The following is a 144,179-nucleotide window of genomic DNA, read 5'->3' on the forward strand; positions in this document are numbered from 1 at the left end:
TTACTCCCCCCCACCCTGCACCCCTGCGTACGACTAATAAGCCACCCCAACTTGCAGTGTGCCTGTCGCCCCATTACTAAACTAAGCTACGCAAACAACCCAGGAGGAGGAAGAGTCCCCATTCACCCCCCGCCACCCCCAGGCTGATCTAGGCCTAACAGAAGACCCAAGTCCAGACTCAGCTGAAACAGCAGAAAAGTTCAGACGCCAGGATCCACAGGTAAAATCCTCATTCCGCCACACCCCCGTCGGCGCCTTCGGGGTGCTCAGTATGTTCATCTCTTATAGGCAGAGAGTCGAGCCAGTCACTGACATTTTCGGGGCGATCAAAAAAGAATACACGTTCCCGATATTCAATCCGAAGCCTGGTAGGGAACAACATGGCGTACTTGAGACCCAAGTCCCGCAATCGTTTCTTCACTCCCTGAAATCCAAGTCTTTGTTTCTGGACATGCGGTGAAAAGTCAGGATAAAAAGAAACAGAGGCATTTTCAAAATTCACTGGGCCCTTGTCCCGTGAGGCCTGCAGAACAGCATCCTGGTCTCTAAAGTGAAACAACATGGCAATAATGGGCCTCGGGGGAGCACCCGGCTTAGCCTTCCCGCCAGGGACACGATGAGCGCGCTCAACCGCAAAGAACTTGCTGAGTCCAGCGGGAGAAAGATAGTTGGTAATCAAGTCCTCCACCAAGAGGTCAACCCCCAGGATCTCGGGATTCTCCGGGACACCAATAAGGCGCACGTTGTTACGACGGGCCCTGTTTTCGTAGTCCTCGAGACGACGAGCCATCAGGTCATGCGAGGAACGCAGATTGCCGATCTCAGTCTGGACTTCTGTGACATCCGCAGTAAGACTAGAAGTCTTCAAGCCCAATGACTCGACCCTCTCATTGGTCTTCGCAAGATCCGCTCTATTCAGCGTAATGTCAACGGCCACCATGTCGATCTTAGAGGCTAGGGCCTCGTACTGATGTCCCATAGAGGCCCGTATGTTGGCAATGGCACCCATGACGTCCTGTAAGGATGGTTCCGAAGACGCTGAAAAGACGGTATTAGGATTATCCGAAGCGCGGCCCGCAGCGCCAGTCGACCCCTTGACCTGCGAGTAGTGATCCATAATGTTTGTCTGGGTTTGGCCACCACGGAGAGGTGCCTTGGTCTTGCGCTTCTCAAGAGGCGGTCCAGTGGCCATATTCGAAAAGGGACCCCGAAGGGGTCCTCGCGACCTGGTGAAAATGGCCGGTCGTGGAGTGTCCAGACAGTCAACAAGACCAGATCAGATGGTTGTAGGCACAAAAAAGGCCGGGTTGTGGGCAGTCAGTCGGGCCAGCACCAAACAGCAAAGTGACAACAGGCCAGCCGAAGGTGGATCAGGGCTACACCTCTGCCAATCAGAGCCGGGAGCAGAAAACGAAACAAAGTCAGGAGGGGCCGACCAGAGGGGACCCCCTCAGCCGTTGTTGATCCACCACTCCACGACCTGCCAAGCAACCGAGCCCCCGGTCCCCCTCGGGGTAGGCCACAAAAAGTAAAGACGATGCAAAAGTGGACCCCAGCGTCCAAATTCGATTTTTCAAAAGGTATGAAGATCAGCAAAGATGTACGAACAAAAGCCCGTCCTCGAAATCAGGATGTAGTCAGGATATCCGTGAAGGGTGGCGCGGGTCAGGGGAGCTCTGTGCTCACGCGACAATCTTGGATGCCCGCGAAGCTCCTCCTCCCCCGTAAGTTTTTTAATGTGGTCTTCAAACTTAAGGTCGTTTCCAAACCAAACTCCAAGGTTTTTTGCTGGGCGCCCGATGGATTTTGGGCAAGGCAGGTTGCGAGGCCATAAAAGATCACTAAATTTATCCGGAAAGGAGCCATAGAAGATCACCTCAGACTTGTCTTCATTACACTTGAGCTGAGCAAGAGCTAGCCAGCGGAAGACAGATGAGAGGCAAAGCTGGACCGCCGACGCGTCCAAATTGTCCTTAGGCCAGGTAAATTAACGCCTGCAACTAGCTCACCCTCCGGGCCGATGTAATCGCCACTAAAAAGACATGATGGTCAAGAGCCAGAAGGGACAATAATGTAAAGGCTCAAAAGGAGCACACATCAGGTAGGTGAGAACCAAATTATGGTGCCACTGTTGCATAACAAAGGGCGTGGATGGAAACAAATGAGCCAGCCCTTTCAGACATCTATGTACAATAGGATATTTGAACAGAGAGGGCTGACAGAGCAGAAAGGTAACCCTTGAGAGTTCCCAAAGCAGAGCCCTGTTGGACAAGGGTCAGAATGAACAAAAGGACAGTAGAAAGAAGCAGAAAGGGTCGATAGACCTTTCTGTACAGTATAATACAAATGTCTGCCAATGGCAGGCGTATACAGTCTTAGTGGAGGGACGCCTGGTCGTCAAAATAATGTTACAAACTTCGGGAGGAATGTCAAAAGCTATCAACTGCCGCCCCTCAATCTCCACACATGGAGGCGCAGAGTTGACAGGTTCAGGTGGAGGACCCTCCCCTGCTGCTGCGACAGAAGATCCTCCCGGAAGGGCAGTCTGATCGGAGGATCAAAGCTCATTCTTAGAAGCTCTGGATACCGGACTCTCCTTGCCCAATCCGGAGCCACAAGGATGACTTTGGCCCAGTCGCTCCTGATCTTCTTCAGAGCGCTGGGCAGGAGTGGTATGGACAGAAAGGCGTACAACATGCCTGAGCTCCACTCGCGAAGAAAAGCATCACTGAGCGATAGCTGCCTTGGAAACTCCAGCACGCAGTACTGCTGACACTGTGCTTTCTCTTCGGAGGCGAACAAATCAACAAATCTAAGGTTCTCCCCACTGCTGGAAGAAACCTTGTGCCACCTCCGACTGGAGCCGCCATTAGTGATCTGCTAGGCATCGACGGCTGAGTTCGTAAGCCCTGGCGTTCAGAGTACCTGCCAAGTGTTGAACCACCAGGATTATGCCCTGCTGTTTCAGCCATGTCCAGAGACACAGGGCTGCCCCACAAAGGGTCCACGACTCCACCCGCCCTGCTTGTTGCAGTACCACATGGCGGAGGTGTTGTCCGTGAACACCTGCACTAACTTCCCCTTGACAGAGGGATGAAATGCTCTCAGTGCCAATCTAATCCCTCGGAGCTCCAACAGGTTTATGTGTAACCCGACTCTGCAGGAAACCAGTGTTCCCTGATCTCCACCTTTCCCAGATAGCCGCCCCATCCAAGAAGTGAGGCATCTGTCACTACTGTTACATCTGGTTGGAAATGGAAGAGGGGTCTGCCGATTACCCAATCGAGGTCCGTCAACCACCACTGCAGATCTCTCGCAGTTCCGTCTAAGATCTGGACCATGTTGGTGATATTTCCTCTACGCTGTACCCACTGGAACTTCAGAAGTCCACTGCAGAGCCCGTATACACCACCCGGCATGCTTTACCAACAGGATGCATGAAGCCCAACAGCCTCAGAGTCAGTCTCACCAAAATCCAGGATAGAGGCTGAAACATCGGAAACATAACCCGAATATCCTGGACTCCCTGCTCAATAGGATAGTCTTGAAACTGCACTGTGTCCAGAACTGCTCCGATGAAAGGGAGTGTCTGAGAAGGAGTCAGATGTGACTTCGGCACGTTTATACAGAATTCCAGCAAATGCAGGAGGTCCGCTGTAGTCTGAAGGTGGGAGATGACAGCCTGGGCTGAGGACGCCTTCAGCAGCCAGTCATTGAGGTAGGGGAAGACTGACACCCCTAACCAGTGCAGGTGAACTGCAACCACTGCCATCACCTTGGTGAACACCCAAGGGGCACTGGTTAGGCTGAAAGGGAACACGGTAAACTGAAAATGCTTGCGGCCTACCTTGAACCACAGTAACGCCTGAGGTCCGGCAGGATGGGGATGTGAAAATACACATTCAGCAGGTCCAAAGCTACCATCCAGTCTTCTTGGTCTAGGGCAGACAAGACCTGAACTAGAGTGAGCATCTTGAACTTCTCCTTCTTGAGAACGAGATTGACGGTCTGAAGATCTAAGATGGGCCGCAACCCTTTGTTCTTCTTTGGAATCAGAAAGTAGCAGGAATAACAACCAATGCCTACTTCTGAAACAGGGACCCCTTCTCTATTTCTCTTAGCCAAGAGAGCTGTAACTTCCTCCTGGAGCAATTTTAAATGATCCTTTGTCAGCTGTTCCTGATTTGGCAGAATGGGAGGAGGAAAAGCGAGGAAAGGATGAGATTAAACGTCCTGAAGAATCTGAAAGACCCACCAGTCCGATGTTATGAATCTCCAGTGGGAGATGACTAATTCTCCTGCCAACTGGGGTAGTGTGGTCTTGCAGACTCAGACTAGGAGTGCTTGGAGGCTGCAGCTGCCGGGGTCAGGGTGGTCAATGACTTCTGGCCTCCAATCCTGGATCGAAATGCACTGCGTCCACGCACAGCTTGGGCAGTCTGTGAAGGATGGTAGCTGGGGTAGGGCTGATGGGGCTGTAAACCCCTTCCGTTGTCACAAAAGGGGCAAAAGGAAAACTGGCAAAGAGGAGTGGAGGAGAGGCCCAGGGATATGGCTGTAGCTCGAGAGTCCTTGAACCTGATCAGGGCCGAATCTGCCTTTTCCCCAAAGACCGGTTCCATCAAAGGGCATTCCATCAGATTGGACTGGACATAGCAAGAGAAGCCAGTTGTTCTGAGCCAGGCATGGCGTCTCAAGGCCACGGTCGCTTAAATCGATCTGCCCAGCTAATCTTTCGTATCCAGACCACACCATATTGTGAATTGTGCTGCATCTCTCCCATCCTTGACTGCTTGGGAGCGCACAGCCCAGGCCTCCTCCAGGACTTGTGGCAGCACTTGCGCAATCGTCTCCCAAAGGGAGTGGGAGAAACTGCCCAATAAGCATGCACATTATTCACAGACCACAATGCCAGGCTGGAGGAAGAAAACAACTTCTTACCAAATGAATCCTACCTCTTGGATTCCCTATCCAGAGGGGCGGAAAGGAACGTGCCCTGGGAAGTAGAGGCCTGCGGATGTTGGCTGAGGAACTTTGCAGCCGCCATCAATCAGCATTGGGTGATCCAATCATCCTATTCACAGGAGCCCCTGTGCAAGGCTTGGACCACGTGACTAGAAGGATGTCTGCAAGTGCCCCATTAAAGGGCAAAAGGGGAACCGAAGTGGAAGCCCCAGGTTGAAGCACTTCGGTCACGAGATTAGTCCTGACCTGCACTGAGAGCAGCTCTAGTCCAAGGACACTCAGCTGCCCTTTTTACCTCCATACAAAAAGAATAATTGATGGACAGAATGCAGAACAAGGTCATACAATCACCCCAGTACAGAGATCTGGGCCTAAATCCATCGTTTTTTTGCTCACCATGCCAATCCAGTTTGGACCCAGCCATATGCAAATCAGTCTTGACCCTGCGCTCAATGGGAACAGTCCAGCCCGAACTGCCAGGCCAGGTCCTCCCTGGGGTGGCGTAGTGGGCTAAAGAACAATGGATTTAACCCAGATCTTTTGACTGGGGAGAATGTTTGATTTGTCAGCATTCCATCCATCATTTGTTTGCTGTAACACTTTTTACCACCATGGCATAGCATGCCCCCTCCTCCGTAGCCACTGCAGGCGTAGAGAGCATGCCAGAATCTGGAGAAATGTCCGGTCAACTAGCTTCCGCTAGTTCCCCAAACCAGTCCAAATGATCCGCAGAGTCATCCTGGTGTTCCAGAGGGTTCATAGACCCATCCCATTCCTCTCTTGAGCCTAGCACATCTTCACTGATTGACGCCTGGCTAAAAGCTGCAATTGACATCTGTCTTCCTATCTTGCTAAAGAAGGTCGCCCCCTATAAGACTCCAGCTCCTTGGTTTACTGAGGCGCTAAAAGCCGAAAAATCCCTCTGCAAGAAGCTGGAGCGCATCTGGCGCAAAGACTGTTCAAAGTCAACAGCTCTCGCTTACAGAAGTGCCTTAAAGTCCTACCACAAAGCCTGCGCCTCCACTAGGGCCGACTTTGTGGTGAAGTCCATAGTAGAGGCTATTGACAAATCCAAAGTCCTGTTTGGTATAGTCAAAAATCTTGCAGGATCTCTTACTACTGCAAAAGCTCCCCCCCCCTGTCGAGTAGAAGATGTGATGCTGCTATTGCCCAATTCTTTATAACGAAGGTGGACAAGATCCACCAGGACATCTCCACTTGTAAGCATGGACAAAATCCCATGGTTCAATCTACCCTCGTTAAGGAGGCCACTCGCCATGCGGCCCCTATTCTCTGCCCGCTATCTAATTGGCCCGACTTACAGCCTGATGGCCTTCATGAACTGTTCTGCAAAATAAAATCTGGTTCCCCTTTAGATCCTTTGCCTATTGCCGCATTCAGGTCTCTTGACCCCCGGCAACTGTTAGCAATTTGTTCCACACTGAACCTATCGCTCAAGACTGCTACAGTCCCTGCTATCTCGAAACATGCTATGGTCACGCCACTCCTGAAGAAGCCGTCCGCTGATCCCGAACTTCTTTCGAATTACCGTCCTCTCTCACTGTTACCTGCTTTTTCTAAGGTTTTTGAACGTCATATCCATTTTCACCTCACTCAGTTTGTGACCTCCAACAATTTACTTCACCCCTCGCAGTCAGGATTCCGGTCAGGTTTCTCTACGGAAACAACCCTTTTGGGCGTCACGGAAAATCTCCGATCCCTGCTTGACAGAGGGGAGACGGCCGCGCTGATACTACTTGATCTCAGCGCGGCGTTTGACACCATCTCTCATAAAATCCTCCTGGACGCCCTAGCCATCATGGGCGTTGAAGGATCCGCCCTGGGCTGGCTGGCTTCCTTTCTTGCAGATCGCACCTTTCAAATCTTTTCCCAGTCTGCTTCTTCCAATGTCTATTCCCAGCCTTATGGTGTCCCGCAAGGCTCTATTCTTAGCCCCCTCCTTTTCAATCTGTACATCACTCCTTTAGCCTACATAGCTGACAGCGTTGGTCTCACTCTATTCATGTACGCCGATGACTCACAGATTGTTTTTTCACTCACCAAATCTGATAAGGCTTCCACATCCCCCCTTTCAATTGGGCTGGGAGAAATTGCCAAGTGGATGTACCACAATCTTCTCAAGTTGAACGGGGGAAAGACTGAGGTTCTCATCCTGGGACACAAACCCGACCTATGGACTTCACGGCATTGGCCTGCAGAACTTGGCCCTCTCCCTGCACCTGTGGAACAGGTTCGTAATCTGGGTGTTGTTATTGACAAAGACTTGTCAATGCAATGCCAAGTCAACAAGGTATCATCCACATGCTTCACCATTATACGATGGTTGCGAAAGATCCTGTGGATGTTGCCTGTGGACACTCGGCGAGCGGTAGTGAGTGCCTTGGTCACCTCCTGACTAGACTATGGTAACATACTCTACCTGGGAGCGGCCAAGGCCGTGACGCGTCGCCTACAGTTGGTACAAAATGCGGCAGCGCGCCTTCTCAGTGGCTGCCGCAAAACCAACCATATATCCAGTTGCCTTCGTGAGCTTCACTGGTTGAAGGTGGAAAACCGCGTGAAGTTCAAGACGCTTACATATATGCATAAGATTAGGCAGAAGGTGGCACCAAGTTACCTACAGACCTTGGTGAAATCTTATTCCCCTACCCGTTCCCTTCGGTCCTCCTCTCAAATTCTCTTTTCTGTGCCTAGGGTCAGCTTTCTAGAATGGGAGGCCGCTCCTTTGCTTATCTGGGGCCCAAACTATGGAATTCTCTCCCTCTGATCATCCCGTCGGAGGACAGCCACACCCGTTTCCGTAAAGCTGTTAAGACCTGGCTTTTTTACCAATAACTGCATCGGCCTCAACTAGCCATATTAGCTGCACAATCTTAGTGCCGGGAAACCCTCAGGGGTAGCTGTCGCGCTCTACAAACTCAAATAACAAATAAATAAATAAAGTGCTCAGGCGACAACATAGAACCCTTGGGTTCAATCAGCACCCGCATCGGCGTCGAGCAACGTCATTCCGGCTCAGTGACGTCTGGGATGAGGATGAGGATGAGGATGGGGCTGGCCGCAGGCACTAACTACAGATCCGAAGCCAGAGGAGGTCCCGATGCCACGACCGGCGTTGACCCAGATCCGGGATCAGATTCATGAAGCCCGGCCCACCGGCGCAAGGCCAGGGCTGGCGGCGTCCAACCCAATGGGGCCCCTTTCGACTCTGCCAAGGGCTCACCAGTGGGGTCGGCATGCTCAAATACGCGGCGTGTGGCCTCGTAGACTGCTCCAGCTAACAGAAAAGGGGGGAGGCACGAAGTCGGGCCAGGCTCTGGCTCCACGGAACTGTACCTAGAGCGTCGGTGCTCCTTACCTCTCTCGTCTACGGACAACAGCCGAAGTGAATACAAAGTCTGCTCGTACTTCTTCTGCCTCTTCCCCGAGTGTCCTGAGGACCTTGTGTGGGATGAAGAAGACTTAGGGCTCCAGCAACGGTCCTGCAACCTCCTCTTCTTCGATCGGGACCAGGACCTCCACGGAGTCTCGGTCGACAGTGTCGACTGCCGGGCTGCGAGGAGCTTCATCACCCGCTCCCTCAAGGCCTTCGGAGCTATGGCACAGCAGCCCGAGCACTACTTCAAGTCATGGTCGCGCTCGAGACAGACAAGGTGGGGGGGAGGTGGCAGGGGCACTGCTCGGCTTGAAACCGGTCTTCCTCAAAAACATCCCTCGCACGCGTAGATGGAATTTTTTTTCGAAATTCAACAAAAGTCAAGAAAAAAACTGTCAAAAAGTGACAGAGGGAAAGCTCTTCCTGGATCGGCGCTTAACTGGCGCAGAAAGAAAAGAACTGATGTCTGGGTGGCAACTATATAGGCACCGCGATGTCATAACAGAATAACAGATGCCAACAACATCACGTGGAGCCAAATGGAACCACCCAACTGCGCACGCAAGTGGTATTGCGTAGCAAAAGTTTCTGGATTCAGCCAGACGCCTAGAGAATTCAAAGGTAAGGAATCTGCAGCTAGAACTCTCTATCAGATGGTCTCTCCCAAGTTCATGTCTTTAAGGAATGTGATGCCTGTGACTTTGGGACAATTTTCTAATAATACACAAGAGCCCAACTGGTCATCTGCTCTTTCAGGAATACCAAAACTGCTTTGGTTCCCTCTTCTATTATTGTCCTCTAGTTCAGTTACTTTTGTTTGAAGGCTGAGTGATTTGGAGCAGGTGTAGGTTAAGACTTTTGTCATTTTGGTTCCTTCATTTTCCAGGTTACTTATACTTTTAGACGTACTATTCTTTCAACTAGTCATTTGATATCACTGTGTTCCCGAGATGTATATTTGCATACGGTCAGTACTGATCGTAGTGCTTTAGGATAACTCCAGCATGTCTAAAAGTTTTTTAATTATGGTCTCCATTGTGGTAATTGATGTCTGCTTTGCTTTTGATTGGGGTTTCGGGGCGGGTGGGCAGCTTTGGTTCATCTGAGGTTGGAATACTGTTCCTTGTCTCCTATTTTCACTAGCTCTGCATGTTTGAGGTATAGGATTGGCATTGGAATGTGTTAACGTGATGTTTCAAACATAAATGCTCTCTTACCTAAACCAATTTCAGACAGTTTGCGCCACCTGTATGTTATTGCAGATGTGTCGCGCAAAAGGAAACAAGGATTTTAGAAGGTGCATGTCCAGCTCCATGTGGTTCTTTCAGGGAAATGAGACTGTAGCTCACTCTGTGATGAAATTGGGGACAAAAGCAGTTACAGGCATCGCTTAGGCTGTGTTTGCTGTTGCTTTGAAACAGAGCCGCTCGCCTGCACATTCGTGTTTCTTGACCTGAACTGCATGCCCTGAACAGCAGTGGGCGTGGTGAACCTTGATGGTAAAATGTACTATTCTAACTCCCATCCTAAAATACTTGGGGAAAGAGCAGCTTTCACACAGATCTTCCAGGAGGCTTATTTACTATTCAAACCCCAGTGCCGGAATATTTTGGGGAAAGCTATACAATCCTCACATATTCTTAGGAAGAGTAGAAAAGTAGTAATTTTAAATTTCAGAAAGTGCTGCCCGAGGGACCAGCTCAGGATAAAACAACTAGGAATACCTCACCTAAATAGCTATCTTCCTCCTTGCCAAGCCACGCCCCTCAAACTACTAGTAAGGCTTTAAGAATATGTGAGAATAACTAAAGCTTATCCTTACAACACATTATTCATCTGTGGATTTCTGTATGCATTCTGATGTTAGAGTTGCCATGTAGTGCTATCTACAGTTTCTATATAAACTGAAGATGTATATAAGTTGCAGATATTTAATTCCAGAAGTTCTGTGAAAATTTTGAGATAATGTACATTGTTGAAAACGTATAATGTATGAGTGACTTACAAACTATTTAAGTTGCAGTATGGTTGTAAGTGTTATTTTAATGGTGTGGGCCATTCTACTCACTTCAGGAATACATGTAAGGCATTTTAACAAATTATGTAGGGTTATGCATAGGACCTAGTTGCACATACCTTATTAGTGGCTAATGCATGGCTGTGAAGAGGTTGACTTCTAATTCTGTCAGGTGAGGTATTTAACAGGTACCTCTCAGAGTAAATAATGATTAAACTTTCTTTTGACCAGTATTTATGGTTTAATAAACTGGTGTTCACATGTCTATATAGTCATTAAATTTCTTACGCAACTGACTACCATTTTTAGATTTAATACAGTTAGGAAAATAAGAGTGTATCTACCAAATGTGGATGATTTCACAGAAATACTTTGTCCTACATATTGTGAAAGGCTACACCCATTAACACGACCGAGGCAATAGAAAATTGTTTCTCTGTGTAACCAGTTGAATATCTTCTAGTGAGTAGATAAAGGTCATATTCACTGGATGATGTCAGAGATGTACTATGTGGGTTCATAAGAAGTGATGGTTATCGGTAGCTCACGGAACTATAAATGGTGAATTTGTATATTTAAACGTTTTTAGCTCATTTCAACACTTAACTATTACGTCACTTTAACCACTGTTATTAAGTGCCTTTCTAGAGGTTTTTTTACATCAGTATAGATATCATTGGCATAACTAAGTAATGTATATAAAGAAATCATCCCCTCATCTAGATAAAAAAGCAGTGTGTCCTGTTGTGGCTTTACCCAATTTGTTGTCACTGAGTAACGCCACGGCACGAGACAATGCGCTTTTATTTTTTAACTGCGCAAGGGACTACTTACATTCCCCAGTTTCATGATGCAATATAGCCTCCCCCTGATAGGACTTCCTAGTCTGAAATGCACTATGGAGGAGGGGATGATTTAATGGATTCTATAGGATACCTTTGTGGCATAACATGAAATCATGCAAAATGAAATATCAGATTCAAAATAAAAAGAACAATTGAATTGAACTTCTTGGATTACATTTGGTAATTTTGACTATTGATGTTTCAAGCTGATTTCACCTTGCAGCGGATCTAAGTGATTATTTAATCAACTGACAGATTGCTTGTTTCTTGACTTGGCACCGAGGGTGCACCGTGATAGCATGGCAAAAACTGCAAAACAGATTGTTAACTTATACAAGCACTTTAAACTACATAAACAAGCATTGAAAATGCAATAGGTCTCGCCTTTGCCTAAGGTAAAGCCATTTACTTTGCTAATGGTATTCTATAGCATAGCAAATGGCTTTAACTTAATGAAAGGCGAGACCTATTGCATTTTTAATGCTTTTTTGTACCTAAAAACACTCCTTTACTTCATAAATGTAGCATGTCGACATGTTTTAATCATTAAAAACACACTGAACATGACCACTGTTCCTAGGTCATTTCACACTGGTTTCAGAAAAGGATGAGGGAGCTACCAAAAAACGTGTGGCTGCCAAACTTTTGAAATCTCCAAACCATGAACTGAACCATGCTTCTGCAGCATGCTTCCTCATAGCGATAAAAATAGAAAAGTCACACTGACGTGTGCGGAAGCCCCTTTTGCCCATGTTTTGAAGCATACTATGCTGTTTTTGTGTAAAAGCAGGCATAATTAACCAGTGAGTGGTAACGGATGCGGAGTTGGAAATGAGAGAAAAGCACATCCCTGGCACAGAACTACAACAAAAGCGAAAGACACAGGGAGTAAAGGGGAAAGCAGCACACAGTACAGACAGCTCTCTTATGGAATGCTTCCACAACAAAAAAAGTACCTCTAAAAGCGCAAGCAGTGGCAGGATATTGATCCTCCCTTTGAGCATGGTCCAAGTACTCCTTCCTGGGGCCCCCCATGGCGTCTGTCGCCACCACACTGCATGTGCCCACCATATTGTCTGTCACCTCCACTGAATGGGTCCACCATGGCATGTCACCTCTTCACTGCACGGGCCTACCTTGGCGTTTGTTATACCTCTATTCCGCATGGGCTTACCATGGCGTCTGTCACCTCCACACTGCATGAGCCCAGCTTCTTACAGGCAGTCGCGTGAGCCTTCGCACCAGCCCGCAAATTATCCTGATATTCCCGACGTTCAAGCGGCGTCCAGGACCTAGGTACTCGTCTGGGGTAACCTCGGAGATCAAAGGAGACCCGGAGGCGCTTTGGGCCTTCCGCTGCCCGGGGGAGCTGGTGCAGCTGAGTTCGGCGGACGGTAGCCGGACTAAGCGCCTCCAAGAGGACGACGTAATCACTGGGAATTGCAGTGGTGGTTAAGGGGGCCCGAGGCTGCTGAGCTGTCTGGCGAGGCGGAATGTGGATATGAGTGCCCCTGCGCAGCCTGGCCAAGTGAGGTGCGGGCGGAAACCAGGGAGCCCACCTGGGGTCTTGGCAACATAAAGGAGCTTGGATCTCGAACCAGAGGAGCCCATGTGTGAGACGCCCTGGGGGCTGTGTGACTCTGCAAGAGGCGGTAAGGAGTTGGGTGGCCCATTAGGCCCAGAATGGGGCTAGCTGAACCAAACACCCCCACAATAAGTGCTGGGAGCAATCCTGATGAAGATTGCTGATCCTGCGGGGCCAGAGTGAGAGGGGGACCACGGCCTAAGCTTTTGGGACCAATTCCTGGGGGCACAAGCTGGAGGAATGGCTGAAGCCTGAGTCTGGGCCCAAAAGGACATAACTGCGTGGAGTGGGATTCTTGACTGAAGTGAGTGCTTGCAGAGGCTAACCAGACCCGGGACAGCACCCGGTAGCTGCAGAGGACTACGGAGACAGCCCCTGGCCTGAACACTTGAGCAGTGAGGTTAAGGGCCCAGAGCCGTAAGAGGCAAAAATAACGAGGGAAGGCACACCTACTGAGCTGAGTATTCAAGCACGATATCGCGCAGAAACGCATGCAGGCAGCAGTATTCTTGAGGCACAGCACGTGCGCGGGCTACCCTAGCTCATTGTTGAAAGTGGAAGCATACGCGGCGTGCATATTTGTTGATGGAGCCAAAGTTTAAGGAAGCAGCGGCAAGCTGAATACGCGAAGCAGCATTTTCGTTGCTATGACAACAAAATGGCGTCGGACTGTGCACAGTACCTACGGACACACACATGCTGTTTGCTTTGGACAAATGGCTAGAGCAGCCACCTTTGTCCATGCAGACACGTGCATGTATGCCTTTGGGAGAATTGATTGCAAAAGGCACTCGCATGGTGAGAGCAGCGCATATGCTGCTATCGCCAGGCGAGACCTAAAAATTTACTTTGCTAGCCTGTTCCCATTTAATAGTATGTATTCTCAATTTTCCAACCACTCGCCTTTTACAAGTTAGGAGATGCTGAGGTCTGCAGCCATCGGTTTATGATTAGCATTTTGTAGTATGAGAGTAGTACTGCAAAATGCAGGGTGTGACTAGGCCCCCTAGAGAGGTGGCTCACAAGATCACTTGTTGGCACATACATTGTGATGTTGTCGGTAGGCAGTGTATGTTTTTTTGGAGTTCTTGGGGGGGATAGCTTCAGCAAATCCCTTCACATCCATGAATGAAATAGGGAAAGGCCCTCTCCGAGGTAATACAGGTCATCAGTGCAGGATAGTTTGAGGGGGGGTTGGGTTATGCTGGATTATGGAGGTATGTGGAATTTCATTGCAAGTAAGGAGGGTACCTAATAAGTCCTTCTGTGCAGAGATTAAAGATCCAAAAGAAGTGAATGGAACCATGGAGAACACCAGAGGTTATGTCTGGGGCAACCAACTTTGACAGGCCAATTTGGACAAACTATTGTCAGATAAACAAGAACAATTAAATTAGTCTAGGCTTTGTCTTGCAGACCCAGGTAGTTGATAAGCATTTTGAGGAATGAATTGTGATAGTATAAAACGCAACCGAGTGATCAATTAGATGTAGGAGAGTTTGGTCTCGAATATTCCATATCATCCACACAGAAGGCTGCTTTAGTGAAGTGAGGGTATTGGTGAGGTCTGTGAGTTTTATGGGCTAGACGGAGGTCCATGATGCTGCTGCATTGCAGAATGAAAAGTGGTATGCATCTATGGCAACTGTGCTTGATTTAACATCTCTAATTCTAAGAATGTGTTCATCACAGTTGATGCCCTATTGAACATGAAACCTCTGAATTGGAGTTGGGTTGATGCAATTTTGTTTACCTTTGATTTGAATGATCGATTTGATTTTGAGAGTGAATGATTCTTAGAAGAGATGTCTGCTTCAATTGGTTTTTTAAACTATGTCTTTATTCAGGTTTCCTTATGCAGTGTTTATACTCGGCCGTATCACTATATATTGCATCAATGACAGCAAATAAGAACACTCAAACAGAAAACAAACTGTAACGTTTCCCCAACGTGCCCCCACCACCCTAAACTGCCATATGGAAAAGGGTCTAAGATTCCCATTATTCCTACCCTCTATATCCTTCGTCCGCTGTGTTGTGTTGCATTTCCCCAGTCTATATGGGCAAGGGATGGCCCCAGCTATGGGTTGTTTTGTTATCCCATCTATCCGTCTGAAGCATTTCTAATCTCACTCTCACCACCTCGCAGCCTCTCTCACCCGAGTCTTCCAATTGTCCAGATGTAGAACCCTGGGACCCATCTGGGTCCAACAAATCACTCATCATTTTCCCCCATGCAAGCAGCACCTCTGGCAGCCTGTTTCTTCTAGTCTTTCGGAAATGTTCCTCTTTTGCCCCAGACGCAGGTCTTTCGCTCACTTCTTCCTAGTCAGGGGCCTATCACTCATCTAATGGATCGCTATACTGCGTTTTGCCACTGTGAGACCAAGCACTGTGTAAAGTCTGCACTTTAGGACATCTGGTAATAGGCCCAACAAGCACTTATAAATCTACAATGGAACATACCAACCCTTTGCCCGCTGAATCTGTGTTAGAATTCTCCCCAAAAGGTAGCTACTGGCAGGCAACACCAGAGCATGTGCAAGATTTCAGCCTCATTAAACTTGCATTTCGGGCATTGAGACTCTCTCGTCGGATAGATAGCTTGCAAGTGCTTGGGGGACAGGTAGGTCATATGGATTATGTTAAATGGAATTTTCTTAAACCTAGCACTCACTGATACCCTTCGGGCCCCTGCGTGTATCCTAGACCAATCCCCGGGCAATAAGGGTTCATTGCTAAGAGATTGCCATCTCTCTTCCACTCATAGTGGTTTAAGCCGCTGATCATTATTCAGTGCTCAGTACAGATGGGTAACCAGCCGGCGGCTTCAACCATGGACAACATAGTCACAGTTGTGTGGGTGGTCTCTGGGGCCTCCAGCAAGGTTGGCCACAGTTGGCGCGCTATAGCAGCTATTTTTGCGTAGTGTAGAAATTGCCCTGGGCCTACAGCGTCTACTTCAATCGTTTGTCATATAAATACATTTTGCTTTTTTACAATTCAGATGAAATGAATAAGCACAGAAATCTGCTTGCACTGCATAAAAGTACAATTCAAAGTACTGGGAACGAGAGCTCCCCTACTGGAACAGCGAGTCTGCAAACCCAGGTTATATGGGGCTGTTGTTCACCCCTACCAGCCTTGAAGAAACTGTCCCAAAGTTCTTGAATAATTAACACACATTGTTGAAGGCATAGGGGCATATTTATGGGGTTTTGGCACAGGGTAGCTGTAACGGGGCGCCCGTGGCATGGGACCCCGTTCAGAGGTCAGAACTGATGTGAGTACGAGAGCCTCTACAAAATGCTTGCAGTAACCCCTCTTCTACCCCTCAGCAGACGGACTATCAAGGGTCAGGGGAAGACTTTGCTGTTATACAGGAGGAAGAACGGGACTGGCCCTTTAACCATCAAGCAGCCGATGAGTGGGCGGAGTCACGGAGCGACGGTGCAACGTCAAAAGAGGAAGACCGGAACAACGAGGTGTGCTTGTACACCTGGAGCGAGGCAGAGGAGAGAGGGAGAATCGGAGGAGACGGAAGACGCGCTAGGAGGAGGACGAGGAGCCAGGACGGGAGGAAAGACGCCAGGAGGCCAACGACCCCACGTGTCGCCCAGCCACTCACCCAGGGGAGGTGCGTGGCTCGTGCAGGTGCGTAATCGTCTCAGGGACTGGGTGGGACGAAGGGGAGGTTCTACTGTAACCTAAGAGACTTCCCTGGGTCCCGGTTATCCCTGTCCCGAGCACACAAACCCCCATCACGCCCCTTCACTGGATCAGAAGAGTGGGAGCACGCGTGGTTTGAATCCTCACTCCCTTTCCCTGTTACGCCTGGCTTTGCCGGACATCGCTCTCACGAGTGCCTTTGTCTTTTGTTTTCCTACTGGTCCCTGGGAGGAGGCGAGGCAAGACGGACCCCGGAGACACCACAGCCCGACGTAGCCTGATCGGCTATCGGAGGACGTCTCGGCTCGACACCCGTCGAAGAAGAAGGTCCCGAAGTAGATCCCCCAGGCGAACACCAATACTGAGAAAGACTTGTTCGGACCATTTACTAAGTACAATAAAACCCGTTATCACCAAGACTCGCCTCTTGCCCTTCACTGTTAACCCCGCAAACACCGAAAAGCTCACAGTAGCTCAGCAGGTCACCTTGCTGTGCTGCCCAGCATCAGAATGAAAGTGGAATGAATGCGCTGCATCTATGCATACAGCGCATTCATGTCTTCTCCACCCCCTGCGCTGGCACTGTTTCGGCAGCCTAGTGCCAACACCGGCACCCTTGCATCATGGTGCAAGGGTGCCTGCATAGCATGTAGGGTTGTTTTTGTGCAGGAAAGGGTGCCTTCCTGCACAAAAACAATTCTGGGAGGTTTTTTCCTATGTCTATGTGTGCTGCAGAATGCAGTACACTTAGAAAGAGGAAAAACTAGAGGTAATAAATACATTTCTCTTCGTTGCGCCTCCCCTGGGGGAGCATTCCCAGGCTTATACGGTCCCACCGTAATGCCTATGAAATGCCTCTCTAGTGTAGAGTTAGGCAACGCAGCGATTTGTATTGCCTTACTCCATATCTATGAGACCATTTAAAGCACCGCAAACTCTCTTTTCCACCCTTTTTTGAGAACCAATACAGCATATGGATATTCTGGAACAAAGGATGGAATCATTGTTCACTATGTCTCATGACAACTAGATGATACATTCCAAGGACTTTCTAATTCTGAACTAATTATTATACAAGACGCTTCTTTAGCGAAGGATTACGACAAAATCTGGACCATATTATGGTGCTTTTTTCTTCCATCGTGCCCTGAAGAAGTCCATTTTCACATGGATGAAACCCACTGGTTGGTGTCTTTTGCTGTGTGTGTGTGTGTGTGTGTGTATATGTATGTATTTATGATGGAGCCACTCATTAACTTACTAACAGATAATTAAATCATGTTTCATGAATAACTAATACACACCACATTAATACTCGGGTTAGTGAAGCTTGCTTATGTGTTTACTAACGTGAATAATATGAACGACGGACTAATATCGCTTTAAACGGGGAACTGTTGGGCGCATGCGTCAACTGCATCGACGTAGCATGACGTACTAATGCTAGGAGGGAAATTCTGGCGCATGAGCAGAAGATACTAAATGGAGTCTTAAGACTCACGTGCCGGTCATCTGCTTGCTTGAAACGAAAACACGCTATTTTACTAATGCCAATGCGGGAAAAGTATTAATAAGTGAAGGGGAGTAGAGGTGGGTGGTATACAGTGTGACCACTTTATTTGTGAATTCAATATCTCTCTTTCTGACTTTATCACTAGTGCATATTTGAGCCTCTCTCGTATAACTGAATTAAGCTGAGTCACGTGAGGACTGCGCATGACTACTGAAAGTTAACCCGGAATGAAAACCTAGAAATTGAAAGGGAGCCAAGGACACAAGTGATATAATCTGGGTACGGATGGTGAAGAGTTCAGCGATGAGGACGTGTATTCACAAAGTTAATAAAAATGATGCAAAGTAAATTTAGAAATGTATGAGAACTAAAATCATGAATAAAATTAAGGGGATGGGTTTGCGAACAATAATTTAACTGATTTTAATGTGTAAGCATGGTGTGATGGAGTTTCCCCCTTCCTCGACCAATCAGATTTAGTATTTTTACGATATTGAAACATTAATGGGTGGAACATGCAGAACGAAACGTATAACTGAGATATGGCCTTAGTTAGTTAGAGAGCCGAATGCTGCAGAACAAGAGCTGACAGAACTGAATGCTGTGGGAGATGCTGATGCTTGGAGAGATGCCATGATATGCTGATGAAGAATCGAATGCAGAACTTTCTATCCTAATTAATTGAGTTAGATCGAAGATCGCTGAAGAATCTCGAGGAGGAAGAGTGTGTCAGAGAAGGGTGCAGTGCAACCGTCGGTATCTTCGAGAGGGTACCTATCCTGTCCTGAAGTCTTTGTCTCCTGCCCTATCCCAGGGGACCCTCACCAGCCCTTTGGCCAGGGGGTTGGTCTTTCACACCATCATTGGTATTTATAAATTTCTTGTTATTTTTACTGATGTACTTTTCTCTCTATCCTCTCCCTTTCTGAGCATTGATCATTGTATGAGTCCGAAGTATATGCTTGGTGTCTAATGAATTTAATTTTCTCTCCTATGAATGAAGGTGACTACGCTGTATTTTTGAAGTAGTTCACATGCTTTAATTTAGATAAAGATTAAAAACTTTGAGTCTGTGGTTATTTACATTGAATAAAAGTATAGTTAATGTATGTCATTTTCACCATCAACTAGTTCAACTAATGGCCCATTGACCAGAAGAAAGAACTTTTTGATCAGTGAAAGGTTAGTTAGGTGTTTCAAATAACTAATCTTGAACACTGTGGAAGTGATAAACTTGACCCCAGCGGATTTACACACTGTGACTTTAGGGGCCCAGGTGAGTATATGGTAGTGCAGTATCTGTTGTTGAATCGCTGGATTATATATATATATATATATATATATATATATATATATATATATATATATATATATATATATATATATATATATATATATATATATATATATATATATACAAAGAAAAAACAATAAAAAGAAGATACACTCTCATATCATCTCTTGACTTTTTGAAAACACTGATTGATTTACGAATTTGATGAACGGTAGCAAATGTGGTGTACCTGCATCTTTCCTACTTGTCATGTTTCATGGTAGTTGCCCTTTATCTGCAGATTGACACATACAGCTCCCATCCTGATTTTACTAAATTAGATACAAAACTCGGTGAGAGGATGAATTATACAATACACTGCAAGACCTACATTTTAAATACTTTCCTTTAACTCGGGGTTCTCCAAAGTCGGTCCTGGAGGGTTGGATCCATGCCAGATTTTTAAGATAACTACACTTATCTAAATGTAGCTATGCTAAAAATATGGCATGGATCCGGCCCTCCAGGACAGACTTTGGTGAACCATGCTCTAACCATTAGCATGCCAAAACCATGCCTGTTCTGAATTACATGGTCTAAGTCGGGAATTCGTTTTATGTTAAGGTCTTTGGTTAATACATTTTCAGCATTCAACTATTGTAAGTAAAGATAGTTTATAAGTTTCTCTTCATATGTTTCATGTTTTTGCAAGTGTTTTGTTACAGATTGTGTATGTTTTACCTTTGTTGTGTAAAGTGGTCTAGCACCTGCTGTTTAGGATCTGGAGTACAACAGTTGTAATAAAATACACTGGAAACCTATATAGTCTCCAATGTACACTTACAAAATAAACAGCCTAGTTATTTCACCAGGCAAGTTAAACCATGAACTGTGAAGAATACGTCATCATTACAGATTATAGCACTTGGATGAATATTCACCTTTTCCTGTCAACAAACAGGTGGCGAAGCGGTGCTTTAGCCAACAGTAATACTGCTCCAATCAGCGTGCATGGAGAAGTGGTTGAGAAGAAGGTGTCTATTCATGGCATCAGTAGCATCCAATCAAAGAAATTGAATAGGTTTTATTGTTTAAACAAATTAAAACAATACATGTTGTATTACATTTAAAGAAAGACATTCCGAAAAACCATCCTTGTGAAGACTATATTGGCACATGATTCCTGATCAACTAGATTTTCTTCAAGATAGTTAAAAATACATGCTGCCACAATTTCTCCAACACAGATGTTAGCAGCCAACGTCTATAAGGAGCACTAAGACTACATTTGTGGGGGTTGGGGAGACAGAACGAGCCAAGTAAGGGCCCGCTAATTTATGTGACCACCCCCACTGCGATCTTTATGTAGTAGATTCGCTCCAGGAAATAAAATATACAAATTTGTTTTAAGACAATACTCTGATTTTCAAAACTACGAAAAGTCCCAACTAAATGTGAAGGGTGAATGAGAGAGCTGACAAGGCTCTGCGTGCACATAATGAAAAGAAAGAAAGGCTAGCACTTGTGTTTGGTCACGTTTTGGTGACATAAAATCCAACGTTAATTCCACAATTTGTTTTCTTTATCCACGTCAAACGAAGCTGCACGCCACCAACCCAGGTACAGAGGTCCTTTTTCATGGCCCACATGTTCAGAACAAACAAAAGCAGGAAAAGCCCCCGCCAGCATCAAGTTACGATGAATAAAAGGTACGTTCATTTATTATTTCTTTCCACATTGGTCAGCGTTTTAACACCCAGTCTTTCCAAATCTTCGAAGTTACTTATGTGAGAGTTTCACCTTTGGTCACCTGCACAAGAAACAACAGTTATTATCAATGACGGAAAACCCATTCTTCACACAAAACAGTAAATCAACAGTAAAAGTTTCTAAACCAACCATGAGATTATCTATACAAACATGAATTGATAAGTCTAAGAGGTCCGGCTTTCTTTTTAAAGTCAATGAAGATATTTGTTTAGTCCTCTTTGGATGAGAGTCATTGAGAAAAATGAGGATGATCCGGAATTAGCGTGGGGGGTGGGAAGAAATTATGGGTTGGTGGATTTCAAAGCACGGTGGTTAAACTTCACCACTGTACAAGGGATTGGGGGTGACCACAACTAAGAAATCTTTTAGGCAGTTGTTGCTGAATCAATGGTGCAATGTAAAGCACATTGGGTTTATTTAGCATATTACAATGAAAAGCAAAAAATTGCCGCTATCAAAATATTCAAATTGTGAATAGGTTAAAAACCTAGCAGGTATGAAGCAACAGTGAGATAGATAAGAACAATGAAAAAAATAACCTCAGAGATAGTAAACGAATACAATTGTTGAAAGAGTATTTGACAAGTGATGCAATATCATCGGGGACCTTCGCACAAGCAGCATTTTGTAATATGTTTAGTAGTACTACTAAACGTATCACAAAATGCTATTCACAAACCTAGGAGTGTAAATCTCCACCTCACCTATTCTTTCTATGGGGAGATCCTCACATGGCTAAGTTTACTACTGAGAAGTAAATGTGGGCGGGACCGGGAGAATGGCTGGAGAAAAAGGCATACTTACTCCTAAATATAAGAGGTTTAGGAAAGAACATGCACCCACCCGCTAAGGAGTAAGTCCACTGCTTTTCACAAACCACACTTCTAAATAATACCTCAGCCAAAAAGGGACTCAAGATATTAGTAAATTACTCCATCACAGAGCTGGAGTAAATCCAGCACCACACATGGCCAACCACTGATACTGCAATACCCTCCCATAAAAATGCATGGAGCTAGTGACTTCAAATACAACCCCATATGAAAGAATACCAAATTAAAATATTTAAAATAGTTACAAATATAATAAAATGTTAATACAATCTGACGATAAAACATTATTTAACTATAAAACATTTGAACAAACTTTTCAAAAATGTATAAATTAATGTAACATTTATGTTTATTGAAATAATTAAATTTGTAAGTGGCTCTTTATTGAAACTTTACATAAATGCATACATGTCAGGATAATGTATCATCATGCAGCATTTTTCTTTATGAACAAAACAGCAGTATGTGTCAGTGAAGAAAATATACAATACAATTCAAGAGTAAGGCAACAATTGGTACACCACCATTTTAACCTTGAATTATGAACTTCGAGTTTTAAATCTCGAAATCTGGACTTTTGGGGATACTTCACTAATGTATCTGGTATGCGCTTGCTGCACCTTCAAGGAGGGGCAACATATAGCAAGGGGAAATGGGTGGTGGCTCAGTGGACTAATGCGTCCACTACAGAGGCATATGCTTGACCTCAGTCACAGGTTCAAATCCCGGCGGGTCCAATCAGCTTTTCATCAATCTGAGGTCGAGAAAATTATTACCATTGAGTTGGGTAACAATAAACATCTGTTATTCAGCACCAAGATGCCTATGGGTGAACGAGCTCTTGACAAATACTCATATTATGCTGTACTACAAGGGAGTTAGCATGTAATGTGCTTTAGTGATGTCAAACTCATATTGGTGATCTACTGTACCCTTCAGTCCGACCCTGAATTTAGGTGCCTAATCTGAACCAATACTCAGCCCCAGCACTTAATTATGAAAACCGGCACTTAAGACAGTCTGCCACATGGTGGTGTTGCCAAATTTTGAAATGAGCACAACAGTTCTTTCATACAATAAATTATTGACCAATACTTGCCACCCAAGCCCGTGTTATAGCTTTGGGTGGCCAAGAAAAGTTTGAACTTTCCCACTTGTAGGAGTGTGATGGTTAGTACATGTGCGGTTACGGTCAATGGCAGTGCCGGCGGGGGCAATGGGTGCAAATTACAGTGGCCACCTGTGAAGGGCCCTGGCTCTTACTTTTTCTTTTTAAATTAAGCAATGACTGGGTCAGCAACATAGTATACCTCCTGCTGCCCAGCTCTATACCATAATTGTCTAACCACATCATCTCCATCTGTGCCCACCCCGATCTGGATTCTACAAGTGTTCACAAGCAGAGAAGAAGCAGACATCCAACTCATTGCAATTGTGCTCGGCGCAAAAGCTTAATCCATGAATCGGTTACCCGCTTTGTCTGTTTTAGGGCAAGGCATTAGTTAAAGGGGGGCAGTTTTTGTATGTTAATATGTTGCCAGCCTATAGCATGTATAACAAATTCACATACTTCTATCAGCAAGGCTGAAACGTTGTGAACGGCTATGTTACATGAAAGAAGTCTACCTTGTCTTCAGCGCAATAAGTGCATTTGTGGGAAGCGGAAACAAATACCAAGTGTAGCTGGGCCAGGGTGAGGTATGTGCGATGGACAATGATATCAAGCAAACATTTCTGGAATTGCAATTATGGACCAGTCCCTGTTTGAAAGTTCAGTCTGGAGATCTTGACTCCATTGGGCCCAAGGGTTGTTAGAGGCGGCAACGGTCCCTTGCCAAAGCACCCGGTATACTTTCGTGACCTTAGGGTGCCTACAGATCTATTTCAACAACGTGTGTAGCACCTTGTCTGTGCCGGGTTGACATCTTGTTGCCCCAGGGACTGCCAATCGCCATGCAGAGTGCTGCATGAACCAAGAATTGTCCCGCTGGGAGCATAGGAATCTCACAATTTGTTGTAGCCCCTTTCTTGAACAACAGTCCTATATTCACATTAGTGACCTACGTCCAGCGTAATTTTTGGCAGTCAACTATACTTTCTTGAAATGAGGCAAGCACCACAGTGGAACATCCAGAAAATACACGTTTGTGTGGCATTGCTGAAGAAGGTATTGTAGCCAACACGAACGAGCCACTCAAAAAAAGAGAGGTGTGCATGCAGCTTGGGAATTACTTCCAAGAGTACACTTGTGAATTTGCACTTTAGTTTTGCGGCAGCAGACGTAATCTGTTTTGGTGGGCGCAACCAGGACAACTCAAGTCATAGTCCGGTGTGCTGAGGCTTCCAGCGTTCAAGGGAAAGAACAGTTGGTCTAGATGTGCTCAACATCTGCTCAATGCCCACAGCAGCTTAGTGAGCCGCTTATTCAGGTTATGGACTACAGGTCAATGCAGTATGAAAGTAACATTGGCAAATAAGTACAGAAGGCATGGCAGAACACACTTTTTTGTCTTTTTACAATGCTATATGTCTTAGAGGAGAGAGCAGGAGTCTTTTCCAGAACAACACAGACTTGAGGGATGCCATCGAACTGTCAAGATTGTCTGCTTAGATATCTTCTGAATGCCTGTAGATTGAATAAATACTTTAAAGCCTACAAGGTGATTGGGATCGCAAAGGAGCCCATTTCAGCCAGAACACCTGTGCAGGTATACTTCAATGGGAAAATACAAGATACAGCCCAAATGAAGAGCAGGCCTGGGATTATTCCGAAGGATCTAGAATGCATAGGTTCAGATCCAGGCCTGACATATCGTTCAGTTATATTAAAATATAGTCAACTTAGAACGAGATCAAGTGGGTATGACTGGACACCCTCAGTCCATGGAGGACACCTAAATGACATATCCTGTTATACAGAGGCTACATCACAAGTGCGAAAAGCAGGGGCGATAACAGGCACCCATCCTTGCGTGGCACCTCTATAAATCCACCCCAGATCAAAGAACTCTTTGCCAGCCCTGACCCGCACAGCTAGGTCTATATAAAGATCATTAATCCAGGCCAGTATATCATAATTAAATTACTTTTAACACATTTTATACATCCCATTCAATATTTATGAATGCATAGTAAAATAAAATGTTTTAATTTAGGTGGGAATATTTTTTTTTATTAAACTTCAGAAGGTTCATTTTTATTTAATTTAATATATTTAAATTGAAGATTTAATTCAAAATTCAGTTAATTATGTTGAAGAATTATTTTATTAAGTTCTATATTTAGGAGAAATATATGAACAGTTTACAGTAATATTTGATATAAAAATATTGTTTTACTTTTCCCTATACTATAGCACAGGCAGACTCCACAGTCAGGGTGGATATCTTCCTATGCTAAAATATAAGGAACATTTTAAAAAGAGATATAGCACTATGAACTTAATTTTGAATTAAATCTGTAATTTGTATAATAAATTAAATACAAAATATCTTGGTGAAGTTTAAAATAAAGAATACATTCCAACCTAACAAAAATATATTTATGTAATACGCAGTTATACTTATTTAAAGTGATGTGTAGGATTAGGCTAATTATGGTACTCAAAAGTGCACCCACAAAATTATGCCACTCTGAATTTTGGCTGGAATATATAGAGGACTGTATTGGCCTTGCCCCACTGTTATTATGGGTAAAGATGTGGCTAGCTGAAGAATTAGCTTTTTCAAGAGACATTATCAAAGATTGTCTTGCCATCTCTACTGTTGTTAAGATTCCCTTGTTCTCATTATTTGAAATGTACGTTGCTCAAGATTGGTTTACGGGATTGCAATGAAAACACCCAGAATATGACCTCAAAAGCCAAAGACAGCATTAAAATGGCCTTTCCTATCGGGGCTAACAATAGTCACCGGCAGTCGCAGGAACATTTTGGAATGCTGTGTCCTGTCGCGGCTAGTCATATGGCTTATCATCTACAACTTTATCTAGTTTTTAAGCAGTAATTTGCAATATAGATTTTACCTTACAAGGTTTCGGTTAGGCACAGTACACTTCTTGGCAGCATTTCCAAGTCAAGGAGGCCAGACCAGCTCATGTTATGTCCTTGTGACAATTTGTCTAAACAAAGCACTTTATATTATTTTGTGCACTTTATAAAACAAGAGCAAGATTTTTGCTCCCACTATTGAGAATGCAACGCTGCTGTACATATAAAGAAGGCTTTAGATATCAGTTTGACATCTGCACTGCGGTTGAGAACTTAATCGGGGGGCTCTTGTTATCAGAAAGCGCAATGGGCAATGATGATCTAATTCACTGTTGTAGAACATTTGAATAAGGGTTACAATTAGGGCTGTTCTATATAACCACCTTAGGGTTGCATCTCCCTTTTACATTGTTGTGTACATGAATTGTTTGAATGTTGGGTTGAAATCATTGTTATGATGAATGGAATTGATGATAGATATCCAACCCACTTAGGTTATATAGTGTACAAAAATATTTTATATTAAGTAATACTGTAAGTGCACAAATTTATCTTAGCCATCACAGGGAGGTGTTGACCTACCCTTATTAAAAATCAATACAGAAAGTCCAGGTGACATAGCAGACCCCTTAGCAGTACCTCTGCAAGGCTCCTCTTATTTAGGTTTTTGTCCCGCTGGTTATGATCTTAGTTTAAGGGGTAGTATTTTGTTAACTGATGTACTATGACCGGAGTTTTCTTTTAACATGTTATACTGCCATTGGGATGTGTTTTATATTCATTAATTTTTATGTATTTAACAGGTCTTTGTACTGTGCACTTTTATGGTTCACTGAACCAAAACAAAGTTAATATGACTAATTACTTAAGAGTGATTTAATTATATTTTATTAAAATACAATTGAACATTTATTTTGAAAATAAAGTTGATTTACATATTTTACAATGTCTTTTTTTAAATACATTTTTTAACATTAAATGTATTTATATTTTTACCTATTTTAAGTAATATAATTTAATATTATTTCCTAAAGGGTTTTATTTGAAGTCCGTACCTCCATTATGTTCTAAGGGAGGGTGCTGGAGTACCAGTGTTTGACCTTGTTTGGTGTCGGACTTACTACTGTGTCTTTTTGGAAGTGGTAAATTACACTCATAAATTTGGCTCCACTCACTTTTTCAGAGGGTGGAGCTGTGTAGGTCTACAACTTTCAGCTATTCACAAAATCAAATTTACTCAAAAGTATAAAGCTACTCAAAAGCGTAAGAGTAAATTACACACAAGTGCAAGCTACCTTTGTGCATAACCCCCATTATATTTCACCACAGACCACAATAATGTATCACCGTGGTTTAAAATACACCTCTTTCACTCATTTTAGCTCACTGTTAGAGCCTTTGCATCAATGCTTTGCACTCCACACATATCTGGTATTGGATGACTTGAACAACCGACATGCAGCTACAGTTTAATGCAGATTGTGTCAACTAAGTCCCTTTCTCAGTAATAAAATGTATTTGGTTAGCTATAAACCTTACAAGCAAGTGACAGGCAATTAACAAAAGTAAGGGAGAACAAACATTATGGGGATCTTAGATTTTTTTTTAAAGCTGTATCTAAACTCATGTCTGATCATTCTTTTCTGAGTAATCATATTATAGTGCTACACTATTAACATTCAGAAGTGGTGCTACAGAATCTGCTGCTTTTAAGGTTGTCTAGGTTTTGTTGTTTTAAACGCATCTAAAGAGAAGAGATTGGTTTGTAGTTTAGAATGTCATAAAAACTATACACATAATGCTGTGTTCAGGAATGCGAAATTGTGGAAGAACTGCAGAATGCCAATGTACTGTTTATGAAGAATTGCATGGTCACCAACATGGAGGGCAGACAGGAAAAAAAACACAATTATTAGAAAACATTAATTCTACATTCAGAAACCTGGGTGGGAGTTCCCCTTTCAGTAAGGATTCAAAATTATCTATATACGCACTACACCTGAGACAGTAGCCCATAAACGTATTTCCTAAAAACTAAATGTTTTCTAAACTGTTAAGCAATATGACCCAGGGGCGCCTCGTGTTTGCGAAAGACAGACCTCTTAGTTATCAAGTATGATTTTTTTGGGGCGATAAAATTAATTTATAAGAGTCTATCGTGCAAGCTTCACTAAAGATGCTAGGGTGGGTGCCATACTATTGCATAGAAGCTTCTTGCTGGTGAATGCCCAGGTAATTCCCGACAAACTTGGTAGAATTAAGGCCAATTCTGGGTAATTAGAGGGCCAAATATATTCCCTGTTAATGTCTACATCTTGCTCCCTTCCACCAAGGAGTCCTTAAGGGATCTTAAAAAGGTGCTATTCACATTAATGAGGGATACGATCGTGATGAGAGGGGACTTCAATGCCACAATGAACTACTAAATTAATACTGGTCACCACGCTACTCCACCCCCAAAATACTACACAAGAAATCTAGTCTCGCTGTGTGGACATACCAAACTTGGCCTCTTATGTATGGAGAAAACAACCCCATCCAAAATGATCTAACACCTACGTAGAAACACATTGTTAATTTTCTTGTGCAGACTATAGCCTGATGTGCTCAGTTGTCTTGCAACAGGTCAAAAAGATACAGATAATGCCACGTGGTTCAGATACGACCTTTTGGAATTAAACCTAAGGGGAGAAAAAGAAGAAGGCAAGAGCTATGGCATTTTAAAGCCTAGTTGCTGACGGATGGCGACTTAAGTGTCTTTGCACACAAATGTTGCTAAGTCACTATGACAAAAATAATGGATCATTAGAAATGTAGGATAGCTTATAGAAAGACAACAAATCAGTGTTGAGATGTAGAGCAAAGGGGTATCTAAAGTGTTGGGAGTGAGATCGAGTGGCGGCTAAGTCACAATTAAAAGGGTGAGTCAGGCTGTTTGAACAAGAATACACTGCAACAACAGAAGCAGTCGTACTGTGACAATTAGAGGTAGCGACCCACAAACGTAAAAACGTAATCAGAATAGTAGCCTGCAGGAAATAACTGGCCTTTCAAAACAGAGTCATACGGCTGAGTGACAAATCAGGTAGGCTCCTTTACTAGCTAGCCAGACAAGACATGGACCCTGAAACCATAGCTGTGATAAATGAGGAGTGCAGCTTAGTGGTGTTTTATATCACTAGTGTTGTGGTCACTTTCGCTTGCTATGAAGCACACCTCCCACCCCAAAGAGCACAAGAGATCACTAGCCTATGAGCTCATTGTCTCACTGTCAACAGTGGAATGGAAGCTTTTAGACGCACCACTGACTATAGTAGAAGAAGCTAAAGTATTGAAAGATATGCAACCAGGAAAAACATCGCCCCAATGGGTTCCCAGCTATATTGTTCAAGAAACACCCTTCTCTTGTTACCCCCAACCTTGTGCCTTGAGTCAACGAGTTGGCCCTTCAAGGCTCCTTTACCCCAGACCTTATAGGAGCTACAATATTTGTTATCTTCAAATCAGAACAGCTCTCAGACCTATGCGCCTCATATCGCCATATCTTCCTTATCAATATTGAGATTAAAAATGGATTAAAGAATTCATTAGTGCAGTGCTCTGAATGGGGAGATGAGCTTGAAGACAGGGTGGCTTTATCTGAAGACAATATGCCACTATTCCTTCACTACACTGCATGCACTGGGGACAGTTTGATAAAGATATTTGGTCTATACAGGGAGGCATTTGGTCTCATGTTAAACTGGGAGAAAATACCTTTATGTACAATAAGAAAGGAGCGTCTTTTTGAGAAGGGGCATAGTTACTAAATAGGCTAACACATAGTTTTAAATCTCTTGGAATGCACATCTCTTCAGACCCAATGCTAATGTTAGGAGCTTAATCTAGCCCCCTTAGCTGACAACCTTCTAAAAATAATCTCTGCATCCGAGACGCTCTTCCGATCAACATTATGGGCTCAGGAGTACTTTTAAATAGGATTGCATTAATCCAACTTTTCTATGTGGCTCACAACTATCCCCAGAAAGTATCTGATCACTTCTTCAATCCCATCAGAGGCATGTCCCAAAAGTTCACGTAGGAAGAAAAATCCACAAGAATCACATAGGTAAAGAGCATTCAAAACACATACGATGGAGAGCTTGGCTTTGCAGGTATAAGATTATAGTACTGGACCTCTCTACTCCCCATCATAAAAGATTGACTCTTTGGCAATCGAGGTGACCCATCAATCTTGAGAACGAAATCTTTTGAGGGATCTAGCTTACTGAAATACCTCTATGGCTCTCAACTCCATAACTCTTCCCCAGTATCACAAAAGAGGTCTTTAAATGCTGGCGTAAGGCTTTTAGATGGATTAGTTGGCAGAATAAAATTACATGGGATTCCCCATTATGGCATTGCACAATAACGAGACTGGTATCACAAATGAAGGGTATTCCAGCAGTGAGATCTTATTGGTATATCCAGAGTGGGAGAAGTTTAGGGTACAGGCCACCTTAAATAATTTCAGGTGCTCTCAGAAGAGTACTAGATTACTGTAAAGCAGAGTTAAAATCTATCCCAGAATACAACACTCCAGAGGCAAAGGTTAAGTTAAAAATACTGGAGGAAACATAGAATATCCTGAACATATTTCCCCCCAACATTAAGTGTCACAATAAGTTCTATGCCCTGCAACCATGTGTGGGGAAAAGATAGTAGGTTGCTGAAGGATGAGGAATGGGTTGTGGACAGACTAGTTCCCTGAGAACTTGCCATATCTCTACACGAGCGCATAATTCAGATTACACTTCTTCAAAGTGTCTATTAATCTCAAAACCGCTGCTGGAAGGTTGTGGGGAGAAATACGAGGTTTGTTTCCATCTTATCTGGACTGATCCATAGCTCTGGGGCAACCTATGCACATTTCCCCAGAAATGTGTCTGCTAGGTGTGATGCAGGTGGTGCATGTGAGAGGCTTTGCGCTCCATATGTATCTTAGTTTGGTGCGGTTGCTCCATTGATAAGAAAGATCTAGTGAGGATCTGGAAATTAGATAAATCCCGCAAATGCAGAGTGACTTATGTGTGCTTACTGAAAAGGGAAGTCTTCCTGACAAGAGGCTGCCTGAAGAAACATGATAAGATTTAGAGTGCTTGGTGGAAATATGTTAAACTGAGTTCACACTGAAACAGATGTAATCAAATATTGTTCTGCTTTCACTTTATGACCCTTCACTTTTTGAACGAGTTTTCGGCTGTGAATATTTCTACACATAAAACAGTGAAGGAGGTTGTGTTGGATTTGAATGAATAATAACAAAGAATGCTTAAAAAAACCACTGCGATCTGTGTGCCAAAGCAGGGTGTATATTCTGATCTCATTTTTAGTCTAGAGTGTTATCTGGCTACCTACAGAAACCAGTGGATGGAGATTTCCAAAAATAAAAATATATTGGCTTAATGTGTCAACGTCTGTATCTGAGTGAACTATTTAGCAACTGGAAAGATTGCGAGTGTTCCATTCTACTAGCAAACAATACAACTACTTAAATAAGCTATTTCGGCTTGAGATTGCATTAGACTTCTGAATTACAGAATGTTTTTTATTGGCAGTACCGAAGTAAACGTTCCGTAGAGAGGATTGGTTTAAAGTGACTGAAGACAGCGATGGAGCCAGTCTATAGCTCAATCACACGTTTATTGCAGAGTTTTCGATAAGCGCTGCTTGTAGCCTTTTGGGTACTCCAGCGCGTTACTCTGCTTTAAGACATTATTCTGCTGATACAAACAGCACATGACGTTTTGAGAACAACAAAATCCTGTTGAAAATGAGTCACTTTTTGTAGGCGTTAGGCAAAGTAAGCATATTATTCACCCTGTCAGCAAGCAGTAGAGAGATTAGAGATTTTAATCGGTGGTAGGAGGGAGCTGAAATGTATTTCAGTATTACTTTCCAGCTATGTCACAGTCAAACAAATATAGGGAAAGGCAAGCCAGTCTCAAATGCAACTGCATCGTGGACCAAGTCATGTAAATACACTTTTGCTTTCCTACCATCGGGAAGGAAAATAACACCTAAAGAGTAACTTATAATTATTACCGTAATTGTCACCGATGGGTATGAGGGAGGGTTATTAGCATATGGGTCTTGTTTCTTTTTCTTGGACGTCAGTCTTGATTGACATTAGCATGTATTATGTGCTGCTATCTTGCAGCACAAAATCCAAAAAACTTTGGACCGCTCAAAGAGAATGTGTATGGATTTTAAGTCAGAAACTTTTCCAAATTGAGGTAAGGCTCTTCTTTCGGTTCTGAACTGCTCAATGCACAGGACACAATAACAACAAACTAGAGAAAATAATTTCTCTAGAGGCACAAGTCAGAATCAAAGTATGAGGGAGAAGGAGTAAACATTTTATTCCCACCCTAATCTACCAGTTATTTTGAAGTATGTAGAAATGAACCCCTTTTAAACAGCTGTGTTTTTTTTAGATCTTTCCTCCGCCTTCAATGCTATCTCCCACCTCCTTTCCAGGACTGGAGTGTGAGAGGGTGTCTTAGCTAAGCGGATTTATTTTCTTAAATAGACAAAATCAGGGTATATCTAAAAAAAAATGTTTCCTCACTCTTTCTGAAATATCATCGTAATCAATGGAAGAAACAGAAATACAATTACCAGAATCAAGCCTTTCACCACCCAGAATCTTTTATTTTTTTAGGTTGACCCTGGGCAGCACATGCATTGCTCTGCGCGGCATGGATTTGAAGCTCTGCCCATTTTCCGCCCATCTTTTCAATTTGCTCGTTACTGTCCATTTGAAATTATTGCTTTTGATTGATAAATAGGCTTAGTAGTCCCTCCTTGGTACCGCCTTATCTGCATTTGTAACCTCCCATAAGGACTGGACTTTTTACTTGTTTTGTTACACAGTAGGCTTTATCTAGTCTGTGAACACTATTTTCTTTAATGATCTTCCACTATCCCACCCATGCTGCCCCGTTTTTATATTTTTAATAGAAATGGCTGCGGGTAGGCTTTAACTATAGGGGCCGCACATATTTCTTTATTTAATTAATTAATATGCAACGCGGTCTGCTTTAACTATAGCGGCTGCGCTTATTTATTTATTCAATTTGCAGCACGGTCCGCTTTCAGTATAGCCAACGCTTTCGCGTGAAAGCGCCCCATACAGCGCTTTCACTTTAATGTTCGCCACGCCCCTTTCTTTAGATGCTGCTCACTGTAACCTGAATACGGCGAGCAGCGTCTAAAGATAGGGGCGCAGCCACCATTAAAGTGGTCTCACATTTACAAAAATTGAAGCTATTGGCATTATAAATAACAATGCATTTTATATGTGTGTTGGTTTTAAAAACACATAAATAAAAGGCATTGTTATTTACAATGCCAATAGCTTAAACTCTCGGAAATGCAAGATCTATTGCGTTGAAATTTGTTTATTAGGAAGAGGACACATAGGGACCAGCAGCAAATAGAAAGTCTGCTCCTCCTGGAGGAGGGTGTCTTATTTCCTTTCCAACTACCCACAGACAAATTAACCACTGAGGTACACTTTGCTCTTTAATAAGTCTAACAGCTGTGATCGACTGAAAAGTAAACTAAAAGGCAAAAGCGGTTTTCATCGTGAAAGGCTTGAATGAATATTTCTACACTAGTTTAAAGACAATGATGCAATATTCCACCGTTTATGCACCAGAATTCATATTTCACTTTCGTCTTCCTCCAGATAGTGATTTATGGAGTATTGTAGGAAGATTTAAATATGACTACATTCCTGGATTAGAGATTAAAGATGCGGACACAGATAGCTTGTACTGAACAGATTTCTAGTTGAGACACATCAAACACCAAATAAATCCTTGGGGATCACACAATCCTAAGCAGAGCCTAGCACTTAATACCTAGATCTGCTTATGCTATAATAATTGTAAACACCACCATGCCATGTAAATGTTCTGGATTCTGCAAGGATGAGGTTATATTCAGGATCCTTTTCTGGGCTGCAGTCAGAATCCCCGTTTATGCTGGTCAAAGGAGTCTGCATTTTACAATTTAACTTCACATTTTTCTTATGCCTATAGGTTACCGACGTTTCAACACTCAAGACTATAACAATGTAAAATGGAAAAAGAAGGGGAAGGGGTTTTAGAAAAAGAATCAGGTCTTCATGCTTAAAACATACAGATTACATACACTTATGGCTTAAAATGTACCAAATGTAATTGCTTTAAAATAAGGCCTATATTTTGCCATTCGCCACACCCAAGAACAGATAAGCTGCCATATTCGGCAAATCTATCGCACACAGTTATCATATTTAATACTGATAAGCCATGATGAAATAACCTATTAAATGTTACACAGTAAGTAAACGGCCCCCTAAAATTCGTTTAGAAGACTAACTATAATTCTGGCCCAGGATGTTTATTTTGAACAAGTTTACTTGCGTTTTCAAGTATCAGCCATCGTCTTTATCTTACATCTTTGACACAGTCATTGACATATACAGCCAGTTAAGTAACTGAACCATCCCAATATAAGAGGAACACACGGGGGATCTATATCAACGGCGCTCTCCAGTCAAAAACCTCTATAAACAATACCCCTTGAGAATAATCACACTATATGCATAGTGCAAGAGGCAACCCCGGGAATGTAAGCTTATTGGTTGGGGAGGTTCCTGTTCCAATATCCTTTTGGAAATTAGTTTCCAAAAGGATATTGGCACAGGAACTTCCCCTACCAATAAACATACATTTCAGGGGTTTCCTCTTGCACTATGTATATAGTGTGATTTAGTCTCAAGGGCTTTATTGTTTGTAAAGTAACTGAATCATACCTATTAATTGATTATGCATGTATCATATAGAATTTCTTCTCTTAGCAATAGTTGATCTTAACCCCTTCCATGCTCATGACGGAAAGGTTCCGTCATGAGCGTCGGTTGGCCTGTGCTCATGACGGAACCGTTCCGTCATGAGCCCGTTGGCTCATTAGAACGCTCAGCACAGCGCGAAAATTCGCGCTGCGCTGAAGCGGTTAATGTGAATGTTGACATTCCCCATTGTAGAATGTGGGTCTGCTTTGGTACTTTATTTTATTTATTTTTATTTTGAGAGTTTTATACAGCGCAAACAAGATCTTTGCAGATATCAGAGCGCTTTACAAGTACAAATACAAAGTAAAAATACAAAGTAATAAAGCGTATATACAAAGTGATATATGAGGTAGTTAGGTACAAGGTGCTAGTTACATAGGTAGGTCAAAGGACATGAGGTAGGTTACAGGTGTGGTAGTGTAGGTACACTGAGAGTAGACAAACAATTGCGTCAATAGCATAAAGTGCGATACCAAGGAGCATATACTTGCTTAAGCGTGTTTAGAGTATTTAGAGTTTAAAGGTGGGCCAAGTTGAGGTGGGTGTGTGCAGGATGTATAGTCCCACAGGTGCGACAGTAGAAGGGATGTAAAGATCGTTGAGGTGGAGAGGGTAAAGTGTGCAAAGTCAACCAGGTGCGTCAACAATATAACAATATACATAATCAGCCAGGTGCATCGAACATTATAACAAAATACAAAGAGTGAGCGTATACAATTACATAATTCGATAATACGGGTGGTGCAATAGGCCAAGGTCGGGCAGGCCTTACAGAGCAGATTTATGAGTGATACGGAGTGATAGGTCATGTGTATTTTGCCATGAGGATCGCTTTAACTTCTTTCTTAAAGATTGTGTTGGAGGAGATGAGCCTTGTTTCAGGAGGGAGAGAGTTCCAGATCCTGGGTGCCATTCCTGAAAAGGAGCGTTTATACGTTTTTTCCTTCCGAAATCTTCGAGGTTTCAGCAAAAGATTGTTTGTGCTTCTAGTAGTTCGGGAGCCACCCGAAATTGTCAATTTTTGAGTGAGGTAGGCGGGTGAATTCAGATGCACAGCCTTGTGTGTCATGCATGCGATTTTCAGTTGAATTCTGGCTTCAAAAGGTAGCCAGTTCAGTGATTTAAAGTCCGGGGAGATATGCGAGTGTTCTTTTGAGCCTGGGACGAGTCTCGCTGCGGCGTTAAGGGACGCTCTTAGGGGTGCCGTTGTAGTTAGGGGGAGCCCGCAGAGGGCGGTGCTACCGTATTCTATGTGCGGGATGACTAAAGATTGAACTGCAGTTTGGAAGTCTTTGGCAGGAAGGAAAGGTTTAAGTTTTCTCAGGGTATTGATTTGGAAGTTCGCTCCTTTGGTTGCCTTGCTGATGTGCTGCTGCATGTTGAGATTGGTGTCAAGTGTTATGCCTAAAGATTTTGCTGAGTCTACTACGATGGGCTGTACATTTAGAGCCGTTAATTGCTTAAGCCATGTTTGAGCCGTGGATATTTTAGCGGGAGGTGAGATCAGGAGGAACTCGGTCTTCAGAGCATTGAGTTTGAGGTGATTCTCAGCAAGCCAGGATTGGGTGTTTCTGATCGTGGTGTTCAGCAGCATGATGTCCTTGGGAGATTGTATTTTGAGATAAAGTTGGGTGTCGTCGGCATACATGTGAAAGTGCACTTGCTTCATTAGTGCATTTTACCTTATATCTAAGGTATCATTTTTCTTTCCCGAATCTTTTTTTCATTAGCATGACTTTGTCATTTTAACTGAAGGAGAATGTGCCAAGATATGAAGTGTCCACTACTCCAAGTTACCAACTATGTCCTCACTGTGTCTCAGGTCTTCTTATTGTTCATCTTTGAATTTCAGCCATATATTTTGGGGTGTAGGTGGGGGGGAAGGGCAGAGTGGTTTAATTTACTACCATTATTTGGTACTGGAATGTTGGTTATTCAGGGAGGTCCACTGTAATTGTTTGGTACGTTGTACTATATCATGTCATTCTACTTATGTATTATTGAGTTTCATGATTCCCTGCATTTCCTTCCTGATTATCAAGTCTGAGTTTTAGAGTTCCTTTAATTTAAGTCTTAAAAATGTAAACCATTGGGTCTATCCTACAGGTTAGTCTATAGCACAGTTATTACTGCACAGTCATTAAAACATATTTGAGCTTGAAGCTAACTGCAGAGAGAAAGTATACAAAACTGATCGTTGGTGGGAGCCGAGACAACCCACATTTCATGAAGTGTTTGGGAAGTGAAATTGCTTTATGGGAACAACATAACTTCAAGAAAAAAGAAATACTTGACAGCACCCAAACACCTATACTATCTACCATTTTAGCAAAGGGGAATTGAAGATTGAAGAAAAAATGTCCAACAGGGAATGTTATTAGGTGAGCACATCCTGGATTCCTTCATTCATATTTGAATGTAAGCAGGAATGAAGTACCATGCGTTTCTGCCACTGCTGTACGACTATTAAATTGCCCTTTCTGGAAACAATTTCTAACCTTTGTTGTTAGCATTCCGCTATAATAGAGTTTTTAAGTTTTGCTTGGCAATGCGTACGAAGTACGCATGCGCTAGCAAAATCTTATGTCTTACAGTGGGGAACAGGGACTCGCCCCCTACTCGCCCCCTGCTCCCATTGGCTAGCTCCATAAATGGAGGCTAGCCATTGGGAGCCGGATCTGTCCGTCAAGGCCGGACCAGATTCGGGGGCGTTCCCCAGAATTTTTCCCTTTTGGCCACGTCATGCGGCTGTGGGCGGTGCTTTTTTTTTGGGGGGGGGGAGGTTTGTTTAGTTCATTTGTCCTGGAAGGCACGCAACGAGGGACGTCTGCCTGGCATCGGCTATCAGGTAAGCGGCATATTTTATTCGTGTTTCCCGCCCCCCCTCCCGCTGTTCGTTCCTTTCCCGCCCCCCCCCCCCTCCCGCTCTCGTGTGCTCGTAGGTGCTTGTTCTCATTTGTTTGCAGGAGTCTCGCTCGCAGCTGGGAGGGAGCGCGTGGAGTGAGCGCTGCAGCAGTGCGAGGGAGGCTTCGAGGCGGCGCTTGTATCTTCATAGCGTCGGCTGGTCCGAAACAAAATTGCTCAGGCTGCTTTAGGTTGTCCCTGCATACTGTTTTCGTCCTCAACCCTCCGTAGTGCACGCTTTGCACAGTTTCTCTTAGACGGGGAGTTTGGCCCTGGGGTCGATGTGCGCTGCTTGAGACTGTGACAGTGAAAGTGCGCGCTGGCGGCCTGAATGATGCGGAATACAGCGCCTAGGCTCTTTTCTGAAGAGGCTTTGATTGCGCCTCACACTCAGCGGGCCCTAAGTGTTCCTTTGCGTTCACTGTGTTTGCCACTCCCCCAGGCCTGTCTGCACACACTGTACACGTCCGTACTTTCTCCACACGTCCTAGCCACCGCGTGCGTGGCCCCTTCCACCCTCGCCTGAGAGTGGCTTCTGACTGAGTCACTATAACAAGCACAGCTCAATCCCGTCGCTGATTTTTTACGTTGTTCATTGTATTTTGAGACTTTTGTACATTGGAACAAAAGCGAGGTGCTGAGTTTATGAAATCCAACCCCACCCCCTCCTTCCCGCGCTGCGCAGGTGCTCTTTTTGCTGAATTCTACTGAAAGGAACAGAGAATTCTCAGGTTCTCACAAGGTTATGGAAGTCGTGCAATGCAGGGGGCTGCGACACTTACTCCTATTTGATTTGTAGTGCTCAACTTGTTTTTTATTTTCCAGATCCTTAGAATGCCCAGTGTGTACGTACAACGTAGCAGCGCATTCTACGCATGCATTAGGCTCCAGTGACCTGTCAATATCTTTACTCGGCACTAAATGTTCACTTCAGTCCTGGGCGCTGCAGTCCTCCTGATTTTCAATGTAGCCCTTGCAACCTAAAACGTGGCCACCTTTATAGGTCTGGATTGACAGTGTTTTTCTCCTTTAACATTGTGATGAACAGAAAAAGAGCGCTCTGAAGCACTACTTGGAGAGGAAATTTTGCCCAGCTCACGTGTTGATTCTCTGGAGCACAGCTTCTGATTGATTGAACCGAAGTTTGGTGTTTTTGCTAAAAAAAAAAGAGTGCTTGTATTGCAAGTTTTTGCACAAGACAGTGGGGCTGAATAATAGTTACGGTGCCAATTCAATATTCAAGGCATTAGGACTGTTTAATTTATTATTTAAAGTCACTACAAAGGCAACGGCTCTGGCGAATTTTTCGTGAAAAGCATGTTGAATTAAGTAGTCATTTAAGGGGTGGGTGGTTGTTACACTGGCCTGTAGCGAAATACTTTGTTACATGGGATTTCAGATTACCGTGGCAGGCACAGATTTTGGGGAGGGGGGCCGCAATTACTACAGCCACCAGATTTCCCTGCTGCTCACTGCGGCACTCTAGCTCTCGGAGGCACACAAATCTTTGGCAGGGCTCCCGCAGCGCCGGCGTGCCAGGACTTGTGCCCAGGCCAGGAGCGGGCCTGTCTGCGCCCAGAAGAGGCTTGACCGGGCCACCTCTTTCGGTTCTGGTAGAAAAGTGCGGAACTCTCATCCCATCTAAGGTACGTTTAATTCTGTTGCACCACATTGACTTTCATGTTTTCTTCATATATTTAGTAGTGGGGCTCTGGAACGTGCAAGGCCAGTAATTTAACTTGTAGACGACTTCTCTGGCATGTTGGCACACCTCAATGGCAGCTATTTAACTATCAATAATAGGTTGGGCCTTCGCCTTGTGAACCCCTAGGGATTTGTACCCTTGTTTAAGTATACGTGCCACCCTGGGGAAAATAAAACTGAAGTCTGATATGACAGTGGGAGACACTGTTACCACCATAGACTCTTTTCTTGGTAAGAGCAGCTCACGTGTTGCTGCTACAGCGCATGCGAAAAGTTACCTGGCCATCTTTCGGTCACTGATGTCTCTATTATGGTGTTGAACCCATACTAATGAGGAGTGAACGTTCCCAGATAGTGCAAACTTGCAAAAAAATTCAACCTATTGAAGTAATGCTGCCACAAATTATGCCACGTACTTCGCCTTTTCATGCCACATAATTTAGTTAAGCCTGCCACATAACTTGGTCCTAATCGTCACTTAATTCTAGGGGCCCCGCTCATAGCTTTGCTTTCCTCCACTTTTACATTTTTGTCTCTTTATCTCAATCTTTCATGACTGTCTTGATGCTTCAGTCCTGGTCTGAGATAAAAAAATAAAAAAAAAAAGCGGCAGCCATCAAAAACACAGGCGGTGGTATCCAGCTGCGCCATCGACTGCAATAACCGGGATAAATTGAGCTCTGCTACTATTTTTGATGACCCAGGTTAGTAAAGTGCTCAGTAATTGTAATGATGGGCCGTTAAGAAAGCAAAAAAAAATGCCCTTCAGGTCTTTCAGTTGTTGGTAAGATTGTCCCAGCATAAGGCGCTGTGAAATTTGCTGTTACTGCACCTATTATCTCCTCAAATAGTTACAGTAATATGTGCTTTGTGGGGCTCGCAGTGTGGGGGGGGCTCTGTGTGGGTGTGTGGGGGGGCTCGCAGTGTGGGGGGCTCTGTGTGGGTGTGTGGGGGGGCCTCTGTGTGGGTGTGTGGGGGGGCCTCTGTGTGGGTGTGTGGGGGTCCTCTGTGTGGATGTGTGTGGGGGGCTCTGTGTTGGGGGGGGCTCTGTGTGGGGGGGCTCTGTGTGGTTGTGTGTGTGGGGGGCTCTGTGTGGGTGTGTGTGGGGGGGCTCTGTGTGCGTGTGGGGGGGCTCTCTATGGGTGTGTGTGTGGCATTTGCGAGAGATTAAGCTATTGCCATTGAAAATGACAATGCCATTTATTTATCTGTTTTCAAAACCAACACATAAATAAAAAAGTTGTCATTTACAATGCCAATAGCTCTAACTTTTGCAAAGGCAAAACCGTTGCATTGTAAATGCTTGTTCTATAATTTTAGTGAGTGTAGTTAGGATGAGGATGGCCGCAATTTTTAAGATGAAGCCACATTATGTACTATTTGAGATTAGGCCATGCACTCCACACTGTACTCTGACAGTGCTGCATATAACTGACACAGTGATTTACATCCACTCTTAACTAGGAGATGACAAATATATTTTTTAAATTGCATCTACATCTCGTATTGTAGTTGGTCTAAAAGCATGCGTTTGACAAATGCCTCCTATGAAGAATTTTTAAAAAGCTTGACATCAACAGTTTTACTTACCCTTGCCTCGATGTACTCTATTCGTCTTTCCAGAGCTGTCAATTTTTCATTTAGAGTAGCCAGTCGAGACCGACACGACATATCTAAACAAAGAGAAAATAACAGATGAATCTCTAGTAATGATGAAATGATTCTATTGAACCTTCAGAATATTACTATAAACTGTCCTAAGAACGCGTATTCAGACTTGTCAAAATACCCAAGTGACCTAAAAATAATGCATTCTTTCTGTAGAACGATATTTAAAATATTTCTTAAAGGGATCTATTATCTACTGCAAATTTTATTTTAAGAAAAGTAGCAGATGCCCAAGACAATAGTTTCTATCCAAGATGTACTCATACCCATACCTTGTCAGTAGGAAAATACCTCTTCCAGTTTTTTGTGATGCATGAAAAAAATAACGGGGTCTAGCTAAGGTAAAGATTGTGTGTTTACACATCTACTTTCAGCTTTCAAGTGTATTCTCGCATAAGCGCAACTTTTTTAAAGTAAGACCACAGTGTTTTTAAGATAACAGGCTGGCTCAGGAGGAATGGAAATTTAGTGTAGTCACAGAACATTTAATACAACCAATCCTTAATTACTATCACTAATGCCAAATACATTCCTGTACAAAGCTGTATCTTTAAAGAACAGTTAATATACTAGTTTGCCTGTGATGTTAGTGGACACTATAAAACACCATAAGGATGCGTGGTAAGTCACAAATAATGTCCCCAAAAGACTTTTAAAGCAATGCTGCAATTATCATTTGGACTACAAGGATATCCATACTTGAAACATTTTGTCACATTAATTTAAGCAGGGAAGACTCCACGGATTACCTTTCTAACAAGCATTTACAATGCAATGGTCTCGGCATTATTAAATGTAGAGCTATTGGCATTGCTCATGAAATTTTTTTTATCATAAATAAATGACATTGTCATTTACATTGCCAATAGCTTAATCGTTAAATAAATGGCATTGTCTTTAGGCAACAGGCATCCTTATACACATTTCATTTACTTCACGCCGGCATTCAACAGTATAAATATGTGCTACCTGTTACAAAAGTGCAAGCCTTATGGCCCCCTTCTCGCATCTTCTAGGTACTATTATTGAGCTCCGTACAAATATATGGGTAAATGTTCAGGTATAGATCAAGAGACCACACAAAACATATTATAACAGAAGCCTAAAAAAAAACTGTGCCCTAGCCACTTTGTATTTTGTTTATACACATCTGATCTGGGTGATGATTTTCCACCTAGTTTAAGATACTCTCCTCTGTAAACAATGCAAGATGCACACCATTATAACCGTACTTAAGTGGGGTCTTCAAGTGTCTATATGTACGAATAGTACGATTAAGTTGCTATCACGTCTACCTAGCTTTGATTTGACCTGGAACTAGTCATTCGCTTATTTTGGGAAAACGATCACAGCTATGAAGGTGTTAAACAATTCTTTCATGGCAGATATAGAATCTATAATAAGGTCTTCTTCAGAATATCTGAAAAATTCCTATAAGATACTAAAGCCTCAATTGTACTCTACTCTTCCACCACAGCTGCAACAAAGAGACGGATAACTTAGGCTCAAAATGATGTTACTGCCATTAAAACCTGTGGGTACTTGCTAGTCCACTACATACTTTTGGTGTACACTGCATGTTGCGTGGCTGGCCAAATCAATAACTGTAGAATGTATTATGAATTAACCTGATCTTGACATCACTGAGATGTGGGCTTCTAAATATGGCTTTCCGGTAAGATCCATTCGAGCTTCAAAAGGCCCCGCTTATGTTGTGCTAACGAATTGCCCAAAGCAACTCCCAACCTCTCATCAGTACTATTGAAAGGGTCTAGCCACCACCCCACTATTCTGTTCATCCCACACCCTAACCTGAAAGGTACAGTTGTCACACTCCAAATCTCCGACCAGATCTGTTTAATGCACTGCAGCATCTACCATTTTACAGCTACTGCTGCATGATCAATACAACCACGTCCGTCATCCCTGTAAATAAAATAGCACCGTCCACGGGTCTACGCTCACTAAGCAACCTACGTTAAGGGGTCATGAAGATTAAATCCAGTTCGTATTTTTAAAAGAGTCACAGTGTGAGCAGAAAGTCGCAAATTTCAAACCCGGTACCTTTAAAATGCATAGCAATAACACGTCATTTGCTACTCTTAGTTAATTGCAACTCGGTGGAATTAAGTGCTGTGTAAGTACAGATAAAAATAATTCTTGTACGAAGAAATCAGAACATTACTTTCAAATCATACATGATATGGGTCTCCTTTGCGCTATTTTATTAATATCATGACAATATTAATATTGTCATAATTGACAGGAAAATAATTTAGATTATGTTTTGAAGTTTTCGTAGCCGGAACCGTTTGTTGGAGGAAAGGGGTTTTATTTTGTTTCAGTTAAATGTTAATTGTTTGTCTTGAGGACTGCACAGATTTTAGCACCAGTTATAGCGCTGACTCCTCTTCGTATCGGCCTGTAGTGCTTCGGAGACCTGTGCGCAGATCTCAGTCGTGGGCGCTTAAGCCCAATGGACTTTCTCGTGTACTGTACCTGCTCCGGTGCATGTCTCACAGAAGTGAATGATTGTCCACCTGCAGGTTAAACACTCTAGTCTAGTGCCTTTGCTGGTGAGCTTAGCAAGAGCACGCAAGCATCAATTAAATGCACATTTATACTATTCACTTTCACTTTGTACATTTGTGTATCAGGTACAGAATGGTAAACAGATACAGTATCCTGGTTAACCGGATGCTGCAGGTAAACATGTAAATGTGATAGGTAGCTGCAGGAGCCTTAAACTAATTATGGTGTTGTAATTAATGGTGATCAGGCATTTAGCTGTGGGATACAATTCACTGCTAAAGGTCATGGTCAGAGTTAAAAAAAAAAATACGTTTAAACTATGACACACATAATTTACGCCTAGGTTTTGGTCTTAATTTACACACGTCTGGCTCACCCAGAAAAAAGGACACCTTGCAGGTGATAAATGCATGCATGTTATACATTACCCATGTAAGTGCCTGGCATGCACAGAGAAGCGGATGCACACGTTACCATGCCCTAGGCGTGGCCTCTCTTCGCACTGTGTACAGGGCGAAATCGATGTCAATATGATATTTGAGGAATTTTACAATTATCTTTTGTATATTTTCTAAATCAGTTTCGGTTGCATATGTCTGTGTCTTATACCGAACCTGTGAGACCTAGGGAGACCACTTTCAGAGGCACTTTCACTTACGTCATGCAGACACAACTTAGAAGTGCTGAAAAGTGTATTGATTAATGCATGTCAATCATTGTAAAGAGAAAATCGAATATTATTTTTTTTTTTAAACTAGTGTAGGTTTCCTTAACTATGCCTGAAACCAGTTCCAGAATCCAGAATTTCACGCTTTGTAAATCAGATGTAACATAGGTCTGCACAAGTAACACCCTTTTCCATACAAATGCAAGTTAGACTTACACCTGGAAAGTGTTTGACTTTACCATTTAAGAGGGTTTTACAATATAATTCCTCAGAAAACAACCAGGACACTCCTACCTGCTTTCAATCTAAAGTTATAAACACATTTTATTTATTTAATTAGAAAGTTTTATATAGCACGAACATGACCCACGGGGGTATCGGAGCGCTTTACAATATGCAGTTGTTGCACATTAGATGGTTGAGGTAGTATACATAGATTCAGTATTCGCATTCGGTACAAAATAGGTAGATAGGAGTATATGGGTGCATAGGAGACTAGTAGGTATTAAGGAATGATCCACGAGAGAATCAGAGCGCGTTACAATACACATATTGTTACATAGGAGGCGGTTGAGGTAGTATACATACATTCGATATTCGGCATTCAGTAAAAAAGAGGTAGACCGTAGTATAAGGGTAGCATGGGAGACTGGTAGTCCTCAAAGAGTTAAAGTCTTAGGATGTGAATTTGTTCATTAGGAGCAGTTTTACTTCTTTTTTGAAGAAGGTAAAGGAATTGATACTATGAACCACTGGAGGTAGGGAGTTCCAGGTCTTCGGAGCGATCCCTGAGAATGCTCTGCAACCAGTTCTCTTTTTGCGGAAGGATTGTGGTTTCAGCAGTAATGAACTCGCACTACGCAATAGTCTGCATCCTCCTGATGGCTCCAGCTTTCGTGCTAAGTAGCTGGGGGTATTGCAATGCAGGGCTTTGTGAGTCATGCAGGCGATCTTTAGGTGTATTCTTGCCTCGTAGGGTAGCCAGCCCAAAGCTTTCAAGGTTGGAGAAATGTGGTTATTTCTTTTAGTTCTTGAGGCCAGTCCGGCTGCTGCGTTAAGCGGTGCCCTCAGTGGGGCAAGCTTGTATTTGGGAAGACCACATAGAGTGGTGCTTCCATAGTCCAATCTTGGTAGCACTAGGGCTTGTACCGCTATTTTTAAGTCGTTCTGTGGGAGGAAGGGCTTAAGTTTCCTTAGTATTTGATGATTAGCTCCCTTCAGCCATAAGTCTATCTTGGGTGTTTGATTGAGAAGGAATTCTGTTTTTTTGGTGTTGAGCATGAGGTGGTTGTCAGTGAGCCAATTTTGAGTATTCTGTAGAATAGCGTTGAGGGAGATGAAGTCTTCTGGTTGCGATATTTTCATATACAGTTGAGTGTCGTCCGCATATATACCTTAAATGGCTCCCCATTGAAGGTAGATCCACTTACAAAACAGCCTGCATTACACACAAAATTCATCAGAATACACGACCTATCTCGCTAACAAACTCACTAAAGCCGGTTTCTCCCGTTCCTTGTGAAGTACTAACACCCTACTTCTTATCCCCTCTTCTAAAAAAGAAAACCACCCAGTCTCGATCCTTTTCCGGCAACGCTCCTTGCATTTGGAATGCCCTTCCAACTGACCTTCGCTGCAACCCTTCCTACTCTAGCTTCAAAAAAGAACTCAAACTATATCTCCTCAATAAATACTAGGGACCCTAATCCATATCTGTTCTCTTCCACTGGCCACATCTGCCGGCCCTAGATGCAACTGCCCTCCCTTTTTCAGCCTTATTCGCCCTTCCTCCTCGTCACTTCCCCCTCCTTGTTTACCACCTTCACTCCTCCTTGCACCCCCCCTTCCCTTGTCCACCCTCAGCCCTCATCCCCTCCAACCCCCCCACTTCTGCCCCTCCCGCTTTTCTTCCTTCCCAACCTAACTGACCACTAACCTCCCTATCCTGACTTCTTTCAATTTGTGCCTTTTGATTATTCACATCTTGGTGTGCTTATTTCCCATATGTATCATTATGAAATCTGTCAGGCGGAGACTTATATGTTGTTTATATACATTGATGATATGTATGTCCCCTGTCTTATTGACCTTCTTGTCTCTAAAATGTAAAGCGCTCTGATACCCCTGGGTCCAGCCAGCGCTATATAAAACCTCTAAAATAAATTAAAAATAAAATAAAATAAGGATAATTATTGAACACAATATAACAAATGTAACCAGTGGGTCACATGTTTGAACCCTTGCATGGCCGACTCAGCCTTTCATTCTTCTGGTACTGAGAAAAGGGCGCCCTGGGGTTGGGAATACTATCACCCATTATTTACAGTGCTTGGAAACAGCCTTACTATGGCAGAAATCGCTATGTAAAACACGTTGATATTCCATCCTTAGTAACCTTGCATTTTCCGTGTTGTCCTTGCTATGGCCCTTATGTCTCACTCGAGTCTCACTCAGTGGACCAGCAGCCGTTGCTCCGTCGTTCACCATTGCCTGCTCTGTCACTCGCACCTCTGTGGCCATGTGCCTGACCACAGCCGTAAACTGAAGCTTTTTCGTTTCATACTTAAGTTAAAAGTAAAGGTGGACAGGTATATTTTATGAATGAGCAGCGCGTTTTGGCAATAGCATAGCTCTGTCAGAGGTGGTAAGCGCTATATAAATGCGATTACAATACGCAGTAGCATGTTTGAACCCTTGCATGGCCGACTCAGCCTTTCATTCTTCCGGTACTGAGAAAAGGGAGCCCTGGGGTTGGGAATACTATCACCCATTATTTACAGTGCTTGGAAACAGCCTTACTATGGCAGAAAGCGCTATGTAAAACACGTTGATATTCCATCCTTAGTAGCCTTGCATTTTCCGTGTTGTCCTTGCTATGGCCCTTATGTCTCACTCGAGTCTTACTCGGTGGACCAGCAGCCGTTGCTCCGTCGTTCACCATTGCCTGCTCTGTCACTCGCACCTCTGTGGCCATGTGCCTGACCACAGCTCTGCAAAAGAAGAGAAAAGCTCAGCAGACATGCACCGGTCTGGGACTTACCCTTGTACTGCGTCGTGAATTTGGGCAGAAGAAAACTTACCTGGAGTGGCAGCGAGGCTGTTCCTGCCAACAACAACATCAAAAATGGCGGCCGCAAACGTCCGAAATTTTCGGAATCGGGGGGGTGTTTTTTGCTGAGTGACGGATGACGTCACAGGTAGAAAGAACGCAAAAAACACGCCCCGAATCCGAAAAAAAGACGGGTGACGCCCCTCTCCTCCAATGGCTGGCCTCCGTTTAGGAAGCCAGCCAATGGAGAAGAGGGGCGGGTTCAAGCCCCCTAACTAAAAAACATAAAATCTTCGGACTCCGCCCACTGCTACGCAGTGCGACGGTCCTCGACCTAAAAAGGAACCAGTCCTATTTATCACTGTTGCCGGACACTGTACATGCCTCTACTGGCGATGCGCTTGAAAATAGAAGGTAGACGAAATCCACTATAAGCAACAAGATAGAGTGATGTAATCTGACTGTTGGGTAAAAATTATGTATGTGAATTAATGGAAAAACAATAACTGAGAAAACACATTGGAGGAAATTTAGGGGTCGTGAATGGGTGGTTTTCAGGGTTGGTGAGGTTTTTATATGGTTCAGGAATTAGTGGAGTTTAGGGGTGGTGCAGGATTTAAAGGGATCAGGGATAGGTGAGGTTTTGGCTTGGAAAATGATTTTTAGGGTTCAATTAAGCAGTAGTGAGGGTTTTGTTTAAGTTAAGAGATGAAAAGAGTTTAGGATCAGAAAAGTCTTTAAGGGTTCAGGGATAGGTGGATCATAGAAGTCAGCCATGGGTGTAGTTTAAGCGTTGGGAGGAATTTTTATGGGCCAGAGATGGATGGTAAGAGATCAGCGAATTAAAAGCAACCACAGTAAATGCTTGAAAATGTAAAAGATATTAATCCGAAATAATGTGCCCTGACAAAGAACTGAAATTAATACATTTGACAAAATGCTTTGAAAGTAAGATCTGCAAATATGTCATTTACGCCTTAAAAAAATAAGTATAGAGAAGGCAGTTTTGGAAAAAAACTAAATACTTTCTATTAATTGGTTTCTATGAAATGGTAGATGCCATTCATCCTGAAAATGCCCATTAAACCATTTAGAAGGAATAGTTTCTCAGTAATGGTATACCACTAAGCCGTTTTTCTGTGAAATCGCAAAGAACTGGATAAATAGTGTCAGCAGAGAGAAGGATTTCCATAAAATACCTAACTAGTAAGTGTTCCTCCCTATTCACCAGACCTCCACTTAAGGTGGCTGTAGCCCTTTCAGACAATTAGCCATACTATGTGTTTGACACGATGGGAGGATGGGGGTGCTCTACGGTGGGAGATGTATACCCTGCCGATAAAGTCATTTCATTCAATTAGGCATGAGAGCCTTAATATAGGCTGGGGACAATCCTTAAAGTTTGCTATGCTGGCTAATAAGGCCAAGGAGATCTGAAGGAATTTCCAGATGCCCAGCAACCCAGCCAGACCCATGAGGCTATATTGGAGACCGACTATGCTCACCACATGACCTCACAGCTTTACAAGGCATTGAAAGCTAACAGTCCAAGATTTATCCTGAAGTTAAGCATAGGCTGAAGGACGATTAATTGAGCTGCTGTCCGATAAGGAGCGAAAGAACACGTTTGCCCTTGCACAACATATAGCAAGCAATGCGCACATTCCTCAGTCCCAGAATGGCTTCTTATAATATACCCAGTTCTGTCCCTGGCCTGCATAAGCTGTACCAAGGACCAATAATGGGGAGAGAGAATTGTTCTGTACAATGCTTTTGTTGATATTGGTAGTTAGATATCATGGCTTGAGTTCTATATACAAATCTTTTAATAAAGAGATATTCCTAAAAAAAAAAAATACTAAGTGCTACAGACACAGGAACACTTACCTTGCTAACCTATCAGATTCTATTCGAGATTTGAGGGATGTGTAAAACAGGCTGGTCAGTAACGACACTTGGTGCCCTGCAGACCGAGCAGATTTAAATTTAACAATACTGGTGCATGCATGTGTGGATTAATAATACTTCACCAAACCGAGCACATGACAAGCTGCAGGAGTTTGGCATGTCTAGGGTTAATGTTTTTGTCTCAAGAGAAGTATGGATGACGAAAGTAAAAGGTACTGACATGGTTAGAATTATGGATGGAAGGTGCTAATATAGAATGACCCAGGATAATCATGTTTCACACATTCAGTCCATCTAGGGTCCACTGATTAGTGAACATATTCCGATCACCAAAGTTTTAGAATAGGTAGCCTGGCGTGAAACAGTGAACTCCGTTAACTAGGCTTGGCGATATTTATTAGGGGAGACCAACACAAAGAGTGCAAAAAACCGTAATGGCCCCCACCTTTTCAAGAGAATTACCTATTCCTGGTGGCTGCTGTCACTGATCGACAGCTGCGTGACTGCTGCTGGAATTGCCTTTCATTTACAGAAGAGACAGGAGGCTGAATCATGGAACGTGAGAAGAACACTAGTCGCCTTATCACCCTAGATCACGGTGCTTGAAACGCAAGCATTTTAGTCAACTTGGCTTCATTACATATTCTACTACGGAGAGTTATATTTAAGCACATCATAATTGTTACAGTCAATACATGCACAACAAGCATTTGCAATGCAATAGGTCTCGCATTAGGAAAGTTTGAGCTATCGGTATTGTAAATGACAATTTTTTTATTTATGTGTTGGTTTTGAAAATAGCGAAATTAATAGATTTGTCTTTTACAATGCCAATAGTTATAACTTTCGCAAATATGACACCTATAGCATTTGTAATACAATATGTGTTGTATTTACGTGACTTAAATGTATTGATATTACAAATAACAATGGCTTTTAATTTTTGTAATAATTAATACTTAAATAAAAGTTATTGTAATTTATAATGGCAATAGCTTAAACTTTTGTAAATAACTTTTGTGAAGATTATGTTCAGTGAGAGATAGGCATCAGTGATGGAGGGTGGGTGGTTAGACAAAAGGGAGGCAACACAGAAGGTTGGTGGATGGGATGCAATCTGGATTGCCACACAGGGTGAGTGGGTGGGATGCAACACAGAGGGTGGGTGGCCGGGATGCCAACACAGAGGGTGGGCTGCAACACAGAGGGTGGGTGGGTGTAATGCTACACAGAGCGTGGGCATGGCAACGCGGCGGTTAGGCAACAGAGGGGTTTAGGCAACAGGGGGTTAGGCAACACAGGGGGTTAGGCAACACAGGGGGTTAGGCAACACAGGGGGTTAGGCAACACAGGGGGTTAGGCAACACAGGGGGTTAGGCAACACAGGGGGTTAGGCAACACAGGGGGTTAGGCAACACAGGGGGTTAGGCAACACAGGGGGTTAGGCAACACAGGGGGTTAGGCAACACAGGGGGTTAGGCAACACAGAGGGTTAGGCAACACAGAGGGTTAGGCAACACAGAGGGTTAGGCAACACAGAGGGTTAGGCAACACAGAGGGTTAGGCAACATGTAGGATGGGTGGGCCAGCGGTGAGCCCCACAGAGGGCGGGTGGGCAGTCGGCAACACTAAGGGTGGGAGGTAACACGGAGAATGGGTGGGCGGGCGGGCGGCGGGCAACACAGACGGTTGTTGGGGGTTCGGCAGGCAACACGGAGGGTGGGTGGTAGGCAACACAGAGGGTGGGTGGTAGGCAACATAGAGGGTGGGTGGGCGAGAGGCAACACAGAGTGGGTGGGTGGGCAATAGGCAACACATTGAGCGAGAGGCAACACATTGGGCAAGAGACAACATGGAGGGTGGCTGGGTGAGAGGCAGCACGGAGGGTCGTGAGAGGCATCAGCTGCCCCTGGGATACTCGTGGCCAAATTGGCTGTTCAGGTCAGTCACATTGGTCTGTGTGCTCACTTGACGAAGTTGTTTCCGGTAGTTGCACCGCCCATCCCCTCTCAGAGTGCTACCAACTACAGAGAGACTCAGTACCCTGTTATCACAGCCAACGCATGCGCTTTGGCTAAAACGAGACGTAAAAAGGACTTTAATGCCTTGCTAAAACAATGTGCGAGTTGACGGTAATGCCGAAAGATATCTTACCCAGTTATTGCTGAGTATTGATAATACGATCTTGGCAGAAACTAGTGCCCAGAACATCCTCAGACATACGGTTGGCTGGATGAAGGCCAATCTGTTGAAAATAAATCCGGAAAAAACGGAGGTACTGGTGGTCTCTACCCTAGCCTCGCCTTGGAGTGATCTCTACTGGCCCCAGGAATTAGGGCCCTCACTGATACCAAGTGACAATGTAAAAAGTCTCGGAATCAAGATTGACAATGAGTTGTCCATGGCCAGTCAGATCTCCTCAGTAGTAGGGATGTGTACTGGCTTTATTCGACAGCTACGAACGCTGGCCCCTCTTCTTTCCTGTTCTGCACTCCGTATGGTAGTCTCTGCCACTATTGTTTCGAGGCTAGATTACGGGAACGCCCTTTATCTAGGCCTACCTAAAATTTTGATTAATAGATTGCAGGTGGTCCTGAATGACGCGGCTCGTCTGATCTTCAAGTTACCTAGAAGATCTCATGCCTCTGCTCTACTACTCAAGTTACACTGGCTCCCCATTGAACAGAGGGTGGAGTTTAAGAGCCTGTGTACAGCCCACAAGGCCATCTATGGGCAAGCTCCTGCGTATATTAAAGAGCGCCTGGAGTTATACACCCCCAAGCGAGTTTTGCAGTCCGCTGAATCCCAGCTCTTGGTCTGCCCTCGTTATAAGTTAAAAACCAAAAGGTGGCAGGTCTTTCTCGGTTTTGGTTCCGCAGATCTGGAACAACCTACCAGAATCACTTCGGAAAGAAGCGAATCTCCTGCGTTTTAGGAAGTTGTTAAAAACTTTTTTTTATTTAGGGAGGCACTTGATCCAGCTAAATAAATCTTATTACAGGCCCCTGACTATCTTTAATTCCTCATGTATTGTTGTTTGCTGTTTGTTTTTAAGCGCCTAGAGACCTGTTGGTGAGTTGGCGCTATAAAAGACCAAGTTAACAATAACAACCCATCTGACAGTAATATGCGTCTGCTCCTAAATATGCATGTCTGTCCCAATGCAGTACTCTGTTTCCTGGAAATGTAAATTAGATACAACATAAATCCAACCTTATTCAAAACGCAGAGAGGCAAAGCCAACTGCAATAATGAATGATCGATAGTAAACGCCATGATTCTCACCGTGTCTAAACGATGTCGGAAACTCAGCCTATGGCGCATGCCGATCCCCTTCCGAAGATAAGTAGTCCGTATTCTAAAAAATGTACGTGAGGTACAACATGAGCCTAATCTTATGAGAAAGCGGTGTAACAAGAGCAACAGCAATGTTGTTTCATGCACGGTAAACCTCGTAATTCTCACTGTGTCAGAATATTCAAAAGCCTCTTTCTCCTCCCGTGTGTGTCACGCAAATGCCGAAGTGCATGCAGACTACCAGTCATGCTTAGTATATTTAAAGGAACCGCATGTGTATGAAAAGACACCGCCTGAATACGCAACCCTACGTAAGACAAGTCAAAACGAAACCTAAGAGCCGCGCACGTGAGCTTCTACCGTAGACAGCTCACGTCGTGCGGCTCTTAGGTTTCCAAGGCGCATGGCAGAGTCGCGCTCGCACACATTCACAGCAAACAGCCAGCAGCAAAAGCGCGCTCACGAGGCCAAATCCGAGACGAAAAATGCGCACGTCCGACTCGTGTCCGCATATTCAGTAAGCAAATAGGTATACTAAAGTATACAAGCATTTGCAATGCATCGGTCTCACATTTGTTAGAGGTAGAGCTATTGGCATTGTCAATGATAATGCCTTTTACTGATGTGTTTTGCTTTGGAGTGGAGTGAATGCATGTGGTTTGGAGTGGATTTTTGTGGGTTGAACTGGAATTGTTACCTGTGGAATTGTTGGGGTTGGAATTGTGTGGCGTGTATTGTATTGATGTAGAGACATTATGTGGTATGGTGAACAGATAGGATTGAAAGCTGCACATAATAGACAAAAGGGAAGATAAAGAGGGATAGGTTTGGTACATGGTTTTTGCACAAAAACTCATTTCACGCTCAGCGCAAACTGCACTCACTCCTATGTTGCTCCATCTACTTACAACCAGGGGTCATATTATTAGCTCAGTCTGCAACCCCGCTCAGGCACAAACAGAGGCCACCAGCCAGTTTTAAAGTAACTACAAAAAAGTCAACAACACTAGAACTCTGCAACTCTGTGGATAGTCCATGGCATCACAGCTCAGAAACAGAGCAACAGCCACCTTGGCTTACTTCCATGCTTGCTGACTGCAATGCAGTCACTAGCATTCTTAATTGAGCACAAAACATAGTCAATGCCCGTTGGCATCTATGGAGGACATAATTACCACCCAGAACTAAATTAACAATCTAGGGAAACTATTCAGAACAAGGATGGCAACTTGGGATACACAGTAGCCATTGGCATTAAGCGAAAAGATTGTAAACAGACCCTTGCAAAAGAGGGACAGACTGATTTCACTTAGTGAAAATTACTTGGAATTGTGTCGGTACTACAGCAATAGTGAAACTATGTAATGTGCAAAACAAACTATGTTGCAGAGGCTAGACCGGGGAAGGGAAAGCAATTATTGGTGTGGTACGAACATGTCAGTTATGCCAGCACAATGTAATCTGTGCTTTAAGTGGGCAGGACTGAGTACCTGCATTTTTTTAATTTGAAAGATGGAGTCCCAGCACTTCTAAGTAGTAAACAGGTACTCTGGAATCACCTGTGACAGGCACCTCATTATTAGCATTTCAAGCACTGAATAGATTCACGTATAGAAATATGTAAAGTTGAGGGGTGTGCCAAATTTGCGTCATTTGCTTTCACGTAAGTACGCAAAATTTCCCAAACGTTCTGCAAAATTAAAATACAGCATTTAGATTTTTTTTTTTAAAGGGTTAAAACCACGTGCCTAGAACAGAGCATTGTGTGTTCTGGTCCTTCACAGTATCCCAGAACTCTTCTACTAACATTTTTCAGCAAACTCAACATTATTATACTCTGCTGCTTAGTGTTAGGAATTTCGCTTAACAAGGGTAATGCAATAATCACAAAATTACACCAGTGCCACTGGAATTTTGCCCAAGCCCACTGGAGTTTTGAAGCGACGTCCATTATTACCCAATAGTGTACGAACATGTAATGTTATCGTTATGTGATCTGAAGTGAGAATACGTGACCATTTGGTGTTTCACCTTCAAACGGATCGGAGATACATGAAGGAATTATCAACAGCAAAGCTGTGCTCTTCCTCTACACCAGTGTTCAAAATGAGTTACAAATTAAGGGGTTTTTCCTCCCAAAAAAGAAAGTTATATATAATAATTCATAGATGTGTTCCTTTGTTAGATTTTGTTACAGTACAGATATTACACATACTATCACCACAACCGTTCTTTAGGGGAAACATTAAAAAAATGTAATCAGACGCGTGTCTAACTTTAGCCTCCGGGTTATTACTTAGAGCTCCTTCTCCAGCTCCAGGGTGAGCGCCTTCAGCCTCCTCTCCGCCTGGCTGGGTATAGCCTCCATGCACGGGGTCACCTGGTAGGGAAGCTTGAACCTGTGCACGGTGGCAGAGCTCTTGGCGGAGCTATAGCTGAGGTGGCCAGGGCCCCCAAGGCGAACTCCGAGCTGTACTCGCTAGGAGGCTGCTGCTATGACTGGGTAACGAGCCTTGGGGTGGTGAGCATCACCCAGTTTGTGCAGGCTGCCCTCTTCCTGGAACAGCGTGCCCAGCATGGACGACCGGGGCGAGAGCTCCGTGTAAGCACCCATGGACCCCCTCGATCTGCGAGAGCTGCTGGAGTTGTGGCTAGAGATGCTGGACCGGGGGCTCTTCTGCCGGCCCGGCGTGCCAAGTCCTGCTCCAGGTCCTCCATGGGTCTCCGTTAGCCCAAGACCCCCCGATTCTCTCCTGCAGCGGGAGAGTCCAGTGGCTCACACCATGCTCACTCGCAGGGTGCAGAAATCACCAGAGTGCACCAGATACTCTGATCCACTCAGCATCTGCGAGGCAGACAACCAGCCCGATGGTGATGCTCCACGGGCGGCGGGCACCTTCACCAGCAGCCTTGGTTATCCTCCACGGCTGGCCAACTTGTTCCCTGGCTCCTGCCTGGGTCACATGCCCTTCAGCTCAGCTTGTAGAGTACCAGGGATCCAGAGCCTCCTCTCCTGTTGTTTCCCACCGCGCCTGGATCCGCCCGCTTGTTCCTGGACACTGAATCTCGTGGAAGCTGGCGCGAGACGCCTCACTTCCGGTCTTAGAGGCAGCTGTAACCCTCCCTACCAACTACTGCTCCACGGAATAAAGGGCCTCCGATGCCACCCACCGCAGCGGTGTGTGTACAGAACAGAAAGGCAAGAGTGCGCTCTAATAAAGTTAAAATACATAATAAAACAAGCTGGGTTTGTAGAGCAGAAAAGAGCAGCAGTCAAAACGAAACCTAAGAGCCGCGCGCGCGAGAGGCTGACTTGCAGTGAAAGTGGAACAGGGGATGTGCACGGCGCCGGCCTGGGCGTGCACGCCCACGAGATCAAATCCGCGAGGGAAAGCGCGTGCACCTCCCCTGTCCCATTTACAAAGTATACTAAAGTATACTAGAGGTCCCTTCGCTACGCTCGACCTAAAAAGGTATGCCATGGGAGTACATTTACATTTGTGTTCAATAAAAAAAAACTACAAACTTTACTTGCGGTTTTCTTCTATTACATTATTTTGTTTGAAATTAATTTTCACGATTTGAACTTCACTTTAACTTTGATAAATCACACTTATTGATTTGTGCACTTTGAAGTTAATTACAACAAAGAGACTCACTCAAATAATTTCAATATACTTCAAGTAGAGATTCCAGTCTTAGTGAGAAAAAAGTAAAATGTACTTACATTTAAATGATAATGTTCTTAAAAAAAAAAGGGAATCAAAACGCATTAAATGTAAATGTAAATTGATACTTGTATAGCGCACTACTCACCCGCAAGGGTCTCAAGGCGCTTGTACAAATACCGCTGTGGAACCCATCCTGGCTTTCCCTGTGAGGTGTCCACTCCTGGGCACCCCCAAGGTGGAGGCCAGGCATCCTTAGCGTTGTGGGGGCCGTTGTGGAGATTAAGCAAGCTATTGCCCAGAGTTGCAGAGTGGGACTCCATGATTGGAATAGGCACCGAGGCGAGAATTATCAGGTCAGTGGAATTTTTGAGCCCAAGACCCGTCGAGGCGGGGAATTGAACCCTGGTCCCGGGCTAGACCTCTGCATCAGGGTCTGCCGCTCTAACCATTGAGCCACACTTCTCCATTAATGATAAATAATACAGGAAAGTCAACCGGAGACACTAGCTTTCATATTACCAAATAAAATTCGAGATACCGGATTAACAAATCTCTGGATCCATGCCACAATCACAATATTCAACGGACATTGTATCCTGTTCTAATCACCGTTTGTACGGTGGATGAAACTTTCATTAAGGCTGCAGACTGTTCAACATCTTTATCCAAAGTTTTTCTCCTTTGAACTCATTCATTGTGAGACTCGTAATCACAATATGGGGGCATCCAACCTTCTTAAACCAGCCAAACAGACATGCACAACTAGGTTTCTCCAACCCAGCTCTGTTGTACAGCCGGGCTGGGGATAAGCTGCGGATTCCCGGTGCCTGAGCGAGCGTTAAACCAGCCTGCTCTAGACAATCCAGGCGCGGCTCTCATGCTAGGCATAGCATGGGCGCAGCGCAGCGTCTGGATTGGGTGGGGAGCCTGTACAGTGAAGCTCATCCTATTCTAGGATGAGAAGAGCAATGAGGTGGCCTAGAGTGGAGCGGCAGGTAAGTCTTTTTTTTTTCCAGAATCAAGCACCTCCTCCCCCGCCCTACCACTTTACTATAGTGGCAGCCACTACTAGTACAGTCTGAGCTCTCTGAACTAAAGGAGTAGATCCCATTATAAGCAGCATACCTTAGAATCTGGTACAGGGCTTTTACCTCGAGCACAGGGCAAGGGCTTTCAATATTTCATTATATAGCACAGTCTTGCACAGCCTAAGCCTGACACCTAAGGCTTCCATACTGCAATATAAAGCACAGTGCTGTAACACAGTTTGAGGATATCCAACATGAGGGGTAAGAGATAAGTAAGCATATAATTGAGTAAAGAACAAGTCTAAGGGCCAGTATGTGGATGTACAGCCTAAGCCTCAACTATGGCTGGGGCATTGTAAAATATGGCACCATCCAGTATAAGGCATACAACCGGAGCGGAGGGTTGTCTTACTGCAGCATGAAGCAAAGAAAGAAGTCTGATACCAGAGTGTACATTCCAACATAGTCCGACATAGGGTAGGATGTTCAGCTTGGAGCTTTGAATCTGCTTGTTCGTGTTTCTTGCCCTGAACTGGACTTTCAGGGCACCAGTGGGCGTGGTGGATACTAAATGCTCACATTTACTATTCAAACTCCAATCCTAGAATATCTGGGAAAACAACAATTTCCCCCCAAATATTCCAGGAGGCGTATTCACTATTTCAACTCGCCCTGGGATATTTTGGAAGGTTGTAAATTCCCCACCCCCACCAGCATTTTTAGGAAGGACTGAATAGTAGTACATTTCTATTCGAGAAAGTGCTGGCATGACAGCGCCGCTCAGGGTTAAAAACTAGAAAAACCTTTGAGCACTGCAACATACAGCTGAAATTGCTATTTTTTGAAGAGCGGTGAGCAACAGTCTTTAATACTGCAGTATAGAACACAACCACTGGTCCGACATAGAATTGTAGCCAGAAGCCTACAGTTAGAAACTGTGATTTTCCTATACATGATCATGTATTTTGGACCTATGGGCTCAAACACTGCAATGCATTCCACAAACCAGAAACTTGTCTTGTGTCAGACAGCCCAAGCCAGCTGAAGCACCCGAGTATAATGCAGAGATATGTATTGTGAGCTACAGGATTTGATTCTGCACCATCTAGCATAACAATGAATCCTTTGTCAGTATGTAAAGCTTGGGGCTGTTTGGACTCTTACTGGACTATGCAGCCCAGCAATGGCCAGTATGGGAATGTAAAGCCTGGGACTGTTAAGGGCTGATCCTGCTACATATAAAACAGTAACCATCAGGTATGGGGATGAAAAGCCTGTAGCTTTAAGGTGTGTTACTGTAATAGCGAGGCCAGCCTGAGATTCATTATAGGAATGCGCAGTAAGAGCCTAGATGAATGATACTGAAAATATAGCACAGAGTTTGATATGTGGATATACTGCCCGGAGCCACTGGTTATTTTTCTGCAGCATATAGAGCGGTTTTGGGGTATAGACTGAGCATGGAGCTGTGGTATTGAATGCTACCATAGGCTGCACAATCCTAGATTAGGCTCCTGCATTATGTAAAGGGTTGAAAACCCCATTGATATAGCCAGCGCCATAGCGGTTTTCTATTTTGGAAGTGGTTGTAGGCTAGTTTTGAAAAAATGCTGGTGGTTATTCTGCATATTTACTCCCCCCAGAGTTCATTTTCTGAAAAGGCTCTGCAGGGCCTGAAAGATGTGCTTGTATCAACTGCAGTGTGGCTGGCGCAAAGGTTTTATTTTTTATTCTTCCAGCAATATCTTCAGGAAATGACAGCATATAGACCAATATCATTAATTGACTCAATGGTAAAGGTATTGGGAAGGGTTCTTTTAGGCCGCTTAGAAAATTGGGCAACTGAGAAAAATATATTGTCAAAAACCCAATATGGTTTTAGACGAGGCATGGCCACAGTAGAACAGTGCCTCAATATGTCACTGATTGTTAGCAAGTACACTAAGTCCTGAGGTGCTCAGTACACTTGCCTTCATGTACGTATCTTGCGCGTTTGATTCTGTCAATTGTGACAAATTGTGGACCATGTTGAGGGACATGGGAGTAGATCCACCCCTTGTTCTTTTATTACATAGACTCCATTCAAATACTATAGATAAGATTCGATATGGTATTAACGGGGAGAAAACTGGGCTCCTATTATCTACCGAAGGAGTCCGTCAAGGATGTGTCCTTGCCCTATTTTTATTTCCTATTTATATAAATGGGCTGGAGGCATATCTGCTGGGGAAATATCTTGACTTTCCCCAAGATTGTGAAAAATGTTATTTCATCCTTATTATATGCAGACGACACTGTCCTTATTGTAAGGACAACAAACAGTCTTCAGAAATATTTGGACACTTTTGTAGGTTTCATGGCCTCATTGGATCTGAAAGTAAATTATTAAGTCATATATAATGGTGTGTGGACCCAAAAGAACAAAAACCAAGGTATTTGTGGTCCAGGGGAAGGAGTTTGAGAAGGTCAATGGGTTTTCCTATTTGGGAATTGTTTTTAATGCTCTGCTTTCTTAGGGCTCTCTACTTACTTTAAGAGCATTGCAAACATCAAGAGTAGTGGAGGCACTCTCTAAATTTGCAGCCCAGCTGGGTCAGAAGCCAGTGAAAGAGTTGGTGACTCTTTGTAGGGCAAAGGACTCCACTGGACGGACCACAGCTGCGTCCACTTCACCTTCAAAAGAACGACGATCCACCACCACCAGCAACAGGTTGCCCGAAGAAGCTGGAACAAGATCACAGCCGACCAGCTCACCGCCTCCCTGAGCCAGCACCCTCCTGCCGGCTCAGCGAACCCCAGCCAGGCCGCCGACAACCTCACGAAGTGGATCAGCAACTGCGCGGACGAACTCGCCCCGCTGAGGACCCCGCCCAGCAGACCCGGCAGCAGAAAAGCCCCATGGTTCACCGACGAACTCAAGTGCTCCAAGAAGAACTGCCGAGCCCTCGAGAAAGTATGGAGAAAGGAACCAACATTGGACAACATGAACACCCTCAAGCTCGCCACCCGGAAACACCACCAACTGATCCGCGCCACCAAGAAAAATGCATACAAGGACCGGCTGGACAACAACGCACACAACTGCAAGGAACTCTTCAACATCGTGAAGGAGCTCTCCAGCCCTAACGCCGGAAACAACGACATCACCCCGTCGCAAGACCTCTGCAACTCCCTCGCCTCCTACTTCCACAACAAGATCGCGGACATACACAACAGCTTCAGCATCCAACCGACGCACGCCACAACCGCAGCAACGCCACCCACCACCACCCTCCACACCTGGACTCCGGTCAGCACCGAAGACACCGTCCGCACAATGAACTCCGTCCACTCCGGATCTCCGATCGACCCCTGCCCTCACCACGTCTTCAACAAGGCCGACGTTGTCATCGCACCCCACCTGCGGGACATTATCAACACCTCCTTCGACACCGCCACCTTCCCGGAGAGCTGGAAGCACGCAGAACTCAGCGCTCTACTCAAGAAACCTACAGCGGACCCCACCGAACTCAAGAATTACCGTCCCATCTCGCTCCTCCCGTTCCCGGCCAAAGTCATCGAAAAGACCGTCAACAAACAGCTGGCCGCCTTCCTCGAGACGAATGGATCCCTCGACCCCTCACAGTCTGGCTTCCGAGCCAACCACAGCACCGAGACCGCCCTCATCGCTGCCACCGATGACATCCGAGCCATGATGGACAACGGAGAAACAGCGGCCCTTATCCTCCTGGACCTCTCAGCGGCATTCGACACTGTCTGCCACCGCACCCTAGTGCAGCGCCTCGGCAACATCGGAATCCAGGAGAAGGCACTGGAATGGATCACCTCCTTCCTCGACGGAAGAACACAGAGAGTCCGCCTACCACCGTACAAGTCAGAGGCCACCGAAGTCATCTGCGGCGTCCCTCAAGGATCCTCGTTGAGTCCCACCCTCTTCAACGTCTACATGAGCCCCCTCGCGGCCATCGCACGCCAACACAACCTCAACATAATCTCCTACGCCGACGACACCCAGCTGATCCTCTCCCTGACCAACGACCCCGCCGCCGCCAGAGCCAACCTACACGAAGGGATGAGAGATGTAGCCGAGTGGATGTCGACCAGCCGCCTGAAACTGAACTCAGACAAGACGGAGGTCCTCATCCTGGGCTCCTCGCCCTCCGCCTGGGACGACTCCTGGTGGCCCCCCGCCCTGGGCACCACACCCGAACCGACGGACCACGCACGCAACCTGGGCTTCATCCTGGACTCCTCCCTCTCCATGACCAGACAAGTCAACGCCGTCTCCTCGTCGTGCTTCAACATCCTGCGCATGCTATGGAAGATCTTCTGGTGGATCCCCACCGAGACCAGGAAGACTGTCACCCAGGCCCTCGTCACCAGCCGACTGGACTACGGCAACGCCCTCTACGCCGGAACCACCGCCAAGCTCCAGAAGAGACTCCAGCGGATCCAGAACGCCTCAGCCAGACTCATCCTCGACATCCCACGAAACAACCACATCTCCGGACTTCTGAGAGACCTGCACTGGCTCCCCGTCAACAAAAGAATCACCTTCCGCCTCCTCACCCACGCACACAAAGCCCTACACGACCAAGGCCCGAGCTACCTCAACAACCGAATCAACTTCTACGCTCCCAAGCGCCACCTCAGATCAACCAGCCACGCCCTCGCCGCCGTCCCCCGCATCCGAAGAGCGACAACAGGAGGAAGGTCCTTCTCCTACCTGGCCGCCAAGACCTGGAACTCCCTCCCAACCGACCTGCGCCTGACCCAAGACCACCTCTCCTTCAGGAAGAAGCTCAAGACCTGGCTGTTCGAGCAGTAACGGCACCCCCCCCTCCTAGCGCCTTGAGACCCTACGGGTGAGTAGTGCGCTCTATAAATGTCTTGATTGATTGATTGAGTGTCTATCAATCGCCACTTATGGGGCTGGAGTTTTGCGCTATACTAATTGCTTTAAGTTCCAATGAATTGAGAATAATGTTACAAGGAAATTTACGATGGTAACAAAAAGTGCTTCAACTCTTGTCATCTTGAACTGGGTCTGGAGTTAGTGGAGGACCGAGTGGGGGTTGCTCCCTATTGTTATGGGCCAAGATCTGGAATACACCAGAACTGGAATTTACTAGATCTATTATTTTGTATAGCCTCTCTTATGCAAATATTCCAAGTAGCCTTTATTTAATTATCTCAAGAGTAAGTTTTGGAACTTGGGTTTGATTGAATTTCTTAATAGTCCCGCAAAAATGCCCTACAAAGCTATAGCTATTATTAAAACTGCTTTGTAACTCAATTTGCAGGCATTGAATCAGCTAAAACCTGTGAGTAATTTAGATTTAACCAATATGCGCAATCATCATTTTTATCTTGTTTATTTGAGGAGTTTTCAACACAGATTCTATTTGACTACATTTAGTCTTTCCCTGGTTCACTTTTTGGTGGCTTTCCCACAACAGTGTAGATAGCCCAATGCTCTATGCCCTTGCCCGTGTGATAATCTCACAATACAGAGCACTTTGCACTTTACTCTCTTTTGTCCTTTGTAGAAGTCAGTAAGAGGCAAATATGTATTTCCAATGCTAAAGCCTTTGAGTCCCTGTTCTTTTATAGAAGGATATAGGTTTTTACTTTCTTAAGATTCAATGGCCATTTGCTGTGCAGTTTTAAATTGTATAAAAGGAACACTTCCAATAAGCAAGAAATGTGGCTAAGGGGGGACTTGTGTATTCTGTATTGATTAAAACAGTATTGAATTAATCGGGGTGTTATTTTAATATTATGAAGACCCTCGCTTTTTTATGATGAATTTTTGTATCCTGTGCTTTCATGATTTATTTTATTCGAATAAAGCTTGTAGGACTGACTGAAAGAAACCACTATTGCTTATGCTTTAGCACCCTGAAAACAGGACACTTGATTAGACTGCACACTGACGGCAAAAGGGAATGCTTATCCAGAGAACTATCCTTGCAAGATACCATTCAAACTCCTGTCCTGTACAATTTCACATTATAACTTTTCGGTCTTGTGAATTTTTTTCTTCTCTTAGCACAATCCTTTGAGGTTAGTTGCCGTCAGTGACCTAAAAACAGCTGTTCACAGTAAGGCAAATTGCCACATGCGACACAATCCTGATTGAGCAAAACAGGCCTTCTTAGGTGTGCACAAGGCTCCCATCAAATGTCGCTGTAAATTACAGTCATCCCAGACACAAAATTATATGGTCTGTATGTGTCTATAAGCCGTGTTTTGTCCCACTCTAATTAATAAAATCTGCATTACGTTAATTTTAATATGTTCATTGCACTGCACTTGCAGTTTAATTGCTTTTTTTGAAATCTCACATTTACAAACACCACGCTAACACACCTGAACGTTTCAAGTAAGGCACAGGGATTTCATGAAAGTAAGGACTCTATTTTCCATATTTCATGTTTTACTTGGTGAAATGACCGAGCAGGATAGTAAATGTAAATTTTAAATACACAGCAGCCCTACTTTCCATGGCACCCAAATACACTAAAGCTTAACTATTCAGCCACTGACTGTTCTACTGTGAAAACTAGAACAGCTGTGGGGGCAGAGGGACTAGGCAGACCCACTGGAAAAACCATGAAGTATCGGCTCCTGTGCTGTTTCTTATGCTGCAACTTCTGTAGCAGTGGGAGGACACCTTCTGTGATACTTTATATGACAAAGTGAATTTATCTGTGCACTCCCCTTTAATCCAAGTAGATAGCAAATGAGAACTATTTCAGTGCTGATGGGATATTACCCACTGATACCGGGTGTCCTCAAAAATTCCTGAATTCACTATACCATTTCTGGTGCAGCGTCTCCTCTCGCCCTCTTTGTGGTCCCAATATGGGTTCCTCTCTTGTTTAACAATCCTTTAATCAGATTGTAGATTAATATCAAAAAATGAAAGCATCTAATGATCTCCTGATGAAGGACCAGGAGTCCAAAATGCATTGAGAATTTTTATGTTATGCACAACCTAAAATTGAATATACGTGGGGTGAGACCACAAGAATCCAACACCTTTTTAAAGCAATGAAAAAGATTAAATAAAGCTCAAATAAATGTAATTTTTTATGAACTTTCATTTTTCTATATTATTCTACAACTCGATTACAGAATTGTTAAACAAGAGAGGAACCCATACTGGGACCACAAAGAGGGCGAGGGGAGACTCTACAACAGATCTGGATCTAGTATAGTACATTTGGGTACTTTATAGGACACCATACACCAAAAACTATAAATACCACTCAAAATGCAAAAAAAACACTGCCGGGGCTGCTGCACCCACAAAGCAAAAAAACAGAAACAAATGGAAATATTGTATACCAAAAATGGGATAGAAGAAAACGTGCTGGGAAGCTATACTCTCATGCCCGCATATGCAAATATGTTAAATGTATTTTAACAATGGCACTTACCAGTGGTCAGTCAGAGAGGAGAAAGGCAGTCAGCCTTTTGGTTCAGCTAGTACATGCAGCACTGGAGCAAGTCATGTCTTTTCTTTATGTCACTTGTCGTGAAAAGTGCATTCAGTTCTCATATTGGAAACACTCAAGTAGGTGCAGTGCATAGAGACGGTGCAGACATGAAAAAACATGCATAGCCTCTGGTGCAGCCAGCTCCTAGACACATTTGGCATTCTAGTGCGGTAAACACCTGTAACGCCCAAAGTCATTTTGTTGGGGCTACGCACTCATGTCAGATGGCCACAGACAGCGTCAGCATCAAGGTGCTTTGTGCAGCCATCTTAGTTACAATATTTGGAATCCCCTCATCTAAGTTTGCCACTAATGGAAAAGCAGAGCTTGCACATGTGCAATCATTCAGGCACTTTAGACAGCAGTCGTAACAGTCCTGAAATTCATACTGAAGAAAAGTAGGCCTCCATAATATGCTATAGGCCGGTCCCCAATCCTGAAGGACAACCCAGTGAGACAATAACTAAATGACACTTAACTGAACAAGGCAACAGCTTAAGGAGGCTGATCCAAAGACCCTCTCTGAATGTATGCGATATGTCATGGTTTTCTTTTTTCCACTCTCAAACAAGAGGTCTAGTCAGACAGCTAAAGATGTCATTAGCTAGCATTTTAAATGGATGTATGACGTTACAACGCATGCTATTACAACGCATGCCTTTATGACGCAAGTTTTACAACGCAAGTCATTACAGCGACTTGCGTTGGGGGGCGCTGGATAGTGAATAATTTAATTTACTATTCCAACTCCAGTCCCCGTGGATAGTAGGGAAGGTGTTGGAAACTATTCCCTATCCTAGAGCGCCCCCCAGCGCAAGTCGTTGTAAAAGTTGCGCTGTAATGGTTGCGTCGTAAAGGTACTTTGTTGTAACAGTTGCGTTGTAAAGGATGTTCCCCATTTTAAACAAGTAATGGCAAAGCCAACAAGTACTGTCTTTGAAATCTATTGTCTTTGCCAATGCTGCGCAGCATCAGCAAAAAGCTTTTTTAGCGATGCCCTGCAGCAATTGCCAAAATAAAAATAAAGGCACATTAAAGGGTCATTTGGTAGGCACGAGAAAGCACGATCAACAAGTGTGTTTTGACAAACATAAGAGGACAAAGGCAAGACACTGAAAGTGACAATAAAGCCAACCAATGTCAAGCTATGGGCTGGCTCTCATCCCACTGCACGTTTCTGGGTAGCCATCAAAAGGCGTTTCGAAACCAGAAAGCTTGGATTCAGCACCTATATAGAAAATATAATTCCACCTAAGGCCATTCATTTATTTATTGCAGGAGGGTGGGGGAGGCTTCGTATAGAACAGTAATCCCATTTCTAACTCATTATGCCTCCTCCTAAGGGCATCCCTTTCTGTCCCATGGAGTTCGAAAGTTCTGTCCAGAAAGCCTGTATCGCGGGGCAAGTCCATAGGATGTGCAAGAAGCACCATATTTGTCCACAACCCAGCTTGGAAGCACATCTACCCATTTTCAATAAGGTTGTTCTTAAGTCGTATGAAAGATGAAGTATGAGGCGCTGCAGCAACCGAAACACTGATCTTATGGCAACCTCCATTGAGGCACTTGGGGCCTCCTTCCACTTTGCGTCCTCTAAGCTCGCCACTTCCTCCTTCCATCGTTCCTTTAACAGTTGCAACACACATCTGGGGTGTGATTTAGGATCTTTTTATTTATTCGGGATATGGTTTTTGTAAGCATGGGGTTACACTAGTCTAGGCTCCAGAGGCGAGTATTCCTCCAGTTTTAAAACCTTCGTTATTATGTATGACCTGTAGGCATCAGTAGGTCTCGGAGGTCGCCACAGTGACCTAATCTTATCAAAGTAGAAACAAGAACATTACCAAAGCGGACAAAATCCTCTAAAAAGTCAACCTGCTCACAGATTCTAAAATTCTAATCGAGTTCTATTACCACCAACTTAAAAAGAGTTTTCTCTAGTAAATAAACTGACTGACACAGTAGCCTGCTCTAAGACCAATGCGAATACTGTGCAGTTTACAGATCGGCCACAAATGCAAGGAAAAAAGTCACAAAGATTCAATAAACCGGCCTAGAACCAAAAGGAATGTTGCATTTGATAGCACAAATGCTAAAACTCAAACAAAACCTCGGACATAGCTCGAGGCGAGTTTAAAAACATTGGTACAAATATACCTGAAACTATAAAGAGAAGCAATGGAAAAGTACTTAATAAATGCATAGCAAAACTAAAAGTCGATTGGGTGGGATGCAGACGGAATACATAACAAGCATTTGCAATGCAATAGGTCTCGCATTAGGAAAGTTTGAGCCATTGGTATTGCGAATTACATTTTTTTTATTTATGTGTTGGTTGTGAACATAGCTATAGTAATAGCTAAAGTAATAGCTTTGTCATTTACAATGCCAATAGTTTTAACTTTCACAAATGTGACACCTATAGCATTTGCAATGCAATATGTGTTGTATTTTCACGAAAATCCAAGAACAGAAGTGAAATATTAACATTTTTTTGTGACATTTATAAGACAGACGTTATTGTTGTTCGAGTACTTTACGCTGGTGTTTGGATTCCTGTAAATCCCCAGTGTTGCAGGGTGCTTAAGAATTTTGTGATCACAGTGGTACTGTATTCCGGGCTACCTTTGATACTTGCACAAGTGCCACCTTGACCATGTAACGCTTGTTCCTGAGCCTGAGTGTCTAGCACTTATTGCAGGACTATACCTCTAATCATACTCTGTTTTCTCTTATAACTGCACACTTGTCACTTTCATTTCCTCTGGTGCACTTTTGACTACCTCATGTATTTTGTTTGCTCACAATTGTCACTATTACCTTATGTAAGTAACGTATGTTTTTGCAACCTGTTCTTTTGTAATGTTTCTCATTATGTTTCATTTCTGTTCCTGTTGTGAAGCCTCCGACGCCTTCGGGTAAAGTCCGCGCTTTATAAAAATGCATAAATACATGAATAAATAAATACCGCCTTCGGGTAAAGTCCGCGCTATATGAAAATGCATAAATATATGAATAAATAAATACCGCCTTCGGGTAAAGTCCGCGCTATATAAAAATGCATAAATACATAAATAAATAAATACCGCCTTCGGGTAAAGTCTGCGCTATATAAAAATGCATAATTAAATAAATAAATAAATACCGCAAAACATCCTCGTTACTCTGCCGGCCTGCGACCAGGAAGTCAGGCAGGCCGGCGCGACAACAGGAAACAGGAAGTAGGAGGGCGGGAGCCTACCCCGCCTCCCACGGAAGAGCCGCGATTGGAGCCGTGCACCGGAGCAGGCAGGAGCCTACCCTGCGCCCCGGTGCCTAACGAGGGAAGAAGAGTCCTGCTGCCGGGCCCTGCAGCTGAGGAGAGCCGGTGAGTGCGTTGCTGAGCTGCGGGCGGGCGGGGGGGGGGGGGGAAGCATGTACGCGCGGGGGGGGGGGGGCGGCCTGTGTATGTGTGTATGTGTGTATGTGTGTATGTGTGTATGTGTGTGTGTGTGTGTGAGTGTGTGTGTGTGCGTGTGTATGTATGTGTCTTGGAGTGCGTGTGTGTGACTGTGGGGGAGGGGGTGTGTGTGTGAGCGAGTGTCTGTCTGCGATGTGTACGGCGCCGGACACGACGTGCGCGTTCGCGCATACGAATCCAGGAGAGAAAATGCTCGTGCACCCTCTGGTCCGTCATTCCTCCCACAGTGATCGCTACTGGTCTCCAGCTGGATGCATCCTTACGGATGCTTTTCCAGCCAGACCCAAAAAGTCAGGAAAGTGCACACTTTTGGATTACATACATGACTCACTGCTTAAATAGGTTACATAGCCAGGAGATTGATTGGGGGGGGGGGGGCCCAGACTACTATTCTCTAAAGGCAATTGTGTGGATTGGCAACTTTGGAAGTGAGGCGGTTTCTGGTATCTACAGAAGCATTATACATAAAACTGCCGTATACATTTGTGACGTATGGACGCCATATCGGTGGCTCAAATGAAGGAGTTTGAAGGTGAGGACTAGGACAAAGCTTTCAGTAACCTTGGACAGTAGGGAGTCAATCTAATTTTAAGCTGGTCCAAAATAAGATTCTGCAGAGAACTTACTATAATAAGGCTTCCTGTTTTTTATTTTGACTATTACAGATAAATACAGACAGAAAAAAACATGCATTTTCATGTCTGTATTTATTTTTAAAACGTGGATAAAAATGGAAATTAGGTTGTTTTTGAGTGATTATAAATGCTGCCAGCCACGAGGGACAAGCCCAAAACTGTGCGGATTGACAGGGAAGGAGCATTATAAAAATTAAATAATTTTAGTAATGAGGGTTAAACAGCAGTACAAGCAAGGTTGATACTAAAATGTACGTGTTTTTATATAAGAATTATCATTTGTATGTGTTCATATCATTGAAACTGGTCAGGCGTTCCATTTATGGCAATGATAAGATATACGAGTTTCAGCTTCAAAATAAATATGGATACAGCCAGGTAAAATTAGCAAAAAACATAAATGTGAATAGAGACGGAATTTCAAATAAATAAATACCATACAATAATCGGAAGTCCTAATTATGACAGAACATAGCTGCACTTTATGGGTCTAGAGATGGACCAAACACGTCTCAATACCGAATGGAACAAACCACGTTCACTCAATCAATATGGGAATGCCATGAAATAAGTGAATTTTGGTCAAAAGTCCATTCTGAACTAATAGGTGTACAAATCGACCTATGCTCCTTTACAGCGTTACTAGATATAAAAGCAGATTTGGTAATACCCAAATATAAAATGATATTACAGAACATGGGTGTAGAATCCACATAAAGATGACCAGACACACGGCTGGGAGTTGTAGTTTGACGTTTAATGGGATTCAGGTAAACGATATCATCAGCGACCCCAGCCACAGCAATGGCTCAGGCGGGCGACACTTCGCACTCTCACAGGCGCTCGACTTGGAACGCTGGTCGCGGTGACATTCTGAATGATGTCACCGCGAGCCGCTCCATTCTCTGCAGAGTTGCCGGGGGAGGAGAGAGTGGAAGATACCACACATCCCCCTCCCCTGCGGAAAGAAACATAAGCATTGAACATAACAACTAAATATTACAGAAAGATTACATCATCACATACTGTTCAAAATGTCTGGGTGGCCTGATCATTATCCGGCTGGTCCTACCACCTGGGTGGGAGACCGGCCACCGTTTCTTGGGAGGGAGACCACTGTTCCCCTCGGGGTCGTCCTCACTCTCCCTGCCACTACCTGAACTTTGACCGGGTGGGCAAAACTTCACTACTCCCCCCAGGTTCCAAATCTTCCCTTCCCGGGTCTTTACAGCATTCCTGAACAATTTAGTGATCTTGGTTGGCCTACTGTATCCTGACCACCTTGCCCTACCAGTGGGTGTCCTGATCTTAATGCCATCACCTACTTTGAAACCGGCCTCCCGTGTAGAGTTAAGCCTGTCGAATCTTTCTTTCCTTTCCCCCATAGCTTCTTTCTGCCTCACTAACCCTCTCGCTTCTTTGGAGTGATCTGACCAACCCTTATGCCACCCCATCCACCCTGGTGACAGTCTGGTGTTGGGTATCCTTCCTCGGAGCATTTCGAACAGGGTGACTCCCGTCGTCTGGTGCGGGGTGAACCTGTATGCTTCTATGCACCTCCATACTTCTTCCTTCCAATTCATGCTGCTGGCCTTGGCTAACTGGATACTCTCTTTGAGGGTCTTGTTAAAACGCTCTACCATGCCATTTGTCTCAGGGTGAAACAGGGCACAACGCTTGTGTGTGATTCCTCTCTCCCCAAGGAAATCATCCATCTCTTTTGAACACAGCTGTACCCCATTGTCTGTGAGTAGGCTGCTGGGTAATCCTTCCCTTTCAAACAGCCCTTGAAGGAACTCGATGACGGTCTTGGTTGTGATTTCGCTCACCAACTTCACTTCCGGCCACCTGGAGTACAGATCCATGAGCACCAGAATGTATGGCGTGCGCACCTCTCCTGTCAACGGACCAACGATGTCCAGCGCCAACTCTTCCCAGGGTCCTGATGGTGGTGGTCTGCACACCATTGGAGGTGTCAGTTTCTTCAGTACTTTGTCGCTGATGCCACACGGAATGCAGTCTCTCACCTTCCTTTCAATAGCAAGGTCCATGCTCGGCCACCAATAATCTTCTTTCAGTCTTTGCTTGGTCTTGGTGATGCCCAGGTGGCCATCGTGAGCCATGTCAATGAGATTCTCTCTCACCGTCACAGGAGGTACTAACCTCGTCCCCCTGAACAGACATTCGTCGACCACGGACAATTCATCCTTTACCATCCAGAATGGCCGAAGGGCCTCCACACGTTTATCTTCGTGTTTCCACCTGTCCTTTACTCTCTTGCACACCTCATCCAGGACTCCGTCATCCTTTAGTGCACACTTCCAAGTTTCCTCACCTATCGCTCTCTGGATGGCACAAACATTTTCCATTTGGCGATCTTCCAGCTCTTCTTCCATCCTGTCATGTGCTTCATTCCCATCACTTTCTTTCACCAGCCTTGACAAGCAGTCAGCCGCCAGATTCCGGGTTCCAGGGACGTACTCGACCTTGAAAGTGTACTCCTGGAGGCCAACAACCCAGCGCCTGATCCTACTGGAGATCGCATCCAGCCCTTTCTTACTGAATACTTCCACCAATGGCTTGTGGTCAGTACGAAGGACGAACGTTGTGCCCCACAGGAAATCCCTAAATTTGCTCAATGCCCAGAATACTGCCAAGGCTTCTTTTTCGATCACAGAGTAGTTGTCTTCTGACTTTTGAAGGGATCTTGAGGCGAAGGCTATAGTTTCTTCTCCGTCTTTGCTTGCTTGTGTGAGCACCGCACCTAGCCCTTTGGCACTTGCGTCCGTGGTGACTATTGTCGTTCGATTGGGAATGTACGACTTCAAACTGGGTGCTTGTGCAAGAGCATTCCTCACGTCCTCAAACTCACTCTGACACTCCTGACTCCAATTGAACACAGTCTCCTTTTTCAACAACAGTCTGATGGCAAGCGTTCTTCCTGCGAGGTTCCGTATAAATTTGCCATAGAACTCTAGCATTCCCATGAAAGATCTGATCTCTTCCTTGCTCTTCGGGGGCGCCAGATTTACAATGGTGTTCTGGAGCTCTGTCTTGGGACGGATTCCTTCCGCCGTCACTTTGGGTCCCAAGAAGTCCAGTTCAGCACACCTAAACACGCACTTTTCCCTCCTCACTGTCAGTCCTTGTGACCTAAACCTGGCTAACACTTGTCTCAGTCTCTTATCATGCTCTTCATGGTCTCTGGCGAACACCAGAACGTCGTCTTGGTAACATACAACCCCAGGAATCTCCTTCAAGATGTTTCCCATAAGTCTCTGGAACACGGCTGCCGCAGAGACCAACCCGAACGGCATCCTTTTGAACTTGTACGCGCCCATGGGTGTCACGAACGCTGTGAGTTCTTGTGACTCTTCATGAAGTTTGATTTGAAAGTAGGCTGAGGTAAGGTCAAGTGTGGAGAATACTCTTGCGCCCTCTAGCATGCTCATCATCTGGGTGATATTGGGCAGCGGGAAGCGGTCGACCACAATCTCCTTGTTCAAAGCCCTAAGGTCGATGCACAGCCGAACAGACCCATCCTTCTTCTGTGCGGCCACGATGGGCGCCAACCATTCTGTCGCTTCCACCGGTTCAATAACCCCTGCCTTGCACAATTTCTCGAGTTCAGCTCTCACCGCTTCTTGGATGGCAATGGGTAGCTTCCTGACCTTGGCTACTACCGGCTTCGCATTTTCTTTCAATTTGATCTTGTGGCAGTAGTTCTTCAAACAACCCAGCTCTCCTCTGAATACTTCCTTGAACTCTGTCACTAAACCCTCTTCCGGCTCTTGTATCTCTTGTATCAAAATTTGGGGACTGCTGTTAGGATTCAGGTATACTCCCAACTCCTTCTGTGCTTGCCAGCCCAAGATGTTGTCACCGACAGTGGACACATAAACCTTGGACATTGTTGTTCTGCCTTTGTATTCGATGGTGTTCCAAAAGTATCCTTTCATTGAGATTGGGCGACCCGCATATCCCCCGGGCCTCACATCCATTTTCTTCAAGATTATCTTCCCCTTGGATACACGTGAAAACTCTTTCGCACTGATAATAGTTATCCTTGAGCAGGAATCGAACAGTGCTTCCAACTCGGTGCCTTTTACTTTTATGGTGTCTTTAGGGCTGCAGACCAGGCCTTCCTCTACTTGCACAACTATTTCATCACAGACTGTGTTAGTCCTATCCTTACCCTGTCTATTGAATCCTTGTCCGCTTTTGCAATACTGCCTGAAATGGCCCCTCTTCCCGCATTTGTTGCATGTGAACTTGAGGGCAGGGCACTCTTTATCATTGGCCATGTGCCCTTGCTTCCCGCACCTGTAACAGGCACCCTTGAATGACCATCCTGGTTTGTCTTCTTTTTGTTCCTTGTTCAAGGTCTTCTGGCCCTTGATCACAGTCACAGCCTCCAACTCAGTCACAACCTCGCTAACTTTGGGTTTGTCTTAGCCTCTCTTCTCCCCACTGTCCTGTTTTATCTCACTCACGCACTGTAGCATATGTTCTACCTGCTTGGCTATTATTAGGACCTCTCTTAGGGGTGGGTCATCCTTAAGCCACAATTCCTCCCGTACCCGCTCCATCCTGCATGCTAACACGAACTGGTCTCTAATCCTTTCCTCACTTGCCCCACCAAATTTGCATGTCGCAGCTAGCTTCCTAAGGTCAGAGACAAAATCTTCTATAGATTCCCCTTCCTTCTGTACTCCCTTCCCAAAATGATATCGCTCCATTATGGTACTAGTCTTCGGGAGATAGTGCAAATCTAGTTTTTAGGTTTCGCCTATTATCATTCGCTTGCGAATGTAATAGGCGAAAATTCAAGTGCTCAATCGACTAGTGAAACCACTGCAGTTTCTTCACAGTGGGTCACGTGACCACACAAGCACGCGCATCTCCCTAATCCGCCTGCCACACTTCTCCACCCCTCGCTTGCATTCCCGCCCCCCCCCACCAGGCTCTGGACTTTCGCCTCTTGCAGCGTAATCTTCGGTCACAGGGTTGCATCGGTAAATGGTTGGAGGTAGATGTATCTGTTGTATATGGGTCACAGTTTTCTATTTTATGTAAGGTAGCTGGTTATTAATGCTTTTGTTACAGCGAGCCATATTTTAGCTGTGGGCCACTAGTTACACGTAGGTGAGTGAGGTATGTACCCATTGTTACATATACATGTAAACTACAAGAGATAATTGTTATTCATTAGTTGCAATTGTAAATAAATGTTTAGGCTGGTACTGAATAATTCTCATGGCTCACTCTACCCTTCGTGACTCCGCACCTTTCTACCACCTTCCACTAACCCCATTTGTGGCTTCCACATGAACATGGTTTCGTCAGCAGTGCGTATTCCTATTCCTCCAAACTATGTACACAAAACTTTTTAAAAAAACATCGCCACTGCCGCTTTAGAAGCGGCTGTTGAGTGTTTTATCAAATGCATCACAATTGAGTCGGTCAAAAACGGTATTCCGTGAACATCGTATAACCAGAAAAGGGAAGGCGAGGATGTATACAAAAATATCGATTAAGTGAAAAGTTAGAACTCACAAAGCCCCTATCGACTCTCGCTGTAAACAGGGTAGTAACTTACATGTCTAACAAATGATCGACGACGCCGCCATTCATTTCAAGGTCCACAGGCACAGGCAGCAGCTGATGCTGAAGGGACCGTCACCGAATTTCTATTTGTTTCTAAAAAAATTAAGTTTTACTCTTCGCTTTTTTCCCCACACCCAATATATTATTCTATTGTGTTTTCTTGTAAGTACGTGCGCAGAACATCGGTGCTAGTGTTTTACATCTGTTAAAGCAAATGATGAATCCGCAGCATTGCGAGGCCAGCTGACATCTCCCTAATCCGCCTGCCACACTTCTCCTCCCCTCGCTTGCATTCCCGCCCCCCCCCCCCCACCAGGCTCTCCCGCCCCCATCCGGCGTCCCTCCGGCCATTTGGCAGCATTGCGAGGCCAGCTGAAGAAAAACATTTGTAGCATTCGGTTTAAGACAAACAAAGAAGCCATGCAAGCCAGAGTTGTGTGCCAGAAGTTAAGTAAAATGTCTTATGTTTGCTTTGAAACAGACTGCTTTACGCTGAAAGATTGTAAAGCCCACGCAGCTGGCATAACACAGATAGTCTAAGGGGCCTTTGCTAACAACATCGGTATAAAAGAATGACAAATCTGCCAGAATAGGGTCACTTGGGTCTTTCAGTACAGAGCTGTGTGACAGCCTGCGAGTTTTCGTTTCCACTCGGTGTGGTTCTGAGCTGTTCATTTCCCCTCCGAACACCCAAACAAACAGTCAGTAGTATCGCATTAGCATACACACAAGCCTGCTGACGTGTTCCTGGGCTGTTTACACCAGCACGGGTCTCTGACGGTGGTCTGCATTTTTTTTTTCACCTACCTCTATCTATCGGAGTCATAGCGTTTTTAAACACAAATTGAGTCTAACCGATCTTCTTGAAAACATAGGCATTTTGTAGTATTTACTTAGTTTAGTGAGAAACCTCTGCCCATGCTTAAAGTTGTTAACACCTGAATGGTAAGGTAACCTTTGGCACCACGGTTCGTTCACCCAACACCATACCGGCATATTTTAAAATCCCTCCGACAAATTAATACGCACAAAATAAATAAATAAATAAAATAAAGCCTGCTGTGGCTCGTGCCAATAGTTATGCAGTACAGTTGGACGTGATGCAATTGAGACAGCCAATTGGGAGGGTGCTTGCTGTTGCCCCGCGGAAGTTAAACAATGTGTGCTTTTGTCGAAGCGCCTGCACCGCCGTCTCCTCTGTGATATAGAACATGTTGGGCGCTCATACTAGCTCCTACCAGTCCGATCGTAGGCGGGCAGACACAAACAAGCTTGCCGAGGTGTGTACCGAGAGATGGCGCAGAAGAGAGTGCATGGCAGACTGGCAGACCTAATAAACAGGCTTGCGTGTCTTTGAGAATAAGGCATGCTAAGGAAATGGTGGGAGGAGGACGGTAAACTTAAATGCTTGTCAGGTTGCACCTCGGGGGGCAGACGGGGTACGGGAGGGTCCTGCAAGAGTCCGACTATGTTTTTATAACTTCACTTGTAGGAAAAGCAAAATTACGCTGGAAGATAAGTCGGGCACTTGTCAGGACAAGCACTGGCGTTGCCAATAGGTTTCGCATTTGGAAAGTTGGAGCTATTGGTTTTGTAAATGACATTTTATATTTATATATCGTTATTGGCATTGTCAATAACAATATATAAATATAAAATGTCATTTACAAAACCAATAGCTCCAACTTTCCAAATGCGAAACCTATTGGCAACGCCAGTGCTTGTTTCAAACTTATTTCTAGTTCATTGAGACCTCTCGCTTCTTGCACACCTAGGTCTGGGAGGTGATCAAGAACCTCTTCCCCCTCTGCTCCCAGGTAATACGCCAACAGTGCTACCTTCCTCTCTAACCCAAGATTAGGGCCACACACAGTAGCATAATTTAAAAACACCTTTTTCCACTGAATTGCAGGTTCCCCTGGGTTGGTCAAGAAGAAGGGTGGGGGCGTCACACTTTGCATGCTTAAAGTTTTGCTGGAAACCCCCCCCCCTTTTTGTTACCGAACAATACTTTGCAATGAGAGGAGCGGAATACACAGAGAAATGAAATAACTGGCTACCCTAAACCACCGCTATATATGCACATAACAAAATAGTTTCTCTGAGCAAAACACATTCACTGCACTCTACAGGCAATTCAACCGGTCCTAATGTTAACCACCGGGTGGCACTGTGGCGTACAAGTCTGTTCTCTTTGAGATGGACACGATCTTGAAACTCGCCCAGCTGTTGCTCAAAACCCGGATGTTCCCAGTCTGAGGAGGCTACTGCGCCGATGTCCTCCTTACCACATCGGTGATCTAAAAGAGTCTTACTCCCTCGAGTGCAGATGGCGAAGGATAATGGGAGGAACAGGTGAGGTTTGGCGCTACACGAAGAGCGAGGACTCCTCTTCCGGCGATATGACCATCCCAGTCATAAGGTTCGTCAATGCGGTACAACTGGGTAGCGCGCGCTGGCAACACTCGGCCCCTCCTTTGCACCCTGAACGGCCTGTGCTTGAGCGCCGTGCAGGGCCCACTCCGCTATGCGCTGTCGGGATGGAGTTAGACAAAGTCTCGAGGGGGGGGGGGTGCCAATGCCCCGATGTGTACTCCGGGTCGCTTACGCCTCACGCTGCCAGCACCACCACCAGTCTCTGAGCCAATAGGTCCCAAAACACCGGCAGACACTTCAGGCACTAGTCCGCCACGCTTTATTCAACGTTAGCAACAGGCGCTCCTTCCTCACGTGTAGAGAAACCTCCGCTACTTTCCACTTCTGTGCCACCCTCTCACGTGATGTCCGCCAGTAGTGCATACACTGTCCGCCCTTAACGCATTGGTGACAGCACAGTCCGCCCGCACACAGTTCTCTACTCACGATGCGACTTTTCTCTGTCATTAATCGCTTCCGTTGTGTGTCAGCTGCCGCCGCCGGTGCGGTCGTTCCTTCATAGACATTGGCAGCCCTTCAGTCTGCATTACCGCATACTATATTTCTCTCCTCTCCCAAATCTCGTACTTCAGTAGCGTGTTGAGGTCGCTGTGTAGGGATGATCCTCGTCGCCAGTGTAGAATCCACATAAAGATGACCAGACACACGGCTGGGAGTTGTAGTTTGACGTTTAATGGGATTCAGGTAAACAATATCATCAGCGACCCCAGCCACAGCAATGGCTCAGGCGGGTGACACTTCGCACTCTCACAGGCGTTCGACTTGGAACTCTGGTCGCGGTGACATTCTGAATGATGTCACCGCGAGCCGCTCCATTCTCTGCAGAGTTGTCGGGGGAGGAGAGAGTGGAAGATACCACAATGGGTTTGATGACTGCTCTCAAAGACGATAACCAGACATTTGTAGAGAGCCACTCCACTATTAAGTCTTCCCTATTATTGATGTCGCAGGTAACCCGAAAGCCAGTCTCAGCCGAGGGATATGTAAATTCAGGGTCGGTGGGGAAGAAGAGTTATCGCTTGCGTTCGAACCCCACAACATCTGCTTGGGAGCGCTGTGAACGATCAGGCCTACACCCAAGATGCTACATTGGCGATGAGGATGCGGCGCTACGTTGCACAGGGAAAGAGGAGAGCCAGCAGCAGGAAGAGCTGTGAATCCAATCAAGCAATGCTATTGGCAGACGCATGAGAATGTAACAAAACTAAAATATCCGATCCTGGACTAGCACGTAAAATACTAGTTGAATAGCCTACGTTCTCACTAGATTTCTAGCAACACCACAGAAGACAGAACATTCCAAACTGGGGTCAGCAGTTGCAGAAGAGTGCAACTAAATAGGTGGGCTGATGCGCCCTGGAGAAAGTAAGGCACGTGGGCCGAATCTATCTGAACAATGGCAAGTCTGGAGTTGTAGGGCCCCAAGCATATGTAAATGTACTCTGGACCCTCCCTAGCAGCAGACTCCTAACACTGCAGCCAGGTAAGCGTGTTTAGGGTGCCTCAGGCCACCTCACCTACTAACGGAGGAAACACAAATAGTGGAAAGTAACAAAAGACTGATAAACAGAGACATTAACAGAGGGTGAAAATTTGAGAGTTCTACTGACGTATCCCCATATAGAAGGGTATGACTGATTATCAGCAGCCCTTTGGTGGGAATGCATTACAGAGGCTTCCCCTCTAGAGTCAGACACAAAAATCAGTACATGCTTCCTGGCCCACGCCCCCACCATTCAGTGAATTGATTTATCCTGATGGAAAAGTGGCTGGGGAGACTAAACAACTATTTCAGAGCCACTAAGGAGATGGATGGCACCGTGAAGGAGTCATTCCTGCTTCACTTTGGTGAGAAAGAGACATACAAGCTATTTGAGAATCCCCCACCAGTTGTGCATATAATGACTACGTGTTTGCAGTGGTTGCTCTGAATAACATCTTGGCCCCGATTGAATCTGGTCCATAAGAGCATCAAATTGAGACAAGCAAAAAAATTGAAGGGGGAAATAAATAGAGTGCTGCTATGAGAAGCAGAGGGAGCTCGCCAGCTCCTGCACAAGTGAAAAGTCAGTACTATTTAGGAAATATCCAATTTAATGAGCTAGAGGCAGCCGAAAGGGAAAAACTGGATTCTAATATAACATTTGAAGAATTGACATCAGCCCTATCAGATCTTCCATCATCAAAGGCTGCAGGCCCAGATTTGATCCCTGTGGAGTTCTACAAAACATTCCTGGCGGCTCTCAGGCTGGAGTTAATGGACATGCTTACTCAAGCTCAGAGGGAGGTTTCGATTCCAAACTCATGGGGAGGCACCGAAATTATAGTTATTTTGAAAAAAAGCAAACCAGCTACAGCCCCTGGGTCGTATAGACCTATAGCCCTAATGAATGCGGATGTGAAGCTATATTCAAACATTCTGGCAACAAGATTGGCGGTTGTTATAGAGAAGTTAGTTTCCCCAGCCCAACATGGTTTTATCCCCGGGAAGGGTACTACGGAACATGTTAGAACAGTGATTACTTCCTTCGATGCTATGGAAATTTCGGGCGGCCCTGTTGCAGCTTTATTTCTTGATGCCGAGAAGGCTTTCGACAGGGTCGCCTGGGGGTATTTGTGGGAGTTACTGCGGCACTATGGTTTTGGTGAAGGGTTTATTAGAGCAATCCAGGTTTTATATAAGACACCAACGGCTAGAATTAGAATTAATCGAGAACTCACAGCTGCGGTACAGATAAAAAGAGGGACAAGGCAAGGTTGTCCGAGTTCTCCACTTCTTTTCGCACTCTATATGGATCCTTATCTACGTTATCTCAATTTTAATCCTAGAATTCCTCCCCTTTGTTCGAATGGTCTAGAGATTAATGTGTTGGCATACGCAGATGACGTTGCTATAATTACTCCGGACCCATCTATGGCAATTGGAGAAATTGAACAAGAGGCCCAAAAATTTGGCATAATCTCTGGTTATAGGCTTAACAGTGCCAAAACACAAATCATTAAGAATTCAATGGCCTGCTGTGATGACATACGAGTGGTCCCGGCAGCAGTTTATTTAGGGGTTGAAATATCAGCTAACCTTGAGACAGTGGTAGAACGGAATATGTCCCCTTTAGTGAGGAAAGTAAGCCTAGATTTGGTTAGGATAAACAACCTTAGACTCTCATTAGTGGGTCGTACCAATGTGATTAAAATGCTTATACTCCCTAAGTTTCTTTATTTTTTTAGAACAATACCCCTAATGTTTGAGTCCTCTTGGTTTAATAAGCTTGAGTCAATTTTGAATAAGTTTATTTGGTCACATGGGAAGACCAGGCGGGCCTATAAATTCATGACTCTACCAAGGGTTAGGGGGGGTTGGGGGGTCCCAGATTTTAGATTATATTATTGGGCTTCGGCTCTTCAATATATGCAGGGCTTGATTGGAGCAAGCGGAGTGGATTTAAATGTTAACGCCTTTTCGACCATGGTGTACTCTATTGTATTGGGTTCTGAAACAACAAATGCTTTCCTAAGTTGCGCCGATTCCTCATATTATAAACGTACCCGATTTAAGACTGTTTTAGCGGCGCATAACATTTGGACAGCTGTAGCTAAAAAGTGTGGGTTGGGTAGATTTAATAGATACACTAGACTTTACAGGAATAAAACCCTCCCACCTTTAATTTTTGCTGATGCTACTATGGCAGAATGGGCTAGAAAAGGAATTACAAAAATAGGGGATCTGTTGGGCCCAGATGAGAAGTTATTGCAATTTTCTGACTTGATGGCAAAGTTTAATATTGCTAGGCAGAGCTTCTTTAAGTATTTTGCAGGTCAGGAGTTTTCTCAGTACGAAAAAAGGGGGAGAGGCTGGCTTTGCAAAAAATAATATTTTGGAAGCTATAGAACAAGGCGGGGTGTGTTCTATTCGTCATTTTTATGCCATCTTGGTGGAGTTGAAGCTAGACGATATCGAAAAATACGAGAATAAATGGGCAGGGAAATTAGGAATACAGGGCCGATATTTCTCGGACTCGTTGGAATTAGGATGCTCCGTTCTTTGCTCTGCCCCGCTTCAATCTCAACACTATAAAACTTTATATCAACTTTACCATACACCGGATCGCATTGCACAGTGGGGAGGTATTACAGGGACTACCTGCCCTCGTTGCAGCACTCCAGCAGCTGATAGTATACATATTTTTGCGTTATGTCCTCAATTAAGAATATTGCTGAACGGTATTGAAGAATTTTTGGGTCGTACACTTGGGTTGGACGTTACGTTAACACCAATTGTAATTATGTTAGGGGTTAGAGGGTTTGATGGTGAATATTGTGAATTTTTGTTTGTAGCAATGGCGGTGTATAGATTGTTGATCGCCAGAGCTTGGCTGGATAAAATACCTCCAGTAACTCAACAATGGATTGCCTTGTTATTGGGGACCTTTAATCTAGAACAAGCATTGAAAATGCAATAGGTCTCGCAGCATTAGAGTTAGTGCTTTTAGAATTGTTTATGGGTTTTTTTTGTAAATCTTTAGCATTTTTGTTTCCTGTAGCCAATGCTAAAGAATTTCAAAAAAAAAAGCCATAAACATTTTTAAAAGCTCTGAAATGCAGTCTGAAATGCTGGATATATATTCAGTACAGATACACTATATTGTTAATGAAGACATAGGATATAATATGTTGTACTGTATACACACAATTAGATGGGAACGTGCTGTGTGTGTCAGCGATTGAAAGAGACTGCACTCAGAGTTGCTGTGCGCATCAGCGAAAAGATTGCAGAGTAGACACGCAATACTTGTACTAAAGTGTTGTGCGATTGTACTGTAGGCACGCAATTTAAAATCCAGCTAAACGCGTCAGCAGAGTTGCTGTGCGCGTCAGCGAGTGAGTCATAACCATATTCCTCGGGCAGCATACCTGTCTTACAGACTCTGCCCTAACCAAGCATCACTCACAGAAGGCAGTGCATCTGACGTCACTAAGGCCATCTACTGGCTACTGTGGAGGGCACTGTCGGACTTGAGTGCACCTGTTGGGTGGAGTTAAAAGACAAAAAGCGGAAGCAGTCAAAGTTGGAGAATGTATTAGGTCTCATACAGGAGTAACCCAAGACCGAATCCTTTCTCGTCAAAGTCATCGTCAGAACACAGGCATTCCAACAGCCACCCCAACCGGCCAAACGTCAGAACGCCATGCTGTAATAAGTAATAACATTCTCAACCGTCATCCCTGTGCCTCTTGTGACGCAGCACGAGATGGACAGGTGATTCATAAGTAAACACCATACACATATACAATAGCACCACACCCAAACAGAGCCTCTCTCAGTCTGGTAGTGTCCCCAGGGCCAGAAGGGTCTTCAACCCATGCTGTCTCCCCTGGACATCATGCTTGGGGACTTTAGGGCTCTGATGCTAAAAAAATAAATATATAAATATTAAAGGATTTATGAAGTCACGTCACGTGCGGGCGCCCAGACTAGCAGTGTGTTTCAATAAAAGAGCCTGCGGCATGCTGAATTGGTTTCTATAGGTGGTCTTCATAATAATAGCTGACTGGCGTCCTCCCCCCATCCCCGCCTAAACCCAGAAGCCCCTCTTCATCCGCTAAGGAAGTGGTGACAAATGGCTGGGCGTCAGTGCGTGATAATGCGGCCCCAGCGGGAGCTGCCAGGGGTAGCGGCACGGCCCAGCCCTTGACCAGTGACCAGAACAAATACAGCACTTAATGGGCCGCAGTGAGGTGAGCGTGGCCGGGCTTCACCTTGGGAGCTCCTCTGGGGACGTGGGAGGGAAGAAAGGAGCGCACGCGGAGAAAGGCAGACAGTTGTCTACGAGAAGAAAATCGGGGAGAATGGGGAATGAAAGAGGCCGTAGGAAAACAGGAGGACAGGGGGTGACGCGGGAGAGTCTGGTAAAACCTGAGCCGAGCACCAAGAAGGGAGAATATACAAAGTGTACAGGAATAAAACTAAAAGAGAGAGAAGAGACGATGAATCACAGAAAAAATGCAAGGGTAAGAGCAGGTGAGATGGCGGAGCAGGACCCTGAAGCGGAGTTCGGAGATAAGGAATAGTAGAGAAATGGACAGAGCGAAAGTGCGCGCAGAACGGGGTTGAAGTAACGAGGAAAGTACTAGGAAAATGTGTATGCAAAGAGGTGTGGGCGGAATTGAGAAGAAAAAGTAAAGCGATTGGATTGAGGCAGTAAGCAGAAACAAAGAGAGAATGACTGATGAATTAAGTGAGAGAAATGTGTGGAGAACAGATGAGCACGAAGAGAAGTGGGGGCGAGAGGGTAGAAAGAAAAGAGAAAGATGTGAGAGTAGGCGGGAGAAACGAGGAGCTAAGGAAACAGAGGTAAAGGGAGGCAAACGTGTGGGGAGACGAGGAAAGCAGACGTGGCAAATGTTGGAGAAAAGAAAGGAACAGGAGATGGGCATAGAAGGAGGTTCAGAGAGGGAATAGAAAGGAAGGGATAGAAGTAAGGGGCAAAGAGTGACAAGTGAGCAAGAAGAACAAGACGGAGGGAAGAGAGGGGAGGGGGGAGGAGAAATGCGACACGGCGGGAAGGGGCAGGCAGGATGACTCAGGGGAGGGGGCGGGACAGGAGGCGGTTGATCCTGGAGTGAATGAACCGAACAGCAACCCAGGAATCCGGTTCTCGGCTGTCAGACCGGAAGGGGACAAACCTCGCAGCTCCAAGCCCTCCCCCTCCCTTCACCATGTTTTCTGTAGTGTGTGAAACAAAGAAGCCAAGCAGTCAGTGTAGGACTGAACTCGGCTCCGAGCAAACCGCCACTCCTTGCAATCCATGTCAGCTTTAGCATTCAGCAGTTCAAATGCAGAAAATAACGTTGCAATCTGAAAAAACATGTTTGCATGCATCCGTTGTAAATAAACTAGGGGGAGGGGGCGGGAGGCGGAGAGTTGAGGCAGGCAGGCATGGGAGGAGAGGAGGAGGGGGGAGGAGAGTAGGGGAGGCACGGCCTAGCGGCCGTGCAATCAAGTAGTGAGGGGGCGGAGTTGTGGGAAGGCTGAGAGAGAGAGTAGGCGGCTGGGTGCATGTGCACGCGCTTTTAAGCTCAATGCACATGCGCATTGAGCTTAAAAGTCACGGGCACTGCAAGGAATCGCCACGATTCCTTGCAAGTTAGATAAAGTCTGGATGAGCCCCTATAGTCTCGCTTGCTCGATGCGCATGCGCATCGACAGGCGAGACCTAAAAAGGCATTTATGCTAGGAAAGGAAGAAGGGCAAGGAGGCTGGGAAGGAAAATTTGGGAACCAGTTCATCGATGGAAAGAAAGGATAAATGAAAGCCATAATTGATTTAACCATTGTTGTTATGTCTTGTGGCATAGATGGATGCAAAGTGCTTTATATTGTATAATTTCTGTTTAGCGTTTGATTTACATATGTACTTGTATTTTGCGTATTCTGTGTAACGCCATACGTGTGCCTATAAAAACTCTAATAAAAATATTTTTTTTAAAACAAGTGAAAAGCCAGTGAAAGAAGTTTGCGCCCAAATCATACAAGGCTGTCTCATATTGGTGCTATGGCAGCTTACCCCAAGAGAGCTAGGTATGACAGTGGACGTAATGCTAGTGCTGGTCTGGTCACACAAACTGTCAAAGAGTAAAGCAGAAGAGCTGGAATCCGCCATGAGTCATGTGAACAGAAAGGCTTCCTCAGACAATAGCACAATGTCAACAATTGAGAGTGACCCTGGGAAAGTAAAGGAAGATATCCTTCTCACTTCCTAAACCGGTTTTGGGTTGCTTTTGTTCTGGTTCAGGGAGGAACTGGCTTGGCAGTTCGGGCTGGACTTCTACTGAAGCAGAACAAAGAATGATTTGCATATTGCTGGGTCTAATCTGAGATGGCATGGTGGGCAAAAGAACAATGGGATTGATTGCCAGTTGTTAGACAAATTGCAAGTGTTTCTTCTGACACCTTTTGAGGGCTTGACTTGATAATGAATGTGTCAGATCCAACGGTGGTTGCTACCAAGCACAAAATAGCAGGGATGGTTCCAATTTGTATTGGTACGAAACTGCTTAATCAGTACATCAAGCTTGTCACACAACGTCAACCTTACACAATATAGGGGACCTCAAAGGTTCTCAAAACTAAATTTAAATCACACATCAACCAATCTCATACAAGAGGGGCTACCCAGCTCCCTCTCAGGGTATTTGAAATACACTTGACCTTTTTATTCGTGACCCTACAGTCGAAACGGAAATCCTGCAACCACCTACAGACCACTAATTCTTACTCTTATTATCATATTTGAACCCCAGATCCCTGTCGTAAACAGTAACACATGACTCCCCCTCTCTTCCTTTCCCTCCTACCCCACTCCACTTTTTTTTATTTGGTATCACACAGGGACATTTGCAAAAGGTGTACATATGACAGTTCCACTTGTTTCACTTCATCCAGTCGCATTTGATGCCCATAGCTGGGTGCCATATGCTTCTCTCACTTCTTTAGTACTGGACTTATGCCTGCTGTTATCCCTCGAAATCTGAATGTATCACATTAATGTACATATTATGCAACTGTCGGATGTTGAACCTTTTTCTTCTCCCTCCTCATTTCCTCTGTATTGCTTTTTATTATGAAAACTAAATTTAAATGTGGGGTATCACCAACTATTACTTGATCTCACCATCGGGTACATACCACATTGTCTACGACAATGGAGAAACAAAATATTGTTCTGGAATCTCCTCACCCAATGAAGTCTTTCAAACTCCATGAAGAAGACATTATGTGGATTTGATGGAGTTATTAATATGTGACAACATTTTGATATTTTTGACAACTAAGGAAGAGCACAACCAGAGACTGAGAGATACACTCAGTAGTCTGTGAGTATGGACTAACGTTCCATACAGACAAATGTGATTTTTTTTTCCAAAGACAGTGTACAACTTTTAAGTTATCTGCTCTCTAGAGGGGGTATCAGTGTAGACCGCAAGAAGCAGAAGCCAGAGGACATTTGGAAGGTTCCACTCCTAGAATCCGCTAGTGAAGAGAGAGGCCTTCTAGGCTTGATGAACTTCTGTGGATGTTTCATTCCAATGTTGACAACTTTAACAAAACCTCTGAGGGCTTTGAAGATGGCCCAGGTAAGATAGGAATGGACAGAAACACATGAAGAAGCACTTACGAATGTGCAGAAAGACCTCCTGCATGATGCGACGATGACCTGCAACTTGCCACTAAGCGGATTGTAGATGCCAGCCTGGTTGGGTAAAGGGCCATGTTGGTGCAGGAGTAAAGGAGTGGGGTAAGAGCACACATTGCGTTCGCTGGCAACAGAATCCAGATACTTGCACATTGAGCATGACGCTCTAAGCATCAGATGTGGGTGCAACCATATTCTCCAACACGTATATGAGAGGAGATTCAAGGTGATCACGGACCACAAGCCATTGGTGAACTTATCTGAGGGAACATCTCAACATTCACCACCCATAATAGAGAGGTGGATCATACAACAGCAGAAACATGACTTTTCAGTACAATAACAACAACTGGGCCCAAAAAACTCAGCTAATTACTTGTTGCAGCACCCCACAAGAGCCCACGGTGCAAGGGACACAGTGAAGTAACAGAGGAGTATGTTCAACATGTCATATAGGCTGCATGCCCAAGATACAGGAGATTGAAAGAAATCACTCAAGAGATTGCCAGATATGAATGTCTGCAAACGTTCTAGGCAACCATTCAGGGATAGTCGTGGAAGATGTTCCTGACAAACATTAGAGTGCACGACCTTCAGTTTCAACAAACACTGTCAATGTTGTGGAGAGTTAAGTCGAAGTTAAGTACTACACTGGACAGTGTTGCACTCACTGTAGCCCGCATTGCAATAACAGAAGCCATGCAGAAAAAAAGGATTATTCCGGTGCACTAAGGACATAAGGGTGCACCCAAGACGAAAAGCAGACCGTGAGAAATGATGGTTTTCATGCATAGACTAGAAGTGATATATAGAACTCTCAGAAATGTCGGGTAACCAGTAGAGCAGAAAATCAGCAATGGTAATCACTGAAAAACCTTGCGAAAGGCCATGGACCAAACAAAGTGCAGACTTCAGTATCTTTCCAGATGGAAGGCAGGTCCTGGTCGTCACTGATGCACATACCAAGTTTCTGGTTGTGGACTGGTGATGTCCACTGCATTTGACCATGTGAAGCTCAAGAAGGAGAAGGTACTGGCGCCACGAGAACCATCCCAATAAATAAATACAGACAATGGGCCACCATTTCAATGGAGTAACAATCAGAACTATGTGCACCATTTAGAGGTGCATCATTGAAAGATAACATTGTGGTGACCCCAGGCTAAAAGAGGGGTGAAGCACTTCTTACAAACTCTGATTCGAGCACCATACATAGTTGTGGAAACTGAGTAACACTGGTTTGAGGAATAGACTTTCCGGATGGAAGATCTTGACACCATATGAAGTTGAACTGTGGACGATGGTAGGGATAAATGGAACAATGGTCACTGTTGAAAGGGGACTGGAGATTTTTATAAAGAATGTATCCATGTTTAAGAGGATACCATCAGCTGGTGAGATTTGAATTGAAGCTACTCTGATACCGGAAGGGAGTGGCGAGGGTTGTGATGACAGGAAGCGAGATTGGCCTGAGTGCTCAATATGATCTAGAGAGCTGTAAGACGACCTGAAGTCAGCCAGAGGATAGTGGAGCAGGAAGGGGGAACAATCAACAAGGCCTCATGTGCATCGAGAGGATCCGGTGCCTCAAAGTCAACAATACTTGGGCCAAACCCAAAACTATGTCATAGACTTTTAGATTACTTGTGTTAGTAGCACAATTCAGAATTGGTTGTGACTCTGTATACATTAGAAGAATTTGATAACCTCTAAAGTCAGGAGGCATGTTGTGAGCCATTCAGCTATTATGGCATATCTAATAATATGAGGGAGGGTCTGCCCTAAGACTACTGTACAAGATAGGGAAGGTATGGGATGAGAACTACCAATGCTGGGCGGGAGATGATGAAGATTTTGGAAGGTTGAACTAAGTGTGAAGCAATATTTTAAAGAGACTAAGTTCCACCCTTATAATACTTAATATTCCATATAGGATACAATTATAAATGTTAACGTCTGAACACCTGTGGATAAATACATACATAATGTATCTTCTATCCGAGGAAATGACAATCCAAGCTAGGTTTACATTTTGTTTTTCGCATCTAAAGCAAAATAAAACAAGCCTTGGCAAAGCCAATAGGTCGCGCCTATGCAAGAGCTATCGGTTCTGACAACATGTTCTAACCATGTTGTATATCAGCGTGGCTGCTGTTCAGCATGATTAAAAGTAAGTGGGGTAGAGGAGGGTGGCGTAAAGTGAAGTTTGCATGGTGTGGTAGTGCACGGCCATTACAGACAACATGTTTTGAACTGAAATTACCATTATATTTGCACAGAAATACAGTTTTACCGATAAAACTATAATGCACAAAAAGGATAATATTTGGAAATTGCCTCAACTAGTGCATGGATTTTTAGGTTTCGACCTGGCGAGGGGCACGCAGTGCCCCTCCCAGATCGAAAACTATTGTCTACAGTAGGGATGTCGGCACCGCCTCTGCCTCTAATTGGCTAGCTCCATAAATGGAGGCTAGCCATTGGGAGACAGAGGCTGTCAATCGCGCTCTCTCTTGAAAACGCGATTCGGGGGCGTTTCTGGTGCTTTTTTTAAGCCCCGCCCCTTTGTCCCGGGCCGCGCTGCGATTGGCTGCCGGCCCGGGACACCCCCGTGACGTCATTCCCGGGCCGTGCTGTGATTGGCTGCCGGCCCGGGACACCCCCGTGACGTCAGCCAATCACAGCACGGCCCGGGACCTGACTTGTTTTATTATCTCGCCCCCTCACCAAAGCAGGACCACCTTACACTTATGACACATCTCTAGTGTGTTAGGAACCAGGTTTAGCGCCATGCCTCCAGAGGACTACAAACTGGTAGAACATTAATGCATGGCCAGGGATTGTAAAATCCACTGATGCGAGTACTTTTGAGATGGCCCCTGAGGCTCGTAACAGGCCATCTCCTACGTAAGCCATTGCTTGGCTTACTGTTCTTGACACGTGACCACGCCCCCCTTGTTTCATTTTGGTTCCTGGTTGCTGCGCGTTTGGTGTATTGTCCAGCTCTCCGTCCCGTCTTTAATAATGGGTTTATCCAGCCTTGGCCCCGGACTCCTGCGGACCTCCTTGGCCCCCTTTCAAGAGAGGTACATTCCTGTTGGCGTGCACGTCGCTGTTCTGCTCCGCCCGCTTCTAAGCCGGTCAGCGCACCACACCTTTAATTTTGGCATCTCCCTTTCGCCTGTATTCGAGTTGCTGCTCCGCTCCTGTGAACTTGGAGCCGGCCAGCACGCGACCCCCCCCCCCCCCCCCCTCATATTTCTTTGCTCGTGAGTTCTGCCTGCACGCGCATTGCTGCTACGCTCCTAATTCCTGAGCCGGTCAGCACGCCGTGTCATAGGTGTCACTCCTCAGAGTTCCCATCATTTCTTTTTATCGTATGTTTTGCTGCTCCGCTCACGTACTCAAGCTGAGCCGGCCAGCACACTACGTTTTGGAGAATTGTTTCCTGTACACACTCACGTTGTTGCTCCGCTCTGCCCGCTACTTTGAGCCAGTCAGCACATGATTTTTCAAAGGCACTTTTTGTGTAGTTTCCCAGTCATATTATCCCATTCCCTTCGGCCCTATAACTCATCTATAGAACCTTGAACCTTCCCCTCTCAGTTGTTTTATACACCACCCAATATCCTCCTACAAACCTGGCAGAGTGATGGATGAGAGTATCCCCTTAGTGTAGTACATGCAAAACAGAAACATCCTAGATACATCAACTACTGGCTCCTGTTTCTTTCACGATGTTCAGGGATTTTCCTCTCTCCCTTGGCCTTGTTTTTTTAGCCGTCTCTCTCCCGCCCGCCCACTGTCCGTGCCTCCTCCCTCCCGCCCGCCCGCCCACTGTCCGTGTTCGATGCCTTCATAAATAAAAGAAATAAATAAAATCCCCCTCCCTCCCTCCCGTTGTCCTGCCTTCTCCCTCCCGCCCGCCCACTGTCCGTGCCTCCTCCCTCCCGCCCGCCCACTGTCCGTTTCCGATGCCTTCATAAATAAAATAAATAAATAAAATCCCCCTCCCTCCCGTTGTCCTGCCTTCTCCCTCCCGCCCGCTGTCCGTGCCACCCCCCGCCCGCCCACTGTCCGTGCCACCTCCCACCCACTGTCTGTGATGCTGTGAGGAGAGGGGAAGGTGTGTGGGAGGGGCAGGCGCGAGACGGCGCGTGCCGTGCCTGGAGAGAGGAGCGTGGTGCGCGAGACCGGGGGACATGCAGTTCTCCATCCCAGAGACCGAGACCCGCAGCGGGGAGGGCGGGTCCTCCTACGTGGTGAGTGATTGGGTCCCTGAGGGCGCCCGTGCCTCTCACCCCTCTGCTTTACTCTGTGCCCTTCTCACCCCACCTATCTCTGGCTGTCCCGCTGTCTGTCTGCGGGTGTTGTCACCCTCTCCTCCTGTGTCCAGCTGGCGGTGCTCCTTTTGATTTTGATTATCCTGCATCTCTCGTGCCTGTCACCCCTCTTCTTACCCCGCCCCCATCATGCCGGTACATGAGCATCCTCCTGTCTGTACCCCCACCCCCCCTCTGCAGGGCCAGTCTCCCCTTCTGCCTACAATAGACTAGAGTCGACTCTGCACTGGCGTGGCTTCCGTTCTGTTGTGCCCGAACACCATGCAGCAGCCGGTGCCCACGTGAGGGCCACAGTGCCCGGGAGGCTCTCAGCACATCCCTTGGCGCCTACCTACCGACTGCCCCCAGTGCGGAGGCGGAGTCATCCCCCACCTGCCCCCCAAGTCTGCCCCGTTCGTCAGAGCATCAGATGCATTTTTAATATTATTTACATAGCGCTACCCGTACCCCCTTGTGGCCTGAAGCGCTTCCTCACTTCTTAAGTGGCTACTCCGTGTATGTCTAGCGCTTCCTGGCCCTGTCCTGGTCACGGAAGCGCTACCGTTTACAAAATATGAACCAAACAATGCAATCCACTAAATATACGAATATACACCATAATGCACCTTGACACCGCGATCTTCGCCCTGCTCACCTGGCTCCGGCCTCCATCCGGAAGGCCTGTCCTGCAGCGCTCCGTGGGCCCCCTGCCGGGGCTGCCCCCCTCCTTCTGAGCCCCTCCCCCCCCCCCGTCACTCACCTCTTGGTGGGAGCTGATTTAGAGGCTGTTCCAGTTTATTTACTGCCTTTCACTGAGTGAAACGCAACCTTTGACCCCGCGCACTCGCCAGGATCAGCAGGGGACGACCCTCACCTGGGAGGGAAGGATGGAACAGGGGGCTATAATTACAAGGAAATGGCGCAGCAGGGTGTTGCGGCCAATTTAGCTGTGCCATGCCGCGTCATTTAAAACAAGCGCTGGCGTTGCCAATAGGTTTCGCATTTGGAAAGTTGGAGCTATTGGTTTTGTAAATGACATTTTATATTTATATATCGTTATTGGCATTGTCAATAACAATATATAAATATAAAATGTCATTTACAAAACCAATAGCTCCAACTTTCCAAAGGCGAAACCTATTGGCAACGCCAGTGCTTGTTTTTGATTGTATTCAAATATTTGTTTCCAGCACACTTGAGAATGGCAAAAAATGTGCATCATTTGTGCTTTCCTAATTCTGATATATTCTGAAATATTTGCAGTTCATACATTTGTAGAGCGCACAGTACCCAAAAGTGTCAGAGCAGTAGCAAAGCTCAGAAGCTAGGACAGAGGCAGGGAAAGCAAATGAAAAAAGATGAGAAAACCCTACACAGAATCAAAAGGAAAAAAAACAACCCCTTTCCCACCCTCAGATTGTCTGATAAGGCCTCTCACTTTGAAGTCAATGAAAGAAAAGTAAACATCAAGCTTCTTTGGAAGACAGAGTCTATATGTGACAACAAGTATGACAAAAACAGAGCTAAAGGCCAGTTTACAGGAAGCCAGCACTGAGGAAAAATACAGAAAACAGGCTATGCTCCTTGTGATGGCCTAACTCAATCTGAACATCTTAAAACAATTAAAGACAGCAAATGGAAAGCAAGCAAGTGTAGGTTACAAGCCACAAAGCTAATAGCAAGCAATGGCAAAGATAATGGTAAGCAATGGGCGGAATGCATTTCTATGTCAGCTTTCTGTATATCCCCATGATGGCTTTGGCAAACCAGACAGCTGTGCTGTCTGATAGGATTCGACCTAAAAGACGTAACAGAAAAATTTGTAAATGGTCAGAAGAAGTTGCTCCAGCAAAGGTGCTGGGCCTTGTTGCAGTTAGCTTCAGAGACTAGTGAAGTTGTACATTTGAAGTTTATGCTCTGATAGATCATCAAAACATGGTGCTCCCCTCATCAGGAATTTGCTCAAACCATTCCACAAACGTCCAAGCCCGACTTTGATCCAATCTCCTTTATGAATGTTCGATTGACCCTTAATTTCACCAGGAATACAGGGGTGAACACTTTTGTCTGTGATACTCTCCCCTTTCCCCTCAACCAACTCCCTTATACGAGGTAACTATTTCATTGTAGGTTTCCTCCCTCTCATGGCAACAAAAGAAACCTCACTAGTAGCAGCCTTTTCAGTGGTGCGGTATGCCCACACCAAGTCACAAATGACTTCCTCAATAACCAAATCATTAGCTAAAGCCAACTAAATAGCACCCTTAATTAACCATGTGGGTGGCTTTCTCCACGATTCCATTGGCTTGTGGCTTGTAAAGTGCTGTGCGAGAATGTTTGCAGGGCTTGAAAAATCTGAAAAATTGTACTAGTCCTGCAGGTCTAGTACCTTGAAAAATATCCTCGACCTAACTGTAACCTACTTGACCTCCGTCTATGAAAGCGGAGCAAATGTGACAAGATAACAAGATTTAAAGGCGTCTTTATTGCTCATTTGCGTTGTGAGCAATAAAAACGCCTTTAAATCTTATCTTGTCACATTTGCTCCATTTTCAAAGAAAGAGGACAAAAGTTAGTATGTTTTCCTACTCGCCAGAAAGGGGAGTAGGACCTAAAAATAGCTCGACCTCATAAAATTTACCTCGCAAATGCGAGCGGTCGAGTGGATATGTCGAGCCCTGGTTTGATTCCACAAAAACACAAGTACTCTCTCATCTCCCCAGAAGTCAACTGTGTTCCATTGTCTGTTATAAGCACAGCCGGGTTCCCTTCCCCTTTGAAAATTTTCTGCAAGACTTTTTTAGTAAACCCGGGAAATGATTTCAGATAATAAGCGTACAATCAACCACCGGGAATGAACAGCCATTAGAGCAATACCTGTCCAGGATCATAAATGGAACTTTGTACAACCTGTACCCCAACTTTCAAACTCTTCTCACGCTCACTGCAATCACGACACCGTTCAACCCACTCTACCACTTCACTGTCCATTCCCGGGCACTAAAACTCCTCAACCTCTTCGTTACAGCCTGCCCTCGGTGTCCTTCATGGGCTAAGTCGAACAATCTCCTGCGAATGCAATTGGAGGGACAATTTTATCACACGCATAACAATTTGGTCAGCAACGGTCGACAACTCACCCTCTACCGCATTAAATGTTCTCACTATGATGGGTAAAGTATTCTTCCTTATTCCGCCCTTGAGAATGAGCTTTAACACTGCTTTCAATACCTCATCCTTCTCCATTACAGCCACCCACTCAGCTTTGCAGACTGCACAACGACTCCACTGGATCGCATCTTCCACAATGGCAATTGCTCCCTTCCTTACACACTGTCACCTCAACCTCATCCGCACTCTTCCAGTCAAAGGGCAGACGTGACAAGCAATCTGTTTGGACATTTCACCAACCAGGTATGTATTCCACCATCAAGTTGTATTCTTGCAACCTGGATGCCAATCGAGCCAATCTGGCAGATCCTTTGCCCGCCCCACCTGGTGACAACATTTTTAACAGGGGCTTACGATCAGTGCGAACAATAATTCTACGTACCCACACATGTCCTAAAATACTCCAAACCCAAGCTGCATCTGAGGTCTCTTTCTCTATAACAGAGTAATTAATGAAGCTCAACAGCAGTCGGGGTGTACGATGCAAAGGCCACTGTTTTTACAGAGTGATCCACCTCCTGGGACAATACTGCTCCAATGCCAGTGTCACTAGCATCCGCCGTCACAATAGTGTTGCCATTAACATTGAAAAGTACAAGAATGCCTGCACCACAAATCTCTTCTTTTATCACTTCAAAACACTTCTGCTGCCCAACTCCCCAAAAAAAAAACTTGCTCCCTTCCTCATGAGCACCTTCAGCATTTCTGTTTTACTTGCAAAGATGTTTACAAATTTCGGGTAATACTCTATTAGACCTAGAAATGAACAGAACCAGTCCTTATTACAATGAACTGGTGCCAATCTTATTGAGGAAAGTAAGTTTTATTTTGGGTTTCACAACTTCAAATGAAACCGTGTGACCCAAATTTTCCACCTCAATGAACAAGAACGCACATTTTTCTCTGTGCAATATTAATCCTGACTCTGAAAGTCTTGCAAGAGTCTCCTTTAGAGCCAAGTTGTGTGTGCTTACACTATCACAAAAGAACAAGATATCGTCCTGGAAATAGACAACATTCTTTAGAACCCTTCAAAATTTCCTTCACAATTCTTTGAAAAACACTTGCAGCTGAGGAAAGCCCAAACAACATCCTGGTGAACTGAAAAGTACCCTCCATCGTAATGAATGCCGTCAACTGTTTAAAAGAATCATGCAAACAAATTTTGTGATAAGCATGCCACAGATCTAATTTGGAAAAATATTTTCCACCTTGCAACAACAAGACAGCTCATTTATATTAGGTAACGGAAATGTGTCACAGACTATTTCTGATTAAGGCTTTTAAAGTCAACGCAGAAGCACACTTTGCCATCAGCCTTATCAGTGATAAATGCTGGAGAAATCCAAGCTGATGTTTCTATAACACCATTACTCAACATTTCAGCCAACATTTTCCTTACTTCCTCTCCCACCATTATTGGGACTCGCCTAGCCTTATGCTGAACTGGTATGGCCCTGGTCTGACTTCTATCTGCTGTACATACCCCCTTCAAGTGCCCTAACTCTTCCCTGAACACTTCCTTTACACCCTCCAATATATCTTCCACAGTCAACTGGTCTACTACCACTACCTGTTCTGCAGCATGGTGATCAATTCAGATGTGAAGATCATACTGATGATACCATACTAAAATAGGTGGCCCTGACTCAGCTATCTATACCTTACCTTTAACCAATCCGTTTTTTAAACGAATGCCACTATGCATTTATCCCACAATATCTATCTGTTCTTCTTGATACCCACTGGGATTTATATCTTTTGGCAGCAATCTTACATTAGGCCACTCCTTCTGAAACAAATTATTGAGTAGTATGGTATATAATGACCCTGAATCCACCAACAAGTCAACCTTTCTGTCCCTGATGAAGAATTCTGGCCAATTCCGTCACCGCTCCTCTACACTCGACCATCTTACAAACAAAATCTCTTCTTTGACCACCTCATCCTCCGGAGATGAACCAACACATAGAACCCTGTCAGGCCTGACAGTATAGGGTACTTTGCCTTTATTGATTTCTCTAAACATCCTAGGGTAATTACCATAATGGCCACGCCTCCTGCAATCCTTACATTAATCACCCAATTCTTTGAATCAGCTATAGGATAGCAACTCCCACATTTGCTAAATATCTTATTTCCTGTTTTGCTTGCAAAGTTCTTTTTTTCCTGAAAAATACTGTCCACTCTTTGTTTGACTTGGTGAACACAGCTACTTCTCCATCCACCCTGTCCACCACCGATGTGTCCCCTCATTTGTGGTATTCTACTTTGAGTACCTGTGGTCCATCTCTTTCATACAATACTAAGATTCTTACATTATTTTTGCAATTCAATTGCATCTTTCAGTGTAGGACCTTTAGCTGCCCATAGCGGCTCCTGTGTTTTTCTGCTTCTACACTGGACTATCAATTGATCTTGTATCATCTCTTCTGCTGTCGCTCCAAGCCTATACTTGAGTGATAGTTCTCGTAGTCTGGGGATTCATTTGTCTATGGATTCACCTACTCTCTGAGTGTAAAACCTAATCCTTCTCATAACATTTGTCTCCTTTACAAATCTCCTCTCCAATATCTTCTGTGACTCCTCAAATACATCCTCAATTGGTTGTCCACGATGATCCACTGCCTTCAGGAGGTACCTAAGTATATGTTGTCGCTCTTTTCCAAGGCTTGTAAGAAGAATTGCCATTTTCCGACCTGAGCTAAAATCTTGGGCATCCAAGGCTTCTAAATAATTATCAAAAATGTTTGCGCCATTCAATGGATGGAGAGCAAGGTTGTGACAAAAAATGTGGTGGCGTAGAAAACTGCACTAACATCCAACGCTGTGACATCCATGTTAATTAATGTATATCCAACAGAGATTCAGATGCAACAACTCACAGCAAATGTATAGCATAGATCAGTGTAAAAATTAAAAAAACACTACACTGCCCTGGATGTTTATTTACCTTGAGCTCACAGGACAAAAGAAACAACAATAAAAAAACACTGTAGATGCGAAATGTACTTTCCTATTAAATGTTGACCTTTAACCGTGCAGGCTCGTGTGCAGTCCTGGATACTCATTTACTGCGTATCCCCTTTAATACTGGCAGCTTCTCCCACTGTGGGCGGGTTAAGGCACAGCTATACTCGTTCAGACAATTAGACAAACTTCACGGCGTCTTCACTAGGCATAGAGGTAAGCCACAAATCTTTCTCCGCCCTTAGTCGCGCCAATCGGCTGAGTTATCTCCTGTAAACACTGCGTTCTAACTGACGTTGCAGTGCTAACGCATCTGGTAATAGGCTTTACTTCAGCGGTAGGCCCTAATAGAACGCTTACAAGAGACCGTACCACTCGGCACAGCTACACGTTGAGGCCTTGGTCCTTGCACGAGTTACTCTGAGCGGAGCAAAGTGCTCATCACGCGCCTTTCTTAACTCTGGGGTCAAAACACAGCAAGGCATTCCCCCTTAAGTGTCACACACATAAGCAGTTATCTACTGAGACGCGAAGATCCTCTACCAAGTTCAGTGAACATAAATAACACCTGCTTGACTGAAAATCGTCGCCAAAAATATGTTGTAAATAGCTTTAGAGACTGGTGAAATTGTACATTTGAAGTTTATTCTCCGATAGCTCATCGAAAATGTGAAGTGTTAGGTCGTTCATTTAAGTATATGTTCCCTCTTCTCTTTCCTTGCCACTAGAATGTATTTGAATAGGTTGGAATTCTGTGGGGTGGAATGTGGAACACTTCAACGGTGGACTTTGCAGTGAAGAGTATTGTACCTTGCCTCTCTCACTTACTGCCAGTGTGAGTGGCTCAGGAATTCGAATAAACCTGCACATGAACTTAATCAGTCTCAGTGTTTCATGGAACTTAAGAATTTTGGCGACGATTTCCTGACATAGTGGAAGAACCCTTAACGGCCAAAAGTAGGGTGCTTTTATTTATTATTGCAGCATAATTAAGACAACAGTAGAGGCCGCCCGGCAGTTCAGGTGGAATAAAAAAAAAACAAGCGCATTATTTGACGGAGATTTTAATTGAATAGCTCGGCACTGTACTTACGTGTGCAAGGAGGATTCCAACCACCATCTGAGAGACGCGCGCCAGGGAATAGCGCGAGGGAAGGACAGCGCGTAAAGATTCTGCCAGCTAGAGTTTGAGACAACAGCATCTTTGTCATGCACTTAGGAGATCGCGCATGACAAACCTGAGAACGTACGCGCACGTAGTGGCGGCCATCTTGGGGAGGTCGCGGCCAATGCAAGTTGGCGCACTGATTTAATATGGTGATTGGCACACCACGCCAACCACGGTTGGGACACCAGATTTCAACGGACATCAAACAGCACACAGTGATTGGCACACCTTGCCGATTGCATAGGAGAGACATTATCGGTCTCTCCTACATACTTACTACGTTGTCACACTTAAAGGCACAGTGATTGGCACACCTTGCCGATTCCAAATGAGAGACGAGGTTGGTCTCTCCTACGTATTCATTGAAGTTGCTGGCACACAGGGCTAGCACACCTTTTACATTTGTGACTAGAAAGAAAGGGGTATTTTTTTGAAAGCCTGCATTCGGTGACAGGCACACCTGCTTATTTAATGTCTTTCAGTATTTCATTTTGCGCACTCATCTCTATTTGAGCTGTACAAGGGAAATTCATTGCAATATTTGTTTTTCTCTCTGTATTTCTATGATACATTTGTATTTCATAAGCAAGTTGGTGTTACCTTTGGCATTTTAAGTGCGAAGCATGGCAACTATGAATTTGCCAGCTCCACAACCTTTCATGATGATAGAAGGTGAGGTCAACAGTCTAAAATGGGAAGAGTGGAAGGCTTATTTTATTAATTATATTGACACGTTTGGAGACTTAACACCGGAAAGGAAGAAAAGCACATTGTTACATTGCTTGGGTCCGGACGGTTCAAAGTGTATAATCGCATGCAAAAGAAACCACGCGTAGGTGATGAAGGTGACTTTTTAAACATGCTTTAGATGATTTGGATACATATTTCGCGCCCACAGTGTGCAAAGCTATAGACCGTTACAACTTCTACGACAGGAAGCAAGGTCCAAGCGAGAAAATTGAGGACTATGTTGCTGCCCTAAGGAAATTGGCCATCTCCTCTAAGTTCGATAGGCTAGAAGAGGAACTGGTAAGGGACCAAGTCATTATGCATTGCAATAATCCAGGCTTACAGAATAGGTTATGGGTTCATGGCGAGTCAAGTTTACAGGAAGTTACTGGTATCATTCGGAAATCAGAACTTACTTCAAGATGTGCAAAAGCAGTTGTGTCCTCATCTAGAAGAGAAAGTTCTGATGACACTGTGAAATTAGTGAAGAAGAAGCTACCGAAAAAGGACATTCCAGATAAAACAAAGAAATGATGAAAAAGTTGTGGGGGAAGAATAATAATAGAATGGATGGTTTGAAAGGGAAGTGTTATCGCTGTGGGAGTTGAGGACATTTTGCACATGACAGAAGGTGTCATGCTCTAGGGCAAAAATGCGTGAAATGTGGTACTAGGGGTCATTTTACGCGTGTATGTCGTAAGTCCAGAGCAGTCATGTGCATAGTGGATGAGCTGTATGAAGAGTAACTCGGACTCTGATATGGAGAGTCCCCAAATCTTGTGTGTACTGGAAGATGACGTGTTATGTGTGGATGGAAAAAAAAGAAAGAAACCTGTTTGTGAAGTGACTGTGGAGGGCGTTTTGTGTGTCATTGGTAGTGGATTCGGGATCTCCATTTACTATCATCAATAAGGAAACTTGGATTAAACTATTTTGTGATAAGATTGGTTCTAATCTTATAAAGGCTGACATCTCTCCTAAGAGTTTCACGAGAGAACCCATTGACCTGTTGGATTTCCTAAAACTTCTTTTTGAATTTAAGGTTAGAGAAGCGGAATGTAAATTGTATGAGGCTGTTACAGGTCCCTGTGTTTTAGGGGGGGGGGATCTAGGAGAATTGGGCACAATATTAGACCCCAACAGTTCAGAACCTGTTCTAATAGTGAAGAATGAGAATGATGAAAAAGCGGATGTTGTAAGTTTCCAAAAGTATCTTCAGAAAGGTGGGTGAGCTAGAAGGGTTTGCACACAAAATTGTACTTAAAGCAAATGCTAAGCCATGCATACACAAGAAGAGGAACATTCCTATGAACGTAAAAGGGGAAGTAATCAAAGAACTCAAAAAGCTGGTTGAAAGAGGAATCATTGAATAAGTAGAATCTTTGGATTGGGTTGCTCCCTTAGTAGTAGCACGGAAGGCCAATAGGAATATTCGCTTATGTGTTGACTTGAGGGAACTGAACAAGATCATTTTCTTGAACAGGTTTCCTCTGCCCAGAACGGAAGAACTGTTAGCTGCAACAAAAGGTATGCGGTGGTTCTCGACTATTGATTTAAAATCAGAGTACCATCAGGTTCCCTTATATGACAGTAGTAAACATCTCACAGCGTTCATTACCCCTATAGGTTGTTTCCAGTTTAAGAGAGTTCCATTTGGATTGGCCTCGGCTGCGGCCATGTTTCAGCACTTGATGTATAAATTGTTTAAGGGAATGGGAAAAATTACCTTTTTTTCAGGATGACATCCTAGTCATGGGAAAAGGTAAGAAGGAGCATGATTCTGAACTACAAGCAGTACTTGGTACACTGGAGAAGTTTGGTCTTACGCACGTTTGCAGTGGATAGTCACTTACCTTGGTCACGAAATTAATTCAAAGGGTATTAGCCCAAAAACTTCTCGTCAGTGCAACACAAGAAGTCCCTGTTCCACAAAACAAAGATGAGGTACGTTCCTTCTTAGGATTGGCTGGGTTTTACACCAAATTTGTGCAGAACTTCTCGGAGAAAATGTCTGACATAAGGCAGATGTTAAAAAAAGGTAACAATTTCAAGTGGACAAAAGAATGTCAGGCAAGCTTTGAAAGTATTAAGGAGGATTTTTAAGGCTCCTGCTCTCGAAGGTTTTAACCCCAAGTGTAAAGCTTTTGTTACCACCGATGCTAGCAGAAAGGGTTTGGGGGCAGTCTTGTCTCAACGGCAAGACAAAGGTAGTCAATGCGTAGCCGCATTTGCTTCTAGAGCTCTCACTTCAACAGAGGAGAAGTATTCAGTTATTGAACGGGAAACGTTGGCGTGTGATGGGGGCTTAAACATTTTAGGCAGTTCATTTGGTGAGGTAGTGTTGTGTTAAGGAGTGGTCACAAGCCATTAACAAAAGTGCTCACTGCGCAAGGTTTGATCAGCGTTTCACCGGATTAGAAGATTATCCATGCAGTTACTAGACTTTGTTTATGTGGTTGAATACGTTCCTGGGGTACGCAATAGAATTGCTGATTTCTTGAGTCATTTACCTTTGGATAACAAAGATGGTATGAAGAAGAATGGGACGAGTATTGTGTAGCTTTGTTATTTGGAGAGAGTTTACAAACTGTTGATCAGAAGGACTGGATCGATTAACTTTTGCAAGATCATTGTTTATGCAAAGTCAAAGACTGTTATTAACGCTTGGCCTGATAAACAGTCTTTAGATGAGGATTTGGTACCTTTCTGGGAAGTGAGGTGTGAACTATCATGGAGGATTTTTTGATGTGCAGGAAAACTAGTTCCTCCCACGAAGTTAAGAGAACAGGTAATCAGTGTATGTCACGAGGGACACCTTGGAATAGTTAAGACCAAAAGTAGAGTTAAGTAGTCATATTATTGGCCTGAAAGTGAAAAAGAAATTGAGAGAGTAGTTTGGGAATGCGTAAGTTGTTCCAACTCTGACAAAACTTTGGTCACGTTTAAACCACCACTACATCCCAAAGAACTTCCAGGTATGCCATGGGAGAGAGTAGGAGTGGACATTTTGGGTCCTGTTCAAGTTAGTGATTGCAATCCAAAATGTGTTCTTCTGGTTGTTGACCATTTCTCTAAATGGCCAGAGTTCAAAATTGTATCTAGAACGAGTTCAGAAATTGAAGTGGATTTTTTAAAGGACATTTTCATTCGGGAAGGGTTGCCACAGTCCATTGTTTCTGACAATGGAGGACAGTTTACTTCTGACTTGTTTAAAGCGTTTGTGAAACAAACTGGCATGTTACACAGAACGACATCCATATATTATCCAGAAGGAAATGAAAATGTGGAGCACTTCAATAGGGTAATCAAGGGGACTATTGAATTATGTGGTATATAAATAAATAATACCGGATCTATTTTTTGAATGAATGAATGAATAACAGATAGCTCAATAAAATAAGAGTCAAGATTCGAGGTAGTAGGAGTTTTTGCAGGTTTATTACAACATAAGGACAGGATCAGGACAACCTGCATAGGATGACCCAGCAGCTGCTGGGGCTTGGTCTGGGATGAGCGCGCTAACTTTTAATAACAATACATCAACTTATATACATAGCGCAAACACATAGCATTACATTGCAGTAGGCGTAGCAGTGGGTGGAGCAGAAGGCGTGACGCGTAGCAGTCGCGAGAGATAACAATAAAAAGAGGTGTAACTGGGAGTATACATAGACATGTGATGCAAACGTAACAGAATATGTCATGAATGGACGGAAACTTTGGAGGGGGCTACCTAAGGAGCCGGGACCTCTAACCTGATGGTGCGCGAAAACTGGCAATGACGTGTTACTAGGAGAAGCTGGGGGCTACGAACTCTGTGCTAGGAGCAGAGACTAGAGTCTGGAGGGTCGGAGCGACATGTACCTAAACCCTATCTAGTATCTGATGTTTAGGGAACATGTTGATATAAACTAGAAGTCATGAGGGGAAAAGCTAACTTGATCCTAAGACTGGACCATGCATTATTCTACATGTAGTGCGTGATGAAGAATACTAAATGATCATTAATACAGTATTTCTCTAACGTGGAGACGAGAAGGCTAGACAATGACGGAAACTATTGATGCAGTTCAGTAGCTTAGGAATGCAGAAGAAGGAGGACTGAACTGATAGCTGGAACTATAACATACTTTTGGCAGACTCAGAGGCAGAGCCGAGCTGCACCGGGCACTGCGAGGCAGGAAGTAAGTGAAGGGTCGAGGATACAGGTGGGGGCTGTATCGCTCCTCAGCGAGGTTTTCAGGAGACAGGAGCTGAATCTGATGTCCGGGCCCTTTTGAGGCCTGGAAACGGGGACTTTATACTGGAATAACGTGCATACTGAGAAACGTGGCAACATAACTTTACATAGGCCTGATATTCGTAGTATTCACGAGGACTGGAAACTGGTATACTAGAGGTGGACACAACTGGAATTGCGTCATTAATCGGACATGGGGAATAACATATGCATATTGGTCATGCACACATAACCTATGATGGATGAGGCGTAGGGACACAGAACATGGCAAAATTTACTTTTCCACATTCCCTCCTTGTCACTACGTTTCCATCAGGAAACATCAATTTTCATGATACCATCTATCATTTCATACAGTACCATTTGCTCGTCTCGAATTGTCTTGGAACGGGATTTAGAACGGGGCTTGGGACTAGGAATACAAGAGGTAGCGCACATGCTGCAAATCGCAGGGCCACATTGTATACAGAGGCAGCAGCTAAATATGATCGCTACTGCAATACCTAGAAAGGACAGGACTTTCCATCCCCATGCGGAAATTATATTCCAGAACCAACCGGACCATGTCCAGGTGCCTGGATCTTGATGTAACAGATGGGCAATTTTATGGAGTCTGGTTATAGCTGAATAAACAGACGGCGCGTTATTTGGAATGAAAATGCAGCAACTAGATCCGATGACTCTACAGGCCCCGCCCCTATCGGCCAGTATGACGTCAAGGACGAGACGATTTTGCAAAACGACAAATCTCATAGCAGATTGTTCTTCGGTTAGGTTACCTAGAGCAGAGGCAGTCTCATTTACTACAGCTTCAAGGGTTCTTGTTAACCTACGGATCAGTTTACTATTCTGGACAGGTCCTACAAAGAAGAAGAAACCTTTATTGAAATCTGTATACTGTTCTAGAGTAGTTTCAGTATAATCGACAATTGGGGACTCCCTTCTATGTCTAATGTGTACTAGATGTGTGTTTCTATGGTAATCAGATGGGGCTAGGAAAACAGGTGGCAGTAGGAAAGCAATGTAACAGGTTCCCTCCCAATCGAGGGGCAGACGGACATATGCAGTTTGACCACAAATAAAATAAGAATGACGTGAAGCTTTGAAAACAGATTTCCCACTGTCACTATACTGGATAACAGTAGTACATTCACTATGACCTACATGTACGGAACCATAACTACGGACACATAATTCGCCTTTGACAGGTAGTACTGAAATAGCAGGTAAGTCTGGAGTAGTATCAGACTGAACATTCAGGACCATGAAATTCGACGAATAATTACCTAAATTATATACTTCATTTTCTAGATCTAAACCTGTTCTGTGGGGGAAACCTTGCTTGTCTGGAAAACATGTACTGTTAAGAAAAGACATATCTGTTGAGGATGACGTTAACGTGGACCATGCTCCACATGAACCATTATGTGAGAATGGATAAGGAAACAGTGGCAGAACTCCCTTCGGTGTCTGAAAAGGGGGGAGTCGACCACACACCCAACAATTAGTGGCATTGCTGGTCTGGTGTGAATAATGTAACATACGGATAAATGTGTTGTTGCGCATAGCGAGGCGGTAAGAATATTCGTGAGGAGGCAGATCACTAAACGTGTGCTCTACTGTAGCATTAGCAGACATATTTACATGAGGAACTGGAAAATACAGATAGAACGCATAGCTGGTGCAGGAAATCATTATGCTGATGAATAATACGAAACTCAGAAAAACGATACATCGGTTTGCGTTTAGACTGACTCTCTCACTATGGGGGTCTATTTTATACATGTCAGAAACAGTCTAACCGTTTCACCTAGGGGAGGACTTATACAATCAAACTGACTGACTTATTTTACTAGACCTGAGCTTTAACTTATACTCCTGCTGCGGAGTTTTCTCTAACAAGGGAGGGGTTGTAGTAATGTCTTGTGCGGGACAGTCCTTAAGAGCAATATTCTGGCAGTCCTTCAAATCCTGGGAAATGTTTTTAGAAACGGATTTCAGTCCTTTAAAAAGTTTAACATGAGACAGGTGGACCCATCCTTTTCTGCCTTCCAACTTGACGGCAGTACGGGTGGTCAAGAGGACCTGACGTGGCTCCTTCCAACGTGGTTCCAGCGGACTTGATCTGTCGAAATTCCGGACCATCACTAGGGAGCCTGGAACGATTTCATGTGGTGCCACCTCGGTATTGTCTGGAAATGCGGCAGCAACCTGTGAACGACATGAGGTGAGGGCAGACATCAAGGAAGCTAGGTAATCTGTCAGCATATTACATGAAACATCGGTAATACTTCGGGGTCTAGGAGTACCCCACATGTTAGGGGGCCGGCCGAATACGACCTCATACGGGGACAGACCTGATCTGGAATGTGCGACCATGCGCATATAAAACAAAGCGACTGGCAGAGCTACTAGCCAGTCCACACCTTTGTCTTTACAAACTTTTGCGATACGGATTTTCAGAGTCTGATTATGTCTCTCGACCAGACCGGCTGCTTCAGGATGGCGTACACAATGGAACTTCCACTGGTACCCTAACAAAAGGGAAACGTGCTTCATTAACTCTGAGGAGAATGGCTGACCGTTATCAGAATATACGACTCTAGGGAGTCCATACCTAGGGAAAAATTCACGAACCAACTGTTTGGCAGTGGTCGCGGCTGTGTAATCGGGGACTGGATATGCTTCTGTCCACCTGGACAAAGCACATACAACTACAAGGACATACTTGAAACCTCGACATCGCTCCATCTGAATATAATCCATCTGGAGGACCTCAAAAGGGTGGTCAGGGGGCTGGAAACCACCTTGTTCCACCGGGACACTTTTACCTGGATTAAACTGACAACATATCATACAGGTACGGACTTTCTGCTTGGCTGCAGCTCGTAAATGCTTGTTGAACCAAATGTTCTGGATACTGTCTAACATAGCTTTTTCTCCTAAATGTGCTGGACTATGTGCGGTATTGATAATGACTTGAACCATAGAGTCGGGGAGAAACCATGTGGCTCTACCCTTCGTTAACCATCCTTGATCTGTCTGGACCCCTCCTTGTTCAGACCATTTCTTGATTTCATCGGGAGTAGCATGTGACTGGATATCTATGACATCTTGTGTAGGGTCCTTAACTGTCATGCATATAATCGGATCTGGAGTATGTGTCGGGTTAACTGGAATGTCTGGAGTCTGTGCTGTAAGCTTGGCTGTGCGGTCTGCTAGATCATTACCTTGGGAAATAATGTCAGTAACTTTCGTATGTGCTTTGCATTTCATGATAGCAATAGATGTCGGTAAATGTATGGCATCTAACAGGGCTTGAATAAGGAGACCATGCTGAATCTTGGTTCCATGAGAAGTCATGAAACCTCTCTCCTGCCAGAGCACTCCGAAGTCGTGTACAACTCCAAATGCATAACGTGAATCTGTGTAAACATTAACTTTCAGGTTCTTGGCGTGTATACAGGCTTGTGTCAGAGCGACTAGCTCTGCTGCTTGAGCGGACAGGGTATCAATACGGTGGGTTTCAATAACTTCAGTGTCAGTAGTCACTGCATACGCGGCGACTAGTTCTCCTGTACTGGTTCTCATACATGAACCATCCACATAAAGTGTCAGGTCAGGATCTGATAACGGAATGTCTGTCAGATCTTGTCTTGGCTTAGTCGTAATGTTAACTACTTCCACACAGTCATGTGTGTCTGGATTTGAATTAACTGATGGTAACAGTGTAGCAGGATTCAGGACGTTGCAGCGTCTAATTTCTATGTGTGGCTGGAACAGTGTCAATTCATAACCTGTTAAACGTGCAATTGTCAAGTGTTGAGTCTGTGTTCTGTTTAAAAGAACTTCTACGGAGTGTGAAACTTGTACTGTCAGGGAGTGTCCTAAAACTATGGAATCACTTTGTCTGATAGCTAGTGCTGTGGCTGCAACTGACTTGAGGCACACAGGCAACGCCTGGGCGACTGGATCTAATGTGCTCGAAAAATAAGCACAGGGCTTGTATTGTCCTGCTTGATCTTGTGTGAGAACAGATAATGCTGTACCTTCACGTTCAGTAACGAAAAGTGTAAAAGGCTTACTGTAGTTCGGTGTAGCTAGAACTGGAGCTTGACATAGGGCTTTCTTTAACTCGTTGAAACTAAGTGTATGGTCAGATGTCCAAGGGAGGACAGTCGATACGGCTGCCTCCTGTGTCGTTAACTGTATCAGTGGCTTGGCTAGAAATGCATACTGGGGAATCCATTGTCTACAATAAGAAGTAAGGCCGATAAAGGCACGTACCTCCTTCTGGGTTCTGGGCTGGGGAAGACTCGCTATTAACTGGATACGGTCGGGTGTCAACTGCCTACCCCTCTTGGACAGCAAGTGTCCTAAGTATACCACTTGCTGGACACAGAATTGAAGCTTCGAAGGTGACACCTTGTGCCCCATCTCGGCTAGAAAATACAGGACTGTAAGGGATGCTCGCTCGCAGGCACGTTCAGAACGGGCTGTGATCAGTAGATCATCGACATACTGGAGCAGGGCAGTGTCAGTTGGCATGTGAATGTTGTCTAGTTGTCTCTTAAGTGCTTGACTGTAAATACTAGGACTTTCTGTGAAACCTTGAGGAGCGCGTGTGAACATATAGCTCCTTCCATTTAAACAAAATCCGAAAAGGAACTGGCTATCTGGATGAATTGGAACACTGAAAAATGCATTCTTGAGGTCAATGACAGTGAAAAACATGGCTTCGGAATCAATAGCAGTTAACAGGGAAGAGATGTCTGGGACAACTGGGTACTGCGGAATAATACATTTATTAAGCTCTCGTAAATCAATCACTAATCGATATACTGGGGGTGCATTCGGATCAGTACGTTTCATGACTGGAATGATCGGAGAATTACATACATTGGAGTCAGTTTCTACAACTACTCCTTGAGCCATGAGCTCGTCAATAATTTTGGATAAGGCTGCTACAGCCTCAGGTGGCAATCTGTACTGTCTGATTCGGGGTAACACTACACCTGGTTTGAGAGTCACACGATGGGGTGTGATTTGCATATAACCTACATCAGTTGGACCTTGCGCCCATAAGTGCTGCGGAACATTAGACAATCTCGAATCAAAATCTCGTAATACATAGTGACCCTTGAAGTCACGTAGGAACAGACGTATTCCCTCTGGGGAACAGCAAATAACTGCACCTAATTCTTTCAGTGTCTTAATGCCTAATAGATTTTCTGGACATGACTTAGTAAGTAACAGATCAGTAGTGCGGGACAATGGACCTACTTCTAGAGTGACTGGCTTTGATATCTCATTAACTATTGGCTTTCCTGAAAATCCAAGGGAAACATTTCTTGAGCCTGAGAGCGGAGCCCCTGGAACTTTGGCGTGACTAATTGTGGTCCTACTTGCCCCTGTATCGATCAAAAACTTTCTGTCTTTCCCTAATACTTGACTATGAACATAGGGACCTTCTTGATCTACAGGTATCTCGATGAGAGGCAAGCCTACCTCCCTCTCTAGGCTGTTTCATGAATATGGCTGGTACTCTGGATACTCGGACTGTGCATACTGGTACATCTGTGATGTGACATGCTGTGTTGCAGCAATAGGCTGCGGTGCTGTAACTGTCTGCTGTGCATTCTGTGACTGAGGAATCTGTGAAACTTGTTCTTGTCTAGGCGGACGTGGTCTTTCTTTAGTCTTACCAGTAGCTATGTTATGTTTCAGAACTGCACACTCGTTTATAAAATGACCTGGTTGTTTACAATAATTGCAGTTCCCTTTAACGGGAGCTGCAGGATGACTGGCTTGATTCGGACCCCTCTTCTGACTATCTTGAGGAACAGATTGTGCAACTAGCACTTTCATTTTCGTGTCTTTCATACGTTTTCTTTCGTATTCTTGCTCTTCCCTGATTCTATTCTGGTGATACTGGAGCATCTGGAGCATCTGGGACGGGGTGTTTGCTTGCCAGGTGCTTTCGACTTTCAGAACTCGGTTTTTAATTTGTGGACTTGAATTCTCGACTAATTTAGTAACGAATAGGTGAGGGTATGACTCACTACTTGTCTTGAGACCACTATTGATACTGAAACATTTCTCAAATCTAGAATAAAAATCACTAATATCTTCATCTTGTTTCTGTTTACAGGCTGAGATTGCATCCCAGTCTTCCTTCCTAGTTGTCAATAATCTGGGTAAAACTTGAATCAATAATTCTGGTAATTCTTTACATTTATCTCCAAGACCGGTACCTGGTACTCGTGCCTTGTCTTCAGCTTCTAGAGCTGCCCAATCGATCTTTTTCTCTCCCACCTCCCATTCTTTTTCCTTTAGCTTTTCATACACCCCTGCGGGTAGCAGGACCTTTAACATTTTAATGATATCTGGGTAAGTGTATTCTCCCATACGGAGCATGTCTTTTAATTCTCTATGGAACCCTGCTGGATCTTTGTCATGACAGGGAATTAATTTCTTCATTTCAAGAAGTTCCATCTTTGATATCGGAGTGTATACAAACACTCGTTGCATTACGCCACCCGCCCCTTGGACTGGGTGAACTTCTCGTAACGGATTCTGTCTGTCTATGTAAAATGATTTACTTTCTGGGGGTGAGACATGAACAAAATGCGGGTTCAGAAACGTTCTATATTTGTGACGTTGTTCTAGAATGACACTAATTAAATCGGTACCTAGACCTCTCCATCTATACTGGAGTAACTCGTTCAGGATATCATGCAACGGACCTGGATCAGAGTGTTGACCCTCATACAGAGTAATGAGGTGTTGAATCATATACATACCCACCAGTCGCTGCTCGGCTGGGGGCAATTTCAGAAACATTTGTGCCACTATTTCGTCTGGAAAAGTGGTAGAATCAGTAATCCATCGGACTGCTGATCGGGCTAGTTCTTGTTCATGCATGGTACTTAACTCACTATAACCGATTCGTGATTTCAGAATATGATCGGTAGCTTGAAATACTTGTTCTAGAGAACCTTGTTCTGGTGCTGGATGATGAAAAATAGACTTGTGTTCTAGACGTAAATGGCGATCTGGAAATCTAGATTTTCCTACATACGCTATTCTGGCGGGATTCTCGTCTTCCTCTTCAGGATCAGAGATACTCTCTTTCTCGCTTACTTGTGCTGCTTTACGCTGGTCGTGTAACCTTATTATTTCTTTACGGATTTTCTTGTACATACTCTCCATAGCACCGACGGTCTTGTGCTTACCCTCGGCTATATTATCACTCCACCTTGTCAGGATTCTCATTTCGACCGGATCTTTAGACGGGTAATCTTGTTCTCTTATTAGACAATTGATCAGGAACTTTAATATCATGAGCTGGATCTCGGCTTTCCTTTGAGACATAATCTCGCCAATACTTTCTGGATCATCCCCTGTACGGATGAAACGATATATTCTGTCTAGATCTTCTTTCATATTCGGTAAGGTGACTAGATACTCGGTCACTCTCCTTACACGTACGGAATATAAAACCATATTGTACTCGCCTGGAACTGCGTCATAGACACATTCGCCAAGGGCTTGTCTGATTTCCGTGACAGACTTATTACTTTTAGGAGTACGCTGTGATGCTTGAGCATGTAATTCGAGTGCTGATAAACGCTTGTGTGGCGGCGGGGTTTGAGGAGTACCTCCTTCTGCGGCCCCTAGACTAGAATCGTCGACTGACATTCTTCGTCCTGGTAGGGTCGGTAATTGTAACGTGGGCTGGACTTGTATGGCGGACTGGACCGGGGGAGCTGTTAAGGGCACCCCGGTGTCTGGAAGAGCAGGAAGTGCCTGATTTACAGGGACTGGCGGAGCGCGAACAGGATTTGCATATTCTGGGACTGTGTCGTCCAAATAGGACGAAATAAAAATGTCAGCTGCGGTCGGTTTGTGACGTAGCTTGGTCGGAACTAATGGTGGCGGGAAATTACTGGATGCCTCTGGGGTCGCTTTTGGCAAACCTTCGGCAAGGAGAGGATACATACCCTTAATAAGGGCATGCCTCTGTCTGTCTGACTGTTCGGCTTTGACTTGTTCACCTATCTCGATTAATTCTCTTTCTTGGGCTCGTTCCTGGGATTCTCTACTTAACTCCGACTTTCTGACTTCCTTTTCGGTTCTTCTATGCGCTTCTTTACGCCATAACTCGATGGCATCTTTCTGTGACTGTCTGGCTTTCTTTTTCCATAATGCTTCCTCTACTCGCATGATACATTCGGCATCCCATGTACCCGATACGGGCCATCTATACTTTTCTTCTAACTGTTTGGTATACTCTACCCATAAATCTAAATACAATATGGCGCTTATGCCATGTTTCTGATACATAAAGTGACCTGGACTGTCCCTAGGCGGAACAGGAACTGCTGCTTCCAGCAGACCCTTTCTAGTTTTTAACTGACGTAACTTGGAAAATATAGGCATGACTGAACTGTAATCTGGACACAATACAATACACAATAAAAACACGAAATCACATCACACTCATACCACAACATTAAAATACATGAAGAACATTATAAATAGCAGTTCGAACAGAATATTACCTGAAATACTGAGAACAGAAATAGAACAGATTTTCTCGAGAACGGAACAGACTAGAGTTACTGGATGCACTGCTGTAACAGTACGGAACATACCGGTCCCATAAAGGAACGCATCAAGACCCGTATCCACCTAGGTGAACACTTCGTTTGTGAGTCTGGGCACCACCAACCCACGGACCAGGAGTCAATTTAGATTGGTCCTGTCTAGATACTACCCCAGCAATGGTACTCACCGGGCAGCACGGAACGGAAAGCCTCGGACTGGACTGGACGACGGACGACGAACTTCGGACTTCAGTTACAGGTGGGCCTCCGGATACCTCGGACCTTGGACTCTCGGCTTGGGCTCTGGTCGGGACTCGCCGCGTTCCTCCACCGTCTCGTTCGGATGCTGGACCGCCTCCTCCGTCTCCTCCGTGGGCCTGAGGGATACTTGGAGCAGAAATATCTGCCAGTGCACGGTATGGTTCCGTCACGACTGCAGAGGGTCAGGGGGTCGGCGTGGCTTCACCGACGCGTGGGGAAAGGGCAAGTCCCTGTTCGGGCGCCATTATGTGGTATATAAATAAATAATACCGGATCTATTTTTTGAATGAATGAATGAATAACAGATAGCTCAATAAAATAAGAGTCAAGATTCGAGGTAGTAGGAGTTTTTGCAGGTTTATTACAACATAAGGACAGGATCAGGACAACCTGCATAGGATGACCCAGCAGCTGCTGGGGCTTGGTCTGGGATGAGCGCGCTAACTTTTAATAACAATACATCAACTTATATACATAGCGCAAACACATAGCATTACATTGCAGTAGGCGTAGCAGTGGGTGGAGCAGAAGGCGTGACGCGTAGCAGTCGCGAGAGATAACAATAAAAAGAGGTGTAACTGGGAGTATACATAGACATGTGATGCAAACGTAACAGAATATGTCATGAATGGACGGAAACTTTGGAGGGGGCTACCTAAGGAGCCGGGACCTCTAACCTGATGGTGCGCGAAAACTGGCAATGACGTGTTACTAGGAGAAGCTGGGGGCTACGAACTCTGTGCTAGGAGCAGAGACTAGAGTCTGGAGGGTCGGAGCGACATGTACCTAAACCCTATCTAGTATCTGATGTTTAGGGAACATGTTGATATAAACTAGAAGTCATGAGGGGAAAAGCTAACTTGATCCTAAGACTGGACCATGCATTATTCTACATGTAGTGCGTGATGAAGAATACTAAATGATCATTAATACAGTATTTCTCTAACGTGGAGACGAGAAGGCTAGACAATGACGGAAACTATTGATGCAGTTCAGTAGCTTAGGAATGCAGAAGAAGGAGGACTGAACTGATAGCTGGAACTATAACATACTTTTGGCAGACTCAGAGGCAGAGCCGAGCTGCACCGGGCACTGCGAGGCAGGAAGTAAGTGAAGGGTCGAGGATACAGGTGGGGGCTGTATCGCTCCTCAGCGAGGTTTTCAGGAGACAGGAGCTGAATCTGATGTCCGGGCCCTTTTGAGGCCTGGAAACGGGGACTTTATACTGGAATAACGTGCATACTGAGAAACGTGGCAACATAACTTTACATAGGCCTGATATTCGTAGTATTCACGAGGACTGGAAACTGGTATACTAGAGGTGGACACAACTGGAATTGCGTCATTAATCGGACATGGGGAATAACATATGCATATTGGTCATGCACACATAACCTATGATGGATGAGGCGTAGGGACACAGAACATGGCAAAATTTACTTTTCCACAATTATCTAATAGTAATGGCATGTCATGGGAAGTGGAAGTAAGGAAAATGGTGGCAGCATACAGGATTTTAAAAAAAATGCTAGCACAGGACACAGCCCGTTTGAATTAAAGAAAGGAAGATCAGTTCACACAACTGACAACATGGACTGGTTGATAAACACTAAAATGGTTGAGTGGTCTGATGAGGAAGCGTATGGTTCAAGGACAAAAGTTGTACATATTTAAATATGATGCATCCAAAAGGGTGAAAAGAATTGTTCTTAAGGAAGGCGATGTCGTGAAGGTAAAAAAAGGACGAATGATACGCAAAGGTGAAAGCAGATTTTCAGAACCTTTAAGAGTTGTTAAGGTTTAGTGCAATGCGGCTTTATTAAGTGACAGCAAGCTGTGGCCTGCTAAGAGGAAGTGAGAGAAAATAAGTTACTGTACACAAATCTTACGATTGAGTGGATGATTTTCCCTCTGATGATACAATGTGTGGAAATAATTACAATTATCCCAGTTTTTGTGAAGGACATGCTGGAGGGGAGGTTCTTGAGGGACAAGTGAACGGGGGATATGGAGGCCTCTCCCATGGAGCACAGAGTGGTCAAGCAACAGGGTGGAAGTGACTTTTGGTAGCTTGCTTTCTGTTCATGTGCCACAAACTACCGTCTCAAGATTTGGGAGGGTTTGCATGAAGCCAAAACTCTTGGGAGATTTTTTGCTCCTGGCGCACCGTCTGATTTGTTTTCTTGCTTAACACTATTATAGATGCCCTGTTCAGTATTACTGTTTTGTTTAGGTAGAATGTTACTGTGAGTTAATTTTTGCTTGCCTATGCACTTTCATTAGGTCTCGCCTGAGCCAGGGCACATGCGCTGCTCTGCGAGGCTTTTAGTAAGGGGCATTAAACTCGAAACACATGCTAGTGCTTTTTTTTTATCTCCCGCTATTGGCCTTTGCGTGGTTCTTTCCAAGAAAGACAGTAAGCAATTGGCCCAAGGCAGGTGCATGTCCCAGTGCATGTCCCGCCTTCTCTGTCTCCTGGCCTAGGGTGCTCAGGAGCGAGCAGCAGTGTAGCCGGGTGCCAGCTCCATACCTCGCATTCCTGGCAGTGCGCATGCAGCACGCTTGTTACCAAGTGACATCTGTCACTGGAGTCCCTTTACTTGTTGGTGGTTTCTCAAAGCCTGCTTGCTCCTGTCAACTCCACCTTGTGTAGGCCCTGTGCCTTGGTCCCCTAGGCTTGAGTACAAAGCCGCTGCCACTCCAGCAGAATATGCATGCTGTTCCGCAGGCTGCATTGTTCTCAGTAAACAGTCCTGGGAAAAGTCTTTAAAAAGCTCACTGCAGGTACAGGCAAAATGTTTGGCATTTTGCAAAAGTAAAAATGTTAATCGATATGTTACCCTTTTTTGAAAGCCCAGTAAAATTAATTTTTCTTGTTATCTTTATAGGTCGAGCCTGCCCCACAGTGCAGCTGTCTGCTTGTGAAATACCTATTGTGGTCTTATCAAGAACATAGCTTCCCTCCCATTGGGTATCATTGGTTGCCTTTACTGATTTGGCTGCCTTCTATTCGATGGCTTGCCTTGTCCATCTTATGGCTGCTCCTCACCATGAACATTACCAATTTACTTGTGCCTTACTACTGCGCAATCTTAAAGAACAACTTTTTTTCATGCATGTAAAGCACTTCACAAGAGTGCATGTGTTTTCCAACTGACTCCCTAGTGTGCTTGTCTTCTCGTCTCTACCTGGCTCCATGTTGCTGTGTATTTCTCCCCGCCCTCTTCCGTTAAGCACTCTCCCTCATTTTTGTCCCCCCTTTGCATTCTCACCTGTGTGCTTTGCCCCATCACTCCACTTGTTGGCTTTTCCACCCACGTTCCCTTTTCTCTCACAAATTTCCTGTCCTCCCTACTTCCCATGTAGTTTCTACCCCCTCTTTGTTTCTTCCACCCCCCATGTTGCTTTTCCCATCCGCTTGTGTGTATTTGTTCTATTTGCCAATACAACTGAGAACAGTAAACAAAAAGGAAAAATAGCACCTGTTCCATTTGCACGGATGGGTGGTGCATGTGCCTACAAAATTACGTGGACGGCGGCATCGTAGGCCTTCTTTTTACTCTTATTTATCCATGCAGTACAGTATCGCTAAAACCACTGGCAAAGACGCTAGGTCCCAAAGGCGAGACCTGTTGACTTTTCCAATGCTTGTTTTTTGTTTGTTTTTATTAATTGGAAAGGGGGATGTGTTAGATCGTTCATTTAAGTATATGTTCCCTCTTCTCTTTCCTTGCCTTGACACTAGAATGTATTTGCGTAGGTTGGAATTCTGTGGGGTGAAGTATGGGACACTTCAACGGTGGACTTCGCAGTGAAGAGACCGTTGTATCTGACCTCTCTCGCTTACTTCCAGTGTGAGTGTCTCAGGAATTGGAATAAACCTGCACATGAACTTAAATCAGTCTCAGTGTTTCATGGAACTTAAGATGAAGCTCCTCTCAACAGCCAGCAGCAACCGACAAAGCTGCGAGGACAGCACCCTGACAACAGAACCCTGAAGAGTTAAAGTTCTAAATATGAACATTACATATACCATTCACGCAAGATCGCAACAGGCCTTCTATCAAAACCCTCACAAAAAGCACTGGAGTTAGTGGCTACGTTGCATTACATTCGGCTCATCAAACCCACTCCCCTCCTTTCAGGCCACAGACTACTACAGTCGTTCCTGGCTGAAGTGCCCCATCTGTTGTGGGAATTGGCACCGGACATCCTCACCACACCCGCTTAAGGAACACCCTCTTAGTTGCAGTGGAGCACGACCTTCACCTCCTGGCTGTCTCGGAAAGCGGCCGCTAGACAGGTACTTGTCGACTGGCAGATATGCTACTACCTCCACCCCTTAACAGGCAAAGCCCCACCCTTGCAGATCCCGATTCCCGAGACCCACCTGAAGGCCCAGATCCCTAAAGAGCATCTCCAGGAAGCCCTTCCTCCCCCGGCTTACCAAAAGAGTTGAGGAAATCCGCGATCTTCTTGATGCTACTGGTTATCACCTCGATGTACTCGCGGTTCGCCCAGTCCTGGTGGATCTCGCGCTGCACCGGGTCCTCTTGATTTGACATCTTCTCTCTCCGGCTGCTGCTGTTTTGCGACTGGGCGCAGCCGACAAGAGGAAGTACTAGCAACGGCACAGAACTCGACACACTGCCATCTGCTGTCCAATACCCGGAAGCGCTAACAGTGAGCAGTGCTCGAGCAACTGTGGCAGCAGCTAGCGAGATAGCAAAATCTATACGGAGCTCTCGAAACAGCGCTCTCTGCTGTTACTGGAGGGCCAACGTAGTACATTTCGGCGTTTGTTTACTCGGGTCTGCCCAGATGACATAAAAGATGGACAACACATTCCGTAATGACCACAGAGTGCAGGAAAGACTGGCAAAACAAACGTCATCAACCCGGAGAAAGGACCGATTATTGCAGGAATAATACATAACTCTGGCAGACATTTTTACACGGCTCACCGACTATTTGGTACCTTACCTCGCTGTTGAAACATTATTACGTACTTGGTTTGAAAATTAAATGAGAGGCATTGAAATAGAGTCGGGTGTTAGAATATGTGAGGAAAGTCTATTTTCGAGAATGTTGCATTATTTTTGGCGAAGGAAGAGAATGAAAAAATGCAGACGTGTGTAGTGCGCATGTGTAGAAAGAGGTTGTATGTGCGCGGCTCGCCAGATGTGAGCGGCATTCACAGGCGAGAAAATAGCAGAAGGGCATGGCTTTAAATTAATCGAAATAGCTCGAACTGTATTCGCTACGTTTCCCTCGTTCCTCGTCTTTGTTTCCGTCCCAGACTCCCAGTCATTACAAATGAGGGGATGCATACATTTGAACAAATACATTTGGTGTCCCGTGGGGAAACACTGGACTAAATCAAGTTGTCCTTGATATGGAAAAAAGGACAACTTGAACAATACAACATCATCCTTCCCTTTTCAAACACTCAGAGGTTAAACACAAAATTGGATACAAATCAACAAAGGAATATACACAGAAGAAAAAGGTTAGAGTATCACATCAAATAATAATCTTTGAATTTTAAAGGAAATTAAACATTTCGACCATCTCTAAAGACAGCCCTTTCAATTGAAGGCATTACTCTCTATTAGCAATATTTAGACTTCTAAAACTGGAACTACAAAGAACACTTTCATAATTGAGAGACGTATGATAATAGCTATCATCTGACCCAAAAGGTACTTCAGTGGACGAACTAGCTCCTCCAACATCAGAGAAGGCACCAAGAGCAGAGTGAGGAGCACTTTCCTTCCGAGGAACATCCCACCAGGAACTTCCCTCACCACTCACAGTAAAAATTATACCTTTGTTTTTGACAGCTGTCATTTTTAGGTCTCGCCTGAGCTAGCGCGCATGCGCTGCTCTGCGAGGCTTTTGGTCTTTTTTTTTTGTAAAATTTTTTATTTTGATTTGCAAAAAAAAAGAATAAACAGACAAACATCGGGCTGCGGAGGAACCGCACATTACTCCAGAACAGGGCAAATCATTGTGCATGCATCAGCAGTGACCCAGACTATATTACAAGCATATCCAGGCCAGGAGCGAGACCACATAGTAATTAGGACCACAGTACCAGTGGCCTACAGGCTTTTGGTCTTTAAACGGTGAACACACGCTCGTGCATGTGTTTTTTTTTGTTTTTTTTGCTCCCAGGCTATTGGCCTTTGCGTTTGTCTTTCTAAGACAGACAGCACACAAGTGGCCAAAGGCGGGTGCATTTCCTGCCTTCTCTCCAAATGTTAACTCCCCTGGCCTAGGGAGCTCAGGAGCGAGCAGCAGCGCGGCCAGATGCCAGCTGCATTCCTGACATTCCTTCGTGGCCGCGCTTGTTGTTTGTAGCCTGGAGGAGGGCGCTAAAAGGTTTGCTTTGTGTTAAGCCACCACGTCCTTCACTCAAGAACTCTATTTCCAGATTAGCATCAGGAGAAAAGATTGCTCTAATCCACCGTTGGTAACTTTCTTTGAGCCAACCTCACAGTCCTGTACATTTTCTCAGAATAAATCCAAATGTCTTCCTGTGCTGTTTCAATAGGAAAAGAACCTTCTTCTATCACTGTCTAAATATGAATTGCGTGCATCCTCCGGCAAACCCGTTCCTTTACCAAAGGTGCTGCTTGCCAAGTGCCGACACAAAGCACAATCAGCCTGGCTTAATGTACACTATATACATTTAGGCAAGCAGTCCCTCTGGATGAGGCCAGGGGCACCCTGCATCTCTTCACTGTGGGCCCTGCTTGCTTTAATCCACATCTATTTGGCTTTTTTTTTCAAATACACACTGTGCAATAGAGGGAACGTTCGTTAGATTGTTGTGCTTGCTAGAAGTCATTTAAAAGTCATTAATTGTTTTAAAAGGCTTCTTTCACGTCCTGGGTCTGAGGGTCCTTGCAGTATGTGCTGGGAAATAAGGAGAGAGCAATCAAGTGAAGCAGAAATTAGATTTAATCTCGTTAACTACCTTCGGTTAAACTGGGTTTGCTTGCACTTGCATACAAAGTGCTGTAGACTATGTTTTCCTTAGTAAGCTATATCATTGCTAACGGATACCACTGGAAGTGTGCTTTGTGGAGAAGCTTCTATCGGCTGTGTGTCTCTCGTCTCAGTTTAGGAGTTAAGTTCACGTACAAGACACTCTCTCATTGTGGCGGCCCGTTGCTGTTGAAAAGTTTTAAGTTTGGTGAGGCTCCAAAATGAATGATTTGGTGAACAGCGCGCCGATACATGACGTCCCTAGGCCAGTTAAAACTCCAGAGGATTGGAATGATGTAGTAACATTATAAGGATGAAGGTGTTAACTGTGTTTTGGAGCTATTGGTATTGTAAATGACAAATATTTTATTTATGTGTTGGTTTTGAAAATAGCGAAATTAATAGCTTTGTCATTTACAATGCCAATAGTTTTAACTTTCGCAAACGTGACACCTATAGCATTTGTAATGCAATATGTGTTGTATTTACATGACTTAGATGTATTAATATTACAAATAACAATGGTTTTTATTTTTTTTAATAATTAATACTTAAATAAAAGTTATTGTAAGTTATAAGGGCAATAGCTTAAACTTTTGAAAATAACTTTTTGGAAGATTAAGTTCAGTGTATTTTTATTGTGATGAAAATCCAAGAACAGCAGTGAAATATTAACATCTTTTTGTGACATTTGTAATAAAGCTTGAAACATTGAGAGAACATATTAGAACCAGTTGTTGTTGAATGGTTGCACAGAGTGATGCCGTGGCCTTCAGTGGTGCTGAGTGATGCTGTGGCCTTCAGTGGTGCTGAGTGATGCTGTGGCGTTCAGTGGTGCTGAGTGATGCTATGGCATTCAGTGGTGCTGAGTGATGCTGTGGCATTCAGTGGTGCTGTGGTGTTGAGTGGTGCTGTGGCATTGAGTGATGCTGTTGGGTTGAGTAATGCAGTTGGGTTGAGTAATGCTGTGACGTTGAGTGACGCTGTGACGTTGAGTGATGCTGTGACGTTGAGTGATGCTGTGGCATTGAGTGATGCTGTGGCATTGAGTAATGCTGTGGCGTTGAGTGATGCTGTGGCGTTGAGGAATGCTGTGCGCTGAGTGGTGCTGTGACGTTGAGTGGTGCTGTGGCATAGAGTGGTGCTGTGGCGTTGAGGGGTGCTGTGGCATTCAGTGGCGCTGAGTGATTCTGTGGCGCTGAGTGATGCTGTGGCGCTGAGTGATGCTGTGGCAGCAGGTATCAACGTGATATGGTTAAAATATTTGAATGTCTCTGAATTATTTAAAGTGGTTATTCATGAGCAGTAGACAGAACAATATGCATCAAACAAAGTATTCAAACTGTACTGTGGGTGAACATGACGCTTAAGGATACCAAATCTTAGAACAGCAATGGGCGGCTCTGGGCTTCCTCTTGCTGAAGCGTGAGATAGCCATGCAATGGGGCTCACCATCTAAACCGCTCCTGATACGATGGGTGGCTGCTATGGATGTGTGCATGCTGTCTGAGAAAACGGTTTACAAGATCAGGGGATGCCCTGGAGTCTGGGATAAGAAATGGGGAAGATGGAATGCCTATAGAGGCGAATTGTGTACCTCCCCCTCTGCAGACATGAAAATGACCAGGCCTCATATCCCTCTGTAATTGTGTTTGTAATACACTGCTGTAATGAACGTGCTCTATGACAAGATTGTAACTGTGACTGCTTTGATAAATACTGCCTCTGCTATTGATCAATAAAATATATTTTTTAAAAAGGATACCAAATCTATGCTTTACAAAACAAAAGTATAACTCCGAACAGTTACAGGTGAGCAAACCTGTGTATTTTCTCGGAATATCATTCAATAGCTCTAATGCAGTTTTAGTTTCCAAAATAATAGAGGTGTGTGTAACAACAGTAAGTGAATGCCGAGATTGTTAAAAAGAACACACCTTAATGAGAAGAGTCGTGCTGTCAGAGTTGCACTAAGCTAAGGTTTATGTTTATAAAAACAAAGCGTGAAGTGAAAATCAATATAACGGCACATGGAACTTTATAAAGCAACCACTTAAATTAGGGAAGAAAGTATGTTGTTAAAAACCCTCATAGAGGCTCGTCAACCAGTGAAACCAGATGCTTTCACATTTGAAGTGTGCGCACAAGAAACACAGGGGACAAGGGAGAGGGCACGTGAGAGGACGGGCAGCAGGAGAGCGGAGAGCGAAAGAGTAAGCAGCACCCGATAATGGTGGGAGAGGTACAGACAGGGCTTTAAGTGGAATGAACACGCCAAGCATTCTTGTCAGGAACTGATGAAGTTCTGCACGCACTGGTTTTATTTGTTCTGGAAGAGGAGCAGAGGCTGCGCTTGTTGGATGCGGCATTGCTGTGGGGGGGTTGGGTGGGTGGGGGAGCAGCAGCCTTTGATGTCTGGTGGTGTAAGAGAGACAACTGGAATTGCGCAGAGTGGGGCGGGGGAGAGCATTCCTCTGAAGCTCTCGCTGTGGCGGGTCTGATGCGTGCGACAAATGGTGGTATGTGAGGTGGAGGGGGGGAGCGGAAGGGATTCCTTTGGAGCTAATGGATGCGAGGCTACGCGCGTCTCACACAACTGGATAACATGAAGTGCACGTGAAGTCTGGTGCTGCGAGGCTGATGGGTTTGACGAATGGGAGCGAGGCTGATGGGTTTTGTGCACACGCGTCTCACACGAGTGCACCACATGAACTGGACGTAATCCGCTTGGAATCCGCTTGGTCAAAGAGTTTGTTTCCCCTACAATATGTCAGAGCTATAAATAGCTCGACCTAAAAATAGGTGAAGGGGCCTTGATTGAACATCTCATGTATAACTCATAGTGAGCCTGAAAATGAGCTTACCAAATAAAGTCTGTTCAGCACATCAATAGGATCGAACAAACCAAAATTATGTCAGCGAGATAGTACCCTAGTCGGTATTAAATCGCGTCCAATGTACGCCGCCTGCAGTAACAAACATAAAACAATTTGGTGATTGTTGTGTATACACTAAGTTCATCACAAAAAATCTCCTAACTCAAATACTAATATCTCCAAATGAATTGTTTGTTGCTACTCCTATTTGATTCTAACTATAAACATAGATAATACAGTTATAGCCAGTTTTAGTGACGAGCCCGTGGATCGACCGATTATAGAGCCATAGGCAAAACCCACGATTCAATTCCCCATTCATGCGGCTCATATCCCAAGGGATTATGGGTTAGTTAGTTTATAAAAAAACTGCCAGCTCTTGTTCGCAAGAAAGGGGAGGACACATGCACATGTATTCCCAACCAAAAACGAACTAAACACAAACAAGAGCAGTAAATAGCATTTATGTTATACAATCTTGGAGACATAAAAATCCTTCAGTTATAAATGGCCACTCCATATTACCGACAAACAAACTTATTTATAACAAAATTCCAAACGAACTAGCAACGAACCAGGATAGCCCCTCCACATCTCCGAGCTATTTTAAACATACCTTGATAAGCGGGCCGTAGAGTTTCACCGTGAGACGTCCGACATCAAGTGTGCGTCTTGTGTGAAAAGTTTGGCGGTCTTTATATACCCTTCAAATTAAGACTGAATAGCAACACCTGTCGATTCTATCAACTGGTGAGTCTGGATGCTCAAAAGGAATCGCCAATGACAGCGCCATATTGGAAGTAGGAGTTGTAATTACCAGTATTCAAATGCAGCTCAGTATGCCGCATTCGGGAGACCACATAAACGTCAACGGCATATTGGAAATAGAAAGTAGAGTCCTAGAAACTGTGAATATTCACTGTATGAATCTAAAAAGCGCTAAAATATACAATATGGCGCTTCACATGCCGCATTTAAAGAGCTACAAGTCAGCCTTCGACCTCGGCATTTATACATTTAAAAAAAAAAAGTCATCAATAAGACAGATCTTTGTTAAGAATTTACAAAAATCCCTTAACCCACACTTCGCTCCAAGTTCTTTCGAACTACAATACCAGCCAGCCATTCGTTGCAAAACATCAGCGCTACTTGGTTTGCCCGTATTAGTCTTACGCGCCATATTAAAGAGGCTGAAATCGCATATTCATGATGTATATTGCCAAGCAAATTACCATGATTCAGAAAGGATTCATATCATATTCAATAAATACTTATTTATTTTACATAAACGTGCAATCGATGCCCTGTGACAGACACTTGATATTAATCACCTAGTCTCAAATAATCACCGCAACTGTGCCCCGTTACCCGCAAAGGTAAAAAATCACCATCCTTATGAATTTCTGAATCAATTATGGTCAATGCTCCTTAGTACTATTCACAAAAATCACATCCGTTAGGCTTTGGGAATCACTTATGGTCAATGCTATATGTCCCTTGGAATGTTCGCAAAAGTCACCCATCTACCAAACAGGAAAAAGACATAGGGAGATGTATCCAGTGCATGGTTACCCATCCTCCAAGCAGCACAAATAGCGAAACTACATCCGGTGCATAGATATACGTATTACATATACCCTCAGGAAAAGTAACAGTAACAACATGCCAGACTAAAATAATATTAGGAAGAGAAGAAGAGACAATGAACCCACACCAATAAGCTCTATACATCTGAGCTATGGCTTCCATTTTTAACAATATGGTACCTAATTATACATGCCAAGTGCCATCAGCCAAACTATAGCAACAAATTTAAGGTTTCTCGCCAGTTACTCATTACGAACAGAAAGACAGAATCAGAGAATAAGAAAAGTGTATACTCCACAGGATGAGAGAGCTGAATCAACATAAATAATGCTCACCAACAGTTTATATAGGCTGTCCGGAAATCGGTTAAAACCGACTGAACCTTACCGACTGAAAATCATCTGACCCGGTTTAAACCGAGTATCACTGATTTTTTACATATTTGTTGCACCACTTGGCCACTTGAGTGAGCCAAAGGAGTACAAAAAAGAACTGTACTGGAAAATGCGGAAGCAAATAGCGGGAAACAGTGAGTCACCCCCATTAATTAGGGGCACCACATTGGTTGGCAACTGCCTGCTGAGCAACCCCCGGGCCCGATATTGTCAGTTTGTGCGCTAGGTTTTGTGGTGTTCCACGGTGGGTCATGTATGCAGTCTTAAAGGTGGTAAACTCCCAAATTAGGGTGGGCTCTTAATGATTTGATTGCTTTCCAGCTTACCTACCAAGAGCAAAGATGAAATACATGGAGGGGGTCGGAGGGCAGTGTGGGATGTAACCAGCCTCCAGGGAGCTCAATCCGGCACTCACCTCGAACACTAACAGAGGCTCAGCACTGTATATGGGGACCTGAGTCAGTGGAAAATATGTTGATCCAAGCAGAGCGAGAGGAGCAATCAGACAAGGCGGATTGGATTCCCTTGTGCACTTTTACTTCCTGTTTGCGTGGACCAACCCCGTTTTCACTGGAAACAGTGTAGAAAAGGTTTCACCAAATCACATCAGTCATGAATGAGGGAATAATGTCTCCCGCCCACATCCGTAGTGTTGTAATTTCTTTAAGTAACCTATACTAAGGAGGGTCGATTCTAGAGGAGGTGGAAGGATGGAGGCTTGGGGGAAGCAGAGAGCCCCATGAAGGAAGTTTAGGTCCATAGTTTACTTACTCACTATGACATTTTGCTTCCTGATGTAAAACATAAACCGGGGTGGAGAAAAAAATAGTGATAGTTTCTACAATGTTATTTTGCCTGTACATGTTGGAAGGATTATCTGCCGAAATATTCAGCAATGGCCAGACCAGTGGACTTAAGCCGCCCCCCACCCTCCCATCCCCCATTGTATTTATACAAAACACAAAACATTTGCAAGCCAAAAGAAATGCAAACTCTTCCCCTTTAGCTCGGAAGCCTTGCATCAGTCATCGTCCTGCCTGCATTTCGCAGGTGAGCCAGCCTGTAATTGTCTGCATTTGGAAGGTTTAACACTTCCTGACAGGGGGGCTAAAAAGGGGAAGTATTTGCGCATAACTGTCAGAGGCAGGAACAAAAGCGCGCCCCTTTCCATGTGGGGCACCGCTAACCTACCCGACCTCCCCTCCCTTTCATGCACTCCCACCCCTTTAGGCTAAAATGCAGCAGTGCTGGGGGTCACTAAGAGCACCGAGGTGTCATAAAGCAGATCCAGAATATGTTTTTGTGAGGGCAAATTTGTCTCCGACCTGAAAACCATTGTATTCCGAAGGAAAATGCTTACTAACAGATGTGGCCGCTTTGAGGAGACTTGAGGCTGATGTCGCGTCGAGGACTGCTTTGAACTGAACAAGCACCGAGTTTTGGAGCAGACTAGTTAATGAAAAGAAATTACATTTTATACCAACTTCCCCTCCTCCTTCCCGTCTTGGGACCGTGGGGCCAAGGACTTAAAAATAAAGAGGGGTTGCTTTATGATTGAACAGAAATGGTCACATTTGGAATCAAACGAACAGTGCTCCTGCAACTCTAAGTGTAACGTTTTAAGGGATTATAATTGTTATTGATAGGAATGCAAACTGCCACACATTCCACCCTTCATCCTTCTGAAGTCGATAAAATGAGCACTGTTGAGTTGGGCAGATGTGATTACATTGGCTACTTTCCGCTTTAAAAAAATGGCCAATTACACAAACAAGCACCACGTAAATTGCAATGTGTTGTTGTTTTTTTAACATTCAAGTTGTTTTATTTGTGTATTTATAAATTATTTTGTTTTTTCTTTCTGAGATTCACAAATTTATGTGTGATTGATAGATTAGTGTTGGGAGCAAATGAGGTAGGCAGCGGGATTTTATACGTATGTTGTGTTACATCACATTTGACTTTGGCTCAAAAGTAGCATCTCCATGTATAACACTCAGCGTATATCGGCAGCCAGAAAACGACTGGCCAAGCAACAAGAACATGAGTTTAAAAACAAGCATTGGCATAGGCAATAGGTCTCGCCTTTTGGACCTTATAGGTGTTTAGCCATGCAACAGTTAATGTTGTTGCACCAAGGATATTGTGCTGCATAAATAAATACTAATAAGTAGGGGTGTGGCTAAGCACGCAATGGAGACGGACGCATCAGGGTAGAGCTCCGGCCCGAGCTCCCCTTCCCTAAGCCATTATCCCGTCTCATTAACTTGCTGCCAGCTGCAAAATCAGGCGCAGTGCCACCAAGCTACGGACCATCACCATGCTGAATCTGGGGCTGATCGGAGGCTTCCACCGCACCGCGGTCTCCCGGAGTGACACGGTCACGCATCTAATCGCCGGGCCGGCAGGTGCGCCTGGGCAAGGCCGGGGCTCATACCTGTGCACTGCGCCCCGCGGCGCGGCCTGGTGCGCGGAGTGGCCGCGACTGCCCTGAGGAGTTGAACTTGGCTGCGGTGCTTGCTGTTGTGGCCCGTGGGGGCCCGGACAATGGCGCTACCACCCACCTGCCGCCCATCCTGGGTGCCTTGAGCACCAGAACACTTGTGCCCCGGGGCGGGGTGCTCGCCCGGCGCCGCGGACGGCGGTCGCGCTATCGGAGGACGCATCTACGGGGAGGCTGGGGATTGAACTTGCCGACTGGGCCCAGAGGCATGGCCTAGTGGATGTGGTGCGTGCTTTTGGCTGTGAGCGCCGCGTTTCCGGAGGACGGCCGCTGTTGCGGCCTGGAGCTGCGCTGGATCTGGGCCCCGCACTGGACTGGCCCCCACCCTGGAGGCCCCGCGCCCCACTACAGCTGAGCCCCTGCACGAGGCGCTGACCCGAGGCACACACCACCGGCCGCCATGGAGCGCAGCTGCCGGCTGGTGCGGATCGTGATGGGAAGCGAATGTGGCGCTGCCTGAGTGGTATCTAGGTGATGACACCACCGACAACACGTCCCGTGGCCGCCCTGGGGTGTTGACTTTGGCCCACAGATTGCACATGAGTCGCCACAGCTGGGACCCACTGAACGGGGCCGAGTGACTCCCCGGCCGACCCCAGGTGCAGGCGCGGCATTCCCCATTCCTGATTCTTAACCTGCCGGAGGTGTGAGGCTGGGGGGGACGCGACCGCCGGTTCAGGTGAAGCACATCTCCTTGTACACTCCCCTGCACCCGCGCGCCTCTACACTTGCGCTGCCCGAGCTCTCTACTGAAGTCCCGCAGACCACTGGACGTTGTTGTCATGAGTGCAAGCTATACACCCGCCGCGCTGCTCATGTCTGGGGGTACTAGGGCACGGACTGGCACAGGAGGCGCGCAACTGAAGGAGAAGATGGCCAAGTCCACGCAACCTGCGGATGCCGACCAGATGGCGGCCAAGCTCGACACCATGCTGGCTGCTATGGAAAGGCTGGAGGAATCTGTCCAACTCACTCGCACCTCTCTGGAGACCAAAATAGACAGGGTCGCAATTGATCTTACCCACCTGCGCGCTGATCATAAAAAATTGGCGGAACCAGACCGACAAGCAGGTGCAAGACCTCCTTAATAGGGTCTAATTCTTAGAGGACCGTGCAGAAGACGCGGAAGGACGGGCACGGAGAAACAACGTGAGAATCGTGGGTGTGCCGGAGCGGTGGGAAGGGAAGGAACCTGTGACGCATATGGAGGACTGGCTGAAGGCACTACTGCCTGAGGGCACGCTATCGCCCCACTTTGTCGTGGACCGGGCACACCGCGTGCCGACGAGGCCGCTTCCTACAGGGTCTGCTCCTTCAGATCTTGAATTACCGCGACCGCGAGTCCATTTTGCGCGAAACAAGGCAACTTCAAGATGTCTGCATTGACAATGCCAAAATAATGTTCTTCCCTGATTACACCATTCAGGTACAGCGCCAGAGGCATTCCTTCCTTGCCGTGAAGCAACGCCTGCGCCAGCTGGACCTTAAATATTCTCTCCTATTCCCCGCCAAGCTGAGAGTGGTAGTGCAGGACAAAACACATTTCTTCACCAGCCAGGAGGAAGTTGAGGCCTGGCTAGACAGCGGAACGGACACAATGCCCTGGCGAGTGTCGGGTCCTTCCAACACACAGCGCATCCGTGGACCTCGACAGCGCCGCAGGAACAGGTCGTCGCCGGCCTACAGGGCGCGGGCTGCGGCAGATAACAGCCCGCCTGCGGAACTTATACGTCATGAACAACAAGACGCCCTTCGCATGGTGGTGGAACATAGCTGCTCTCCAACCACAGACACGGCTCTGGATGCTAGCCTCCGAGACTTGCCCAGCGATGACGAGGCTATCTATGGGTTGCCTGATTCCCAGATCTCTACGGAACGACCAGATGTCACACCACAAACAGCAGATCTGCTTCACTGACTGGATGTCCATGCCTTTTGGAACTGAACGCCTGATTTGCGGTGCCCTGATCGCATTACACCCATGAACTCCTGTCGTGCGCTGGACCTGGCGACGCCCGGAGTGTGGCCGCCTCGTGGGTGTTTGGCCACTTGCCGTGGGACGCAGTGAGTATTGACTTTTGGCACTTGACCTTTAGAGGGACATGGAGCTGGTGGAGACTTGCTGCTGCCCCTACCCACTGGGGCCCAGCTGATGTCGTCTCGGCTGGATGGGAATAACGGGACCTGTTTAGCCTCTCTGACGGTGACCTGGTGTTGGTGTGAAATGCGCGGCAAGCCATGTATTTCTTAATTGAAACATTTCCCATCAGCTGTGCCTGAATCATGATGCCTGGGAAGGGTGATGTTTCCTTTCCTTACCCGACCGTTATGATAACATAACCATGCCCAGTGCACAGCGACCCCCCTGGATTTAACTGTTAACTATCTCATTAGAGAGTTTGGATGGCGGCATGTTCAGCAGCCGACCTTTTGGCATTTTTCACTTGTATTGTTCTTTATGGTTCATTGCATTATCTGAGCCGCAGTTTTTTTGTTTTTTTGCATTTGTGTTGCAAGCGTTTCTGGATGTGTCTTTGGTGATCTACTGTGGGGGAACACGGGGAGTGCAGGTATGGCGACCTGTGGTGGGGTTGTGGCGGGGAGCGGGAAGGGGGTTACTTGAAGTGTCAAAATCCTCGCCAGAAACATCTGACCAGAACATGTGAACCTGCCCTCCCCTTCTGGCCCTCATGGACTCTTAGTCTCCCTGCACTGCCGATTTCTCTACTTTAGCCCTGGCTGCCTGTCCCTAACTTGGCTGCCACTAAGGACATCGGCCAGCTGCGAAAGCGGTGTTGATCTGCCCGTTTCATGCCGTATCCGGACCCTGGTATGTGAACCTGCCCTGCCCTTCTTGCCCTTATGGACTCTGAGTCTCCTGCTCTCCCGATTTATTAACTTTAGCCCTGGTGAGCTAAGAGCTCGCACAGAGCTTCCCCAAGCTCATAACCTGGCCTGATCTCCCGGTCTAAGCCTACTCCGACCTCGTCCATAATACCCGAACAGGGCCTCAGATCCTTTCCTGCCCTTAGTCTCCTTGTCCCCGACAGTTACTCCTCGCCACACCCATTTTTTCTCCAGCCTCAGCCCGCCCCGCGTCCTCCTGACCTCCGCTCTCCCAGAGCTAACTTCTTCTGACCCCACGTCCACCCTTGATCCTCGGCGCATTCTACGGATCTCGCCGATACCCCCCCACCCCCGTGATCCTCGACCACTCTCCTCGTGTCCCCTGATACACCACTCCATAGCACGTTACACTCTCTGCACCGTCACAATTAACCCTCCTCCCCTCTGTCCTCCACCTCTCTCCCCCTGAGCCTCTCCCCCCCGCCCAGCCAAGATGCCCCCCGCCGCACACTCGGTCACTCATCCCGGCCCCTCCTCTCATCCACCCCCGTGATCCTCGACCACTCTCCTCGTGTCCCCCTGATACACCACTCCATAGCACGTTACACTCTCTGCACCGTCACAATTAACACTCCTCCCCTCTGTCCTCCACCTCTCTCCACCTGAGCCTCTCCCCCCCGCCCAGCCAAGATGCCCTCTGCCGCACCCTCGGTCACTCATCCCCTCACCTCCTCTAACCTCCTTTCCCCTCAAGGACTGAACACCTTCGCTATATCGTTCCCACGAACCCTCTCTTTCAAGACTAAAAAACGCTTCAAACAGAACATAATAAGGCAACACCCCGAAACGCTAATTGTTGACATCTACCACTGCACTACTAGAGGCCAGAAGAAAATGGACTTCATTTTCCACACCAACAGACCTGACGTATGGGCCACCATCTTTAATTCATCCCTCCCCGTCTCCAAAACCACCTTTACTGATCACAACCGCAAACTAACAATCGCCCCCCTGAATCATCTATCCCTGACAGGAGACATCTCCATCACCATTTATAGGAACGGCACCATTCTAATCCAGGCGAAAGAGGAGAATCTAGAGTTCTTCGACTCTCTCTTCCCCACACTTAAGATGGCTACCACCCATTACTCACTCAAAACTCCCCCCGCCCAACGTTCCGGCTCCGCTCAAACTCTCATTCTCCAGAACTCGCCACCCCAGCGTCCTTCCACTACACTACCTAGTCCCTCCTCCACCCAGCTGCTACCGACAGCCCTAGCCCCCCATTCCTCACAACTCCCGCCACCCGCCCGTCACACCCAACCTCCCCCCACTCAGCCCCCTTCGCTCCCCCTAAGGTCCCTCAACTCACCCCTCCCCAGCCCCCGTAACTCCCCTTACTCTCAGTCCTACGCCCGTATTGATCCGCGCCAGCGTCCCCCCCGTCCCTATCCCTCCAGCCTGTCAATATCTCGTCCTCACCAGACCCAGCTCCCCCTTTCTCCCTAGCCCCCCCCCCCCCCACTGCTCCCAATATCATCCCCAAAGGACCCCAACCCTTCTACTCCCTAGCCCACAAAGTTCCACTAACTCCCAGCCTCCCCCCCTCGTGATCCCAGACCATTCCCTAGCTCCAGAAGCACCACCCGCCCTCTGCCTCCACCCCTCAATGACCCCAGACCCCTCATCTACACCATCGCTCAATCCACCCCCGCCGATCCCCACTACCCTCGTTCACATTGTTCCCTCTAACGAAGTGAACACGCACCCCCTTTTGGACAGTAATCCACCTCACCCTTTAACACTCCCACAACTGATATATAGACCTGACAACCCCATTACTCAACCACCTAACCCGCCATCCCTCTCTCCTCTAGCTCTCACTTCCCCCTCCTCTGAAGCTATCTCCCTCCCCCGAAGGGTCCACAACTCCCCACCCTTAACAGCCCTCTCACAACCAAACAATAATCCAGATCCTGCCACCTCCCATCCTTTTATTCCTCCCACTGGAAACTCGCCCAGAAGCCCCTCACACTCAGGACCCAGTTCCACTGATCCTCCCCTCCACCCCTCACTCGAGATAGCGCACCGCCTCGACCTTGTTGAAGCACAGATCTCGACCCTGATCCTAGGACTGAAGGAAACACTTTCTGCCCTCGGGAATCTCCAGCTACCCCCCTCCCCCTCCGCCCCACTCCACATCCCCCCGCCTCCCCCTAGGAGTGACTATCCCCGCACCGTCCAGGCTCATACTCTCCCTGGTTCCCTGCCTCCGCTCACGAAAGTCCAGACGAAGTCGCGAGCAGTCATTCCCAGCAGAAACTTAACCTCCCTCTCCCCTCTTGAAGTGAGCGCACTCGTCGCTTCATACGAACTCCCCCCGAACGAGCCTGCCCTGACCCCTCCCGTGATTTCGACCCTCTCCTCCTCGATCCAAGTCATCACCGGAGTAGGTAGGGACCTGCCCACCCGTAGAACCGTCAGACCCCCTCTTTATCTGTCCCCCATTCCCAGAGCCATCCCTGACAATTTGAAAGCAAAAGAAGTCCCCTCCCACTTGAATTGCATGCTTATCAACAGCCGGTCCGCAGTCAAACATGCAACGGAAATAGCTGAATCCATCCTCTCCCATGACCTGGATGTAGCCTTCATAACTGAAACGTGGCTTAACTCCCTATCCCACCCCATTCTGGATATGCTGGTGCCTCCCGGCTTCTCAATTATCCGCAAAGACAGGCCCATTCACAAAGGTGGCGGCATAGCGATCATCTACAAAAGCAACCTCGCAGTCTCGGAAGCTCCGTCCTACCTGCACAGCTCCTTCGAATGCCTGTCGGTCAACATCAAATCTCACGGTCATAGCTCTCGTCAGTGCCATCTCCTCTACCATCCCCCAGGCAATTCCAACGAATTTAAAGCTCAGTTATCGGATCTGATCACCCAATCCGCACTTAATGGCGACGACAATCTAATTATGGGCGACCTCAACCTAAGATGGAACGACCACAAAAACCCGCTGATCCAATCTCTCAACACCCTTCTACAAGACAACGATTTGGTCCAACATTGCTCAGAAGAAACACATTACAGAGGAGCGACCCTGGATGCCATCATTGCGAACAAAACTGCAGTCTCGATTGACCACATCATCCCGGTGGACTGGTCAGACCACCACATCATTTTATTTCATATCATCCAGCCGGCCGTATCACTCCCACCCACTCAAGCCCCCCCAAAATGGGTCAGGAACACCTCCAGAGTTCCCCGAGACAAGCTTGAGGAAGGACTCAGCACTCTCCTCCTGAATACGGCGGAGCACCTCTCCACCTCGGAACTCACCGCGCTCTACCATTCCAATCTAGAGCTTGTCCTAGATCAGCTGGCACCTCTGAAACTAAAAAAATCCAGAAGCATCCCCTCCAGATCATGGTTCTCTACTGACATTAATGAGGAAAGAAGACACCTTAGATCCTTGGAAAGAACCTGGAGAAACAACCCCTCTGCCATGCATCGGGACCAACTGAAGGCAGCCCGCAAAACCTACTATACTCACATCAAAAGTAAGAAGACTTTCTTCTTCAGTTCTGCATTAGACAATGCCAGGAACCGCCCCAAGGAACTCTTCGACATCATTAGAAACCAAACCTCCATTCCCAAGGCAGCCAACGTAGCTGCCTCCAAAACCCAATGCGACAACTTCGCAAGCTTCTTCAATGAAAAAATAGCCAAAATCGATCGCTCCTTCATCCAGTGCCCTGCAACCATCCACATCCCCCCAGTAACCTCATCTTTCTGCTGGTCTTCTTTCCAGCCGGTCGAGGCTGAAATAATAAGCAATCTTAACGACGCAGCGAAACCCTCCTCTCACTCTCTCGATCTACTGCCCTCGAGACTGACCAAGGACCTGAAGCTCACCCTAGCCCCAATCTGGGGCAAGATCATCAATAGCTCCTTAAGCGAGGGCCTCATCCCTGACTGCCTTAAACTAGGACAAGTCACCCCTCTGCTCAAAAAACCCGGCCTTGATCTCACAGACATGAACAACTTCAGACCGGTCTCGAATCTGCCGTTCCTAGCCAAAATTCTGGAAAGATGTGTGCTGTCACAATTAAACCAACACTTAGAGAATTCTAACCTACTGGATCCTCTCCAATCAGGGTTCAGAAAGGGCTGCAGTACGGAATCCGCTATCCTAAATGTCCTTGATGACTTGCACATGTCACTCGACTCCAACCAATGTAGCCTCCTCATTCTCCTTGACCTCTCGGCTGCATTTGACACAGTTGATCACTCCCTCCTACTGAATGTCCTCCGAGAAAGAGCAGGCATCGACAACACAGTCCTAAAATGGTTCGCCTCCTTTCTTAACAACCGCTCTCAAAGAATAAAGATCAACAGTTTCGAGTCAGACCCCCTCCCCATCAACAGAGGTGTTCCCCAAGGATCAGTACTCTCCCCGCAACTTTTCAACATCTACATGGAACCCCTCACCTCTCTCCTAAGGAACTCTAACATCCCCTTCCACCTGTACGCGGATGACACTCAACTCTACTTGGAAACCACCTCGATCGCCGACATTCACAGACTTAATGCTACACTCATGGAGGTTCAACACTGGCTCTCAGCTAACCACCTCAAACTGAACGAAGAGAAAACGGAAGTTCTCCTAATTTCGAACAAAGACGAAAACCCACAAATAGTGGAATGGCTCAAAGCCTTAAATGCCCTCAATGTCTCCCTTACTCCAACCGACTCAGCTAAATCACTAGGAATCACTCTCGACCCCAAACTGGACATGAAGAAGCACATCTCTAAAACCGCCAAAAGCGCGTTCATGAACTTGAAACTTCTCTACAAAATTAAACCCTACCTCCCCCCCAAAGATCTGAAACATGCCACCCAGGCACTTGTGCTCTCAAGAATTGACTATGACATTGCTGTACTGACTGGAACAGCCAAGTCACACCTGGGACCCCTCAACTCCACCCTCAACGCTGCCGCAAGAATGATCACAGGAACAAAGAAATTTGACCACATCACACCGGCACTCAAAGAATTGGAATGGCTCCCGATTGACCAACGAGCCAACTTCCGCACAGCCTGCCTCACACATAAAGCATTGCACACAGGCAAACCAGAATACCTGGCCTCCAAACTCAAAAGGGCTGGACAATCCAGGAACCTCAGAAGCTCCAACACACTCCTGCTCATCCCGCTGAAATCACAGAAACGCAAGACCTCAAATAAATGCTTTGCGGGGAACGCTCCCAGGATTTGGAACTCCATCCCCCCGCATATCAGAACGACCGCTTTCTTCCCACAATTCAAAACCCTACTCAAAGCCCTCTTCCTTGAACGCTCCGGTGCTTAGCGAGAAGCCCATCTCCCAACAGCAGAAAGCTGATATCCTTTGCGGAACTCAGAACTAACTGATTCGCCCCCGAACTCCGTCTCTAATTGCGTTATTATTGTTGTTGTTTTGCTGGTGTACAGGCTATATTTCCCTCCTATCGTTTCGGATTCTTGTATTCTATGCTTATTGCCGTGGTTGCATCTCTCTATTTGCTGTGAAGCGCTCTGATACCCCCGGGTCCAGCTAGCGCTATACAAAACTTCAATAAAATAAAATAAAATAAAAAATAAATATCAGCGATAAAGCTATGTACGTGGAATGTACGAGGCATGCATACACCATCACGCAGGTACCAGATTTACTCCTATCTCAAACGTCATCATGTCCACATCGCGCTCCTACAGGAGATGCATCTGAACGCTGTGGAAACACAGACACTACGCTGCAGGTGGCGAGGGGAACTCTATGCCACGGGGTACTCGTCCTATGTCCAAGGGCGCTGATATGGGCTAGGCCCGGGACCCCTTTTGCAGTCTCACACTCCCGCATTGACCTGGAGGGCAGATTTGTAATAGTTCATGGCAAGTTGGATGGGCAACCGGTGGTTTTGGCCTCACTGTATGCCCCTACCACGGACCAGGGTGGTTTCTTCACACGGCTATCTGCTGACCTGGCACCTTGGCATGGGATCCCCTGGGTGTTGGGAGGTGATTATAACTGTATCCTTGACATTGCATTAGACCGTTCATTTCCGCCCCTGTCTGGCACGCCTGTGCAGGGAGCTATGAAAGTCCTTGTAAACTAGGCCCTACAGTGGGATTTGCATGATGCCTGGCGGAATCGCAACCTCACCACCAAGATGTATTCATATTATTCGGGTGCGCACGCATTACATGTACGACTAGATCGATATATGTTGTCCAGCTACTTGCTTCCCCCATGTTACTGATTCTTATTACATGGGCCGCACACATTCCGATCACAATCCACACATACTGGAGCTGACATGGGAACAACCACACCCACCCGTACCCATCTGGAGGACACAACCAGATTTGCTCCTTGACGCCCCCTTTCGGAACTCCCTATATGAGCAAACGGCACATTATTTTGATGAGATCACTGGCACTGCATCCACCCCCCAAATAGAGTGGGACACTTTTAAAGTTGTTATCAGGGGCCATTGTCTAGGCACACAAGCTAATATGCGGAAACAATTGGCGGGAGACCTGACACGGATTCAGGTAGACCTGCTTCACAGGGAGCAGGAGGCGAGGGAGGGTGATGAGGAGTCGATGCTGGAGGCTCGCGCGGATCATGCACGCTTGCTGGACAGGCTACGTCACCTCAATTATGCGGCCCACTCGGCACGCACACACCACCTAGGCGACAAACCTGGAAAACTGTTGGCCTGGTTGATCAGACAGGAAGACCGGGCGACGCCTGTGGCGGCGATATGCACCAGCCACGACAAGGTGGTCTACACACAAAGCAGGATCCACGCAGCTTTCGTTGCCCACTACCGTACGTTATATTGCTCTTGGCTGCAGGTCCCCCTCGCTGATATTGCTGCATATCTTTCTGCTATAATGCTGCCGGAGTTGGAAGACGCTCACCGGGATGACTTGGAGGCCCCGCTTACACCTGATGAGCTGCGCACAGCCATTTTTGCTCTCTCTAACGGCAAGTCCCCAGGCCCAGACGGGCTGCCCGCAGAGTTCTTTAAGGCCTACTCGGACATACTGATCCCAGAACTGGTAAAGATGTACACAGCGGCTGCCGAGGACTCCTCCCTTCCCCCCATGCTGAATGAGGCCAATCTCATCTCCCTCCCGAAGCCGGGCAGAGACAGCACGCACTTGGGCTCGTATCGACCATTAGCCCTCCTAAACACTGACTATAAGATACTGGCTTCCACACTTGCTCAAAGGCTGGCCCCCTTAGTACCCACCCTTGTGCATAGCGACCAAAACGATTTTGTGCCCACACGAAGCACCTCCCATAATATACGGAGACTATTCAGAGTGCAGGAGTATGCCACACGACGGTGGCCTCGATCAGGGTGCTTAGTGCTAGATCTAGAAAAGGCTTTCGACTCTGTGGAGTGGCCTTATCTCATGGCAGTATTGCGGAAGTATGATCTTGGGGCGACTATATTGACATGGTGGGTTTATTGTGACAGAAACCTACAGTGCGAGTACGCACCGGTAGACTGCTGTCTGACGTTAGCCGAGTCAAAAGGGGCACTAGGCAGGGATGTCCCCTGTCCCCGCTACTTTTTTCGTTGGCAATGGAACCTCTTGCGGCACTACTGAGAACTCAGGGCGCGGAGTGGGGGATCCCCTTAGCGGACGGTCTCCATGCGGTCTCTTTATACGCAGACAACCTCCTCCTGTATGTCAAAGACCTGACCTGCGTGCCACTGACTTTGTCAGACACCTTTCGCACTTTTGAGGCCATGTCGGGGCTCAGGGTTAACTGGGCAAAATCTGGAGTGTACTCTTTCAGTCCAGATATGCAAGAATGTGAGGTCAGCATTAACAATGAACGGCTTACTTGGTATCCTACCACGTTCCGGTACCTCGGTATCCACATCTACAGAACCCTGCCTGACGTATTGGAAGGCAACCTGGTGAGAGCTATTTCCTCCTTACAGGCGCAGATGGCCTTTTGGAAGACCCTCCCCCTCAATGTGCCCAGCCGTGTGACATTGACAAAAATGATCGTTTTACCAAGGCTGCTGTATTACTACTCTAACATCCCGGTGTATGTCCCGACCCGGATTTTCCAAGAGCTGGAAACTCTGATTAGAAACTGTCAGGATACTGGGTTCCGTTACCGGGTTAATTCATAGGGCATCAGAGAAACGTCACAAACACAAAAAGGTTAAAGCCTTTTCTTGCTGGAAAAAAGATACATTGTGTCACAACTGATGCTCAGGCAGTGCATGCGGGTACTCAGAGACTTCAACCAGCATGGCTGCCAAAATTCCTATGGACTCCGCTCCGCTGCTGCGGTCTAGTGGTTGTGGTCGCGCGACTGCAGATCGTTAAAGGCTGTGGAGAACCTTCAAACTTAACACTTTAACTGACTATGCACCAGGACGAGTGCGTCATTGTGGAGTGCGTTAGTTTTCCTGAAATAGTTGCTCGTAGAGAGTTATTTTTGTTAACATTTCCCAGTGCAGACGGAATTTATTCTTCAAGCAACATCGCATGCGCAACGTGGGAGCTTCAGTGTGTCACGTAGCTTCTTTGTGCAGAGAAAGAAGAACTTGCAGACTAAGCGTTTTTGAGAGCAGCGCGCCATCTACAGGTATTTATTGGAAATTTAGTTGTGGATTGTAGCAGTTGCTTCTTGACAGTTTTGAATCGCGGAGACTTTTACGTAGACACATTTGTTCACTGGTGTCTTCGTGTGTGAACTTCACAGCACTTGTTTTGGATATTATTCTAAGTTAGTTGAAGACCTATTCAACTGGGACATATTTTTCCTTTAAGGCTTATTTACTACAACTGCTAAAATCATTAAGGGTGAGTCTATACCTAGGACAGAGTATAGGAAGTAGCACACACAAGATTACACCAGGATAACTGTTGATGTGTATTTGCAGGCGCTGAGCCACATAAATGATAGAGCATAGCAGTCGTATATAACATCAATGGGAGAGAAGCTTATGGCCGGGTCTCACAGGTAAAATAAAGAACCCTTTAGATAATACCAGGTATATAAAAGTAGTATTTGTAGATTTTAAGGTTTGTCATTTATGCAGGTGCCGAGTGACAACACGTCCGGCTGACACCGCAGACCAGAGCACCGTGTTCTTCTACAAGGCTGTCTCTCTCTTTTTATCCACTTCCCCTCCCCCCCGCTTCAGTAGTGGCCTGAATTTATTTCAAGGCAGCTCTTGGGGTAGGTGGGCATTGGGAGCATCGTTGGCTTCGATGGACCAGGTGTGAGCCTTCTGACAGATTGAAGTGCCAACTCTTTTCCATCTGAGCCGCGATGGCGGAAGGTTTTGATCTTAAGACTCTGACAGGAATATTGGATGGACTGCAAAGTCAGTTAACCCAGTCCACCGAGGATAACAGGGCTCTGAGAGAAGAGATTAAAAGGTCCCAACAAGAGAATCATATAATTAGAACTTTTGGCAGGAGGTTCTTCGGAATCTAGTCGAAACTCCGCTTCAGAGGTAGCAACTCAAGTTATTCACTCAGTTGCCCCAGTGGTTCCATTGGCTAACCCAGAGAGGTTCGGGGGGGACACACATAAAGCGCAGATATTCCTTACACAGTGCTCGTTGCATTTTTTGTGCAGACCTGTGGTATTTAAGGACGATAGGGTGAAGGTTGCGTTCATGCTGTCCTATATGAGCGGGGATGCTGCCGCTTGGTCTATGCCCTTGATATCTCGTGACGACCCAGCCTTGTACAACTTTGATGTGTTTAAAAAAGAATTTCTACGGATTTTTGATCGAAGAACTGCAGAACAGGCCACAGATAATGAACTATTGGATCTGAAACAGGGAAATAGGGATTTAATAGCGTACATTGCTCAGTTCAACAAACTAATTGTAGAAACAGAATGGCCAGAAAGCAAACGTTCCGCTATCTTTTACCGAGGACTGAGGGATGAGCTGAAAGATGCTTTGGCGCAGATTCCCAAAAGACCACGAGAAATATCGGAACTAATTGATCTGGTGTTACAGTTGGAACACAGACTTTCGGAAAGGAAGTCTGAAAAGAAGAAAGATTTTCGGACATATTGTCCACGTTTAGACCGGGTTAAAAGTGAACCTTCGAGAACTGACAATGGATCTGGTGAGGAACCGATGCAGATTGGGTCAATCAGAGGCCCACTGTCTAAAGAGGAGAAGGAAAAAAGACGAGCAAACAACTTGTGTCTGTACTGTGGTGTCTCGGGACACTTTGTAAAAGACTGCCCTAAAAAGCCCAACAACAGTGTTGGTTTAAAAGCCAAATCCCACCAGTAGAGGGAGTTGCTCTGGTGGGAAAAGAAGGTAATTCAACTCCGGAAATGCAGCAGTTAATCAATACTCTTCAATCGGCAGTGCCACATTTAACAGTATCCTTTGTCATGAGATTTGGAACCAGGGAGGTTAAAGGAGTATCTGTCATGATTGACTCTGGAGCCACCGGGAATTTTTGTGACCTGACCTATGCAAAGGAAATGGGCATTCAGGCAATTAAAAAAAGACATTGCGAGATCGTCAAAGCCGTCGATGGCACCAACCTTACTTCAGGGCCGATCACTGAAGAGACAGAAACGTTGGAGTTTGTGGGACTTCAGGGTCATCGTGAATTTCTTCGATTCAACCTGATTGACGCCCCACAGTTCCAATTGATATTAGGATGCCATGGCTCACAGAGCATAATCCGAAAATCGACTGGGAGAAGAGGTCAGTGGAGATGACCTCAGAACATTGTCGCAGGAATTGTTACTCGACCGGTAGTCAGAAAACCTTGAGCTCGCCAGCTTTGGAATTGGCTCAGCTCACTAACCGAGTGTGTGTCTTGGAGATGAAAGAAATTACCCCTGAATACCAGGACTTGGCCAGTGTTTTTGATAAGGGTAATGCTGAGAAACTTCCACCCCATCGGGAGTATGACTGCAAGATTGAACTAGAACCTGGCGCTAAGTTGCCGTGCAGTCGGATTTATGCGCTCACAGAAGCAGAGAATCAGTACCTCAAAAAATACTTGGATGACTATTTAAAAATCGGTTTCATACGACCTTCGCAATCGCCTGTGTCTTCGCCTCTGTTTTTCCGGCCGAAGAAGGACGGCTCTTTGTGTACCTGTATCGATTACAGAGCTTTGAATTTAGTGACCATCAAGAATCGGTATCCATTACCTCTCATCTCACAGCTATTGGATTAAGTTAAGGGAGCCAAGGTGTATACGAAGCTGGACCTTCGAGGAGCGTACCATCTGGTGAGAGTTGCTGAGGGTGACGAGTGGAAAACTGCATTTCGCACTAAATATGGTCTCTATGAGTACCAGGTGATGCCTTTTGGGTTGAGCAATGCTCCCGCGGCATTTCAACACTTTGTGAACGACGTGTTAAGAGAATTTCTGGATCGAGTGGCAGTCGTCTATATAGTTGATATATTAATCTTCTCGGATTGTATAGAGAATCACATTCCACATGTGCGAGCTATTTTGCAGAAATTATTGGAGAACCACTTGTACGTAAAATTGGAGAAGTGTTTATTTCATGTGCGGCAAGTGGAGTTCTTGGGATTCATCCTGTCGGCTGAGGGGGTGGCTATGGATCCTTCAAAGGTGCAAGCTATTCAGGATTTGTCATCACCCAGTAACATTAAGGAAATTCAAAGTTTCATTGGCTTCGCCAATTTTCACAGAAGGTTCATTCCTGACTTTTCTGCTAAGGTTCAGCCCATCACGCAACTCCTAAAGAAAGGGAAAGTTTTTCATTGGTCAAAAGAGGCGGAGGAAGTTTTTCAGTTCTTAAAAAGGGCTTTTGTCACGGCGCCAATCTTGATGCACCCGGATCCTGAGCAGGAGTTTTTTGTGGAAACTGATGCTTCAGACTTCGCAACCGGAGGAATTTTGTCGCAAAGGGACAAGCTGACAGGACAACTTCATCCAGTGGCGTTTCGCTCGAGGAAACTATCTGAGACAGAGTTTAACTACACAATCGCGGATAAGGAATTGTTAGCTGTGAAGGAAGCTTTCCAAGACTGGCGACATTACTTACTAGGAGCAAAACACAAGGTGACGGTGTACACTGACCATCGGAATTTACAATTTTTGAAGTCCGCCAAAACCCTTACACCTCGTCAATTGAGGTGGTCATTGTATTTTTCGGAATTTGACTTTGTCATAACGTACAAACCGGGTGTTAAGAACGGGAAAGCTGACGCATTATCCCGAATGAACATTTCTGAGGACAAGAGAATTCCGGTGGATGAACCAATTATTCCATTAGAGAAAATTGTAGGGGCGATTCATCTGGAAGATTTCGCTAAGGAAATTCGGAAACATTGCTCCCATCAGGATCTGGAAAATTGGGTGGCAGATGATAAAAGGAAATCAATCAGAAACTCGTTACCGTATTGGAGGCAAGATGGCCGCAGGAGGGTTGTGGTGAGCGGTCGCACCAAACCTCTCTCCCACCAGTAAGCAGTAGCAGGATGCTATAATGATAGCACGAGACCCCCCTGATGGCCTATGATCCTCTTTTTGCTGGAGCAGGAGAGTGCGTATCTGTTGCTACATCGCAGTCATTTGGTGCCTGGCTTAAAGGCAGTGTGATTTCTGAGTTTGGCAGGCTCAAAAGCAAACTAAGGTCCCTCGTAAGTAGCTTGCTGCCACACGTCAAGGCTACATCCGACCGAAGAATTAAAGTCTTAGCCTACTCACTGTTTTTGAAAATGCCCCTCAGGCCTGCGAGGACCGACAAAGTGAAGGCTAAAGATGGGTTGGAGGTCACAAAACCGACCCCTACTGAGCCGGAGACACCCGCATCACAAAAGACTTTGGTGCCAATGAAGAATCCGGGTGCAACCAGGAAGGTGATCGCACCCCCAGCAAGGAAAAAAACGGACTCAAAGGGGAAGACAGTTAGCGGAGATGAAAACGCTACACTGAACTCGCGCTCAAAAGCGCCAGGAAAACTCGGGACTGAAGGCAGTACAAAAGTAAAAACCTGAGGAACCCCCCTTAGGCAGCCCACCTTACCGGAGTCGTTTACCTCCCGCCCAGCCATAGCAGAATTGGCGGCGGGAGGCCCCCGCGACGAGGGAGCTGGTATCAGCAACAATCAGCAAAGCGTCCTCGAGGACGCAGCGGCAACAGCAGGAGTGGCAGCAGGAGACGTGCTGGACGCCGAAGTAGCCGTTACTAGGCAACCGCCTTCAGTGAATGCCGGGCTGAGGGTTAACACGAGCGCTGGAGTGACTGCCGGGCAGAGTGCTAACACGAGCGCTGGAGAGAAAGGGGAGACGGAGGCTCTGCAGAAGACGGTATCCCCAGCAGGGATTACTGAGGATGATTTGGCTGCCGGTAAGGGGGTGCCAGGGGGGCAAGGAAACGCTGATATGTTGGTGCAATTATGCAGGTCGAAGCGGAGTTACTAACTAAAACCCCTAAATCCTCATGGGGAAGTTCTGTAAGCCTGGCGGCAGCAAGAACAACAGGCGGACACCCCAGGGAGAAGGAAGATCTATGCTCTCTGGAGGGGGAACATTTCTATTCAGTAAATGAGGATTCTGATTCCATACAACAGGAAGAAGAAATATCAGATGAGGATGAGGTTGAAAAGGAGGAAGATGATGACGATGAGGAGTCATGGTCAGCCACTACCTCTTCGGGAACAGACATGGGCAAAGACTCTACGCAAAAGAGGAAACAGACCAGGTTGTGCAGACGCGGAGGGTCACCTACAAGGGGAGCTGAGAAGAGATTGGTCTGGGATTATTCGGCGACATCACAAACCTATCGGGAAGAGCAAGATGCAGCCCCAAGGCAGGAAGACTCATTTGGAATGGTGTTTAATATGCTGAAGCAGATACAAACAGAAGCAAGATCGACAAGCCGGTAAACAAGGCAAGACTTCAAGAAGATACAAACAACACTTCGGAAAACAAATAAACTTTATGAAGCTTGGCTGGGAGAGTTGCTGAGGTAGAGGAAAGGACTGGCAAGATGGAGGATGATTTTGGTAGTTTTCGGGAATTTAAAACAGAACAGGAGAAGAAGGCAGACGATTTCCTCTGGAAGATGGAGGAATTTGAAAATCGTCAAAGACGTAACAATGTTCGCATTTTGGGTGTGGCAGAAGGGCTTGAAGGGCAGGATCCTAGAGGGTTTGTGATCAACTTACTAAAAAGCGCATTTCCGGAGTCCCAGTGGCAGTGGGAGACGGAGATCCAGAGGGTGCACAGGTTCCCCTTTGCCCAGCGGAAGACATATGGAGCAGAAGGAGAAAATAAATCCAGTAGTGGTTAAATTGAAACTTCCCAGCAGATTAAAAATTCACCCGGCTTTTCACATCTCTTTATTAAAAAAAAATCCTCCAAATGTTCGGCGTAAAGGTAAACCAGTCACAATTAGAATAGATTCTGAGGAGGAATTTGAGGTCAGTAGAATTTTAGATTAAAAAATTTCCAGAAATAAACTGTACTATCTAGTGGAATGGAGGGCGTTTGGTCCGGAAGAGAGGTCTTGGGAGCCCTCCAGTAATGTACATGCTCCTAGACTGGTTAAGCTCTTTCATAAAACTTATCCTACAAAACCAAAATTGGGAGGGACCCTTTTTGGAGGGAGGTACTGTCAGGATCCTGGGTTCCGTTACCGGGTTAATTCAAAGGGCATCAGAGAAACGTCACAAACACAAAAAGGTTAAAGCCTTTTCTCGCTGGAAAAAAAGATACATTGTGTCACAACTGATGCTCAGGCAGTGCATGCGGGCACTCAGAGACTTCAACCAGCATGGCTGCCAAAATTCCTATGGACTCCGCTCCGCTGCTGCGGTCTAGTGGTTGTGGTCGCGCGACTGCAGATCGTTAAAGGCTGTGGAAAACCTTCAAACTTCGCACTTCAACTGACTACGCACCAGGACGAGTGCGTCATTGTGGAGTCCGTTAGTTTTCCTGAAATAGTTTCTCGTAGAGAGTTATTTTTGTTAACATTTCCCAGTGCAGACGGAATTTATTCTTCAAGCAACATCGCATGCGCAACGTGGGAGCTTCAGTGTGTCACGTAGCTTCTTTGTGCAGAGAAAGAAGAACTTGCAGACTAAGCGTTTTTGAGAGTAGCGTGCCATCTACAGGTATTTATTGGAAATTTAGTTTTGGATTGTAGCAGTTGCTTCTTGACAGTTTTGAATCGCTGAGACTTTTACGTAGACGCATTTGTTCACTGGTGTCTTCGTGTGTGAACTTCACAGCACTTGTTTTGGATAATATTCTAAGTTAGTTGAAGACGTATTCAACTGGGACATATTTTTCCTTTAAGGCTTATTTACTACAACTGCTAAAATCATTAAGGGTGAGTCTATACCTAGGACAGAGTATAGGAAGTACCACACACAAAATTACACCCGATAACTGTTGATATGTATTTGCAGGCGCTTAGCCACATAAATGATAGATCATAGCAGTCGTAT

The 144,179-nt window shown here is 45.4% G+C and overlaps 1 protein-coding gene across 1 annotated transcript; it reads right to left on the bottom strand.

The window, feature by feature from the left end:
• Positions 1 to 20,328: 20,328 nt before the first annotated feature.
• On the bottom strand, positions 20,329 to 116,147 carry BRK1 (BRICK1 subunit of SCAR/WAVE actin nucleating complex). Its single transcript, XM_078661375.1, has 3 exons — positions 115,921 to 116,147; positions 40,938 to 41,020; positions 20,329 to 21,074 (listed from the first exon to the last, which is right to left on the bottom strand). The coding sequence occupies exons 1-3, from the start codon at positions 116,036 to 116,038 to the stop codon at positions 21,048 to 21,050; spliced, it is 228 nt and encodes a 75-aa protein (XP_078517501.1). The 5' UTR covers positions 116,039 to 116,147; the 3' UTR covers positions 20,329 to 21,047.
• Positions 116,148 to 144,179: the final 28,032 nt, after the last annotated feature.

The sequence above is a fragment of the Lissotriton helveticus genome, chromosome 9 (genome assembly GCF_964261635.1).
Source record: "Lissotriton helveticus chromosome 9, aLisHel1.1, whole genome shotgun sequence".
NCBI classification, from domain to species: Eukaryota; Metazoa; Chordata; class Amphibia; order Caudata; family Salamandridae; genus Lissotriton; species Lissotriton helveticus.

Coding starts and splice junctions, on each gene's coding strand:
- BRK1 (XM_078661375.1), bottom strand. CDS start 116,038: ATGTCAAATCAAGAGGACCCGGTGCAGCGCGAGATCCACCAGGACTGG. Junction 41,021..115,920: donor GGATTTCCTCAACTCTTTTG/GTAAGCCGGGGG, acceptor CTCTTTGTTTAG/ATATGTCGTGTCGGTCTCGA. Junction 21,075..40,937: donor TAGAGTACATCGAGGCAAGG/GTAAGTAAAACT, acceptor TTTCTTGTGCAG/GTGACCAAAGGTGAAACTCT.